Genomic DNA, 121,224 nt, shown 5'->3' with positions numbered 1-121,224 from the left:
TAAAACACATGTAAACTGTTCATTGAATGTCCATGAGATATACTTAGTGTTATGGGGATTAGGCGAAGAACATTTATTACTAACGTTGGTAGTATACCAAACACAATACCGGTGGCATAATGATAGGATAGTTAAAAAGTGGAGAGTCCAAAACAAAACACCCCTAACCCGGACGATATTCTAAGCATGAACTAAGCAACTAAGCCTTAACACTACGCTCCTGCGAGTATCCTTGTTAGATTGTGTATGAAAAGAGTTTATCCAATGGCAGATGTAACGAAAACGCTCATCCTCTTATCAAAGAAAAGCCAAACACCAGTTACATCAGCAAAACTCGTACAAAACTATCAAATGCTAGTTCTGTCACCCTTTCTTCTGTATGCACCAGACTTCAATGCAAAATGCGACTCTTACCCTGTAAACATATCTCTAATTGAACGTGTTCTTCTTGTACCCTTTAAACAAACATCTATCGTTGTCTAGTGCTATCACATCTATACACGTTTACGCCATTACTCTACGGCTGCTGTCTAGTTATCCTCCTTCTATACAACCCCAACACGTCTCTACATTCCCATGGGGAAGAACTACATCACAACTGTCACTCTTCGACTACTACGCTGTGCTGTAGCGCAGTCTTTAAGTCTATCGTTGTTGTTTCCTGTGTCCTTTTCCATCTTTCGGCTTTCACGCACGTTACGCACTAACTATCCCCCGCAACCCTTTGCGCGAGAATAACTCATTGTGAAAACTATCAAAACATCGAGGACCATTACTGTGAAACAATTTCGTACTGTAGAAACAAAAACATTACAAAAAAATAATACCAAAAACCAAACTCTTTATGACTTTACTTCATTGTGATTCACGTTGTAAGGTACACATTAGGGAAACCCAAACAAACAGAACATAAAACAATGGTCAGAAGAGAAGAAAAAAAGAATGTTACAGTAAGTAACGTCGTTACGTAACGTTTAGCAGTAGAATTTTAATGAAAACCCCTTATCTGGCTGGGATTTGTACGCGTACTACTACAGATCGCAGTCGAATTCGGGTTCGACTTTGGTCTACTACACTGTACGACACCATTTTTCATGGCACACTTTTATGTAAAACAGCTACTCAAACTACCCAGCACTATTCACCAATATCAGGTTGGTGGATCGTTACGGAATGATGGAATCCAAAATCAAGAAGTAAATAAACAAAACAAACCAGATAGTATTTTAACGATCGATTGTCCGAAGTGGCTTATTTACGGGGGTAATTGAGTTTTGAGAAAAAGTATGCTAAGGTAGCCAAGCTTTTGTTGCTGTCAGAAGGTTAGTATCTCTACCATACTGTGTACTAATTATTATTTATTATTATTATTTTGTATTAGAACAGCTAGCAAAGTGAAGATTATTGTTGCTTTTTGATAAATTTTAATAACACCAAATCAATGACGTTTAAAGTGAAGAATTATTGTAGAGTACTGTTTTAAGCCAAATGCTGTGTTATTTAACTAAAAAAAGCTATTTAACTAAATTTATGTTTCAACTTTCGCTTTCGAAAACTCGCCTGAATTGCCGAATAAATATAATGCAGAGAAAGAAGTCAACTATGTAACTTTGAAGTATAAAGGATTTTGTATCAGGATTCGACATACGCGTAAATTTGAGTTACGCGGATCTTTCCCGGATTATAGCGGTCCGCTATAATAGCGTATCTCGGAGATTGCCTTTTCCTGACATCTTATTCCCCGATTATAAACGCCTACATTTATGCTATTTTCATTAAATAATATGTAGTCATGTGAACTACTCTTCAATTATTTCAAAAGTCAATTACAACTCACATACTTCAATGCCTCTACTATCTACTAAACTTTCGTATCTTCTACACCTCTGCACACTTTAAATAGAGATAAAATGGTATTTTTTGCATACATTCCGGCGCTTTTCTATATTAATTAAATTCGTCAGTTTACAATCAACAGTTTAAGGCACTACTTTACTGTTTCTAGTGTGTTATCGTGTTACCGTATAATTAAACCTGTTTACATAAATATAAACCATCTCATGCACCAAAAAATTTATTTTTACGTCCATTCCGTTTAAAGCGCCTCGGGAAAACTCACATACAACAGCAACGACCAACAACGTAAAGTGGTCACATTCTTTTAATGTTCCGCGTGATAAAGTTTTTTTGCAGTCGACCACAAAAGTGTCACGTCTGCGGAACGTGTCCATTTTACGAACCCCAGAACATAATCGACACTTTCGAACTTTCGAGACAGAAAAGCTCCAAGTTCGAGATGGCCCTCACGTAAATTGTTGCGAGCTAATGTTTTGCTAGTGGAAGAGCATGTTTTTTTTTGCTCTATTTTTGATACTCTTTTATTTTGTGTCATACATATATAAGTGAGCTCGTGTATGTTTTATAAAACCAATACAATGGCCTTCTATGAAACTAATGAACGAGTCAGGCCAGTAGGGAATGAGAGAGTCCCAACAACGGGAACACCTAATATGATAGGGAAGGATTAATTACACCCATCCGTCCAAAAATATTCATCGATCGCCATTAGACCGTCGCCCCTGGTTTGTATTGACAAGATAAAACGGAATGGAATGGTTGAGCTTACTACCATCAGTGTCTCTTCCTGTCTTCATTCGTGATCCATGGTTCATCCCCTAATGGAAACAATCGGGGTCGGCAATAAAAGAAGCTCCATATCTAGATCTGGTACGGGGGGATTTGCGCTTTACCAGCCTTTATTCCCCCATCCGATCGAAGGAGGATTCGTTCGTTCCTAATTAATTTCTAATAATCCCCACATGGTGCCGTATCATCATATAAAAAAGGGGGCTAAAATCCCATTTTGGACAAATTGTGTCGGTGTGCAGATGATATATCAACCCTAATTTAGTGATCAGATCGTGATCCTTACCACTATTCCATGCTGATATGATCTATATCGACGTTATGGCGTTGGAAGTCGGATGGAGAACATACAAAATCAGTACAGCCGAGACCGGCCATAACATAACAAGCTTCTTTCCGCACTTGTGGAGAAAATAATCCCAACTTTACCTTCCTACCGTGAATTGGATCGAATTTCTTTTGTGGAAAATTTAGTTGCTAACACTTGTTCTCTTCACCGCGGTAGTAATAATGGTGAATAAAGCTGGGAAAGCCCACAGTACGACGGAGGCGAGCTTTAATCAAAAGTTATTTGCCGTTCTAAACGTTCCCGGCCTGCAGTATGTGTTTGATCATCGGAAACACCCACTTGAAAGGTAACCGGTAGTGGATTGGAACCACCATTTTAACTACCCTCAGCACGGACTTTTCCTTCCTAAGCCCGTGCCGTCGGTTGACGTATGAAAAGGATTACGGGTCTGGGGAATACTTTTTATATTTTGCTCTTTCCTGTTTGCATCCCATGTTTCTTATCCCCATTATGTCAGGATGTTTTGGGTGCTCGTTATCCTGGCGGCGATTCGGGGCGTGCTGTTTCTGGGCCAATATCAGTACGCCCGCTACGGTGCCAACCCGACCGCCATTCAGATGGACAAAAACTACCGCGACTGGATCGGCATTATGCCGGGCTTAACGTTCTGTTTTCACGACCGGATCGACTGGAAACGGGCACAGGAGTATCTGGAGCGGTAAGTATAATAATTAAGATTACCACCCTGGGCGAAGGTGACCGCGAGTGCAAAGGGTATGGTGATGTGCAGCCGTACTGTGCACCACGGTGCTCCGCAGTAAAGATATTTTTAGATGACTTTTTTCTCATTTTGCTTGCCGAGCAAATTATGAACTCCTCCACGCCCACCATTTTTTTATCTTTTATGCTACTTTAGCAGCTTTTCCTATGTTTCTTGTTAGAGTGATGGGATGAACAAATTTTACACGCAACATTTACCGCTTTACAAAATGTGCAATTACAGCATACTTAGGGCAGAGTGTTGCCGTCGTGATGTATAAAAAACAACAACAGCGAAGAATCAACATGAACGATTCTGCCCATTTCGCTCACTGAACTGATGAGAAATTGTTTTCCAAAGTATGTCCATAACCGTTTTTCAGTCAAAGCATTTTGTTTGTTATTTGCAGACAGTAAAGTGATCAGATTGCATCCAAATATTGACACAGCTTTTGTGAAATTCATTGGTACGATCTTTATAACAATATTAAAACGCGATCAAGTTCTTCCAAATGCATTCTAGAAGTGCATTTTAATCATCCACTTATGTAAAACCCTCTAGTGACTGTATTAAAGTTAGTAAACAGCCTGATCTATTTGCAACTGAAGCTGCTTAAAGAATACGTAATTAAATGTTCCCATCTCAGTAGACACAATCTGTCGTCATGAGGATGCGCTTTCAATGTGTGCGCCTGGCTGTATGCAATCTAGTGCACAAATGCTGCTTTTGGTTCGTTATTTTTTATGTTTCGCTACAAACGCTGCAATAGTTTTGCATTTGTTGTATTTTGTATGTACTGTACATGTTCTAACTAATTTCACTATCCGTATGTGGTATTAATTATTTGTGACCTAATTTCATGTAATTCTAAAAAGACCAACAGATGTTTAATTAAACAATAAAGCTAGAAACGGATTGTAACGTAATCAACAACCCGAATCAAATTAAACCACATCACTAGGGGAATAATCATAAATCATCCCATTATAAAGCAAGCAATACCTTCGTCCCAGTAATGCTCCATCTTCCACAATCCCACGTATTTGGCATTCGATGCCCACGTCCCTGGTGGGTTGTTGTTGCAATTTTGCTTCAGAATGAACAAAAAAAAACGAACCATTCTGGAACGATGCCAAATTTCAGCCGCAAACTCCATTAACAATGCTGCTCAACATCAAACGCAGACGGTTTTCCTCTTTGGCGTGTCTAATTATGACTTGCCACCGGTACCATCACCGGGACGATTTTGGTATGGGTTGGCCGGGTAAAAAGAGGGCGAAGTGGATAAGGACTCCTTCACCAGCAGAAGGTTCGCTCCATCCTCTAAAACAGCTTCCATTTTAGCATTCGTCTTACCGCGCAGGAAACCACACGGGAGGGTTTAAACTCGAATGAGACCGCCGGGACCCGCTACCTTGCCGAGTTCGTCCAAACGCTTGTCGGTGCAACTGCCACCGACTTGGGCAATCTGTCGCGCTTTCTCAACGACAGCCGGCTGGCCATCGACGTTAATGTGCTGGAGCTAATCAGTACGGTAGGGTGGAAAACTTCGCACAAACCGCGTAAGAACACTTCCTCACCATCAAATCACTGCTTCTCCGCCGTTTGGCAACAGGTACACCCGAACCATGATATAACCATCAACAGCTTCCAGCCCGCTCACGGAACATTGCTGCAGGTGCACCAAATTGTCACTGAGCGGGGTATCTGCTACGCGTTAAATGCACCGCTCGCCTTTTTGCTGCACGTCAACGGGACGGGGTAAGCAAAGACAGCTTAGAATTAGAAGCGGAGCTGCTTAATAATTTAATAACCTTCTCATAAAGACTGTCGCTATCTTGGGTTGATGTGCTCACCGATTCCTTTTCTTTTTTGGGTGCTTACCAACCCGTTGTGACGTGTTGAATGTACCATTTCAATTATGTTGTGAGAGCTGTCTCGAAGGCTCATCATCATGCCTGTAATGACTTAATTAAAACACTGTTGAGATAGGAGTGAGTAAATTTAAGGAAAAGGTTTATGGTAGAAGATGTTGTCATCTTGAGCGACATCAAATAAAGTATACCTTTTACAGTCTGTTAATCATTTAATGCAAAGCCTTCAGGTTTAGTTTTTATTTCAGGTTGACAGTGACTTATTCAAATGTATCATTTCTAATTTAAACCATCTTAATTATTTACTAATGTTACCATCTCAAAAATTAAGACAGTCCAAAATGTACTAAATGCATTGTTTGCGCCTAAATTTATGCACCTCGAGAATAGTACTTATTTGTAGTAGCTAAGGATTTATGGCATGTAAAAGCTATAAAATGTGGCAATATTGGAGCGCAATCCAGACCTAGTTAATCCGAAGCAGACAACTTCAAGTCAGTCACATCTTCCCTTTATGTAGATTAAAAACCTTTCTTCAACAAGTTTGACGTTTTCCGTGTAGTGTCCAGAGTAAAGTTCCTGCACACATTCACGTCATGAGCTTTATGGTGGAAATTTTTCCCAGCTTCCAACATGCTAGCGTTACTTTGTGCTCTAATAACACTCTGCTTTGCGTTGGTGCTCGTAAATGTGTTGATATGAATGGGTTTGAATGAAGTGAAGCTGGACGGGGTACTTCCATTGTCCATGGAAACCAGTCTACTAGGATGATGAACAAGGTCTGTTCCATCCCTTCGTTGCTTTCAACGTAATCTACGCGCTCCGGTGTAATAGGATATATTTTACATGTTGTCTCTTCCTGACCTAAGGCCACGGGCTTCCCGGAAGGATGTTCCCGGGTGGATTCCCATATCGTGCGAATTTAGCAAACATCACTGCTACATGAAGCTGGACATGTATCGGTCAACGGTATCGGTGAGTTATCCGGCACCCGGACTTTCGTCGCGTTATCCGGATCGATGCTACATTGTTTATCACGTCCACTACAGTACGCCATACACTCACCGTACGAGGTGGCTACCAGCGATCAGCTGTTCACCCACGTGGAGGAGACGGATGAGCAGGTTGCCGTGTACAGTGTGCTTGAGACGGTGTAAGTAACGGGAGCCGTACTGCTCAACGCTAGCAGCAACCGTCGCCAACCCACATAACTTATCGTCTAATCAGATTTAAAACCCATCTCTTTTGTTTGAAGTGCCAACGAGCGTCTCAAGGATCTGACGGTGCGACAGCGTAATTGTTTCTTTTACGATGAAGTCTACGAACAGCTGCCGGTAGGTTGCGTCGTGTCTGCCCGGGGCCAGTACGATGCGGGCCAATTCATACTTGCTGGTTGAATTGTTTCAGCTTTACAGCCGCAACCTGTGCATCATGAGCTGCCGGGCGAAGCGTGCACTGGCAGCATGTCGGTGCCGGCCGCACTTTTATCCGTTCGCCGGTCAGTAGTATGCGCGCTTGTGGGAAGTTTTTAATCAAAGCACATTTTACTTGCGTGCCGTTTGCAGAGGGACCAACGTGCAACGTACAGGGATTGCATTGCCTGCAGCAGCATCCGGATTGGTACAGCGATGTGAACTGCAAATGTTTAAAATCCTGCACCGACGTCGGCTATTACCTAGCTTCACTTAGCAAAACGCAATGGTAGGTGTTCCGACCAGTTTTCGAGGTCAGCATTATAACTGCAGTACATCGGACGTACAACCGCTTCTCCCTCTCTTAACAGGACGGCTGAAGGAGGCATACCGTTCACGCACAAAGCGTCCTTACGGTGGGAAATTCTGCAACCCAAGACGAGACTCCGGAGAGTACTTATTTTCAGCTACGAAGATTTGCTCGGTAAACATTACGCTGCCAGATAGCAGAAAGAGAAACCCTATTACCGAAATGTGTATGATTTACGAGCCGCACTAATGGCGAATGTATTACGTTTTCGCTTCTCTTTCAGTATCGTTCGGTGGAGCCGTTGCATTGTTTTTGGGAAAGAATGGATATTACATCTCGAAAATTGTGGAATTTTTAGTAATTCATTTCAGTGGTTGGGTTCGACGCAAATGTTGCATGCGTAACGCGTCAACGAAAAAGCATGCAAAGCCTCAGCTAGTTTTGTCCAAGTAGGAAATTTTGATTAGAGTAACAACAATTATTAACTAAAACAGTCGAACGATTGTTATCTATTGACATTTACGCCATATCTGGCAAATACATTTTTAACTCACACAGTTTATTGCTATGAAACTTAATAACATTACTTATGAAACAATTCATGTACAATATAAGAATTACTGTTACTTGAAATAACGAACACGCCATCGAAATGAAAATTGAAGTGGCTCATAAATGATAACATTTTTACTTAACGGAAAATTATCTGTGGTAATTTTGATTTTAAATTTGACATTTCCCACAGTCCATTCACCAGGGAAATGCATCAATTCTATTCACTGTCAAATTACGGTTCAAATGATTTTTTATAAGGATTCCTTTTTTTGTAGAGTATAAAAACTTTTTGTTTTGCTAAATAACTCATGTGCTTTGTGTACGAAAACTGTGCAATAAAAACAACAATTGCATCTCATAACGCTGTCAATTTCGGATGTCCCGAAGGCTACACACCGTGCGCAATCCGATGTAAACAAACCTGTAAACATACCGCAGTTAAATAACACCATCCTGCATCATTTTTCTTACCATGAACCGTGGTAAAAAAGTATCCTTTTTTCTCACGGAAACCGGTCGTCAGGTCGTATTTTACGGCGCAACAACGGTTGCAATAGGACTGTTCGCTGGTCACTACTTTCCACACTCGATATGCATTTCTTACTACAAGGAGTTCGTGCAAGCGTACAGGTAAGTATCCGGTACCGGCGTTATTTTACGTGCTCTATTTCACCAGCGGTAGTGTTTTTCTTTCCCTCAGAAATGGTGAAGAACGTAAGCTTTCCGAAAAGCTGGAACAGCGCTACAAGCGTGCATTAAATCTGCTAGATTTGACCGAGTTTGAGAAGAAGTTTGCCAACCCGTTCGTCGTGTACGGATTCGATGTGTTCAATGCGGGATCGTTCAAAACACGGTTCGGAGCGTACGTTGGCATACCTACCAACTTCGAGTACGATAGTGCGGCGGAAATCGATCGTACCGACATTAAAATACGGAATCAACCGATCGACTGGAACACGGAACCGGGCAAACTGCTCGAGGATGCGCTAGTGCTGAGTGAGGACGAGCAGGTGTTTGGAATGGCGCGCGAACTGCTGACGATGAAAACGCACAAAACGCTCATTCAATCCATTATACCAACTGTTTCGTGGATGTTTACGTACAGCTTAGCATCACAGTTAAATGAGCGGTGTAACTTTTACGCCCGACCCCGCTCGCTGCGGCTCATGCTGTACGCGATCTGCGGTCTGTTCGGATTTGGCATTTATTCGTTCTCGACCGACATGACCGAAATTTACTACGAAACTAATGTCGATAAGCAAATGGCCACGCTCGGGCCAGATGTGGTTGATGCTGGAGCAAGGTTTTACGATAAAGTGCTTAAGAAAAACGTAGCCATTCGTAAGCTGACCGGTGAGGATTACTACACGGCAAAGGGTAACGTGAACTACCTGATCCGACAGAAGGCTGCTCCGTTGACGTTGCGGAAAGAATTTTTCCAAACGGGTTACAAGGATTACACGGTGGGCACGGAGGAAACGAGTTAGAGCGGGACACAGCACACCAAACACTGTAATTTAGCACGAAATAAACGAAGTAGTACAGCTGTATGAAACCTGTTGTAGAAAGAAGAGAAACCAAACAGTTTGCAAACAACGAACTGCCTCCCTATCCTTATCTTACCTACATCAGGTACGTATGTGTGATTACTCGTTGAAAAAGCATCTAAAACAAAACAAAAGCTGTGTTCTATTCGTTGTAAAAGAGACGGTATGCAAACATGCTGTCCTCAACGTTCACCCACTTGTGTGTGCAATGAAGAGTTACTCTTGAGGGAGAAATAAGTACAAAACAGCACTAGTATCTTTAAGTCTTACGTCACTATTAACTCATCGTTTGCACGATAAAAGTCCCCGGTGTAATAAGAGAATTTGATGAAATCTTGCTGAGAAAGCTATTTAATAATAGGGAAATCAAATTAATTACGCATGTATGTGTCTACAATGTAAGTTTAACGGTTGTTCATTTTCAACACATTATTATTAATGTTATTGAGCATTTTTTTCCTTTATTGTTAAACATTATGATTTTATCTAGAACGGAAAGTGCCGTTGAAATTATTTGTTTCTGTTTGAACATGATTTAAATTTAAATTGGGATAAGAATACAGCTATACACTCAACATCTATTTAAAATTGCTAGCTATCCAGCTTCACTGATCATTGTATAAAATTCATCTTAGAAGACATAACCTTTTACAGCATAAGCAATCCATTTCCGTGATCGAAATGACTAATCCACATTCGCTAAACACGTGTAGAACATTTGCATAAACTGTTGCTGTGCTTAAAATGACTGTACCACCGAACCACTTGTATGCAGAGAGCATCCAAACCGGTCTGTTCCGCAACCACCCGCAACCAGTCCGGGAATCCGCCCAAACGGCACGTGGAACCAGCACACCAGCAGGGCACAGTTTTGAATGAATGCAATCCGACAGCCACGTGGTCCGACCGTACCGCAACAACAATCGCCCATGGAATGTCTCGCGGATACGCTGCGTCACGTCACCTTGTCTTACACGGCCGGGCGTTCAGGCATCGAAGAAGCGGAAGAAAAGGAAGGAAAAATCCCCCACCCGGTTGATGATGGCCGGTAAATTCCCGCACCCTATGCATGTAGAACCCGGACAGGTCCGACCAACAACACAAATAACCAGACGCATTATCTTGCAACGGCTCTCGCACGCTGTGTCGCGCTCTCTTTCCCCGGCCGTGCGCTGGGGACTCGACCCACGATCGCGCTTATTGGTCCGCAGTTTAGAATGAGCCACCGTGTGGAGCGGATCGTTAAATAGGCGGGTTCCGACGATAGGATACGGCGAAAAACAAAAGGTCCACATTCCACCCAAGTGCATCTCGGCCCAGCAGGCACGAGCTCGAAAAATATCTACCGTTTTGGTGTATTTAACCGAAAAGGAAATTCAGTGCACGGCAAAGGTCAACCAGTGAGTATCGGTGTTGTCGCGACGGTTAATACGGGCGGTATTGTGAAATGTGGACACCTTCACGCCCTCGTGCGCGTACGGTGACCCGGGAAGTAACACGTGTCGAGTGTGATACGTTCTCCAAAAGCAGAACCACGCCATACCATCGGTTGACTGAATCTTCCAAAGCTCCGGTGGTATATTGCGCTTGAGCGCGGGACAGTAAGACTAGGTGCGCGGTGCGCTATTAAACTGCTGCATCCAGAGCAACCAAAAGCACCGGAAAAATGGAAAGTTGTTTGAAAACAATTGACCGGCCCAGGCGTTGCACAACTGGCGCGAGGTGGAAAGGAGTAAACGAGACGCTTTTTATATGATCACTCCCTCTCTGCCGTTATGCCTCAATTTGCCGCCTGCTGCCATTGGCACTCAGATCTGAGGCGTGATACTAATTGTCCATACCCCCGTGCGCTTCATCATTGATGAGCTAAACGGCTTCACGCTATCTGATCATGTGCATCGATCACCAGCCCTCCGAGAACTTGCCGCGAGCTCAGCGCGACAGCGACATCAAACGTAACAATGCCTGGAATCTGCCCACGCCCACGCCACCGTCCCGGTGAGCAACAGCTATCTGTGTGTTTGTTTTAAGATCACCTTCATATCTGGATGCTGGTGGGTCTGTGCGGAGGAAGCATTAGACGACGGCCCTACACATCCGAGAAGCTTGGTAGGGACGGTTGAGCAATCGGGTCGCAAATCAGAATAAATAATTAGTCACGACTAGTTTTCCCCACTCGGGATCAATAGGACACTGTTGGACCGGTCGGGTACGCGAATTCCGGATTCCAAACCCGTGCCCGTTTGTAGGTTTCCGCATCTCATCGAACTGCAGCGCAAACTGCAGTTCGCGATTTTATTGGAATGCACTGAGTCACCGCAAATGTGTTGTGAATTAAACCATTTTCGGGTTACAAACCACCTGATCTACTCGATGCGGAAGGGAATGATCGGTGCTTTATGGCCGGTGCGTTATCGTCCCGTACGGTACGGAACACAATGACACGCACGGCGGTTAATTAGTGTCATTAAAAAGGCGACAAGGCGCAGATAAGGGCAGATTGTCGATGTAGATGATCGATCGAATTCATCACACCAATCAAACCCGTCGTTTGGAGCTGGGGAGCTTTTTGCTTTCGAACAAGCGTTAAGCTACAGTTGTACTTTTTTGTGTCCGTCTTATCGACCAAGACGCGGCGTGTCATAAAGCATTCGTCCGTATCTGGAGTTCCGCCCGAGATGGACGAGACGTCCGTCGACAGATGTAATCGGTGATGAAAGTGTGCTACTAATGTACACCTTCGCCAGCGCATTAACCTGGTGTGATATGTTCCTTGCTGTCCGTGACCGTGGGTCGCTTCGCTTGGAAGGCATTGGGCCGTTTGCAGACGCGAAAAAGCGCAAACGACCTTTTTTTTTATTGTTAAGATGCGCAATTTTAAAGATGCGTCATTGTTGGTTTGGCAGAACATTTGCGTTTCGTTCTGGGCAGGAATTTCACAACCTTGACTTGAGGTGCTACATTTCGGCGTGGGTTTGGGATGTCTTCAAACAACGCCCCTTCTGAAGCCTCAATAATTCCATCAACGTTGTATCATAATGGTTGAAAGAATTATGCTGGGAGGAAGACACGCACAAAGCTGACCAAACAAATACAAGCTTCTTGAGGGGGATTTTTGGGTAAAAAAAAACCCACCCCATCCCTTTCATACCCCATCAAGCGTGTTTCACCTACAACGGCTTGGATCACCGCACAAGTCAATCTTAAAAAAAAAAACGGCTTAGCTTTCGTTCATTTTAACATGCACGTAACAGACGCTCGGCGTGATTCGATCTGTAACAACAGTGGATGATCATTAACGGAGGGCTCCCCAGCATCAACCAAGCAAAAAAAAAACCCCAATGAATAAAAGGAAAATGTAAGAACAGGAAAAACCAACCCCCGAACTTCGTGCCCCGTTTGCTAGCACTACAGTTAAACACCCCTTCGGGTGGAACACACAATAATAAAAAAAAAAAGAAGAACCACAACAAAACATGGATGGGAGAACTTGATGAGACCACTTTTACCCTCAATCGACCCTCAAGAGATCATTAGATGATCGGAGTTGGGCTAGTGGAATTTCGGACATTTGGAACTCCTCATGCGTGTGTGCGGTGGCCCACGAATGTTGCCCGTGCGGAAGAGGGGGGTACATTTGGGTACTCCTCCAAAAGCGGGTGGAAGATTTCATGCTCTGGTGCACAGGCGATTTAAAACCAGTTTCGGAAAGAGGCACATGCTCACATTTGAAACAGCAGCACAGAATTGATGGATGGAGTTCTTGGACGTACGGGTGAAGAATTAATAAAGAAAATCACTCTCCGATTGCGAACGGCTGCTGGCTTGTAACGAGATATTTCAACGTTCCTTCAAACTTCAAGGACAAGTTCACTCTAAAGGGGTAGACGAGTGCAAAAGTGCACGGAGTCGGTGCGCCCATGTGCCCAGTGCCGTGCCGATTGGATGGTTATCTATCCCGGTGTCCCGTAGACGCACGGTTTCCGTTTATCTAAATAGGGCCCACTAAAGGGCAATATACCTCGGACATTCTTTCGTGCCCCGCCGGAGACCGTGAGCCGGGCAGACCTAATTCTGCATCGCAACGAGTAGGATATAGTGACCAACCTTGATCCCAATACGGTCTAGAGCGGGGCGGGCGGGCTTAACACGCTCGTTGCTGTGTTATTAGGCACCGTGACAACGTATCGCTGGGAACGTTTATAATAATCAAGCTACCCTTGCCGATTTTATTTCAGTAACCGCGCAACCATCAACATGAAGATGCAGCTGAAGTCCGTGTGGGGCTTCGTGCGCCGCAACCTGCTGACCACACTGACGATCCTCGGTGTGGTCGTCGGCATTGCGCTCGGGTTGGGCTTGCGGGCGGTACCGGATGAAGGTGATACCTGGTCGCAGCGTGACGTCGCCTACATCAACTACGTCGGCGATCTATTCCTGCGGACACTGAAAGCCCTCATCCTGCCGCTGATCGTATCGTCACTGATTGCGGCCGTCGGTTCGCTCGATCTTTCCCTCTCGAAGAAGATCGGTGGCCGGGCGGTACTGTACTATCTCGCGACAACGGTACTCGCCGTCATACTCGGCATTGTGCTCGTGGTCACGATAAAGCCCGGATCGGATCGTGAAGGTGATGAGGTGGAGTCGGACGACGTTCAGTCGCGCAATGTCACCACCGTCGATACGCTGCTCGATCTAGTGCGCAACATGTTCCCGCCAAATCTGGTGCAGGCCTGTACGCAGCAGTACCAGACCGTGCTGAAACCACCGGCCGCCAATCCGGACGAAAGCGACATCTACCGGTGGACGATCACCGGTGCGTACGCGGACGGTATGAACATTCTCGGGCTGGTCGTGGCGTCGATCGTGTTCGGTGTGGCGCTCGGTGCAACCAAGCGCGAGAATGCATTGGTGCTGCAGTTTTTCCAACAGCTGTCCCACATCGTCATGAAGGTCACCGGCTGGGTGATTTGGTACGCTTGAAACATCAACCGAACTTCAGCAACAACAACAAAAAAAAGATCTCCGTCGGGTTAATTGTGCTTCTTCTCTTTGCTTCACTCGTTTCCCCACAGGCTGTCACCGGTTGGTGTGACTTTTTTGATTGCCTCGAAAATATTGGAAATCGAAGACCTTGGCGATATGTTCGGTAAGCTGGGATTGTACTTTGCGGTCGTTGCTGGTGGCATCTTGTTCCACGGGTTCGTCGTGCTGTCGCTGCTCTTCTTTCTGTTCACCCGCCAAAATCCGTTCCGGTTTATCGCCAACATGGGACAAGCGCTTGCCACCGCGTTCGGCACATCGTCCAGCTCGGCCTCGCTGCCCGTTACCATGCAGTGTTTGGAGGAGAAGAACCACATTGATCCGCGCGTATCGCGGTTTGTGCTACCGATCGGTGCTACGATCAACATGGACGGTACGGCACTGTACGAAGCCGTCGCTGCCATCTTCATCGCTCAGCTGCGTGGTAAGCATTCGAAGGATCCTGCACACATTGGGACATGATGGGACTGATGGTTTTCAATTCGCAGGATTATCGCTCTCGTTTGGCAATGTTCTGGCGATCAGCATAACGGCAACGGCTGCCAGTATCGGCGCTGCTGGAATTCCTCAGGCGGGACTTGTAACGCTCGTCATGGTGCTGGACACGGTGGGCCTACCGGCCGAGGACGTATCTCTCATCATTGCCGTCGATTGGCTACTGTAAGTGGTGGTGGCGAAGCGTATCTTGCATGTACAACACCTAACCTTAAAATTCCTTACATCCCAGCGATCGGTTCCGGACACTGGTGAACGTGCTCGGCGACAGCTTCGGTGCAGCGATCGTGTACCATTACAGCAAGGCAGAGCTGGACAGCACGAAAACCGTGGAAGGAGGGCTGACCGCCCCGACGCAAATCCCCCAGGAAACGGACCCCGAGCTGGTGTTTCACACCGACACGATGCTAGCGAACGGTGACGACCGCACCTTCGATAAGAACAGTCGATTGTAGGGAAACCGGCGAAGAAGCTTCCTCGTCGCGAACGGGGGATTTTTCTCTCCTTGTTTCTTGTAGCAAAAAACAACAACAAAACCACGGTGCTATTTTGCTGTTATATTTACCCTGCTGCTTTATGAGGCATTTGTGTTGTCGGATGTACCTGCGATGTTCAATCATTTGCCGATTATATAGTGGTGGGATGAGGGCGACAGTTGCGGAAATTGAACACCGCTGCCCGTCACTTATCTGATCGTATCCGCATGCGAATTTATTACCCGTTTGACCGAGGTGACACGCTTGTTTGTTTTGTTTTTAAAACTCAATTTTTATACAAACTGCTCCTAGCTGATAAGATAGACGAATTAAGGCAATTAGAAACGTTTATCGTTTACACCCAGTTGCTAGATCGATATCGTTACCGTACGCGTGTTTAGAAGTGGAAACGAAGCAACCACTGTTGTAGAAGCATTTTTTTTTATCCACCTTTTTTTCTTCTTTTTCGGTTAGAAAAGAAGCAAATTTCTATTAGTGGTAATTAAACGTGCAGGGATTAGGGTCTGGGCCACAACCATACCACACGGATTGGCGATAAGATAGATAACGCGCGCGGTAGAGCAGGATGTTATCTAGCCCCGCTTATCGTTGTGGTCTGCCGTTAAGTGCTGGCATCCATAAAACAATAAGATAAATACACTTACATTATAAGTGAGTATCCACTTTCTTTTCCCCCGACCGGGCACAACAGATGACAGCGGAATATGCAATAAGGGGTTCCACTTTAAATTTTTAACGCATTAATGAATGCTGGCGATTGTAAAATTGTGCGCATGCCGTCACAAATTATAATGTTTCATTGGGAGAAATAGCTTTCCACAGCGTGCAAGCACGCAACACTGGAGCTGATGAAAAACGTATGAGATGGAGTGATGGTGGAAACATCGCTATCGCTAGGCGGGATGTGTACCATTGCCACAACCATTCGCAGCACCAGCTGACTGTCCTTGAGTAACGGCCGATTCGAACTGTATCAGTATTACGAGATACGTGGTAAGGGCGCCAACCATCTGTAAAGAAAGAGCATGCATGGGTATTCTATTTCAACCGTTTGTCTTATTACGATCAAATTGTGAGAACAGGGGTAACACAACTTCATTGAGAAGATCTATTTTAAATTAATTTCTATCTAAATTTTAAATGCTTTAGTACGGAACGATATTAAGAATTCATCCCCTGTTGGTCGATTTACACCTGTGCCTCACACCTCACTTACCGTGCTAATGAGCGTCATTTCCAGATTGATAACGCCGCATGCCGTAAGCGGGCCCTGTACGTGAAGCAGCTGGCTGGAAAATTTCGTCAACTGCACCGAATCCAAAAGCGTCCAAACGTTAAAAATAGCCAAACCTCAGCTTCTGCGCAAAACAAAAAAAACAACTCACCGCATTATTCAACGCACTGTCCCTGACGGTCGGATCGAAGCGATACAGCATCGGGCCGGTGCGGTCCCGTTCGCGCTGCACCAGATGGCACGGGTACAGGATCATCAGTATCTTGGCCGCGTGCAGCACGATCCACAGCACGGTGTACACCAGCAGGTACGTGTCGGAGATGGTCCAGGTCTGGGCCGTCGATATTAGGTAGATGCCGAAAAACTGTAAGCTGAGCACGACGAACGAGGCGGTCGCGGTGGACACGATCAGCACACCGAAGCAACCGTTCATCTGCTCGGTCAGCTTGCTCAGCTGCAGATGGGTCCGGCGCAGGCTGTCGATCAGTTGGGCGTAGTTGTAAAGCGCACCGGACGGCAGGACGATCTCGCTGACAAGCTGCCGAGCGTACCGTTTATCCTCGGCCTGCAAATGGCGCGTGTACGATTTCAGCAACCGGTTCATGTTGTGGTAGAAGAAAAACACAGCGTACAGCACGTACGCGTACTGGAACAAGCCGAGCACGTTGATGATGTTCGACAGCGTGTAGATCGCGGAACTGCGCACAAAGCTCCAGAATATCTGTTCGTTGTACAGGAAGTCCACCATCAGTACGGCGGCGAAGAAAAGGATCACGCACGACAGCAACCGGTTGAAGATCGTTTCGATGCGCTGGCAGTCGACCGTACCACCGCACAGCGACAAATCGATCGCGACCGCAAGCAGCTGCTGCGAGAAGTGATCGTACGAGCGGCGCTGACAGTGGCAACCGATCAGGATCAGCATCACCACACCATTCTCCATGATGTACTCGCTGATGTAGAGGACGCGCGTCATGAACGGCATGTGAAAGCTGTCGAATTCGATGTGCTGCAGAACAGCGGCCACCATTACCATCGCTATTAGGAAGACCGAGTACAGCCCGTTTGATGCCCGGACCAACCACAACGTCCAGCCATTCAGCGGTTTGCCGCTGGTCTCGAACAGCGTTAACTCCCAGGGCGCAGTGCCGAAGATTTTGCAAACCCTTAGCAGCTTGCGCGTGGACTGGTGGAATTCCGTCCGAAATAGTTGCTTGTTGGACAGTAGCTCAAGCACCATGCTGACCGCCGGGTAAACGCTTCTTCCTGCAGCAGGCGCATCGATGCAACTGGTCGCACCTCCGAAATCCGTTTCCGATGCCCCATTTCCCATATGCATCGCGTGACCACAGCAGTGTGAAGCATCACGGTTTTAATCATGTAATTTCTGAGTGGTTTTAACTGAAGCTTGCTAACATAATGCCCGCCCGGCAATGTCCTATGGGTGCAATAAATGCGATATAATGGAGGTACAGAGCTGATGACAATCAGTGGCACTATTTGCATGCCAGTGTGGGGCGGCCACCATACAACCGCAAACGGTGCACACTTCCTTACTTCGAGCCACCGGTAAACGTTGAGTCAAACTGGATCAAAATCACCAAATAGGTGGTCAGCGCGGCAACGATCTGTGGAGGAAAGGGAAAACATTGATTTTACACTTGGTTAGTAGTTCTCGCATCAAGAAATTCCACACATACCTTGCTAATGAGTGTTAAGTCGAGCGGTATCACTCCGCACGCCTTATAGGGCCCCGTACCGTGCAACAGCTGCCCAGCGAACTTCGCCAACTGCAATGAAGTAGGTGGAAGATGGGTGTTTGTTAAAGATCTACGCACAGTAAGTAACCTTCCAAATTCTTACTGCATCGTTAGCGGAGTCGTGCGTATCGTAGTGAATGGTGAACTGGTACAGTACCGCTCCGGTGCGGTCCCGCTCGAGTCTTCCACGGTGTACAGGGTAAAGGATGAGCAGGACTTTTGCGGCGTGTAAACCAATCCACATCAAGGTGTTTGCTAGCTGAAAGCAATCGCTGGAACTCCAGGTCCGCTTCCTCGTTCTGCCAGTAACCTTGTACAGGTTGAACAGCTGAAGATTGAGCACCACGAACGAAAACAGCAGCGTACAGACAAGAAGGATTCCATAGCTATCATTTAGCTGTACGGTCAGATTGCTAAGCCTTAGATGTGCCTTTCTCAGTGTTTCCAAGAAAGTTGTACAATTCAACACTTTCTTACTACTGCAACGATCGCGATAGCTCATCAATACCTTGTTAATTGAGCGAAAATAGTAACCAGCAAGCAGTTGCATCGCGACGTACTGATGCAGGGCAAACATGTGGATCGTGTTAGGAAGGGTATAGACCAAGGTGCGGCAAATGAATGTACATGCTGTTGTGTCAATGTTAAACAGAAAGTCTAAAAACACCAAGCAGCCAAAGTACAGCAAGCTGCTAAACATCAGCTTGTTGATGATGGATTCCACCAGCCGAAAGTCGATCGATGTCTCACAAATGTACAAACTGTTACCGATGGCAAGTAGCTCCCTAGCGAAGGTACTGTACAATGTCCGCAGAAACAGACATCCGGCCATTATCAGTAGTACGACAATGTTAGCGATTACATTCTCCGTCAGGTACAATGTTCGGATAGCAAAAAAATCGGAGGACTCCATTTCGGAACGATGAATCAGCGTGGCTGTACATACGGAAACAATAATCACTAGGGAATACACTACATTCGTGGCGCGAATTAGCTTTCGCCACCGACATAATGCGGGTGCTGGTACGGGTTCGAACGGTTGAAGGTCCCACGGAACTGCTGCAAACAGTTGTCCCGCTGCCAGCAATTTGCTGAGCGTTCGTGTGAGATTACGCTCCAGGAACGGTTGATTGTCCGACGGGTCGACCATGCCGTAGAACCGGACTTGTTCGGGCCCCCCGGATAACTGAGGCAGACGGTACAGTGTAGAATATTACCGCGAATCTCATTGCGTGATTAACCCCGATTTTCATTCATTCACTATTGATGAAGATAATGGTTAGTCATATTTCATGCTCTAAAACAGGAGACTCCATACTGTTCCAGCAACAAGTTACATAGTTGGAATTCGTTGCTACCATTTCTTTGCTATGTGATAACTTCGGCTAGGTGACCTCCTTCATGAACCTTCCACACATTTCAAGATTTTGGTCGCAACCATTTCTAAAAATCAAATACCGTCAACAACCGTGCTCATCACAGTGACGTTGCCACTGAACCGAATAGGAGTACTAGAACCATCTAGAACTAGAAACAGAACGAAATACCTGCTTGCCGGTGGTTCAGCCCGCGATAGGACCCAATTGGGAGGCAGCGCATTAGTTGATGGCGACACAACCTAGAGGGAGTAGAGGAGTTCTACTATCTTGGGATGGGAAGCAGTAGCCAGGGACCAAATATCCTGGAGAATAATTGTTGACCAGGCCATGTAACTACATTGTGAGCAGGTCAACGCAAGAGAGGTACTAAACTCTTCCGGTGCCATTGTGATAACGTGACCGGCCAAATTTCCTTTTGCAGGTCTTTCTGTAGAACACTAATAAGGTGATCTCGAAAGAGTCTACATTTCAGTGGTAATATGAATAGCCATTCTTTCCTGAACGATCACCTCCATGACTATGAGGGTCCACCTCAAACCATCCTTTAGATTGAGTTAGTCGAGTTATCAGATGATATTTAAATTAAATTATATTAAACTAACTTAAGAGACTTATCTACTACCGTACTTTAAGTCAACGTAGCGCGAATATAGAGCAGAAAATATGAATATTCGGTATAGTCTCAACAGCGATCACAAATTATGAATAGAGCATAGTGAACAGACAAGTCCCGTCGAGATTAGAACCATTGCCGGACGCGTTAGTGAATCGTGCATTACCGACTCTGCTTACCGAATACTTCAACGTAGTCGTATGTCTAGTAGAAAAATATAAAATATTGATCAACTTGGTTGGACACGGTCTGGTTCCGGCTACAATTAGCATATCGCATTTCCTCTCCCAGATTGTTAACGGAACGTGAATCGTATCATATTTGCATGAGCAATTATCATCGCTTTACGACGAATTCTTATGGTCAAGTTCAAATATTCTTGTTTCCATGTCCTTATCGGTCGGTTCCAGCAGCAGCATCACGACCAAAGAAAAAAAAACGCTCTATAAATTTTTATTTATAACTATTTCACGTTAGTACGCAACCTGCACAGTACGATCGAAAGCCATCAACAAAAGCAATGCAAAAGTGCACTTGCTCTATCCAAGCTCCATTCATCTTATTGGCATTTGATTGAGTTTCTTTAAGATGAAGCACAAAAAACCACACCATCAAAACGAATACGTATTTACCACTGCGTAGCTTCGTGAGCGATGCCACAAACGGGCGGGCGAATATGTGTGTACGGCGATCTGTGAGAGATGTGATATTATTATTTCATCCCCCTGATCCAACGTTGACGCACGATGTTTTATCAGCCTTTACATTAGCATATCTACTTTGCATTTGTACCGAAAACAGCTGCGTCTTAGGCCGTACAGGAAAACGAGAGGCACTAGTCAAGTAGTGAAGAATGGAATGCTCGTACCAAAATGTACGTAAACGTTAGTGAGGTGTTTTTTTTTATAACGAAACTTAACACCTTCAAATACCGAACTGTTGAGCATAAGACGATCTTGTGTTTTTGTGGTGTCCGAAACGATACTCTACACATTGGATTGAGTGGTAGTTTTGTTGGATAAATAAAACTATTATGATATCCTCTAGCTTCCAAAGATCTTACGATCTCGCCATGCGATCGTTAAGTAATGGATTAACGGTTAGCCAAGAACAACAACGATTAACAGTCAACCGACGGATGTAATGTGATTTTACGATTCTAAACCCCTTCACTCGATCGGTTCGGTATCCATCTGCTACTTTCTCATCGCACACAAAAGTTTCCCATCCGTGTGTGGTGCAGCAATATACTTTATTTTACTTAGTTTTGTTGCATTTTTGTTTCTTTTCCTCCGTTCTGATCTGCTGCATACGGCTCAAGTAACTTGCAAAATTCGTAAACGCTACTGCTCAAACGCTATATTTTTTTTGTCAGTCAAAACTAAACACGTGTTTCACGCAAACCAAAACGCGGTACAAACATTCTGGCGTTCCCACCCTCCCATACCATCCTCACACTTCCTCTCCCTCCCTTCGTGTATCTGGCTTCTTTCGCCTTCCCAATCCGTGAATGATTTAACAATAATGCTTTTTTAAAGCTCAATTCCACTAAAAAACGAAAAGAAATACAGCGTGCGCGTGCACGCAAGAACTAATATAGCTTTCTTCATACCGGTGAGGGGTGTATGCAAGGTGTTTCGGTCGCTTTTTGTTTGATTCTTATGATGCGAAACAGATAGCAATAGGCGGGTGTCCACGCCACATCACTACTGCAGTGTTTAAAGTCTTTCTATTTGGGCTTGTTGTTCTATATTCGGACTGTTATTCTTCTATCGGTACTAACTAACCAAACCTGCTGTTGATTATTCTGCTACCACTTTTCCACATCCGCCTGCTACTCCTCCTTACCTTACTCTTTCTACTCGTACTTCCGCCAGTATGTTCAATATTTGACCATGTGATAAACAAAACGATTAACAAATGAAAGACATTCAACCTTTACAAAGGTACACGCTCAGACGCACACACACACACAGTATTATCATTCGGTGACCTTAGTAAGGTATTCGGTTCTCGTGTTTTATGATGTGTTTAACTTCGTTGCCTCTACATTCACCTGCCCTTTACCCGGACGGTGATCTGACTTTCGTGCATGACTTTCCCTATTGACCCTTATTGCTGAAGGCGGGAGTCGCGATATTGTTGTGTTTTCTTTTGCTTTCTTCCAACGGTATTTCGTTTCGTTTTTATAGGTTTATTAACGATTCGGGAAAGGATAACGTATCCAGTCGAACGATCCCCGCTAAAAGCTGATCACTGCCGATCTCCTTTATAGGCGAGGTTCGTAAAGGCGTCCCTTGGGGATAGGGGGCGTACAAAATTAAGCCGCCTTCATTTTCGTTTAGTATTTTGCAACTCTCTTTCTCTCTGTGTCTCGACTATTCTTCTTTCTTTTGCACTGTGTGTCTCTCACTCGCAATCCCGTGTTGATGCTAAAACTAATGCTTCTGTTGCTGCTGCTGCTGCTGCTACTACTACTATCTGCTACTATTTACGTCTACTAGTACTAGTGGTCGTTTTGTTTTACCCATTCCCTTCTTACCACCCTCGCCAGTGGAAGTCTAAAAGCTGAATCCCTTAACGTAATTTAATTTTTCTTCTCATTTAGCCTAACCAGTGGAGCGCCGTAACTACCACCGGCACGTTGATTTCAAACTTTAAGTTTAACAACACTTTCCCTACCTCTTCTAGTTGGGCGAAATCTACGTGTTTTTTTTTTTTATTTGGGCATAGAAACAACAGTAGGGAAAGAACGAGGGGGTATTTTTAGGCGGGGTGGGTGACAGGAAGGAAGTGGTACAGTGCGGAAAAACGTGCCGCAAGCCGCGTTAATTGGAGACAAGATCGCCGGCCCATCATTTGATCGAAATCTGTGCATAGCCAACGAGTGATTTCTCGTCCAGCTGCTCGCCCGGCGCACAACCGGACCTGAGCTGAAAGGTGACCGTCTTCAGCGCACCCCGGTTATCGATCAGCTTCTGCAAATTCGCCGACATGATCGCCACATCCAGCTCGTCGAGTAGTCCAGCACCGACCAATTCGGCCGCAATGTCCTCGGCCGAGTCCTTGCCGACGACGAACTCGAACTGGATGTCGTTCAGCTCGCGGTTTGCGTTACGCATCCGCAGAACCAGATTCACCGGTACCATCGTGTCGGAACCGATCGACATGGCGCCAAGGGCGGCGGATGCTTCGATCGTTTTCGGATCGGTAGACTGCGTCGAGCCGGTCACCGTGACGCCCGACCGTTCGGACGTGTCCTCCGTTTCGGAGGATGAAGAATCCATCCGCTCCAGCCGGTTCATCGGCCGTTCTTCCGTTTCCGAATCGTCCGATTCGTTCTTGGCGTTGTCTTCCTCCTCCGACGACCATACCCACTCCCCGGTCATCGAGCGATGCAACCGGCCGGATGCGCCGGCCTGCCTTTTAGCCGCCTTATGTACACGCGTCTCCATCGATGGACCGGTCGCCAGCAGTGTCTGCGTCAGGTACTTTCGATCTTTCGCCTTCTTGAAGAACGGATGCTTCAACAGCTCGCTGGCGGTGGGCCGCTTCGACGGTTCCTTCTGCAGGCATTCGCCAATCAGCTTGCGGAACGTCTTGCCGTACGCTTTGTACTGATCCTTCTCGTCCGCCCCGGTATCGATCGTCGGTGGATCGTTCTGTAACGTCAGCATTAACACCTTCATCGGCGGGTACTTATGATACGGTGCCGTCCCGGTTGCCATCTCGATAGCGGTAATGCCGAACGACCAGATGTCCGCCTTGAAATCGTACCCGTGGTCCTGCTCCATTACCTCCGGTGCCATCCAGCACGGTGTACCGACGAACGTGTGGCGTACCTTTTGCCGCGAAAGATCGCCACCGGTCGCGAGCCACGCGCTCACACCGAAATCGGCAATCTGTACCGTACCGTCGTCACCGAGCAGTATATTGCCCGCCTTAATGTCCCGATGTATTTGGCCATTGCTGTGGAAATATTCCAGCCCCTTCAGCACCTCCTTCAGGACGGTCGCGATCGTCGACTCGTCGAACACGCCGTGCCGGCAGTTAACCGTCCGCATCCGGTGCTTGATGATGTCGAGCAGGCTGCCGCCCTCGAGCAGCCGCAGGATCAACCACAGCTCCTCCTTCACCACGAAGCTCGTGTGATACGTGACGACGTTCTCGTGATTGCAGCTGCTCATCGCCTGTATCTCCTTCAGCAGCTCGTCCATCGACGTGTTCCACTTCTCCAGGTTGATGCGCTTGATGGCGCACTTTTCCTTGCGCGGCAGGCAGTAGGCATTGTGTACGACAGCCGTCGCACCGACACCGATCACGTCGTTCAGCTCGTAATCATCACGACTGTTCGGCCACGGCGTGACGGGTTGTGGTGGCGGTGCCAGGTTTGCCGAGGATGCGGACGTCGACGGACTCGCGGCGGTTGCCACGGACGTGACCGCGGCTGCCATCGCACCGAGCGCACTGCTGCTGCCACCTGTTCCGCCTCCCACACCACCCCCCGTACCGGTCGTGGTCGTCGCCATCTAATGCAGCCGGAGGAGGGAAAGCACACGAACAGATGCAACGAAGATATTAATGTGAAATGTCACCGAACGGAACGTTCTCGGTGCGACAGGCACCTTTTGGAGACGGTGAACCCGATACGGTGGAGGACGATGACGGCCGACGGAAGGATGGATGAGTGGTGCAGCACACTCACTCACTCACCGTGACAGAAAAATGCAATGCTTGCCTGATGGGTGTCTGCTATTGCGGCTGGTACGGGGCGCAAACACAACACACACACACAAGCGAGATTTATTTAGATATAACGGGCCCTTCGTTTCTTCCGCGCGGGCGCCAACGTCTGGCTGCCGTCTGGCGCTTTTATGACTTTTATGCTGACCACACGGCCAAATATCACACAGGCGTGCGTGCGTGTTGGTGATGTTGGGTTTTTTTTCTTTTTTGGATGGTGTTTGCGGCTGCTGCCACCGGAACGGCCAAATACCGTCACTGTGTTACGTGTGATGTGTAAATTTTCCAGCCAAATGCCGCAGACTTCCACTACGATGCGCGCGCGCTCGTTCCGTTTCTCTGTGTTTGTGTGGCCGTGTATGTGTGCTTTGAATGTTGTGAACGCACAAGGTAACAACTGAACGGCCTTCTCACTGCATTCGGTGCCCCTACTTTTCTCTAGCTCTAGGTGGCCTGGGCTACTGCGTACGACACGGTTGCGATATGATAAGAAACGTAGCAACGAATTTCTCGCGATACGGTCCCCGTATCTGCAGCCACCTTCGCACCGAACGGAACACACACACGTAAACACGGCCGAACGACCGACTTGCAATCAGCACGAAATCAGCCTTGATGAGTCATGATATTTTTCGGCGACTCCTCCACACCCAGCTTGCTTCTTTCAACCTTTCAACTCCTGCTTTTCCCACCGCTTTACCGTACGTTTTTCGACGCGAACCGTTTTCACTCCGACCTTTTCTATTGACACTGCAGTGCACCGAACCGAAGGGAACGGTTCAACGTCAACAGAACCACACACAAATGCACACAGCCAGACCCACGCACACACGGTCAGTGCTGAGAGCGAGTCAGCAGTTCGGAGTGATTCGAAAGCTGACCACAAACGGCAAACGATACGCGAAACAAAACGACCGACACAATGTATCGCGAACAGATTGCACGGATACTGCTGGAAGAGTACGGTTTCGGGGAAACCCGCGGTCCCGGTACGTGGTTCTGCTGTCGATGCTTTTGAAGTGTGCTGTGGCGTAGTGGTGGGCACGCTCGTTCCGTACCGGAACCGTTTGTACCCATCTGACTAGAACGTTAGTAATCCGCTCCGAGCGGAGATTCAAAACAATCCAGCAGACATACAGCATTGATTTGATTCGTCAAACACTATTCATGTGAAGCGTGAACAAGATAAAAGTTGTTATTTTGATTTCGGATTTTTTCTTGAGGTTTTGCTAAATTTAATTATGGTCTAAGAAATAATGATGTACGCCATTGAAAAACCATTTATCATTATCTTTGCGTTAAATCGATTGTTATCATTGTGTATCATTTCATCAGTTTCTCGAATTTTTGAGCGTTTTTCAATAATCTAAAATTTATCTTAGCAAATTTAATACTTTTACAAATGTAAATGTAAAATCCAACTGATCTTTTGCTGCAACCCAAAAACGAATCGAATCCGGCGAACAAATGCGTTGGGTTTATAGGACCCCCTTCTGTAGTTCAATTACTCGAAACAGCTGATCAGCTTTGGAGGTGATATTCAGTCTTCTTGCTAGTCCACAAAACTACTTTGTGAATGATCTGTTCTCATAATTTGTGGTAAATGCTGTGTTAAATGGTTTAAAAGCTGCATATGAAAGGTTTCAACTAATTTACGTAATTGTCTTGTTGCGAAATGCAACAGAGTGCTCTATTGAAAGCCCTAAACTCGATATAATAACCGTGTTGACTTGGATGAAGTTTGATATCGCAGGTGTTTTGTTTTGTGTTGTGATCTGCGTACAATTCATCGCATCAACCCCGAAGGAGCCGCAAAAAGGTAATCTTGTGCATTATTTGAATTCGTCGTGCTATTTCTAGTGGTATGCCTTCAGGTTCGTAAAGAAATTTTCAATTAACACTTCCGCAAGTACGGTTAACGTGCATGGCTACTCTACCAAACTCAAGCCAGTGAAAGAATCGTGACGAATCGAACCATTTTGGAGTCCGCCAAAGGTGTGAGTTGTTTCAATGTTCGACTTTTTTGCGCTCTAGCCCCATCATACCAACCATGTCCTCATATAGCGAGAACATGTTATCTTGTTTATCGTGTTTTTCGAACTCGGGTGTAACCGGATTGCCGATAGATCACAGGACGAAAGGTGTCAAAGAGGTGACCTCGAAATACTCCATATAATGTGAAGTATGGCCGGTAGAAAAGAAATAATAAACATTATAACTACGTAACAAACTTCTCTTTAAATTCTTCTGACAATTAACAAACATTCTGTTATTTTATTATAGGATCTCGAGACTCTGTCGCCTAATTTTCGATTTTACGGAGAAGCTGAATGGAAATTCGTTTCTAATCCGCGCTTGAAATGAGCAGTCAAAACGGCGGTATGGCTGTCAATCAGTTTTGCAATGGTGGCATGGCACGTCCACAGGAGATAGAACTTACGGCACGCTTTTCGAAACAAATGGCCCAACTTTGCATGTCACCAGACTACTCCGATGTGACCTTCATCGTGGAGAATCAACGTATTCCAGCGCACCGCGTCATACTGGCCGCCAGAAGCGAGTACTTTCGTGCGCTACTATACGGTGGAATGCAGGAAACCAAACAGGACGAAATCACCCTTCACATACCGCTGATGGCGTTCAAGTCATTGCTAAAGTACATCTACTCCGGCAGCATGTCGCTGGTGCATATGAAGGAGGAGCATCTTCTGGACACACTCGGGCTTGCCAATCAGTACGGATTTGCCGATCTAGAAATGGCCATATCAGACTACTTGCGTCAAGTGCTTTCACTCAGCAATGTGTGCGCTGTTTTAGACGCGGCTCGGTTGTTTGCACTAGACGGTTTGACCACCGTGTGCCATTCGTTTATGGATCGGAATGCGTCGGACATTTTGCAGCACGAATCATTCAGCAATCTGTCGCTAGATTCGCTCAGTAGCCTACTGCTGCGAGATTCATTTTTTGCACGCGAAGTGGAAATATTCCAGGCCGTGCACGACTGGTGCCGATGCAACGCGGACAGCGGACAACATGTTGACACTATTGTAGGAAAGGTACGTTTCGCGCTGATGTCGTTGGATGAACTTTTGACTGTTGTACGCCCGTCCGGTATTCTCGACCCGGAACGTCTGTTGGATGCAATAGCGGAGAAAATTTCCTCCAAGCAACTTCCCTACCGTGGCGCACTATGTAAGTTATTGGCGAAGATCCTACGTTCCTTGCTTAGGGTGAAATTCTCTCTACAAATGTGCTTATCTTATGTATTCAACAGGGCCGGAAGAAAACGTTGCCACGCCAAAGTTTAATTCGCGAACGATTCATGGTGAGATACGGTCCGCACTGCTGGACGGTGACACGGTGTCGTACGACATGGAGAAAGGGTACACGCGACACTCGATCGGTGAAACGGGCGATGGCAATGGGATCATTGTCGAGCTCGGCAAGCTGTTCATCATCAACCACATCAAGGTGTTGCTTTGGGATCGAGACACTCGCTCGTACAGTTACTACATCGAGGTGTCGGTGAACCAGCGAAGCTGGGAGCGGATCGTGGACCACACAAAGTACCCCTGTCGTTCCTGGCAATATCTATATTTTCCCGCCCAGGCCGTCCGGTATATTCGACTTGTCGGCACCCACAACACAATGAATAACGTTTTCCACGTTGTTGCGCTGGAGGCTATGTTCACCGAAACGACAACACCGTTAGTGGACGGCATTCTTCAGCCGACGCATAATGTAGCCACGGTTGAACGGAGTGCCACCGTGGTGGAAGGTGTCAGCCGGACGCGTAACGTTCTACTGAACGGCGAGGTGAAGAACTACGATTGGGACTCGGGTTACACTTGCCACCAGATTGGCGAGGGGGTGATACTGATACAGCTTGGTCAGCCCTACTGGATCGATTCGATGCGGTTGCTGCTGTGGGATTGCGACAATCGTTCGTACAGCTTCTACATCGAGGTGTCTGTCGACATGAAGGACTGGGAGGTGGTGGTGGACAAACAGACGGACCATCTGAAATCCTGGCAACATTTTACCTTTCTGCCGAAGGTGGTCGTTTATATACGTATCGTTGGTACGCACAACACAGCGAACGAAATGTTTCACTGCGTGCACTTCGAGTGTCCGTCGCAGGATCCCGATTTTTTAAAATCTGAACGAAATTTTTCCGCACCAATCATTGAGGAGATATCGTCGACAGGAGCGAGTGAGTCAAACGCTCGTGAAAGCATAACGGATTGAAGCAAAGAGTTTCGCATGACACACCTGAACTGGGCTATTTTGTACTTCGCTGTCTCAGTCGCTAGCAGGTTGGAATTTCTTCCACAAAAACAAGGGAAATCAATAATCGCAACAAACAAACCTCCGTACTGATGATGCTTACTAGCTGCTAAATTGTAAGAGAAACGGGAACGTTAATGCAGTATATTAATCTGTGTAAATCTGTGATCCATCCTGATGTCTAATACTCCATCGTGGGTCGTGTTATTTTGCTATGACCTTGTGTATTAAAAATTTTACCGAATAGAGACTAAAATTGAATTAGAACCTTGTGTTAGGCTATTGATTTTCTAGCGGCCATTCTACCAAACCCGGATCCGACGTTTAGTCATCGGTTTAAAGTGCTGCACCACAAACAAAAGGTTTTATCTTATCAGGGAATTCCATCCCCATAGGCAATCATTTGTGTGCTAGTTGTCGTACATGAGCGTAGTACCACTTTAAAATGAAACTTCTCGGGGTGTTGATCGTTGTTTGTGGTGCATTTGCCGTAAGTTTTGCCGTCATACCGACGAAGGCCAGATGTAAATCTGTGTGAATGATATATTTTAACTGTTACTTTCGTTAATCCGTGCACGAAATAGTTTTCGCTGGGTAGTTACGTTGAATGTGACCTTGACCTGGAGGATGCGGCAATTATCAGCCAGCTGCCAGACCAGTGCCAGCACGTAGATGACGCCACCAAAGCGTTAATGCTCGAGGAAGCGGCAAGCTTCAAGCTGTTCCATCAGAAGCTGTTAAACTACGAAGCATCCCAAGTTCCCAGCACCGACGAAGGGATCCACATGGATATGGACTTTCGCAATGAACTGTACGCAGCCGGCGAGCTGCACACGTGCTTAAGTGTGAACGGCACAGTTCATCTATACCTGCGGTGCCTGATAGATAAGCGCAGCAAAATGTTGGATCTAATCGAACAAGCCACCTAACTGTCCTTAAGTAATTGTTCACCGCCGCATTGTATTCGCATTGTACAGACTGTCAATCGCCGTAACCGCTCCTTTATATTTATTCAGGTTGGCCTCATCGAACTGTATCAGAATGATCATGAAGGACATCAGTGCGACAAAAATCTGCAAAAATAATGTATTATTGGTATGTCGCTTAAAAAGTGCACAGTATTTAGATAAGCTGTTGATTACTGAAGAGAGTGATGATAACTCCAGCCTGAACACCCCACAAGCCGTTGGTACGCTCTTCTTCCGGTCCAGTGTTAGCAGCTCAAGCCGAGCCATCTGATATGAAGTGAGGGGAAAGTTCAATAAAGATAATGTCAATGCATTTTTGCAACATTTACATTTTAGCCATACCTGAACCTCAGACAGCTCAGCATCGTTTTGATTGGAAAGTTCGAACAATATCATACCGAAGTGTGTTTGCTGGCAATAAAACAAATGTACCATTCAGTACCATCACTAAGCATTTCCCTCATCGCAACGTACCTCTCGCTTGATAATTTCGTTCGGATAAAGTACCATCAGCAGCATGCATATTTGCATCACAATCCAAAACATATTGTAAGCCATATAGATTGGTTTCCATTCGCCCACATGCAAGTGCTGGTAGATCTCGAGCACTTGCAAGCTCGTTACATTAATGCCGGCAAACACGTTTGTTACAATTGTAACTTCGAATGATCGCGTGATAAGTTCAACGCACCTATCAAGGTGCAGATACAGGTGCTTAGCTTCTTCCAGATTTAGCGACGAGCACTTTCCCGCTTTGAGCTGCTGGTTAATTTTTTGCTGCATCATATAAATCAGAACAGTGCCGAGGTAATACTGTGCTAGTGCGATGCTAGCCAGGATATTGGGCAGCAGGTAAGCACCCAACGAGAACAGGGTGGCGAGAATGCTGCCGAAATGTAAATAATCGAAACACAAAACCACACTGTATATTGATATTAACGCCGTACAGAGCCATAGCAATTTTCGGCGAGCGTACGCCAATATTGCAACCCATTCGGCGCACGGTAACGCAGAAGCAACGATGAACATTGTCTCGAAATACTGCTTATAGCGTTGCGTTTCACTGTATCCTCTGCTCATGGTATGGATGGTTATGAAAAGGCACAGAACGGCTTCGTTCACGTATAAAACGGCGGTAAAGAATGGCATTGGCAATTCGAAAAACTTGACAATCGTTTGATACCCACACATCGTTATCCAAACTAGGATGCCGGCAGTCACCAGGAACCGTGCTTGCTTGAAGTACGTAACCGACGATCGCTCCTGTTCGAAGCTGCATGGTGCAACAAACAGCAGTTGGGCGCATCGTAGGTGTATCTTAAATGATTGATACAGCTGCAACTGCACGCAACGCTTCACGTTACCGAAGTCGGTGCTCATAGCGAATCGAGCCACAGAACCTTTATGTGCTTATTACATTCTTACATTCACAGTTCATGCCCAACGCACAAACAATTGGCGTGGCGTTTGCTCATAATTTATTACACGATAATGCATGCAACACTTCATACTTCTTCAGATAACTGTGGTTAAATATATTGGGCGTGTGTGTAATTATTGCTCGGGCATGTTACCTTGATTGCTTGGTTGTCACGCATGCTTTCAAAGTGAACAGCAATGTTTGAACTCTTATTGCGATGATTGTTTTTATTATTCATTTTAGAAAAGGAAGTAAATGTATATAACCGAGTTTAGATGTTTTTATGCATGCATTGCATAGGAAAACATTTTTAAAACAAATAATTTAAACTGAATATAATCACTATAAGTTTTGCTCTGACTCTAACGGTAATTTCAAATGCTATCTTATGCGGCATTGAGACGAGGAACTTAAGCTGCCGTTAACGACTGTAAGTTTTTTGTTGCGCGTCATATATCGCTAGGGACGTGTAATCGCAAAACATTTTTCAGGACATCTCGAAAAAGGAAGTAAAAATTTCTTGCAAACAAAAAGAGCTTGCTTTTCTTCATCATATTTCTTCAATCATCAGAAACAAGTGTTGAACTAGTAAAAGAAAGTAGCTAAATAGTAGAAGACCTTTACCAGCTGGCAGTGAGGATTTACCAGTAATTTACTAAATCGATAAGAACCATGTATGATTGTCTTGGATCATCATGGAATAGGAGTAGAGAATTGAAGAATTTTGAATAATTGCTGCTAAATATGATTTTTAGTAGCTTTTATTACTGATTTATGATCAGCGCTGAACAGCGCTATTACCGATGCAAACAAAACTGGGCTATTGGGTTTTAAGTGCACTATATCCACCAGACAATTAATCGCTAGCGAACATTGCTATCGCTTACGTCTGGAATTATGTGACGTTAATCGAACAAATGGCGAACGCTTTTGTTCGCATATGGTTCCGTGACAGATTTTAGCAAGCGAAAGCGAATGTGTCCAGTCTCACTGATTAGTTTGAAGTGCATTTCTAATCTTGCCCCAAGGATGACACGATCGTTCAGATTAGATATATTGAAGGTTTCTTTTGTTTTTTCAACAGTGACCATAAACTTGATCCAATCCAAGACACTTCTGGCGGTATCTGTCTATACTGCACATTTCCTGTATTTTTCTCTCACGATAATCCAATGTCTAGCATAACCTAGTAAAACTACTCCAGAACGATAGAGACGTGGCTGGAATATAAAAGCACATGGTACCGACGAAGTACCAAACAGAACTCATAGTTCGATCTGAAAGACAGAAGTTATCCTCCAATTATTCTCGTCTCTTCTGAATACCTTCGACTAGCACCATGCTGCAAAAGGCTGTTGTTGTTGTGTCCATTTTCCTGGTGGTTGGCGCGGCTAAGGTACCGCGATTAGTACTGGACGATACGTACGATAGCCGTGTAGTCGGTGGAGAGGCAGCGAAAAATGGATCCGCACCGTATCAGGTGTCACTGCAGGTGTCTGGCTGGGGTCACAACTGTGGTGGATCACTACTGAACGATCGATGGGTTCTAACGGCTGCTCATTGTCTGGTCGGGTATGTGTTACCAATGTGCTAAGTGTGTTGAGAATCACGGTATATAATAGAATAGTCCACTAATAAGTTATTAAATTTGTGTAGGAATGATCCTAGCGAGCTGCAAGTGCTTGTCGGTACGAACAGTCTGAAGGAGGGCGGCCAGCTACTGAAGGTTGACAAGCTGCTGTACCACAGTCGCTACAATCGTCCTCAGTTCCACAACGACGTTGGGCTGGTACGTCTCGAGAAGCCGGTGAAGTTTTCGGATGTTGTGAAGAGCGTCGAATACTCGGAAAAGGCCGTTCCTGCCAATGCAACGGTACGATTGACTGGCTGGGGTCGCACCAGCACCAACGGACCAGTACCGACACTTTTGCAGAGCCTGAATGTCGTCACACTGTCGAACGAAGATTGCAAGCCAAAAATGCCTACTCCCTCAAGTGTTGATGTTGGACATCTTTGCACCTTGACCAAAACTGGTGAAGGAGCATGCAATGTAGGTGTACAATCGGTGCAGCTTTCGTGGATAGATTATTAATACAATTTATTACAGGGTGACTCCGGCGGCCCACTGGTGTACGAGGGAAAGCTGGTGGGAGTGGTGAACTTCGGTGTTCCCTGTGGACGCGGATTTCCGGACGGGTTCGCGCGGGTTTCGTACTACCATGAATGGGTGCGGACAACTATGGCCAATAACTCGTAAACTGGAACTACCGATATCTTGAAACCAGTACATTATGATGAATAAACATATTGCAGAATGAATTGAAACTTCATATTTGTTATACTGATTAATTCCTTATATTTCCTCGACGTTCGATTAAATGACTTCACTTTCGGTTGCGTTAGTGGTATGTTAATGTGGGTCTCACAGTTTTAACAATAATTTTTTCTCCAAGTACAACTAACTGAAGAATAATTAGAATTCGATTTGATAAATTTAATGACACCAATATATAAATGTTATTTGCTGCTGGATTGCTTAGAGTGGTTAAATGGACGTTTACGAGAAATAAAAAAAAATTATTATTAGAAGAACTATTGTCGATTACTGTAACTCTTATATTTCTTCACGACTTCCTGATTTGTGAACGAGACATTATTCTGCGATGGCATAAAAGTGACGAAGGCATGTGCACCAAGTTAAACGTTCAAGTTGTATGCTTGTTTTACTTACGAAATCACTTTCAGTGAAGGAATAGGCAAGAAATTTAAAATTATTGGAAAATTTTTTGAACAAATGACAGCAAATGACTACAAGTTTACGATAATTTTAATATTGCTTAATTAACTTGACTCGAGATTAAAAAATGGAACTACAAATACCCAGAATAGCTACCTCAACATACCTTAGCGTGTTCTATTACTGCTCCTTCGCGTTTGGTTATGTCTTACGATCGTTATGAAGTCAACAAATCGTCAACAAAACAAAATTAAATCAGCACTAATCAAATTTCCTAGCTGAAAAGAACACATTCGCAAAGATGCAAAGAACAAATATTCAAAGATCATCAATAAAAGAATGCGTTGTACGTTTTATTTAACCCCAGCTCCGATCGTTCCTGTACGATTAGCAATGTACTATGGCGCTCAAAAATGTTGTGGAAAATCCTGCATCTATTACCTGATCCACTAACTTGAAGCTGAGAAAATAAAAGCTTTGTGAAAATGTGAGTGGTCCTCAAACTTTAAGAATATTGTGCTGGAATTAAATCACATAACGACACTTGAACAGGCTTCCGTCAACATGTGATGGTTTCGCCTCATTACTTCACTAGCACCCTACATTGAAGTGCCCTTGATTGCGGACGTATTCCCCAACCGTCATTATCGCATACATGATGGGATCGTTTTATGTTGAACTGAAATATTTGCAGTAAAATGCTTTGTTCGCTACAGCTTTCCTTATCCAGAAGCGGCTCAGACTGAAACGGCTTAAGTACGACAGGGTGCCAGGGCTTGTCAGAAAAGCCGGAATAAATCTTTCAGACGACTGACTTCAAGTGCCCTGAAGGGACAGTGTACCTAACCTAGTCAGATGCATGAGGTGATCGTTGTGATTAAGTATAGTAATGCGTTGTTTTGTTATTTCAACAACTCTTCATACGCTGGACTCTTTTAACACATTACTAACGGTATCTTCAGGGATAGAACTATCCCTGTAGCTTCCATTCCGTATAATCTAATCGTCAGCATATCCTAATGAAACTACTCGACACTGATAGTGACTATTACTTGGTATATAAGCGCATCTTATTGCTGACTGCGTAGCAAACAGAACTTGTGGTTCCATCCGCAGGGACAACAGTAATTCATCTTGCTTCTGATTACCCTCAATAAGCATCATGCTGCAAAAGGCTGTTGTTGTTGTGTCCATTTTCCTGGTGGTTGGCGCGGCTACGGTACCGCGATTAGTACTGGACGATACGTACGTCAACCGAGTGGTCGGTGGAGAAGAAGCGAAGAATGGATCCGCACCGTATCAGGTGTCGCTGCAGGTGTCCGGCTGGGGTCACAGTTGCGGTGGATCACTACTGAACGATCGATGGGTTCTAACGGCTGCTCATTGTCTGGTCGGGTATGTATTTTAAATGTGCTACAAACATCGAGTGTCTACAAAACAGGTACACTAATGAGACATGTGTGCAGGAAGGAACCAGACAACCTGGTGGTGCTTGTCGGTACGAACAGTCTGAAGGAGGGCGGCGAGCTGTTGAAGGTAGATAAGCTGCTCTACCACAGTCGTTACAATTTCCCGCGGTTCGCCAACGACGTTGGGCTGGTACGTCTCGAGAAGCCGGTAAAGTTTTCTGATGTCGTGAAGAGCGTCGAATACTCGGAAAAGGCTGTTCCCGCCAATGTTACGGTGCGATTGACTGGCTGGGGTCGTACTAGTACCACCGGACCAGTACCTACACTTTTGCAAAGCCTGAATCTTGTCACGCTATCGAATGAGGACTGTAAAGTGAAGGGAGGCGATCCAGGTTATGCCGATGTTGGCCACCTTTGCACCTTGACTAAGGCAGGAGAAGGAGCATGTAATGTATGTGAACGATCGGTGCGTTTGTATCGTAGAAATATTAAAATATTACACTTGCTCTTTACAGGGTGACTCCGGTGGTCCACTGGTGTACGAGGGAAAGCTGGTGGGAGTTGTAAACTTCGGTGTTCCATGTGGACAAGGATATCCCGACGGGTTCGCGCGGGTATCGTACTACCATGAATGGGTTCGCACAACTATGGCCAATAATTCATAATTTGTATTGTTTTCATCCACTCCAGAGAAATATTTGAGCAATATTACATAAAATAATACAATCAGTAATCCTTCTCAGTTCTTGTTCATGTTTTATTTTTTGGCTATTTGAATTCTTTATTTCCTAAACTGCTATACTTTATTACTGACTGATTTACTACTAACTGATTATACTTTATTCGGATAATTCTACTCAAAATGTTGTTTTTGATTCTTCAGAAAGTTATTATTTTACCTACGTATAGATTCACCTTTAGGTGGAATTCAAGGTGGAATTCAAGATTGGATTAGACAAGTCCGCATTTCTAGGAATAAGCTAGATAAATGCTATTAGATAGATTAGAATACTGATGGCCGTTGGATGGAAGAATGCAAAGGGCATCCCTTATAGGGGATCTTTTTATAGCAACAATGCCGATAAGGTTCGTAAAACCTTCAACAACCAGAATTTCCAAAGCATAACTTAACATGGACTAACAACGACCAAGTAAACACACTGTGTCTATGCGTTACGATAAAAAATAGAGCTCGTATCAGAATATCCTTTTCTTATCGAGTCCATTTTATCGATCATCACAAATCACAGGGCCTGTTGCTTCAGTCGCGTCTTACAATCCGTGCAGCGAAGTCGTTAACATAATGTCCGAATTAGTGAGTTTTCGTGCTTGTGACCAAACGGGCTCAAAAATGGATGATCCTACTGGTGACGATGGAGATGATAATGATTTCAGCAGTATAGTGGACTCTGAACATGGTGATAATACTTTCCCGTTGGCGAGAACGAATGCTGGCTATACCAGCTTAATGGTCTACCAAGAGAGTGTAATTTGCATTTGTCTAGTGTTTTTTTTTTCGTGACGTATAATGAAGTCTTATCAACCTTATCCATGTTTAGAAACAATATCCTGCACCGGAGATACATGCTCCAGAAAAAATACAAATGCAAAGGCAAGATAGTGGTAAGCATCGTAATCATGCTGAAGAATTAAGTTGGGCGAGTATTGTAACTCGATTTACATTCGATGCATTTTTAGAAATGGCAGACCAAAAAGATCCATCCAACAAACAGGTAAAGACCTAGAAATGTCGATTACGAGAGAAAATTATGTCGAGAAATGTGTTATGGCAATAAACTGCTTCACTGTGCTTTTAGCTAAATGCCGAGCTGAGCAGTTTTGTGCAGAAAAAGTCATTTGCCCAGAACATGATGGACATTGCGCTGCTCTCGGCGAACACCAACCAGCTACGTTACGTGATAGATTTGGGAGAAAAACATCCGTACTATATGACCAGCTTGCTGCTTATTATAGTGAGTTTGGTGATGCAGATCGTCGTTGGACTGTCCATGCTATATGTGAACAGGTTTGTTTGCAATGGGCTTTTGGATCGAATCAGCTCTAAAGGCGTTTGTATGTTTCTTTGTACGATGTACCAGGTACAACATGAAGAATAAGACGGAAATGAAAGCGGCCTCACACATGAACAACCTTTCAGTGGCGGGTGTGTTCTTGGTAACGCTGGTCAACGTGTTTATTTCCACATTTAATGGAGCAGGAGTTGGACCATTGTCAGATGCTGTCACTGTGACAAATAATGTAACTAATTCAACGACAGAACAGGTTATTCCATGAAAATTAAGATAGTTATAGAACACGTTAAGAAACCGATATTCTTTTGGTTAAAGTACGCAGCTGTACCGGTACAGGAGAAGGGTTACATTAAACACGTCAAATATTAAGTATGTAACATTTCTGGCGTAGTAATGGAACAGATTTTATACTGTTTTAATAAAGCTAAACCTTTAACATGCTAAACTAACCATTTAAATAATGTTTCGAATTGAATCGTTCAAAGACATGACATATGTTTTAATCAAAAACTCAAATGTTTGTTTAACTATAAACGGTCACACGGGAGTTTAACTTAGATCATCAGATGGATTTGGGTGATTGTAGAAAGGAATGGAACCTGATATGTAGCGATAAGAATCTGTCTCCAAATGGGTAACCTCTTTCGCTATCGGTGAATTCGTTGCATAAAGATAAGCGTCAACGAACGAAACGGGCAGGCACGTTTGTAATTTTGAAACGCGACCGGTCGGTGAGATTACGCAAAGTTGCAAATTATCTCTGGTTCGATCCATCGCTAGACACAAATCCAAAGCAACGCAACAAGCATTGTGTACGATAATAAGTTTAAATAACATTACATATCTATCGTTAAACGTTGTGTCAACGTCTTCAACGTCTTGCAATTCCTAATTAAAAACAAGTTTAGCTGACGTAAGGAGATTCCCTGTGGAGAAAATGTACGGACAGTTGTTGAATATTATGTTTTTATTAGTTTTGTGTCCACTACTTAATGGGTAAAATTTTTCAGATAAGGTTCTTTGTGTGGTGCTACTTAAGCCACAAATATCTGCTCTATTGCTTTATGTTTTACTGGGTTGAGTGTGCTTGTAAATTAATCCATCCCAATGGTTAAACCAAATGATCTCCTACCAAGCACACATAATTCACATCCACTTGGATTGGTTATCAAAAGAGGTGTAAGGATTGAAGCTATTGTCATCACCTGAAAAAATTGTAATGATGTTCTCTTGGCGTGTACTTTCGTAGTACTTATTTTGAAGGAGCGTCAAAACTACTTGAGAAAGATAGAGAATGTTTTTCTATATAAAGGTAGATTTTCTTGCCTGTGAACTCTCAAACAGAAATCGTAGTTTGACAGATTAGGGACGTAGTTGCCCATCCCTTCCGCGATTAACATGAACTTCATGCTGCAAAAGGCTGTTGTTGTTGTGTCCATTTTCCTGGTGGTTGGCGCGGCTAAGGTACCGCGATTAGTACTGGACGATACGTACGATAGCCGTGTAGTCGGTGGCGAGGCAGCGAAGAATGGATCCGCACCGTATCAGGTGTCACTGCAGGTGTTTGACTCGGGTCACAACTGTGGTGGATCGCTACTGAACGATCGATGGGTTCTAACGGCTGCTCATTGTCTGGTCGGGTAAGTGTATATATTTTACAAATCGTCATAGTCTTTAATGATCTCCATGAAAATATGCATTTGAATGGTGTAGCTACGATCCGACCAACCTGAAAGTTCTTGCCGGTACGAACAGTCTAATGGAAGGAGGTGTAATGCTTATGGCAGACAAGTTTTTTCTTCACAATTATGCTAGTCCAGAGTTCATCAATGATATAGCGCTGATACGCTTGGAACAGCCGGTACAGTTTACGGAGCTTATACAAAGCATTGAATACTCGGAAAAGGTAGTTCCCGCCAACGTTTCGGTGCGATTGACCGGCTGGGGTCGCACTGGTGTGAATGGACCAGTACCGACATTGCTGCAAAGTCTCAATGTAATCACGCTGTCGAACGAGGACTGCAAGGCGAAGAGTCTTTATCCAGAGCACGTCGATGTTGGACACCTGTGCACCTTGACTAAAGCTGGCGAAGGAGCGTGTAATGTAAGTCGGTCGCTGTGCCTAGCTTTGCACGGTTTTAATGTTTTTCACTTATTCCTCCACAGGGAGATTCCGGCGGCCCACTGGTGTACGAGGGAATGCTGGTGGGAGTTGTAAACTTTGGCGTTCCTTGTGGATTCGGATATCCGGACGGGTTCGCACGGGTGTCATACTATCACAACTGGGTTCGCACAACTATGGCTAACAATTCTTAAACGGCCTGTTGTTGGATAGTTTTTTGAAAATATAATTCGAAATATATAGAATTTGTTTCATTTACTGTACAAAATAGCACATGTTTTCGAACTATAACGTATCGTTTCGTAAGTTATACTGCCTTTTTCTTCAGGGATGGTGTTTAAATTTAAATTCATGGATCGTGTTTAAATTCACCAAATATGTGTTGCGCATTGCATACTTATTGGCGCTTTTCTTTACACACCACATTATTATCTGATTTCCACATCGGTGTTGTAGATGGTGCAGTAAAATTTAAACATGACCATAAATACCTGCAGGCAAAGTTTTACAAATTTCTATTTTAAATTTAAGATATGGCAATAGTTGAATATTTGAAACAACATTTGAAAAAAAAAACAAGAATATCAAATTTCACGAAACGAAGCGTTTGGAATATTTTAACAGAAAATCCGAGAACTTGAAAACGAACTCATGACCCAAATTAGGTAAAGAACATAGTAGATGCGGCCTATCTACAGGGGATTATTAGATCATTTGCATTGGAACCTATTTTTAACCGGGACAAATGGACCAAAGTTGTCCATAGATAAGAGCTATCAACACAATAACGTATTCATGGAATAGATTATCGTATTTAATCATCAATAAAGATAGAAGCAAATCAAGGAAGATATGAGTGGGTTCAGAGGTGTCGGCTTAAGCGTTCGATGTACACGTCATAGTCGTGGAATCGAGGCTACCGTGGACCGACGCCATCGATAAGCTTAGTATTCCGATTTGTATTGATTCCGTTCCTGTTGCTTGTTACGCTTAGTAAGGAGAGGACAGATAACAAAACAAAATAATCTTTTTCGCTCTACCGTGGTTAATCTACGATGGATGCAACTGCTATCGATTACGTTACTTATCGCATCGTACATAAACTGAAACATATCGCATACTTATAATGTGTAAGGTGTAGTTTGTGGTTCAGTACCGTTTAAAGGTGTCTTGGGTGGCGGTGAGAAGCACGCGAAAAGAAGCACGTACTGTGAAGATGTCCGAGCTTATAGGTCTGCAATCAAGTGTCCCACAGGATAAGCGAAGACCTCATATCGGGTTTTTGTACAATAGGGAGGATGACGATTTCCAAAGTGTAGGAGAGTCAATAGGACATTCCAATCAGTATCCTTCAACTAAAAGTGGAACGGGGTTTACCAGTGTACTATTTCATGATGAAAATGTAATGTCCTGATTTATTTGAGGATGAGTTCAATTGTGTGCTGATAGCGGTGATTCTTCTTCCAGCAACCGTACCATGGTTCAACACACAGGGCACATGAATTGCAAAGACAAAACAGCTGTAAGTATTTATATTGGAGTTTTGATTTGATTTGCAAGGAGAATAACCTCATTGGTTTGTTTTCCTATACAATGTAGCATTCAGTCACGCTATGGATCCAACCAACAAACAAGTAAGAATTTTATGCGCAGACATGTGATGGGATATTATCTGTAACAGTGCTGATTTTTTCTTTCACTTAGCTGAATGCCGAGCTGAGCAGTTTTGTGCAGAAAAAATCATTTGCCCAGAACATGATGGACATTGCGCTGCTCTCGGCGAACACCAACCAGCTACGTTACGTGATAGATTTGGGAGAAAAACATCCGTACTATATGACCAGCTTGCTGCTCATATGCGTAAGCCTTGTGATGCAGATCGTCGTTGGATTGTCCATGGTGTATTTAAACAGGTCAGGTAAAACATCCGTACTATATGATCAGCTTGCTGCTCATATGCGTAAGCCTTGTGATGCAGATCGTCGTTGGATTGTCCATGGTGTATTTAAACAGGTCAGATCAGAGGGTTTTTTTTTAAATGAAATTAGTGTTGAATCAAGTTAAATCCGGTTCGTTCTACGATGTACCAGGTACAACATGAAGGATAAGAAGGAAATGAAAGCGGCCTCACACATGAACAACCTTTCAGTGGCGGGTGTGTTCTTGGTAACGCTGGTCAACGTGTTTATTTCCACGTTCAATGGGGCTGGTGTGGAGGTAGTACCATCGGGAATTGACACGGTAATAAATACTGACAACCTGGCACAGAGTATTCCAACACTGGCAGCAAATGCTACATAAAAAAAAAAAACATTAACTAAAGCCAGGATGATACACATTTCCCGGACATATACATTTTCATTTGCGTGCGGGTTACTCCACTGGTCCAAAGTCCTCATCTGGCAAGGAGCTTGATTGTATGCTAAGTAGTCAAAAAGGAAACGTTTTCGCATTGTTCCAAAAGTATGTGGTTGCTATGCAACTCTTCGGAAGTCATTACCATGCAAGTTAGCATTAATCTTAGTAATCTTCATACTGTCACATTCCTTCCTCTAAAGTTAAACCTAATAGAGGAATAAAACATTGCATACCTTTCGATCCAAAATTATAAGTGTTTTGTTTTGTTACAGCAGTTATTATTATTGAAAAGATGAAAAACAAAAGAAACATTAACTGTTCTTGTGCAGCCGAACGCTGTCCGCATCTGCAGTACCTTAGGACGCTGCTCGAAAACAGCCACAAGGAACAGATCCCGTACGCCAGCCGACAGACTTCAACATCCGAAAATGTAAGCGTCTGGCGGCAGTGGAAACCGTTCGTAATGCGCACGATCAAGCTGTCCGGATGTGTGCTCGAGACGGTGATGCTGCTATGGGTGGCCATCACGCGCTTTTGCCTTCAGATGTGGCTTCAGCTGCTAGATGCAAATCGGTAAGTTAGGTCCACCAATACACCAAACCCTTCCTGTCTGTCTTAATCATAGTTCCTTGAAACAGTTCCGCTGTGGTGTTGTTCCTGTTCTTCACCGTTTCGCTGATCTGTTCGATACTGGGTGGCGTGCACAGCGCAGTGTCAAGGTAAGGCACAAGGAACGCACAAACGCCAGCCGGGGATGGTTCCAGCGTTGGCGTCGCACCGTGAGCAAGAACGTGCCGAAATTACGACCGACCGATGACCCTCGTCCGGGTGAAGATAGCTTAACCGGTGCGGAAGTGAAGGTTTCGCCGCTGAAGAATACGTCGTTTGGATTTAAATGGCCTGGTTGAAGCCACTTAATTGGTGCACGGTGCCGTATGCGGATGGTTTACAATGGGATGGGATGGAACAATGTGCGTGATCAACTACCGATGTTTCTCATTTCCATCGTGTGACGCTCGACGGCAGGCTGTCACAAGTAACTCCGCGGATTGACTCATCGGAATGTATAGTGCACCGTTCATCTGCTGTGCTCAATTTTCCACCCGGACGGTACGAATCTCGTGGTGCTAATATTGCCATGAAAAATCGTTGACTTATGCTGTTCGTTCAATTAAATAGTAATCAATTGGAAAAAAAGTCCTGATAAATAAACCGACGACGTGTTGAAATTGAAATAAAAAACAAAAACTTATTTCGTCCCAACATCAAACAGTGGCGTCAGGGACGTGATAATTAATATTTTCCGGCCCACGTCATGTCCACCGCGGGGTGGTCGGTAATAAGCGGAACCCTAATTTCAAGTCACCGGGTGTTCTTGACTAGAATCTTCCGGACAGCGGTGTTAACCATGTTTCGCTTCAAGGTTTCAGTTTTGCCTTTCTCTGTTGGGAAGGGAATCTTTGTGAAGGTTTGTGCTCTCATGAAGCGCAACAACTTACATAACCATTGTTATCACACTCGGTAGTAAATGCCTTATCAAATTACGATAAACTGTCGCGATCGATGCTTGATGTTGAAAAACTACACAACAATCATTTAATTATCTTTCGCCGAATCTCGCGGAAACAGAATTAGCTGATAGGCATGATTATTTGTTGATATGAATTTCAATAATAATCCAATGTGTTTCTTATCAGCGTAAGCCGAGCGAGTTTTTCCGGAGAGTTTAACCAAAGTTCAAACGGGCTGAAAAAGCGATTATGTGTCGGGTTTACCTGATAGCGGTTATCTAATGCAACTAGATGTATGTTTGGAGAATTCGAGTTAATGTTCACGGGGTAGTAAAGGTTAATTTTTGATGCTATTGAAATGGCAACAGAAACAATTTTTATGTGCATTGTGGAGTGAATAAATAAAAACGAAACTCGAAATCTTAAAGATTTCTAAACCTTAGAGAAACCTTTCTCAATGAATGAAATAATTTTAGAAATAAATTTATAATAACTAGCACTGTAAATTATATCCGATAGTGATACTGTCGTCGAATGATAGCATAGCATTCTTTTTAAAGTGATTGAATTTAGATTCAGAGCAAAAATCTAACGATTACCATATATTTTTTCAATGTATTTTTGGATCACTTATTCGCCATAGACTAAATAAAAATGGAGTTACACATAGGAAACCATTACTAGGTGGATTTAACAACCTACATTCCGGCCTCCAACTACGTCAGCGACTTTATCGGATATAATTTTTAGCTGCACTTATCGCAACATTGTACCAGATGTGTCTGGTGCAATATAATAAGTAGACTTATCTTTGCTAAAGCCTCCCTTGAATCGAACGGCTAGATTGCATTAAAAGGCTTTAATGTTCAGTTCCGAACGGTTTGATTCGGTTGGTCGGGGAGCGATGAGTGAAGCGTACAGAGTGGAAAGATGGTAAGCTACAGATTAGAAATTTTCTCACCGTACCTAGACCTGGGCTTGATGATTCGCGTTAAATTGCAACCACTGGGGTAGATAGAATGATTTCTTGGCTTAAAATTATTATCTTTTTTTTTTTTCTACAATCGTGTTATTATTAGTCCCCTCTGGCAAACTAGTGGCGCCTCGTCAGAGTCAAAGCACCCGAAGAACTAAAGCAACCCGTTGGGTAAAGGTTCTAGCGTCGAACGTTCGGACCGCGCTATGGTTGACCATCGGTGGATCATGCCTATCATCGTCCGCAAGTCGAGAAGTGCCTGAGAATGACCTCGAACTGACGTCCACGGTGGACGGACGGCTAGTGTTGCTTTACCCAATCCGCCACCATTCTCCGATCTGCGAACACATCTTAAAATCATCTCGGCCGCTAATTGATTCATCAACGAGCTGATAAACTTCGAGTGTTTGCAGCAAAGCAAGCAAACAATTTCTTCACGCAGGCCACCACAGGGAGGAAAGATTTATTTGAAAGGTTGCGCCATCGTTCGCGTGGGGTCAGTCAGAGCAGTCCGTGCGAGCGCATATTCGGTGATGGATGTGATATCGATTTGTCAACGTACGGTCGAAAGCGGTCACCGGCAGTAGCGACAGCCGTAGGTCACACCTTCACGCCAGGCGGCTAGGTCGGTCGGTGCGCACTTTTCAGTGTCAGCCCATCAGTTCGGCACACGGCTGGCCACCCAGCGCGAGAAGTAGACGGCATCGAACGAAACGAAAACAACGAGAGGGTGTTTTGTAATGTGCGGTGCGCGATGGTTGGAAAATTTATACACTGCTACATATGGAAGGAAAAACGGTGATGCCATGGGGTCGGAAGGATGCATTTGAGTCGCTCCCACCCGTACCATACCTGTGCTGCCCGCGAAGGGATGCAATCGTGAGAAGATCGACCCGATCGTCAGGAAGCAAAACCGCGGTGGGAGAAAATTGCGCAAAAAAGGATGCAGAGCGAAAGGAACGAAAAGGGGTTAGCGCGCTGTGTGGAAAGGATACTGATTTGGGGGGAGGTGAAATGATTGATAAGCATGGAAAAAAAAGTGATTGTGACGATGGCAATGAAGTTTTCTGTTCCCTTGTGCTACTCCTTGGGTGTCTGTATCGCCCGCCCACTCGCCAATGTGAGCGTGGAAATGTAGATCAACTCTGTACGTTTTTGTCTATCCTTTTATTCGGCACCGTGTGCCACGCTGATGACACCCTGCCCGGGGGCTAGTTAGCTATTATCATAAATTATAATGCAGTTTCATCAGAAGAAAATGCTGTTAGCTAATCGTGTCCACAGCATTTGTTGCACCTTTGTCACATGTGAAGGAACTTTGCGTTAAGAAGCGGTGCGTGTGTCTTAATACTGGGCGTGTGATGGGCGTTTCGCATTGACTAATGTTGGAAAACTCCACACATTGTGGAATGTAGTTTGCTCATACGTTACTTTACCAGATTGGTCGAAATTCTTGGAAAGGAATTCTCTTGAGGTCCTTGGACGCTTATTAGCTTCTAGATGTTGTTATTTAAACTTAAAGCAGGGTACTAAAGTCATATTCAGGTTAGAATCGTTCCACAACTTGAGATATGTTGGGAAAATTATGGATACGTAGCAGTATTATTTGGGATTTTAATGGGATAAATGACAGATGTATTGATGTATTACAATTTTAACATGCTGACTCAGTTCAAATATACCTAAAATATTTGTTTATGACCGACTGTTTTTTTATCAGTATGCATTACATACAATTCACATTGGTTGTGAGACACTTCTTTCGCCGAATCGCAGATGTGGTCGATTGTATAAAATTCTGAAGCATTTAAGCAGCAAATTATTGTAAAATGTTTAATGAGGAATGCCTCGCAATCTTTACGATCAATTTGTTTGCCCAACACACGTTTTAATTTGTTCATCAGTATTTAACGCTTGTTGTTACATTCCCAAACATAAGCATTCCTGGCGCTACAATGCCCCTGTGCTTCAGGGCCCCACAGTCCCATTCATCGTTCCATCCAAGCGTCATTTCCGCCCTTCATTTTCCAATGGTAACAAAAAAAAAACAAACGCACTACGAATGAATCCCACCAACGGCAACCGATTAGCACTCGCGTGCTGCGGCCGCCCACCCTCATCATCTACGCCCGGTGAGGTTTTCTTGGCACGAAGCCACCGCCTAGCGTACCAGTTGTATGCCGGCGATGGGCGAGTGAGGATCGTGCTTAAAATTTTCCCGCAAACATAGCAAACCCAGTCCCAGTCCCAGCGGCATTCCGTACGAAACCGCACACAGGCACTAGCCAAAGAACGAATAACTTGTGCGCTAGCAGCGACGACGAACCTTGGAGTGGGTCGTGGCCTGTGCAGTTTGGTGGAAATTTCGCAGCCATTGCTAGCCCAGTTTCGGACGGTACATGTACAGTGGATCCAGCAAGGTGTTGTGCAACAGTGTAGCTGACCAGCGAAACGCGAATCCATCGTCTCCGTCGATTGGTGGGTGTGCAGTGAAATAAAACGTGAACGGGTGTGAATAAATTACGTCCAGCTGGGAGTCCATCTGGTGTGTCGTGCACGGTCCGGCATCATTCGGTGTACCGCTATGGTGAAGGACGTCAATGGAAAGTGAAAACAAGATTCCTTACGAACGGTAGCGTGCAGTGCATTGGTTTGGCGATTGATTTATTGATACGAAATTGGCGGAAAAACCAATGCAAACGCATAATAGAACTAGCGATAGTGTGTAGTATCGTATTACAGCAAACTGATCCCAGCTCATTGTCAAGTCCGAATTTGTGTGCGAGTGTTGTTAAAAATTGTGAATAATAAAAAAAAATTCCAATCGTGACAAAAAATTCTTGCCGAAAAGCTTCACCACTCCGAGTGCTAGCGATCGTTTAGTAAAACAAAGAACAGCAGTGAGTCTTGGCTGTGGCGGGAAAAACACACACACACACACACGCCTTTTCACGCACGTGACAAAACGGTGAAAAATGTTCTAGCGGTGAGGTGGTAAAGCAATCAGGCAATCAGAACCCGGGCCCAGAATTTTCGTCACGCTTTCGGGGCGCAACTACCGTATTCTTTATTCTAAACCGAGGCAAAGATTTACGCCCCGCGGGCTCGTGTGCGGCCGGTTCGGCGAGGCGGCGATGCCGTTGCTGATGAGCGTTTCCCACCCGACGACAGCCCGACGGTTGCTGATGACGATTTAAAAGACAATCATTTCCATCCCGGCTCAACCGCGAAGACACACCCCTGCCCGGGAGGCAATTTGTAGAACGGTTTTGGCGTGCCTTAGTTGATGCGAGAACCTTGCGGGAAAGTGGTTTTTCGGTTGCGCGAGTGTAGTGCAGCAGTGGCGGGGCAGCAAATATTGCAGCTTTGAATTTACGAATTGACGGTGCGCAACGGTTCGGAAAAATCGAAGTAACAAAATGGCTCAATCCAGCAGGTAAGCATCAATCGGGGCGGGTCAGTTAACGCTCTGCTAATGAGTGTCCTATAATGCCTTTCTTTAGTGGATTGACATATTTGACATTTTGCAATGGTGTTTGAGCAGTAAATCACGTTCAAGCGAGTTTGAACTGGAGCTTGGATTGATTTAAAAATTGCTTTTTGATTGCAATTGTTGTCGATCGCTGAACTTTGAGAATATTTTTTGTAATAGATTTTTGCAATGTTTGTCACAATATTACATGAAACAAAAAAGCTGCACTGTTGCCCGAAAGGAAATCCTTTTCTCTTCCAGCCAAGAAACGCACCAGAACATAACGTCGCGAATACAGTTTTAATTGCCCGTTGGCATAAACAGAGACGTAATAGCACCTGTTGTCGTCGCCACCGTTCTAGGGTGGATCATTACCCATCCGATGTCTCGCATTTGGTACGCGTTAGAACCCAAACATTCGAATTATGCTAACCGTACTTTACCGTCGAGCTGTAACGTGCGCCATAATCCATCAGAACAGCTGTTTGGTGGGGTTTTTTTTGGAGGTAACAGGCAGAGGAGTCATGATAATCCCGGTTAACCATCCCGGTAGTTGGTTTGATTTTCGTTAGTACCAATTAATTGGGAAAGTACCTGCGGTCGATCGAGTGTTGTGGAGGGGCAGAACGAATCTCCTGCTCCCGTTGCCCGGTGGGTGAACGTGCGAGATTTTTTTTTTCGTCTCTCAATCACTCAAGAATTTAAGCTAGAACGAAGATCGCTAGCCTAAGGTTATGGTGTGCGTATGTGCCTCCGTTGTGCTCCGCAAAATTGAAACGAAAAATTGATGAGTTATAAAATTACAAGCAATCCAGATACCGCTACACTTTAAACCATTTAGAACAATAATCTTGTCCAGATTTTGAAGCAAGTACATGTTAAATTCGAGGTATGAAAAATCGTTTCCAGTGGAGAGTAACTATACTTCACGCATTTTTACGATAAATTTCCCACTTGATTTGCAACGTTTTGATATATTATAACAGAATTGTAACAGAACATAACATATTACAAATTCGAATTAAAGTACAGAATTTCTAATTTGCTTTATTATTCTCATAAGAACGGCAAGAACTTCATAGAATTTGGAGTTGGTAAAAAAGATGTATTCCAATTGCGATAAAATAATTTTGAATAACATATTACAATTAAACATATTTACAGTAACATGTTGTTGATTCGATGCCAAAAAACAAACAAGACTGATTGAAATTTCCGTCGCTGGCCGTTGGCCTTAAAGGTTCTTTTTAACCGCCATCCCACCAAGTCCCTTCCCTTTCCGCCGGCTTCCAATCCGACCCAATCTTCCTCACATTTAACGCCAAACAGATGGTGGTGCCTGCCCACTCCTCCCTTAACAACAGAAAAGAATGCGCCAGCGCAGTCACCAATCGAAACCGCAGAGCGGTTGCAACGGAAATGAATTGAAACAGGCGGTAATTGAAAAACCAGCAACATAAAGAACTTCTGCGCTTCTGCCGCCAACGGGAAGCAGCTTTTGATGTTGTTGGTGTTTTTTTTTTTTTTTTATGTGCGAAAGTTGCTGCTAGCTATTTGCTCGATTAAGACACTGGATGCGAGCGGGAATTAGATTAAGCCGCTTCAAAGTACCGAGGATGACTAATAAGCTTAATAAGGGTCGTACTGGGAGGTCCTCGAACAGCGTGCGGATGCAGTGAATGGGTGTAGAAGAAACAATCCTTCCGACACTTCCGACCAAAACGATGCCACATACCATCGCATTCATGGTGTAATTCTGGCTGAAGGCAATTAAGAACCAGAGCGATTACCAACAGACTGTAGGGCTGGGCATTGGTAGGAATAGGTTTTTCCTTTACATTGTAATATTTTAAATTGTTATGTAATTTTACTAAATTCTCCATCATTTTTTTCATTTCGGAACTGCTTCAAACAAGAATGGAACCGCGCATATCCGGCTTCTCATGCTAGTGTTGAATATTTATCCGATGTACGTAGGATCGCGAGCCACACCAGCGAGATGGATATCTTTTTCGTGCGAAAAATTATCTCACGACCGCGTTTAACTCGCGGATCGGGTTGCTACGCCCGCTTCACCTATCAATCAACACCTTTAGCGAGCTAAATTGTAAAAAAAAACATTTGGAACGATTTTGCATCAAGCAAGGCGTTTGCCTTAGTCAAAATCACCTGCCTAGGGGCGTGTTTTTTTTTCCTCCTCTGTGCGATACGGATATGTTTGCTGATAACGAAAGAGAGTGACCTAAATGCCGTTGCAGCTGCGAACCTATGTTTGCATTTTTTTCGATGGCTTTGCACAATCGCGAAGCGAGAAAGATGTAACATCTAGCCCTGTTTTTTTTTTGTTTTTCTATATCTCTCCCACACCACCGAGCTACGAGGTTGGACATTCTTTGCGCTAGCTAGATTTAGATAAAAGCTTTAAAAGAACGGGAGATGCGATACGCTGTTGGTAACAGGCAATGCAACTAGAAAACCTCCGTTTACGGCGCCATGTTCTTGGAAGTGGTGCGGCATGCCGGAACTGTTCGTGTCGTAATTTGTTCTGTTTTACGATTACGGATGCGGTGGTGTAACGAAACGGTATGTCGTCGCCGTGTCGCTGCCGACACTTCCGAACACCACCCATACCGGCCGTACGTGAATTATGGCTTTTGTTGCGCGTATCGGCGTACCCCAGCGCCGGCGGAAGCAGGTCAAACCGCCTAACCGCGCCCGATTGGAAAATTGTCATGAAAAGTGGATAATCAAGGCGGGTGCAAACGTGCGGGCACTCGCACCGGCAACCATCAATTTGCGGCAAATCGTGGATGGGTAGCAGGGGCTTTTTCTTCCAACGGGTGGCACAACGGTTATGGCCCTGTTTGCAGCTTAATGGCCGTGTCGGGGCTGTTGTGCCGTGCATCTATCGGTTTTGGGACGTGCCGTGCCAAAGTTCTATGATTGATAGCACATTTCGTGGTAGTCGATCGAATTCGGTGAGACCAGAACGATCGAACTTGCTATAAAAAAAACATGCCCCACCTTCACAGTGCTTTCTACGGGAGGCGGCTGTGGATCGTCGGGATATCAATCAACTGCAGCATCCGTGTTTTCTCCCTTTTCTCAATGAATAATTACCCTTCCTGTGCCATATCGCATTGCTCCAATTGCTGACGGGTGGCAGATTGCGAGCAACGTGCGGACAAACCAGCATCACTGCCAGCGGTGGTTGCTCGCAGGGAAGCAAGAAGGAGTCGGAGATCCGGGAGATCATAAAAATCTTGGATAATATCCGCCCAATAAACCCGAGCCACATAATCCATCCGACGGTTTGGGGGCTGTTGGGTCATAGTGGCACGAGCAAACGGTTCAGATTGTGCATGCCAACGGAGAGCTCAATGGATTAATGCAATTCTGCCGTACCAAACGGCGCGGGTAGGATCGACGAATCTGGCGCAGTAGCAGGAAGGGTTGACCGATGCGCTCGGTTTCCCTGATCTTGTTCACACAAACCCGTGCGTATGGCTTATCGCGGTATGATCGAAGCAGTAAGCTTACTGTCGTAAAAACGAAAACACAAGCTCCCTCCTGCAGTGGCAGACCGGGCCTTTCTTCTACCGGAGATCATCTGCGGCCGGTCGGATCAATGGTGGAATGAATGGCAAAACACACACATCAGCAGCAGCAGGAAAAAGCGAGCTCGGCGCGATCTAATATGCCAAATATTTCTCATTGTTTCAGGTTACATCATCTCGGCTGGGGTGCTTTCATCATTGTGGCGGCACAGGTGAGTTATTAGTTCATGTCGAACCGGCTTCGACCGGACCAAGGAATGGGTGGTTTGCTACTAGCCGCGAGATACTTTAGCCCATCCACCAGCGCATCCAGCCGTAGCGATCGTGTGTATGTCTTTATGCGCGATCGTTGGTAGGATGCATCAGTGAGAAAGAAACCCCAAATACGACGCTTGGGAGTCTCTTCTTAATCCCATGCTTAGCCTACATGTATTTTTGGTGGGTGGTGTAATTATTTTAAATTCTTTGTATAAAAGTTGAAAGTTGTGTTGTTTTGTTGATGCTTTGAGGAAGAAACTATGTTACTAGTACTGATAATAGATTTACTAAAGATTTGATCTAGTAGCTACAGTTTAAATTTTGGGCAAACATTAACCCTTTCGGAAAGTGTCTTTAACTCAGTTCCTCAGTTTATTTAATTGCTAGTGACCTTGAGACCTGATGTCACCCATTCGACATCGTAAGCAACAAATCGTTTTTTTTTTTAATTGAAGTTCCTCTGTGAGAATAGCAATCGAAAGGGTATTCCCAAACGATATTCTCAGTTTTTCTTCAGTTTAATGAATGTTTAATATCTCTATTCTCGTCTATTTGGCGTTGAACTCGGTGGTACAGGACTAACTCCCCTGCATGATCGGTTAAATAAAGACCAAGATCTCTTGAAGTTGTAGTTAAGCTACGAGCTCTCTATGATACAGAGGTTATACATCGAACAGTGTATAGCAGTAAAAAGAGTTTATATGATTAGTTAAACAATACCCAGATTCAGTATGATTAAATACAAAAAATACGCACAAACCCGGTCTATTCACCCAAAGTCGAATTGATATTAGTATTCTGAATAAGTAAGCCGGAAGTTGTAAATGCACCATGAATTACAGGAAGTTACAGGACTCGGTGCTGTTCTAATTGTCTTTGAAATAAGAAATAGTTTAGATAAATTATTTTTCATCCAAATACCTCATTCTAGACTCTCTGCATACTGCAGCTAGCGCATGGCGTCACCGGCATCACGACCATCTCTCCGGTTAGCTTTCAACCCAACAACAGTACAAACCCAGCCAGCACCCATGGTTCGCCCTCGACGGCACCCACTGGCTCGCTGACCACAGGAACAAACCACGCCCGGGACCCATCCACCCTGCATCCCTCCTCCACCGCTGCACCGAAAGTGCAACGTAAACGGGGCAGCATTACGGGCGGCAAGGTAAGTAGACGGTGCACAATACCGTCTCCGCGGCCGATCCAGATGACTAAAGGCGACAAATTTGGTTTCCGTTTCGGTTGCGCTTTTGCAGAAGAATGTCGTCGTGCAGCAGCCGACACCGCTGGACAACGTGAACAACAATTCGCGCGAGGCACTCTCCCACGAGGGCAGCGAACCGGTAAGTCCACAATCGGGGCTTGGTACAGCTGGCAACCGGTACTTTCGTGCCCAGTCATACTACTGCCAACCATCCGGCATCGTGGCAGGTGGCATAATCTGTGTCACTGCGTCACGGCCAAGGTGCCAGCTGGTGGCGATTATCGGATTAAACCACGGCGTCACCACGAATTGGTGCACCGTGGAGTTGATTGCTAACTGCGCATCCTTTTATTCAACGATGACTTGTACCATTACTTTCTGGGCCAAACGTGATAGAGGGTGGAAGGGGAATGCGAGAGAGCGGACAGGGGAGGGTTAAACTGCATGTAACGTATAACGGCTCAGGGAGGGTCCGAAAGCGAGAGTATCTAATTGATACACTTCCCCGACCGGGTCATTCCCGTCCATTAATCAGGGCAGATCGTCGACAACCCACCGACAAAAAAAACCGCCCCTCAGTCTCAGGACGATGAATGGTGAGCTAACTGCCGATGGGTCGCTGAGATCGCTTACATAACTCTCGCGCCGTAGACATCGTGCAGCAATGCAATAAAAGTGTGCTGAGTGCATAAGACGTATACCAAAAAAAGGCACCAAAACAAAACAAAAAACAAAAAATCCCGCCCACCCACACACCCTCCCCTTCCCAGCACTACACTATCGGCGCATAAGTTAGTTCCGGTCGGGTGGTTTAGTGTGTTTTACTAAACGCAGACGCGCGTCTTCGTGTGCTGCGTGTTGCTGTGCTGCGTCGCAAAACACGGCCAGAATGGCTTTGGAAGAGAGCTTTTCTTGTTTGGCGGGACGAGCACCAGTTGGGGCTTGGGGCTTTTTTTATGTTCTGTTTTGTGTAAAAAGCACAAAGTGTTTGTTTTTTGCCTTTTGTTTCGGCCTGTGCCTCAAAATGGTCATTGGACATCGAAAACCATGCCCTGAAGTGTTGAACCATTTGATGTTGCTTCATGTTGTGTATTTCTTTTATTACTTTTAGCTGCACTCCCACGGGTGAATTATAAAGTCTTGAGTTTTGGAGCAAATTTTGCTGGACATTTGTTTATCAATTCAAGAGTGACTTTTTCTCACTGACAAAGGGCTACATTACGACCAGCTGGTTTTTCCTCATCGACAGGACTTTCATGCGATTTATAAACTGCAGACTTGAACTGGATCTTCTAAAAAGGAAATTAACTAACATATGCTAACGTAGGGCACTTGCTTTCAAGGCTTTGATTTACAAACTAAAATCTCGTCGTATTCGCACGTCATGGTCGATCTGACTTCTTTTATGTCTTCTCATGTCTTAAGTAAGGGGTGCAAGGGTGCCAAGTCTTGCGCTGGCCACTATATCAGAGAACACCGGGATCGTAGACATAAACACAAAGTGCACGTAAAGTAGATTCCAAAGGTGAAGATCGAAGACAAAGTGATCTCTCCGTTCCCCAGAAGGTTGAAGCATATGTCCAAACAGTGAAAAATTACCTTAACTATATAGATCTTGTTTTGTGAATCTTGTTTGCCATGGCTAATCACATAGCCCAGAAGTAGCGCGGAAATCTAGCGGGAGTTAACCTCGCGATTTAAATCGTGAGTTAAAGGTCGCCGTAAATAGTTGAATCACTAGTAAACTCCCATAAGAGTTAATTCAAGATTTGAATCCTGAATTGAAGGTCTACTAGAAGAATTAAATCCTAATTATTTTGAAAGATTTAAATTCTTTGGGAATGAGCTAATTCACTCCCTAGAAAGATTTAAATCATTCTTTCATTCTGAATCATTGTGCATATAATTGGTTCGGACCAGTTGGCGTATGGTCGTTTAATAGGGCTCGGCAGCATTTTTACTGAATGCCTATGTAAACATAAGTGTAAAGAGTACTGTACTGCGTTAAATTATTTTTTTACCCCGCCTTATGCATGTGCAACCGAAAGCATGGCAAAAATTGGACATCGTTTCTTATCAAAACGAATACAATCAATCATGTATCTTCTTTCTTTTCTTTATCGGTGCAAAAACCTCAAAAGATCTAGACCTGCCATTTCTGGCTTTCAGTGACTTTATTTACCCGTAGCTGGATAGTCAAGTCCTACTTACGGGAGATTGGTCCGGATGGGATTTTAGTCCGGTCCGTTCGTGTGAAGAGCGACACCGCTACCATCATGCCACCGAGCCGTCCCAATAATTTATTAATAGCTGATATTTATTTCGATACGAAATCAATGTTCTTATTGGACCATTTTAGAACCGAAAATACTCCTGACAACATCTTGATCATCTTTATCAAAAGATAATGGTTTTTCTATGTTTCTAGCTTCATTACTACCATTTATGGATCCAGATTACTGGTGCATTGCCAGATACTCATCGGTAGCGCTTACATTGTACGATTCTGATAGATTCCGTTGAGTTGTACCGTGTGGTTGTGTCGAAAGCACTAACGGGAACCATGCAACGGTAACCTCCGCATGGCGTCATTCTATATTGGCACCCTTTAGCGAACAATCTTTGTCGCAGCAAGACGTGACACACAAATGCATCGTCAGTGTCGAACGAACGTAAGACTCAGGGTGTAGGAGTAAGCTTCAAACAATCACTCCCGAGAGTGTTCTGAGTTCTGTGTCACATAACAGGACAGATGGGATTATGCGTTAGTGAATAATTTTGCATGCAAATTTTGAGGAAGTAGGGGCGGTTAAATTTGTGTTGCCGGTACCAGCTACCAGAACTGTTTAAATAAAAGATTGCAATAAATCTTTCCGAAGAACGACGCCTCAAGGTGGTGATTACATGGTCAGCGTGGACTAATGAGCACCAAAATGCCTGACGGCGGAAACCATCCACATTTCCGTGCCGGAAGCTTAGCGTTCTCAGGTGTGCTGCGAATACGCGTCCACTGGCTGGGTTCAAACGCAGAAAGAAGCGAAACAGAACGATGTAAGAACATTTCCCACATTCCGCTCTGCCACGCGTACAATCGCCATGATCCACGATCAGGCCGGATCCATCGAGAAATCGGAGGTGTTAAACCGAGGTCCGGTGTGATCTTCAACGACGTGCCCAATACAAAATCAACGCCCTCGCAGCCACAGGCCGCGCGCCCCTGTTTGATGGGCGCCCCATCGAGAATGAAGCGTTTGCCACTGCCCGTGCGGTGAACTATTGGCGAAAACAAACAAAAGACCGCACCGGGCCGTGGCTGCATTCCAACCCACCCACCGTCTTAATTAACCAGATCCCCACCGGCGGTTGTCGTGAACGCGTGCTCAAGATGCCGGTGACCTCGTACCGCTCGCACCCGAAATGAAGGTTTCGGTGCTATTCTGATTGGAAAGATAAATTTGTGGCCAAGAAAATTGGCCAACGGCAGGCTGCGGGTGTGCCGAGAGCGCGCGTGTGGCGCAAATGAAAAACTTCAGCGAAAAAAGGCGTGCGTGGTTACGCGCTGGGGTTTATTTTACTTTCGGTTTCGAAGTTCCTCATGCGTGTAGGCTTCACGTGTGTGTGTGTGTGTGGCCTCTTTCGATCACATATGTGTGTCTGGGTGTGTGAATTTTCCGTTTTTTTGTGAGTGTTAAGTCTGCGTATGGGTATGACACAAGATTTGCGAATTTCAGCGACAACTGTCTGCAATGTCCACGCCAAGATTCATCCGGTGTGGATGAAGCGAGCAAAAGACAATTTCGCACTCGAAAAATCGATTCCATCCGTTTTGCTTCCCCCTTAGCACCCCAACACTCCGCACCGTTCCCTGTCCAAGCTGGCCTCCTTGTCGGAAAAGTGCCATCAATTTCACGCCCTACCGAGCGAACCATTGCGCACCGTCTAGGTTCCTCCGCTCAAGGTCCGGTACCATTTTAAAATGCACCCAGTGCTCGGTTGGTTGAGTGGATTGGAAAACTGTTCCACACCCGAACCTGACGCAACTTCCGTTCCCCGAGCAAGGAGCTTTCAACGGGAGGTGTGTGGTTTGCTTTGCTATTTCCGAAACGGTACGCCCGGGGTTCGGTTCGACCCCGCCAAATGGCGTGTCCGTGGGCACCGAAAGTTAGTCACGGATGCACATCAAACAGTAAAGCCCACGCCGCGCAATTAATTGAACGTTGGTTAGTACGGCAATCCGGGCGGGAAGGTTACCGGTTGATAGTGATCTCGATTGGCCACGCGACTTGTCGTTTAGCTAATGACAGGTGATGGCACACATGTTGATGCGTCGTGAAGAAGAAGCGTTGCCTTTATTTTTCTACCTTTGCCCGTCTGTCCGCCTTGCAGGTCGTCTACGTTTCGGATACGTCCGGTTACATTCCGCTAACCGCGCTGCAGTCGTCCCATCCCCGGTTACCACCGCCACCGGTGTATGGTGCGGACATCGATGCAGCCTGGCGTCCGGATCCGTGGGATCGGGACTACAACCGGCGCTATCGTTTCAATAATACCCGTGTCCAGCGTGAGTATCGATTGGTGACAGCTAAAGCGAGGGTTCATAGTATTGGATGAATTTTATTTTAATGTTTTCCAACCGTTTGCTACTGAAGATATCGAAGCTGAATGTCAGGACGATTACATGAAAATACGTATCGGATTCAACGGATCGTTCAACGGGCTTCTCTACTCCTCTGGTAAGTGGTGTAAATGCAGATATAGAGGTTCATAGTTGGTCATTAATTATTCAATCACCATGTCACGAGTGATTAATTTCATTATGAAACTGCTGTTACTATATTGAAATGACTTAAACATGGAATTAGCATGGATTTGTTTGTGTAGTCAGGTGAAACTTTTTAATTATTCTTTTCATTAAGATACTATAAATGCATCCGCTCAGGATTTAGAATTCCTTTTAAAGAAAACTGTCGTGGGTCAAATGAATCGCTTAGCCATGAAGTAGCCACTTCAACAGGCAACTGTCTGCACTCTTATGCTTGAAAGCTCAGTAAACCTCAGAATTTTAAGATGTTTCTATTCTAGCTGTTCTAGATGTCTAGATTAGCCTTTAAGATTTGGCTATTTACCTTCAGACAGTGCAGCACCTAATGTTTAAGATAGCGTGATTTAAGTGATGTTGTTTGCAATACATTAAACATCGTCTATGTCTTGTGAGTTACACAGTAATCGTCACTTTTCGCGCAGGTTACGCATATGATCCAGACTGCATGTACATCAACGGTTCCGGTCGCGATTACTACGAGTTCTTCATCCAGCTGAACCGTTGCGGAACGCTGGGAAAGAATGCAATCGGTGAGGATAGTCGCAAGAACCCAACGGTACGTGTAAAACCCACATCTCACACCCCATATCTCACCTGTGCTACCTCACTAACCACACATTCCTGTTCGACGTTTACCGTGCCGAATCTGTGCAGAAAAATTTCATGTGGAACACGGTGACGGTGCAGTACAACCCGCTGATCGAGGAAGAGTTCGACGAGCACTTTAAGGTGACTTGCGAATATGGATACGATTTCTGGAAAACGGTGACATTTCCCTTTCTCGACGTCGAGTAAGTCTCGCTGTTCGGAGTTTGCTGCCGTGCGGTGCACTGTTTTAACCACCATTTACACTTCGTTCTTCGCAGAGTCGCAACGGGAAACCCGGTAGTGTTCACGCTCAGTCCGCCGGAGTGCTACATGGAGATCCGGAACGGTTACGGAACGAATGGGGCACGGGTAACGGGTCCGGTACGTGTCGGCGATCCGCTTACGCTCATCATTTACATGCGCAGCAAGTACGACGGGTTCGACATCGTGGTGAACGACTGTTTCGCCCATAACGGGGCCAACAAAAGGATTCAGCTGATCGACGAGTACGGGTAGGTGACGGCAAATAATCGCAACGGATACTAGCTGACAGCTGCCTTATGCTTGACCAACTCCATCTTTTATCTCGTGCGTCTTGCCAGGTGTCCGGTTGACGATAAGCTGATTTCGCGATTCCGTGGCAGCTGGTCCGATACGGGCGTGTTCGAAACGCAGGTGTACGCCTACATGAAAACGTTCCGCTTCACGGGATCACCCGCACTGTACATCGAGTGTGATGTTCGCATGTGTCACGGACGATGTCCGGTAGGTCGCAACGCACCCTGACGGTCGACTGGTTTGTCAATCCCGACGGTTTATTAACCTGAATGTTTTAACTTCCTCCACCAGAGCCAACCTTGCCACTGGAGAAATCTGAAAGGCGTCACGAAACGTGAGGCCGTTCAACCGCCGGTCAACACGACACTCTCGGACAACATTAGCCTCTTCCAAGCGCTCCGGGTGCTTCAGGAGGAAGATGAAGAGGCACGCGCGAAAAAGGAATCGATCACCTCTGCTAGTACGTATCTGGTCGCATTGCAGCATACTGATATGGGCTGATTAACGCAAGAAACTATTTCCGTTTCGCACACATTTCTACCCACCAGAGCCCCAGGACATGTCGGAAACGTGTATGAAGACTTCCGTCCTGTCCGCGCTGCTCGCCACGTGCTGTGTGCTGCTGTGTGTGCTCGGTGGTTCGCTGCTAGCGGCGTGCGCCAAGCTACGATATCGCAAGAAAGATGCTGCCTTCTTCGACAACTACGTAGGCCATAAGGCACAGCTGGATTGAGCGGCCACCAGACACTGGGGCAGCTTTGGCTCTAGAGCGTAGCGTAAGTGATCAATCGTTCAAACACATCGCATAATCGTAGCAATTAGTCGTAATCAGTTGATAAGGACAGCTGTGCCGTTAAGGGCTATACTTCAGTAAGGTTCATAGTCTGATATAAGCACGTAGCGGACGAAGCAACCCTTACGGGGGGTTTGATTCGTACTCGTAATACTCCCCATAAACGTATTAACTCACATCGTCTTTGTATGCCGCCCCGAGGATCATCCCCGATAATGGTCAATCCCTCCCTCATTGGATCATATTTCATCGAGTGTAAATAAGCATTACAGATCCCCATCGTGGTTCCATTTCATCGCTAATCTCCCTTATCAACCGTGTCTCTATCGTACGGGCCCCTTTCCCAACAGCTAATAGTCGTACAATCGTTTTGATTAAAACTCATGTAAGACATCGCTGATTTTAGCTGATAAGCCGCTACTGAACTGCTGAATTTATCGTGTTTATGCGAATAATGGTATTTGTAAATAAATAAAAACAACAATTAAGCACAATGCATTCGTGAAGGACCCGAGTTCGATTCAGTAAATGAATGAAATAACGTCCGATTGGGGATCGCGGGAAATCGTTGCTTTCTTCACCGGAACACACGGTTTGGGCATTTTCCTACCAGCACTGCGTTCCCTTGCGAGTACATTGCGGCGCGAAAAGTAACCCACCGGATACTGCGTTACGCCATCGTACCGTGACACGTACGGTTGCACCAGTACCTTCCGATTGGAGGCGGTTCGCTTCCGTTTGCTCCCCGACTGGTACAGGGTAAATGGTTTTATCGTGAAGTAGTAAAACAGTTCGACAATGCTGAGCACCGACCCGCCCATACACAGTCCAAAAATGCCTCCGAACGTTGCCACCAGAGAGTCCCACGTCATGTACGCATCGCGCTTGTACTTAACGCAGTAAATATCCTTGAAGTGTACGTTGAGCGTAGCGTACATTGACACGTTTCGTCCTCCGCTGCAAAGGAAGACCACATTAGACCAAAGTGCCAAGCTGTGTAGTCTAGCCGATGACTTTACTTACAAGTTTGCCGAGTTGAAACTTTTCGACTTTCGCTCGCTCACGATCGTCTGCACGTTATAGTTCTGTGACGAAGAGAGGGAGGTTCATTAGTACATTGGGGTACTTGGCTATTGGTCTGTTTGTGTCACATTTTACCAACACAGAGCAAGGTGGTTTACAGTCACAATCCATTCCAAATTCTACATCCCGTAATTCCGGGTCCGAGCTGTCCTCGGTGCGCAAGCTGTAAAAGTATCCTAGTGGATGGAAATACATTCTCGTCGTCATTGTTCGTTTTTGTTTTGAATTTGAGCACTTCCACTTACTTCTGAAATAATGCAAACATGCGACATTCTTCAGGGAACACATCTCCATACCCTTCCCTTCTGCAATGTCTGTAATTAAAAGATGTAATGAAAGGTTCCAACAAAGTCTTGGGTGAAATGTTATCCACCAAACCTACTTAAATCCGCGTAGTAAAACGGAACGCAGTTGCACAGCTTCAGTATCGTACGGAGGCGACACTTGGCCATGCAAACGTTGAGATTGAAGACATCCCTCGGTTGTGAGTCACTCTCCTCCGGCAGGAAACAGTTGCGCATACTTTCCGGCACCTGGCTCATCGTGCTGCTGCTCTCGATCGGCAGGGGTATGACGGACATGATCACATCCCACCCAGGTTGTGCCACATGCTCCAGGTCCGCATCCGACGGGAAATCGTTCGAGTCGTGAATGTACACCTCAGCCCCGTAGTACGACTTGGTCGGTGCCATGTACGTGTCCGGTTGGACATCGATCAGGATGGACAACCCTACGTTGCGGCCTGCGCCCGACAATCGTTTAGAACGGTAAGGAGTTCCCAGGGTGCTACGGTTCCGCTGCACAATGAGCGGTTGCATCGTGATGTCTACGTTGTACGAACAGCAGAAACCGTTGTCCATCCGTGTACGGCTGATAACCTTCGTACAGTCTACCTCCGAACCGAGCCAGTAGCAAACCTTGATCAGCTCCTCGCAGGGTTGGTTTAGCTCGAGCAGCAATGTGTCGGGATTCCAGCCCATGCGTCCGAGGAACATTTCTAGCTCGATGTAGCTGGTGTCAACTGCTTCAAAGTTGACCAGACTTGCCTGGGCCACTAGTAAACCGGTCGCGTTTCGTTCACTCATTCCGTACTCCTGTACGCTGTAACGAAATAAGGTGTCTCGTCAATGCGAAGACTAAAGCTTCCAAAGTCCCGAGAGGTAACGAACACCTTACAGACGATCGATAATTGGTTTTGCCTTCCGGAGGTCTATCTTGTTGATATTGCACACAGTGACCGCGGGGAACGGTATGTTCCAGATCGGATACGTCATCGTTTCGATCGTTGTGATCGTCGGCGTGGTGCGAAAACGCATCCAAGCAATCATGCCCATCACCATCGTAAAGCCGATGCAAACCATGCAAGCTAGCAGCCAAACCATTCGCAGCATTGCACCATTGCGTGACGAATCGGTTCGGCCACCACCGTACACGTATCTCAAACCATGCAGGCTGGTATTTTCACAAAAGTGCTGCACGACAGAACGAACCGTTCCACACGCGGTCCTGTACACTTGTTTGAAGTTCATGTTCTCCGCCACAATCGTTTGGCCTCACGGCAATCGGAATGTTTAACCGGTGCGTCTGGTTCGGGCTACATCATCCAGCAAACCATATTTATAGGATGTATTTCATCCAGAATTCGTAAGCGCCAACGTTGTTTGTTTGATGAGCACTGCATTAGTAATGCAATTTAGTGCCATTAGTGATGACGTGCCGATGTAATGTGCATTTCCGGATCCTGCCAATTCCATCGCAGTGCATGTTGGGCTGGTGTAATAAATGATGAAGAACGAAAACATCCCCCGGAATGGGACGGTATACCGTCGTGTTCCAGTTACCGAACTCACATTCGTTCTGCTCTTGAACTACAGCTGACATCAGAAAGGATAGTATAATAACCTAATAAGGCTCTATCCAAACGTGGTTAGGGATGTATCGTGATGGAAATGAAAAAATGCTATAATTTAATTAGTCCTTCTGCCGGCTATTGGTATACAAAAAGCTTGACTGAAAGCCTTTCACCAGTTACAGCTCGTTTGACATCTGAACAACGCGCTACGGCTAAGTAGCAGCACAATGAAGGTGAATATTTTATCAACAAACTCTCGGGTATATAAAAGCATGAGCTCGTGCAGCGGTAGAGTCTCCTTCGTGTTAATAGCCCGGAAATGGTTCATTCTTTATCCGTTCTTGCTGCTCTGAGGCAAGCGTCACTGACGGTTGTGGAGACGTTTTGGATATTTTGTGAGAATTCGTCCCTGCATGGACTTCGCTATATTGGGCCCAACAAGGCGATACGGGGCAACATCCTGTTGCGGTTCGTCTGGAGTGTGATCGCAATGGTGAGTTTGGGGTTTACGCTTCTCCTTGCCAACTCTGCCTGGGATCAGTTCCGGAGCAATCCAACGCTGACCACCATCGAGACGACCTCCTATCCGGTGTCGCTGATTGCATTCCCATCGGTGACGCTGTGCAATATAAATAAGATACATTCGTCTAAAGCGGTGGAGCTTGGTAAACAGCTGTAAGTAGCCCCGATCGTTGCTCGGCGGTGATCACTATGTCTACATTAGTTCTGTTGTTTCTGCTCAGAATGGAGTTGGGAATACCTTTAAATGATACGACGGATGTGCTTTACTCGTTACCCCGATTGAACGACTATCGCCCTATAGATCAGCGTATAATTGCTATAGAACAGCTGCTAGCGTCGAAAGGATATGATACGGAACGTTTATCGTTTGAAGTTGCTCCACCATGCGAAACGATGATGATTCATTGCTTCTGGTTGATGAAACCCGTACAGTGTAGAACCTTGTTTCGGCGTACGAAAATATTTGCCGGCTACTGTTGCTCCTTCAATGCGGATCGATTTTTGGAGCCCAACTTTACGCGATCGCAAGATGCTTTACCGCAGGACAGCATACATGTCACCGGGATTGGGAAGGGTGAAGGACTGTCGGTACTGATGGACATTGGCGAGAGTTACTACATGGCTTCGAATCGGTTTTCGTACGGCATAGAGGTATACGTCCATCGGTCGTTCGATTTTCCCGACTATTCGGACTACACCACCGTCGTACAGCGAGGCACCGAGACGGACGTGTCCATCTTGCCCACGATGGTAACGGCGAGTCCTGCGTTGCGCAACATCCCGCTCGAAATGCGGGGCTGTGCGTTCGCCGATGAGGGCAACATTACGACAAGCGTCCCGTACACGTACAGCAATTGTATGAACGAGTGTGAGATGCGTTACATTGCCACTGCGTGTCGATGCATTCCGCTGTTTAGACAAACGGTTGAGCTGCAAGCAATGCTGCAGGTTCCCATTTGCGGATTTCGGGAACTCGCGTGTTTGTTGGATTTGAAAGGTTTGTTTAGAATTGTGTTAAGTTCGTCGGAATAAATCTTTCGATTGCTATTTATTTACAGAACGCGTCAGCTTTACATCAGCGCAGGTGGGCAACATGGCGGGTAGTGAATCCAAACGTTCCAACATTAAATGTCACTGCTATCCCAGTTGCACTTTGGAGGTAAGTTGACCGGGTGTATTGTAATGCGCACGTAGGTCTTCCTTTCCCATCTTACACTTTCAGAAAAATGAAGTTCACACCATAACGAATACCATCTCCAAGCCCCAAAACGATTACTATACGTAAGTATTAGGAGGGTAAGGACAGTTTCCTGGAGAGACTTAGACTTTTAATTAAATTCTTCGTTTTTTCTCAGTCCAGAATTCAACTTCTCCGCGTACGGTGTGCTGCACGTGCATTTTCGTTCGACCAACTGTCTCAAGTATAGGCGCGAACCGTTCGTCACCTGGCAAACGTTGGTCGCCACCTTTGGTGGAATTCTTGGACTCTGTTTTGGAGGTTCGATACTTAGCTTGATCGAGGCTGTGTTTCTGTTCGGCGTCATTCCTTTTACAGTGTTTAAAGCGATGAAGAATAAGAGCAAGGCTCATCCTTCACCTACGGTTAATGCAATTTCTTATGTGAACTACCCGCGGCATCAGCCGTTAGGATACTTTAGACGCAAGGAAGTTATGGCGCGAGCCATCAACAATGCTGGCGCAATGTGGGGAACGGGGAAAAGCATGCCCTCGGATAACCGACGCTGGAAGCAACACTACATCGATGAACTCAGAATAATACCGTAAGACAGAGTAATATGTCAGAACGGGTATCTTACTGAGGGGGGGGGGGGGGGGGGGGGGGGGGTCATACTGCCGAAAGTATTTCACAACTTACGCTAAAAATTGAAAGTACCAACAATACCAAGTTAACCAGGAATACAAACCCATCGAATCCATTAGAGCAGCGTTGATGTTACCTGAAAAGAAAAATAAAAAAATATTTTAAATTGTTAAATTGCACCTACATATACTATTTGTTTTTTCGCTATTAGCCTTGCAGTATATCCATATTTCATATTGTAAATAAAAGAACAAATGAAACTGTGTTATAAAACGCCTGAAAGTATGCAATTTGTCGTACAAACTTGCATGCTTATTTTTCGCTCATTTCGCTTTCATTCCCCCCAGCATCGTCGCACACGCACTGTTGGACTGTCGTTTGCAACAATTCCGTCAAAATATCTCCCCAAATAGAATGACAACTTCCCAATGACAGACGCCAGGTGGAACTGTCAATAAATAACTTTACCGTCAATACACCTAGCTCATAACTTTAATTGTACATCCATTTTTTTATCAGCTGTGATTGTTGTGGAGTCCAACTTCCATCCACGCGGTAGTGGCAAAACTTTCCGCAATTTTCCGGCAGTGGAAACGCCGTCGGGTTGTGGTGCGTCTCTAGTTTGTTCGTTGTGTTTAGTGTGTACTTCCCCCCAGTGTGCCGTGCGCGTGTGATGTGAAAATTAGGCTTGCCCCTAGAAAGTCACCCAGGTAGGGCCCGTGTGCTGTTGTGAACGCATCGACAATGTGTGCGACCTATTAAATGTTCGTCCGACTGTAAGCCAAAATTGTTGCCCGTACAGCTGCAAAAAAGCTGCTACCGATGTTCATCGAAGTGCAGCACAGTGCAAACACTAGCGTAAGTGTGGTGTCGTGCGGTAAAACATCTCGGGAAAATCATCCTAACATACGCACACACACAAACACACGCACACACAGGCAGGCGCGCGCGTCCCGTCGGATTTGTGCAAAATTTTGTAGCATCGCAACCGGAAAACAGCAACCACTGGAATGTGGCAAGTGTGACGATCGCATTACACATCTTGCCCCGCATCAGAACGCCTTGCTTCTTTCGAAAAAAAAGGAGGCGTTCGCAGGGTAAAAGCTAACCACACTTCTTTCCCACACTGTTTGTTACAAAGCGGAGGATTCCACGGCTGTTCCACGCATGTGCTTCCTGCGGCGAAATTGACGAGCAGTGGTTTATGATGCCGCTGCTGCCGCATAACACATATTGCAGGGCGGAAAGTACTGGCCTGGAAAGTTTTTCACACAACAAGCGAATGGGGCGCGCATAAAGGGGGGAAAGCATCCGGCAAACTAGACGCGCTTCGGTCGTCAATGGCGCGCTTCTTCTACCGATCGCCGAAAATGGAGTCTAACAAGAAAGCGTTGAACCTTTTTGCGATGGCAACCAAAGCCCCCGGCGGAGATACGGGTTGAATGGGCGGAAAGGATTTCATTTTGGATGCGATCCTGCTTCGAAGCTGGCTGGAAAATGGCGCGTTGCAGATGCCGACGAAAAAAAGTTGTGTGTTCTCGAGAAAAACCATACTAACAGAAATATATTGCCCAATCGATGGTAGAGTGCTGTGAGGAAAGCAAAAGTATAAAACTGCCATATCATTGCCGTTCGCCGTGCCGTTTAATTTTTCTCAATTTCTCGATCAATCTCGATCATATCCGAGGTGATTGATCGCGATAGCAAAAAATGGCGAAATGTGTTATCGGTTTACAAATGGCTGGATGCTAATCGTAGCTGTGAAATTTAACACACCAAACAGAGGGAAAAGGAATGAAAAAAAAACGCATCCTCTGCGCCATACGCGTACGTTTTCGCGATCGTTCGTACAAATGCAACCGACTTTCTAACCTGCTGTGAAAGTTCTACTAGTAATGTTTTCGGATTCGGTTAGCGTTTTGTTATCGGTGACGTATTTCACGCGCCACCGGGCCAACGCGCCAGCCCGTGTTGACGTGAAAGGAAAATTTTCACAATCGTACGACCCGCACGTTGAAGGGCACTAGAAAACGATGTGCTTGTGGGGTGGCCACTGTCCGAGGTGTGCGGGAGAGGGGAACCAGGGAGGGAAACAGTTTGTTGCGACCTTTTAGCCATCAATCGCATCATGGCATCAATGTTACACACATTCAGGGATGTAGCAAATAACAACGGACTAATCGCGTGCATCTTTGACGTGCCAGCGCACCGAAGAAGGGTTTGTCTGCCGTTGAATAGCAGCTTCTGCTTCGCGAGCGCAAATGAGATGCTGTGAGTACCGCCTTGGCTAAGAAGAAGACCAACACGCTACAAACAACGGGAGCGATAAGAAAAGATCCCGAGTTGCGATAAGAAAATATGCGCTTAGGTGTGCAGAAAAGCGCGCCAACGGAAAAGCAGAACCCTGCTACTACTGCTTGCCGCGGACCACCCCGGTAAAGGGATGGGAATGGGTCGTTTTTTTTTGTTGTTGTTGTTTTCGCTTCCTTTTACACCTTTTATTTCTTTTCAAACGTGAACGATCGAGCACACCGCCCCAAAGCAGCACAGGTGGAACACCGGGGAAGATGTTGATGCCTCCTACTTGACCGTCAAATACGGTGTCGCCCCGTGCGCATGGTAGCGTCAAAGGTTGATCGTGCAGTTTTTAGACGACGCATCCCAGGGGTTGAAAACCCCCCTTGAGCGAGAAAGAGAATGTGAGATAAACAGGCCAGAAGAGTGCAATGATTTGCAACCCTCTGTTCGCGCCGAAAAGGATCGCCTTTGTTTCACAAAACCACCAACGATGGCGTTTTGAAGATGTGTCCTCTTGACGCTTGTCGGTCGGCACCCATGGCACCGGTTATGAAACAAACTGTATGCGTGTGTGTCTGAACCGAGGAGCTCGTGTTGTGTGTGCGCCGCGTTAGTTTTGCTTCTCTGTATGACGCGTACGGTTTCGGTCGCTGGCTGTATGTGACCCGGTTTATGTCTAATTTCGGAATTTTACGCAAAACAACGCACCCTTTACAAAACAACACCATATTGTGTGTGATATGGAGAGTGGCTATGTTTTTTTGGAGCGGATTTTCCTCGGAGCTTCTTCGGGTACAGCAGCAGAAGCGATTTGCGCGTTACTACGGATCGTCGAACGAAATATCCGAATAGGTGTCTTGTGACCGTTGGATTTGATAAACAATACTAATGTTGGGTGTCTTTTTCTCTGTTCTTCCAGAAACCAAATGCTTCTAGTACACTTTTGTTAAGTAAGGACGTAACTGTCTCCCGGGGACAGTCGAAGAGGAAGAACACGATCTCATCAAAGTTTTCTCAAGAAACACGTTGACACGCTTTTACGAGAAACGGAATACAGATAACGCGCCGGAAGGATTAACCCTTGGAAAACTCGATCGATCAGTTCCCGTGGCATCAGCATTGCAAATATGAAATATCCCGGCGGCAACCCATCCACAATGTTTTGCGAACAGGTTGGCACTGTGACGTCGCTCTTCGAGCAGTGGAATGATTGCGAACGGACAGTCGTGCTGTACGCGCTGCTGAAGCGCGTCCCATTCGCCAATCTAAAGTTTCTGCAGGTTTCGATCGATTATAATCTCGCGCAAAACTACAGCACCCAGGCTAAGCTGCAGCAGCTGGAAACGAAGGCCAACAGCACGATCCTGCTGGGTATGCTGGTGCAGCGTTACTATCAGCTAAGCGGCCACAGCAGTGCCGCAGCCTCGCTGCTAATCGGTGGCGCTCAGTTGAACAACAACAATAACAGCAACAGTGTGAACAATAATCTCAAAACAAACACCGAAACGGGCACGCCGTATGAGCTGCTGAAGAAATCGTCCAGCCCGGCTGGGGATGGTAGCGTACCAGTTGTCTTAAAAGAATCTCCCGTCATTAGCGCTACTACCAATTCTTCCACGACAGCGACGATACCACCGTCGGCACACAACCCACACGCGCCGAAGGGCGGTGGTGGCCATGAGCAGCAGCTTCAGCGTGAACCGGAAACGAAGGAAGATATTTTAAAAGATATCCTCATGTACCTGCCACTGCTGGCCCCGGGAAACGATGAAGCCAAAAGTCTGTACATGTCGCTAATACCGGCAGCGGTAGATGATGCATGCCGGCAGCTCGTACCGACCGAAATTGTGCAGCAGACGCTGTCCTATCTACTTATACATCCCGCTATCACGAACGACGATCGACGGTGAGTGATTTGTTGTTAGTTAAATAGTATAATTAGAAGCAAATTAAATATTGATTATCTCTGCTTTCCTTGTAATTGTAGCGTTCTTAGCCACTGGTTGCGATATCTGGAAGATTACATTTCAACGTCGTACCTTCCGCCCGCTAGCACGGCATCCGTCGTGAAGGGCCGCAACTTTTTTAACCTACAACAAGTCGCTGGAGTAACCAACGGTACAAGCAGCAGTAGCAGCATTAACAGCAACGGTACAGCAGCAGTGCCCTGTACCACCAACCCACATGTACAGTATCTATCAACATCGACAAACTCTTCCAACGGAGGAGGATTGGGTTCAAACTCATGGACAAACGGAGCTTCAGCTCCGGGCTCGCAGATCGTACCAGGTGCCGGTGCGGTTCAGCTTCCTTCAGCAGTGCACCACCTTCACCAGCAGCACCAGACGTCTGCGTCCGTGCTGTCGAAATCGCAACAAAGCCTAAATCATACGACAACGACCGGCACCGTGTCCGGCGGCAACAGCAATAATAGCAATAGTCATATCAACAATAGTAGTAGCTCTAGCACGAGCTCATCATCCAGCTCAACCACCAGTTCCAGTTCCTGTCTGGATAGTGCCGCGTCGCAGCTGTTGAAAACGGCGGCCTCTCCCAGATTACCAGCGCAGCAGCAGGCAGCCGATTGGGTACCCGAGCACGTAGAAGAGGGCAAATCGGTGAACGAGTTTAGCAAGACGATTGGACAGAGCTTGCTTGCATCTAGTCAATCAATGATGTGCAGCACCACTGGCAGCAATGCTACTGGGAGTTCCCTAGTGTCGAGCAACGGTGGTGGTGGAGCTGGCATTAGCGTGACACTACCACTACACAGTCAGCAGCAGCAACAACAACGGCCTACGGCGACGGGTAGTGGACCCACAGCCGAAAGTGCAACCTGCGATACGCACCACGATCTCATGGCAGCCACGGAATCGCTACTGTACGATTCCACCGACGAGGATCACATTTCGTTCAGCAAAAATGGGACCGAGATATTCGATTACGATTGTGATTTCGATAACGAGGACGAGTTTAACTATATAACGCGCAGTGCGGCTGCTATCCGGGCAGCGGAAGCTGCCGCCCCGAATGTCGTGTCGCTCATTGCGTCCACTCCGGCTGGTTCCGGAGTCGGACCGGGAACGGCGGGACCAACGCATACGACCGGTAAAAAGTTAGTCTCGTTCAATAGTAACGTAAACGATTTCTTGCGCGTGCCACTGCTCACTAACTTCGGCCAGCATAGTCTTCTGACGTCGGCTGGCGCTAGCGTCGGTGGTGCACTGCTGGACCTAGATCTGGACAGCACGCTGATGAAAACGCGACGTTCCAACAGTCTCACCACCCCTTCCACCCTGTCTGCGCTCGGCGTTGGTGAGCTGAATGCGCAGCAGAAGCAAAACAACGAATGTCTGTCGGCGGAGAACCTTTCCAATCTGCAACTGTTGCAGAACAAACCGCGCAGCTTCTCGCTGACGATGGAGAGCCCACGGTCGTCGCTAGCATCGAGCGGTTCCGATACGCAGCTGGACGACTACAAGCAGGGCAGTGGTTTGATGAAGCTGTACGGTGGACAGCCAAACATCGGTATGTCCAGCATAGCGCACTGGCTGAAGAGTTTGCGGCTGCACAAGTATGTGTGGTTGTTCTCGAATCTAACGTACGACAAAATGCTCGGCATTACGGAAGAGTACCTGCAGAATCTGGGTGTGACGAAGGGTGCCAGGCACAAGCTGGCCATCTGCATACAAAAGCTAAGGGAACGTTACGGTACGCTGTTGCAGCTAGAGAAGGATCTGATAGCGGGCCAAAAGGCACAACTTGGCATTGTGCTGGAGGAATTAACCAACATCGTGCTAACGCCGATGAAACCGATCGGTATGGATCAAACGGAGGATATTGCTGGACAGTTTGTAAAAGTTTTGGATCTAGGTAGGGATGGCTTTGAAAGAAGGGGATTGTTTGATATAGAACTAAGTTTAACAATCTGTGTTTTCTCCTCTTTTCATCCATCCAGTTGGTTCCATCATAGTAATGCGACCGGTCTGTAACCAGCAGGACGAAGAGTACCTGAACATTTTCCTGTGGATTGTCGAGCGCGCCCTGCACAACGACGCCTTTATTGCACACTCTGCCCAATTGAAGGATCAAAAGTACAAAGTGTCAAAGATAAAGATGCAAATTGCGCCAAAGAGTGGACACTTCACGAAGAGTGTGAACGTTGCTGGACCTGGTATGAACAAGCCAAGGTAAAAAAATAAAAACTGGGAGATGCTACAACAGAGTTGGTTAGAGGGGAGAGATCTGTATATAACTGAACTTATGCTATTAGCCGCCAGATGGCGCGGACACATAATAATCGAATCGACATAAAGCTGAATGTCGACTAGGATTAAAAAAAATTGTGTGTCAACATGATGTTCTTGGTCAGGTTCAGAGTACGATGAAGTGTTTCAGTACTGAATGCGTATCTACTTTCTTTTTCAGATGGTCTGCAAACAACAAACATAAACCAGTGAATGTCAACGAATCGCAAGCGAAAACACATCGCAAAAGTTCAGTCCCGTACTTTGTACCACCGAGTCATGCCGGTGCGGGTCAGCAAGCATCCGTGTGTTCGTCGCAACAAACTCACTCCCATCTACAGGGTGCATCGTCGCAGGTCATGGCGGCTCATCAGTATTTCCACCACGCTAGCGCCGGCAGCAATGCCACCGGCAGCACGGCCAACTATAACAAAAGCTCCTCCTATCCTAGTTTCGCTTCTACTCTGCACAATGGTAGCGGCGGGGCAGGTAATGGTGGTGGTGTCATGAAACCGATAATTACCAACAACCCGTCCATCCAACAAACCAACCATCACCAGCCACCGCTTCCCCATAAGCAAACCACACAGGCTCCCTCGCTGCAACCGCCAGCGATGCAGCATCCAAACTTTATGTTTCATCGCCATTCGTTGAGCAACATTACGCATCACCATCACAATACCAACCCGTTGGTACCTCCACCGGCCATATTCCTGAACAATCTGTGCTCCGTGTCGGGTGAAAATCGATCCACCGTTGGGAAGATTGTGGATAAAGGAAACGTTGCTATGAAACAGCTTTCCGGTGGGGGTTTAATGTCTGGTGGAGAACAACCGCTGCTGACTAAGGATAGTGGCCAGTGCGATAACAGTAACAGTCAGAATAACCACAACAGTAGCATCGTTGATATCAACTCGCGACTCGAATTTCTTTGTCGGCAGATGACGGAGCAGGCGATAAATTAATAAGGTAACGAGTGAGTCGCATGGAATCGATGGTGGGGAAGCTGATGGGTGATATGAGTAGGGGTAGAGCTGAGGTAAGGGTTTTTAGCATGTAGCTGTAGCAGTTAGCACCGAAACAAACAAACAAATCGAACGACACGCTAGAGAAGCATCGAAAACAGAAGGGGAAGTTCGGACCAGTTGGGAATGTTTTGCCTGCTGTGGGGCGATAGATGTGTTTATGTTTAAATGTGTGTCGTACCTCCTTCTTCAAGAAGGAAACGTGTACAGTTGTGTTTTCACGTGTAGCTGTTTAAACCATGTCGTACATACGTAATGACTAAAGGACAAGAAAAATACGTAGCGCAAGTTTTCGCTAAAACAACAATGTTAGCTCTTACCATGTATGCATATATATATATTAACAAACACACAAACAACAAACACAGTGAGACAGATTGTGACACACTGCTACAATAGTGCAGGTCTTATTAAGTTTTGTTTGAATGGATTGTACACCGCTTACAAGAAAAAAAAGAATAATGTTAGGTTACAACTAGTTGTCGCGTAGGTAAAACCAGTTTTGATGTTGAACGTTTTTGTGTTAAGCTTTTGTGTTAGCACAACCGGGCACCTCTTTATCTTGACGATACACACGAGAAACGGCTACCAGAATATTAGAGTGAATGTAAGAATATTTTAAGACGTTTACATTAGAACACACGCGCACCCTGCCTTTCCTGGGTAAGGGCGATTCGGCAAACCTACCGACAAGTCACGCGGGTATTCTGCAAAAAGTATTTATCTTGTTACGTTTTATTTGTATCGTACCATTTATTTTGTTTATTTTTAAGCGTACCATCTAACGACCGTGTATAGTTGTTTATTTGTGACAATGTAATACGATGTAATACATGCAAAAAACGAAGGGAAAACGCTCCCTGTTTTATCCTAAACATGCAAGAAATGCTGAACATGCAAGAAATGCGCCAAGTGCGCGAAGAAGAACAAAGGACACCTTTCACGAGAACGATGTGCATTGGGGTGGGGAGAGATGCGTGTAAATTGTAAGCATAATGTGATCAAGTGTTTATTTACCATGGTGTGTTTACTAGTTTTGTTTGTTACAATTGCATCAGCAGGGGAGAACGGAAGGTTCGCTACTTAGTACATGCATTTTAGATGTAGAACCGAAGGATATCAGATGCACGATATCTTAGTGTTAAAGCAAGGCAAATTACATATGCTGACGATCGTTCATACTGAATAAGCGAAGGCTCGACAAACTACTAGCTAAGCATGGATTAGGAATTCAATGTGAACGCTTTGTCCATCGTGTCTTTTGGAGAGTAAAGAGCCTACATTTTCCTCTTTGCTTAGTAGTGACGGTAAGCGATCGTATATCGTTTGCGGAAAATAGTCATATGTTTTGATTTTGAAACTAAATTTCTCTCTTTCTAAAATGGTAAGCTGTAGATCCAACGTTGTTTACGATACAAATGAGTACAATTTTTACACAAATTGAGCATAGCTTGACTCGTATGAACGGGTATTACAATTGTTCCTCTTCGGTGTGAGTAGTTATTCAATTGATCATACGATTACATCCAAGATGGTTTCTAGGCTCGGTTTAGTTACTAATTATTTCTTCAAGACAAAACACTGCTTTATAAGTAGCGAGCAAAGCTATATTGTTTTCACATTCTTCTTTTATGTATTCTTCTTCTTTCAATAACCTCAAGAAGGTTAGGTCTGCCAGTTCTGGGTTTCTTTGACTTCATTCAGCCATGCTGCGCAGTCAAATCAAATCATCAAATGTTGGACCGGTCTGGGCCACTCGAATGTTTTCACATTAACACATGAATTTGTCATTCAATGTTTTCGGAACAAAAGGTACGAGATGTGACCAAGCACTTCGAATAATTACAACAAAAACTGTGCTAGGTTTCCATAAACAACATGCAATTGTTGCCAAATACGAAAGCACAGATGGGGAACTTGGCACTTGTCCCGCTGTCTGCAAACAAGCCATATTAAAGGTGTAATGATAAATTACGTATGATTTGCCTGGTCGGATTCGATGTAAACTTCACTTTCGTGTGTCATTACTTTATCGCCGTTGCGTGTATTTGTAGAATGATGTAGAAAGGATGGTAAAAATGATTTCATATATTCAATATAATAAGATACATTCTTCAAAATTAGATGAAAGAAGAAAAGCTTGAAAATGTTGATGATCAGCAAACGAATTCTTGGTGTTTCATCGATCTTTTGTTTATGCAAGGCACCTTTGTCCTTAGTGAAATACACAGCAGAGAATGTAGTGTCAAATGTTGCCAAACGGTTTGCGAACGTGACATAATTTCCCCGCCAATGTGCAGTTCTCTTGTAGAGTTGCTTCACCGGGAGGAAACGCGACTAGCGTAGCGAATCAATGGCAAAGGTTTCCATTGTCAAGGAATGAGTTATAGAGCAAAAAGTAGCGGAAAATGGTTGTGATGTGTATCGGCAGCGAGTGATCATGTGCAGACCGCTCATTAAAAAGGAAAGCTAGTAAGGGAAGTTTAAATTGGTAATGCAGTCGCGAAGCGAACACCCCTTAAGATATGTTAAACCCTTCCCTAGTGCTACTGTTTGTACTAATTCACTTCTCTAGAATTCTCTAGAAAACTAAACAAACATTCACACGCACAGTAAATACACAAACACACACTCATATATATATACACACACTTTGTTTTGCAACTGTAATGTGTAGCATATTAAACCGTTTTACCAATTGTACCATGACACACAATCTAGCTGTTTTGGGTGTGGTTTAATACAACTATATAAATTGTATCCCGATAAATCGGAACGCAGAAATGGATGATAAGAACCAGCTCAAACGGGACGTGGGGAAAAAAACATTTAAAAACAACAGTTCAATTGTAGATCAATTAAACAGGAAGGTTATGTCGTGCTGTCAAGTATGATCGTTGTGTAAATCGAAGAAGATAATTTGTGTACCAAAAACCGTTGAATCGTCCTGTCGATCGTTTATGTTTCTGTTGTACTGGTCACAAATAAAAAAAAAACTTCTATCTTTGTCTTCTCCCACTATTACACGTCTAGATTTAGTGCGAAATGAACGGAAACGGAAAAGAGAAACGATCTCGCGCTACAGCCGAGAAAGAATTAACAGTGATTTTACGTATAAAAGGTATGCGAAAAGTTCTATGTTTTGTTGAGGTACCCAAAAACAAAGTTCCATGATATGTTACTAGCAAAGCAAACCGGGCTCAGTTAGAGGAGTTTGTAGGGAATCGCGTTACTAAAAACGAACAATTAGTTTGGCTGTTTTCCCCAGCATTTTGTAGTACGGTTTTTTGGTATCAATGGTATCAATGGCCTTTCCGACAAAAGAAATACTTAAACGCAATGCTAAAATCGTTACACGGTGCGTAACGTTCACCCCCCTATAACCCCGTGGGGAACAGGGGCCGAGGACTAGGTAGAGTTAAGGAAGCTTACTTATATAGAACTCCCTCAACCCGCACGCACGGAGACTAAATGGGAACGAACAAAACGAAACGAAGAAGGTTTGGGAACATTTGAGTGCATTCTGAGCCGGTTTGTGCAAACATTGCACCAAGGATTCGTAACAGGAAACAAAAAGAAGAAGAAAACACACACACACACAAACGAAAAGAAAGCGAGAAACGAGGGTATAAAACGATCCGATTTTATGTAGTGAAGTTTTTAAAACCCATTAATGAACGAAAATACATGAAACAAGTATTTGAGAATATTTATTTTTCCAGCTGAAAGCAAAATGCATTCTGTGTGCGTGCAAGGTGTTGATTGATCGAATCGGTGACCGTGTCCGAAATGAGCGTCATTCTGATTGTTGAACTTTGTTGGTAAACATGGCTATGGAACACCACGCAGCGGTAAGAATTCCCTGGGAAGGACGAAAGTCAAAGTACCAGCCTGCGGAGCAGAGCACCAATTGAAAGAGACAATCTCGAGATAGTAGAGGAGTACTGCTACTATTGGTACGATCTTAACTTCGGACAACAACTGAAGCAACGAAAACCGGACGCACAATTGCTATGGGAAATCGTGTCTACTATTTGTTCCCTGAACTCCCACGATCCAGAGGACTCCTCCACTACATACCGTACTCTGGTACGTCAGATAGTCGTCTATTGATATCCACTTTAGAGGGTACAGGTGGACGTCGACGCTCTCGCCATGTTTGAGTGGTGTGTACTAGGAACTATCTTGGGCAGGTCGTGCGAAGAAGCAGAGTGAACACCGCGCTTTGGCGGAGCAGACATCTTGACGGATGCCAAGGCACGTGCCGTGGGGATGTCTAACTTTTGACCTATCAAGAAGACGCTCGCCAACAACCCGTTCGGTACGAGGTGTAAAGGTGCACTGTGAGCTCGTTGGCTGGAACAAGTGGAGCCTGTAGATTGGATGCATCCGGGGGTGCAGGAGAGCAACCAGGAATGGAGTTTCCTGGAAACGAATTAATGACCCGTCTATGTCAGCAGGACGTGCTCAACTGTAAGCGAGCCTGGAAGAAGTAATGTAAACATTCATCTGTGAGTATGAGATTATTCGAAGTACTTTGTAATGCCTTACACCTGAGATGGAACCATATTGATAAGATCGTTTTGAAGAAACTCCTTGTTCAAAGAATGTTGTCGCCTTACCCAGTACAATAGACAAACACAATTGCTGTATTTGTTTGAAGAATTCCTAGCCGGTTCCCGAACCGTGCGGCAAACAATGTCGTCTGCTATTGGTCACACTTCACCGAAAAAATATTATTTCCTCACTTTTATTGATCTCTCTCAACGGACAGATATGGCACACGAAAAGGAAATGGACACGGTCCTTCCTGTGCTGCCTGCTTTGAGCCGGTCAAGCCGACATACAATCGCTTGTCCATAATCGCTTTATGATCGTTTCCTGTTCGGTTCGGTACGGTTTCGGTGTCCTTTCCATTACGTGGTCAATTCGCACCGGTAGTGAAAAAAAAGGAGAAAAAAGGACATGCAAGAAGGTTTCGAAATCGAATACACGACAGTTCGGTCCGGGAAAAAAGGACACTGTTCAGATTACTCTTACAATTCCGGCATCCGTCCACGCAGCATTCTTCTATAGAACCTCCATGAAGCGTGGCCATGGGTGAGATTGTGTGAAAGTGTGTTGCCGACCCGTGGCTTATCCTGTTCATTAATTATGGTTTCCGGGTTTCCGGGTTAGTGTCTACACTTCGCCGGGATCCGAAACGAACAATGTATGCAAAGGACCTGCAAGGACTCTTCATCGTTGAGGTGCATTGAATGGTTTGGTGATTGTATTTATTTATCTTCTCACCACTCGTGCTCGAGACGGTGGAAAGATGCTAATCCTTGATAATGAAATTGAAGGACTCTCTTTGCCCTCGTAGGCAGGAACACACAAACGACGTGCTTTCCTTGTTAAGCCGGATCTGAGAGCTCGGGAGAGGAAGAAACAACCGTTGACTTCGAGCGATCCTCGTGCTCGTGTGGTGGTTTAAGTAGTGTTGGTTTAAGATGTTTCGAATGGCTATCGCTCGATTGTGCTGTTGTAAGTTGAGGTTTGTTTTTGTCTTAAACCTACCACATTTGAAGAAAACTGTAATGGTGGTCGCTCAATAGCAAAGCAATCAATAGCACTTTACAAATAGATCTTATGTATCCCAGCGATGTGTCTTACCTTCATTGTACACGTGTGGTTAAGCCTAATTGTTTGTGCGATGCTTGCGACTACTCGCGTCTCATTAACATCCGGGGTAAGCTGCTTGATTGAAGTTCGGTTAAGTTGCTGAAAATGTACTCATGCTTAAACAATGATGGTGTAAGTTCTCGGTTCAGTCAGTGTCTTTTATATTCATATATTTAGTGATATTTTATTGGCTCTTTAAAACTAACGACACTAAAAAGCTTTAAACTAATGAGTTTAATCGGACAGGCAGTCCCCGAGATACGCTATTATAGTGGTCCGCTGTAACCCGGGAAAAATCCGTGTATCTCGAATTTCCGCGTAAATCGAATCCAGGAGTAAAATCGTTTATAGTTCAAAGTTATACAGTTGATTTTATTCTCTTCACTTAATTTATTCAGTAAATCAGGCGAATTTTTGAAAGAATACAAAATAAAATAAATTATAAACAAATGTTTTTTTCGACCACTTTTTCACCTTTTTGCTTATAGTTTAGGCTATAAACTAATTCAACTGTCAAGTTTCCAAAAACCGCGTATCTCCGAATTCGCGTATAAGAGGAACCGGTCTCAGGATCTCGGGGACTGCCTGTATTTAATAACTTTTTTTGTGTGTCATGCCATATGGCCGGGTCATTTGAAACATGTTTGATAATAAATAAATGTATTATAAGTTAAGAATATTTGAAAGAATTTTTATTAAATAAATGAAAATTAAAAAAAATAAGACATAGCTTCAATAACAATTTAGACAAATTGGCAAATCATTCTAAAACACTGAGTTCGACAAGATGGAACGAATATAAAACGAAGGATAAGGTAGAATCAGTTACATGATTGGGAAAATATTCATGTTTAATATAATTTTGAAGGGCGGCTCGCTCCAACATCCCATTCGGACCAATCACCCCGTAAGCAGGACAGACTATCCCGCTACGGGTAAATAAAGTCACAGAAAGCCAAAAATGGCAGGCCGAAACCTACTGAGGTTGTTGTCGCGACAAGGGAGAAGAAGTTTATATTTTTTAACTTTCTATTATTAAAATAATTGTACTATTCTGCACGTACACCAAAATACAATACAAATCAGTGATGTTTGGATAATGCTCTAATAAGTGGTGTTAAACTTAGCTTTTGGCCGTTTTTCATCATTTAGCCACATTTCCGTAACGAACACGATCGCGCTCTAATTGATACCTTTACGCCAAAGTTCATTGTAACTTTATAACACGTTTGTTGTGCCTCGCTCTGTACAGTGAGGCAGGTCGGCGCAGGCACATCGTGCACTTCGGTGAGCAAATGTCGATTTGTTGCGTATTTAATATCATATCCCGGTGTCCTCCCATCCATCCATTCAGGGCCGCGTGTTTCTTCACCGCAATCGTCAACGGGCCAATTTGTCGTGTGCATTAATGTGTACGAAACGGGCAGCATCAGCACTTTCGACGAGGCGTCCCAACATTGCCCGAATGCCCTTTCGCTCGGCAAGCGTTCCGTTGTTGTTCGCTGACGAAGTACGTCGTAAAAATTATACGCCATTCCGTGCACAAAATATACAAATCACGTTAACACCTCGAGCGTTCACTTGCTTCGCATCGCATGGCCGGGCGCACCCGCCGGCCGGAAGATGCACCGTGCTGCGTAAGATTGCATGGGCGCAACATAATGATGTGTGAATTGCGTTTGTGTTTTGCGATCCCGTGCGATCGGTACGCTGTTCGGGTCGGGAAACAATCGTTAAGGGCCAGCCGGTCTGCCATCCGGCCGTGTGTGCCCAGACGCGACAAATAAATATTTGAACAGGCTTGTTAGAAAGTTGTTCGATGAAACTGATGCTGCAGCAGAACCGGAGTCAGGTAACGCCCCGGAGCACCAACCTGTCGTGTTTGGGGTTGTTAAATTTAGGATGGTGATATAAAGAAGCGCCAACGAGCGCCTTAGAAGTGAATCGTTCTCCATCACTTGACCGTGCCGAGTGCTCTACATTTGACGTATAAAGGGAGAAATAATTACCAAGCTCGTGTTCGGCAAACGATTACAAACGAGCTTCGGTGTTGAAGCGCTCGAAACGCTTAATGTAAGATACGCGTGTTTTTGGGGGAAGTACGTGCCCGGACACGCAACGGTGATAACCAAATTTAAGCATGATTGACGCATGGACAAATATTTGCAATACGAAACCCCTGGCCAAACCACGTTTGTGGCACCGTTGACGAAGCACAATCGTGAATAATTTAACGGCGTGCCAGTTAGCTCGTTAGAAGAACACTTCGCTGCTTGATCCGCACAATCTGATCACATGCTCACGATGATGAATGATCGTACTTTCGAAAAATTACCTTTAACGCGAACAGTTCTCGTTAGAATATTAAATGCCATGTATGGTATAACGCAAAACGCTCTTTGCAAAGCGCACCATGTGGACGACACGCCGATCTTACGCCACCCTGTGCGGAGTGATGTCTTGTTTGCACGTGTGCACTTATTGTTTATTATAATGCACCGACGACTCGACGTTGTTTTCGCTTACCGAATGGTCGTTAGTGTACCCGTTGGTACGTTGGATGGTTTTAATTTAAGTGATGATCCAAATAAACATATCGTGCCATGCATGATCGTATGATGGGGGGTTTGTTTTAAAAACATCAATTTTTGGGATGCGGATACAGTGGCATTATCGCATTCTTGATGAACCGCCTTAAGCAAACAAACTTAATCGAGATCGTTAATATTAGTTTTGATGTTGAAAAAAAAACTTCTGAAGGAATTCGGAAGGATTCTGAGTGAGACAAAATGAGCAGGAAGAAATGAAGTATACAGCTTAATTCGATTGATGTTATATTATTTTAAAGAACTTAAGCTATCAGTCTTCTACTTTTTTTCTTCTTATTCTTCTTCTTATAACACGCTCGAGCACCTTCGTCTGAAAATTCATTCTCCCGGCATTTCTGGCGGACGCATCAACGCCATCACTCCATCTCAATTTGGGCCTACCACGCCTCCTCTGTCCATGTGGACGATCTAAAAAGACTTTACGGGCTGGGTAGTCCGGTGTCATTCTCATGACGTGATCAGCCCACCGGAGCCTGGCGAGTCTATTCCCCTGTACGACAGTAAGTTCGCCGTACAGCTCTTAGAGCTCGTCATTGTGGCGGCTCCTCCGTTGTTCTTCCACGCACGGCTAACAGGGTTTCGTCACTTTTGGACGAGGTCCGTGTCTCAGAGGCATATGTGAGTACTGGAACTATATGAGCTCTTTAAAGAACCAGCCTCATTCGTCGCGACAGATGTTTTTAGTGGAAAAGTTTTCTCAGACGATGGAACGACCGGTTGGCAGTCAGCACCGTAGCGTGTATTTCAACATCAATGTTATTGTCGGTGTTGAATTTTCACCCTAGATAAGTGCAATTTTGGACGGCTTCGAAGCAGCGCTCAATTGAGCAATTGACAAACTTAATCGAGATCGTTAGTATTAGTTTTGATGTTGAAAAAAAAAAAAATTGAGCAATTGACCAAAATGAGCCCCTGGGAAGGTGCTTTTTTAAGGATAGGCTCATCCTACGAACACCTTTGTGCCCTACAGACGTTCTGCATGGCCCGTTGGCAGAGTATGTGGGGCACGGATGAGCTCGGGAGGTTTTTGTATTCTATCACTCCTTGTGTTTCCTTAAAGCCTTGGCATCTCTCTCATCTCTCTCAGCATCTCAGGCATCTCTGGTGATCGAGCGTTCATTCGAATGATGTCTAGACATAGGCCTAATCATTTCGCATTGGGCGCACATCTACAGTGTATAGGACAGGTCGACACCAAGGTATGTGGCTGCGGCGTCGGATTCCACGATGTGGATCATGTTTTATGGTCTTGCATGGAATATGAGGGGTGAGTGCAAGACCCTACTTGTTGGACGCAGTTCGTAGCATAGGAAGATCCCCTGACACCCCAATTTTGGATTTACTGGAGGGGCACGGATGTAGCCTACCTTAGGGTGATTTTTGAATTTTCCCAAACCAATGGGTTGTCTGTGTGACCTCGGCCAGAGCGACTTTCAAAATCTGGCTGAAGCAGTAAACATGGCAGAAGAATGGTGACAACCCAAATGAAGGAACCCAAATTCCCAAAAAAAAAAGACAAAAAACCCAAATGAAGAAATTGGAAGCTCGAATCATTGATGAAGAACCAGCTACTTAGGGCCTTCCCGTGAAGTATAAAAAAAAGTTCTTAAAAATACGGATTACATAATTTTTGAAGCATTAGAAGTTTAGCTTTAGAAGTTTAAATAATCATTTCCAGATATATGAAATCAATTCTACATCGGCACCTAAAACACGCGTTCCTAACTAAAACCATCAAACATCGACGTTTGTTTATCCCGGTCATCCCTTATGCTTATACTCCGCACGCATAAACAGCTCCCCGAACCTGCTCGTTAAATGCGGCTTCATTTTTCCCGTGAATCGATTCATCCGACAGAAAAGCAAACGGAAAATGGTCAAAATTCAAATCATGTTTAATGAGCTTTCCCGACGTGCACGCAGGCAGCTCCCCGGTGCCGGTGCGTGCGAGAGGTTTTGTTGAGTCTACCGATTAGCACTTCACGCCAAAGGGTTGCGCGTCAAGTGCTACGGCGATCTTCGGGAGCGCGCGCGCTCACACACATGCTGCTCACAGCAGAAGAAATCCTTACAGCAACACCCCGTCATTACCAATGGCTGTTTTGTGAAAAGATCGTACACTTTTCTCACCGCTTCGGCGTGAGGGATAGGATCGTCCCGCGCTGTAGAACGTATCGAGCTGTCGAGCGCCATTTATTGAAGGTAGGGAATGGTAGAGCAAACAACAAAGCGCTAGCCCTATCCCGGGCATCGTCGTGTATATGATTGTTTATTCAAATCATTATCAAAATTATTGGGTATAGGATGCGTGTGTGTGTGTATGGGGGGGTTATGCGCAAGGTGCGACTAGGGATTGATGAGGTGTTTGCTTTCGCACGCCACATCCTTTCGGGAAGATAACAGCGGTGGTAATTTTGTGCCAGGTCCGAATTCTGCGGCATACCTTTTGATTGAGGGTAAACCGAAAAGGTTCTAGTGAAGATCCTAACAATAGGCATTTTCTGCTTCGTAGAAGAGATAGAATAATCTTAGAGTAACGATCATCATTTAAGTATTTAATCAATTTTCCTTTTTATAATTTATTTTTTTATTTTAAGGCTATTGGAAGTTTGTGTCTGTTTTATTAAACAACTGAATAACAATTTTCCTCTGATCTCTCTTCAGATGTCTAATTCTTCTTAATTTCCTTTTCCGTTTAATCCCTGTTTCCTCTACTTTTATGTTTATCCGTTACTTTTCGACTATCCTCTGCCACCTTTGCCAAGTAAGATTTCAAAATTAGAATCCACACTCAAACCATCATCTTAAGCCGCTTCTCGCCGTCCGCCACCATGCTGCACCGACTGCTGAAGTGTAAAAATTGTTGCTTATTACGTGTTTATTTGAAACCATCCGAAATCCACGCCGGCATCCGTCATATCCTGGCGGTGATCGTACGCCACATGGAAGGCGACCGTGCAGAGCCCGCCGGCGATAGCCCATTCGTTAACGATATGACGCTTATGCATAGCCAAAAGACTCATGTGCCTCTTTTTTGCGGTGAGTAGAAGCTGCGCAGCCAACCACAACATTAACTATGCAGTAATTTGATTAAAAAGCAAAAGTGAGAATCTTCGCACGTCTTCGGGTTTTGCTTTCTTTGGAGCGTTTTTTTTCTTGGATGCCTCTGTCTGTCCACCATGATTACATAGAATCGATTTGATCTGACACCGTGCTACAACATAATTCCTCTCGGAATTTCGGTTTCGTGAAGAGTCCTCGCCGTAGGCTTGTCATTTTGCTAATCATAAAGTATCTGGTGGCAAAAGTCTCATTACGAATGCCCCGGGACGACACACGGACAGATCCCAAGCTGCTCCACACATAGCTCGATCGATCGGCAGAAATAAATTGGCAATATCTGTTAGACGATACGAGCGTATCATTTAAGATTGAAACGGTCGTAAGCGCGTGCAAGCCATCCGAATCGGCCGGACCACTGCAAGGAATTCTGGCTATGTGCTCTTCTGCGTGTGGATATTATTGGTGCCGGTGACTGATAAATTTAAATGCAATTCCAAACGTGCCATTTTGTCTTCGCCAAACACTATCCGCAGGTTTTTTGGCGTTTGTGAAAACCATTCACAGGCAGGTGCAAGCATTTTAAGCGCTTCCCAAACAAATCCTAGTATATCAGCCCTTCTTTCCAACCCGCAAGAACTGCCGATACCGGTGGTGGTGGCGGTGTCAGAATGCGGACTCACATAAAAAAGAGCGTTTGGCGGGCAATAAAATCTTACGACCGGGTGTAAATCACTGCCGAGGTTTGGCGGAATCGTTCCACGACCATCTGCATTCCACACCAATTTGATGTAATTGTTATCGATTTTTCTCACTCGGACTTGGGATGCTTGTCGTGCATCCCGCATCCCATGGTGGATAATTTGTTAGATTATGTGTTTGTGATGCGTTTCGGCCCGGCGTTCGGGACCCGGTTGGATCGATCGATGCATTTTAATTAGACCTCTCCAATGGCCACACTGCACTTGCGGTGGTTCGGTGTGTGCAAAAGTTTGGGCAGCAATAAAAATCAATATCTGTTCTGCACCATCAAACACCTTCCCTAAGTGGGACTTTTAACCTTTAACAAACATGCACGCGGCCGGTGGAGATCTCTTTTAAATAATCGATGTGGCTGTTCGGGTGATTCGCCTTTCCGTGCGCACCATACAGGGTGCATGAGCAGAATTGTATTCAGACACATTAAAGGTTCGCAATGGAATGATGCAAAATAACAAAATAAAAGCGTATGTGTGTGTGTGTGTGTGCTAAAACAGCAACTGCGCTGACATGCATCGTCAGCATTAGAAACAACATCATCGTAATCGTTTCGCCCCGTAAGGTGATTGGGGTGGAAGCGAAACATTCCGGTCCTGGTTGGTACGTTCTGACACCGTTCGTGTTGAGGTGTCGGGAAAGATGAATGAATGTTGGCAGGTTTGTTTTTACAAGCTGTCTGCTGATGATCTGTTTGTTTCCGACGGCTGGCAAATAGCAGGATGCGGAGAATGGAGAGTGAGCAGATTTTTCGAATGATTGCATGATCGGGTTCGTTTGGGTGGATTTTTTTCGGGGGATGTTTTCCGAAGCTTTTCGTTAATGTACAAACACAAACTAATAAGTACAGGGTTAGGATACGTTTTGCATCTTCCAGCTTATAAATGTATGTTATCAGGAGGGGATTTGGCGTTGATCACACACTAGAGCTTCAGACAAGATATTCATCAAAGCACTAGAGCCTGAAGTTTGTTTGATTTGTGTGATCGGTTATGACTTCTCTTGTTTTTTATGGTGGAAAACATGGTGTAACATCAGATAAGAATCTTATTTAACTACTAGACATTTTTTAAGAGTGAAGACACTGAAGTGTCTAGTGTCTTGTGGCAAGTAACTCGAGAACAAATATCTATACTGTGTCCCTAAATGACAGCCTCGCTTAAATTAGCCTTAGTCAGCTAGCTAAAAGTACATGATTCAATGAACCCAGGACGATTTAGTAATCAGCAGGTTTTCTTTTATTATTTATTGTTACGAAAATTGGTTTAGAGACACTTTCTGTTATCATTCTCATATTGTGAACTGTTTGGATCGACATATCTCCCGTTCGATGGCAACTTCCAGCTTCTGTATGGCAACTTTTCTTCTTCTTCTTTATCGGCAACAACAACCTCAAGAGGTGTAGGTCAGCCATTTTTGGCATTCTGTGACTTTATTTACTCGCAGTTGGATGGTCAAAAGTCCTGCGTACGCGGGTTTAGCGCGGATGGGATTTTGGACCGGTGCTGTCGTGTGAAGATCGGTGCCGCTACAATCATGCCACCGGGCCACACCGTATCGTCGACATAATATGCCGAAATTGAACGTCGCTGGACATTTCCTTCCAGTTTTCTCCCAGTTTCACCGTACTTCGCTCTCATATGTAGAATTGAGATTGACTGATTAACTTAAGTCACAAATAACCGTCCTTTAATCATTGTAGGTAAATACCGATCAAGGGTTTTTTGTTGTTGGTTTGTCTGCTGTTTGTAGAATGAAAACAGAGGATAATTAAATAAATTATTTTAACAGAACAATTAATGATGTTATTCATGTTTCTGCAGCTACAGCTCTAAGGGTAACACGTTTTAAAGGTGTTTTTTTGTTTTAAACTTTGATGCTTTTAAATGGCTGAAGTTTGAAAAAATATCCAATAATTTTTATTTTTCAAGAGCAAAAAACTTGGCTTATTTACGATGTAGTTACTACTCTGGCTGTATCATTATAGTTTAACTGCACTGAATCTTTCAAACCCATTAAACACTCCACGGCAGGTGCAGTATGATGCGTGAGTATGTATTTGTATTGCGTACCATCCCTCCCAACGCCATCATTGATCAGCTGAACGAGCCATAATGCAATTGAGCCAGAATGCATGCGCATTTCCTGAAAGAGGAAACAAAAAAATCCGATCTCATGCCATTGCTCGTCATCGGTCTGCCGAATGGCGGAATCTTTTGGTTTGTGTGCACTACAAAACCTACAAAGTCATTAATCAATAGCTGAGAAAATAAACAAAACTTTCGTACCTCCTAAATCACAGGGCTGTGGCGTCCGAACCTCTTGCGCCGGTGCGCGCCAGACTTCCTTTCGTGGGCTGTCCACACCGACAGGAAGCGGGAGGTACGATTAGCTGCCAAATGGACCATTCGACGCTATCGGATCGGAAGAAAAATTAGGAAGTGTGGCAGGAAGCGAGGCGCTGGCGTCGCCAGCCGTTTGCAGGATGCAGCTTTAACAGCATTTTATTTGCCGACCTTATTTATGATCCTGGCACTTTCTTGTGCAAACACGCGCAGGAGGACGTAAGATGGATAGGGGAAAAAACAACAACGCCCAAACGTACCTCAAAGCAAACAGCTCCAGGCAAGGCGCCCGGTTGTTTGGTTTAGAAATAGCAACGAAACCGCGATCTTCTAAACAGGTATACAGTTTGCTCAGAGCTGGGTTTTTGGTGTGTTTTATTTTTCTGTTTAATGCTTCATCAAGAGCTGGATTTTAAATTAAAAAAGGCAATTTGAAATAGATGATAAATTAGCACGCGAGCCCGAAAATGAATTGGTTTCTGTAGAGCTGCATTCCTGAGCAGCATCTGCAAGATCGATCCAAACAAGGGAACCTTCGATCATGAAAGTAAGGAATTTGCAAATCCTTGTGTTAAGATGTGATTTTAATTGAAAAGAAACACAGTTAAACATACAGTCTTTCATTTTATGTTTTTTTGATTTCGGACATTTACATAGATTTTATCCAATCAGGTTTGGTGTCTTAAAAAAAATATAAGAATTTTGGTACTATTGCATATTTAATATAGTTTAAATATAGTTTTTAAAGAGACTAGTTTTGAAGGATTGTAAAATGCTGAACCTAACCAATGTTGTTGTTGTTGTAATATAGCACTGGAATTGTTGTGCAGTAGAACACTGGAATGCGAATTTGTAGTTTCCACATTGAAAACCTGATGACACGAGTTGTTAAGGCCCAAAAATATGAATTTTTAATTAGGTAATTTGCAAAAGTAAAGTACTAAGTCGCCAAATTCTATTTAATCTACTGTATTTTGCCTTTTTGTTGGTGTTTGGTTGTTTATTATGACAGCTTTTTCCATAATGGATTCTAATAGTGTATAAAATATTATACCTTTATATTTCTAGGGTATCTGCTTTCTCGCACGTATCGTAGCACACATCAAAAGCCTCCAATTTGTCAGTATTGTCCTTTATTCTTGCTCAAACTGGGAATGCAAATTAGCAGGTCAAGATTATGTGAAAACTGCCCGATCGATGGGAAGGAAACATAAAGCAAAAATCACAACCACTCGTTTATGCAAGATAGGACAAGGATATTTCGTGCCTCGAAAGTAACCATCATAAAGCTACAAAATTACTACCTTTAGTACGGCAGACCGAAATTCACACCTAATTCATTTACGAACGCAACTTTACACACTTCCACACGATCACTGTGCCCGCGATAACGATAATCGATCGGTTCGGAAAATTGAATAAAAAATGAAATGAAAAGTGGTAATCCACGATCACGCATGGAACGTTCGTTTTCTCTCGCTCCCTTCAATCGTGATCGGGCGCTTTCACTGCCCTACAATTCGTGTACCGATCGGGAATGTTTCACAAGTCGCTTATCCCCCAACCGACCACTGTCAACGGGATGCGTGCCCAAAGGCAAAGGATAAGAGTATGCGGCAGAACGGTATGCGGCTTGTAATACAAGCTTCCTAATTGCTGGTCACGAGTCAAGTGCAGAATTTCGTAATCCACCACGCCACCACATGTTGCGCGAAGTTTTGTTTTCATTTGGGGGGGGGGGGGGATGTTTCGCGTTCTTTTTTTTTACGTGAAGACGTATTATTACTGAGAGCGTCAGCGAAAGGGTAAGCTAATTTCGTGCTTCGTTTCTTAACAGCGGCAATAACAACTGGTGTTTCTTTTCCTTTCAGTTGAGTTTAGTTTAGTTTTTTTTGGGTGGGGTCCGATCGGTTGTTTGGCTTTCAAATAAAGCAGACAACAAATGCATTTGAGGCTCTGCTCTTGTACGGATAAGCGGTGAATCCTTCCTGCTTTGGCATTGACGGTTGATGAGAAAATTGCGCACTATGCGTTGGCACAGATGTGGCCAACAGGGTCTGCTCACGTCTTTTTTTTTTTTTGGGGGGGAGCCGAAGTTTCGCGCATAATTAGCAATCAGGTCGGTGGATGGATTCGCGCACCAATTTGCAGTCGGTAGTCCAATTTCGTGGGAAATGCGTGAGTGACGCTTGAAAGGATCATCCCCGTGGTTTCGCGGATACACACGATCGTGCACTTTCGCGACTACCAACTCGTTTTTGGTACAAATGGGCCGGTGCTTCCGCGTTACTCCAGACGCACAGAAGGGAAGAACAATTGTCTGCACGTTGCTGCTTCCTTTTCCTTTTAGCCCCAACTCGAATGTAACGCGCGTTACGCTGCTTTTGTTACTGTCGATCCCTGGTTGATCACTGGTTGGGTCGCTTGTCGTGTTGTAATAATTGCGGTAGCAGGCGAACATTCATTTTTCTCCGTCGCTTCCTGCCCTTGATGTGGCTGAGAACAGGTACAGGTTTGTGTTATTTATTTTCCTGCATCAATTTAAATTACCCCTGAATTGAAATTCCTTAAATTAGGTGAGCGCATACGTTAGATGTGACAGCAAACATGGAGGCAGATATAGCGAGCGACCAAAAAAAACATCAAACGCAAATTAACACGAATATGAGTATCAATTTGCGATGCATCAGAGATGCGCTCTCGATGCTGCTGTTGCTAACAACAACAAAAAAAAACCAATAAACGGCAGCAAATTTCCACAATTACCAGCAGCGCCACAGACGGCGTTCGGTACCGCTCTAGCGGCACGGGAAAGTTTGCACCGAAACCATTTAAGCGATGTTTATAAATTCAAATATTAAAATTATACGCCTCCGGCTGCAAACGCGCCCAAGTGAACTGTGCTCGAACACACTCGCCCAACACGGCCCTTCGGTGGCAAATAAATTCCTACCACGGGGCCTAATGCCTACACCGAAACGTCTGGACGCGTTCGGTGACTTTGTTTGTTTTTGCCGATGCAATTTTACATCGAAATTACAGACCCGTCGTCGGGATGACACGAACGCCATCGAGCGAGAGCAGTGCCGTTTCCGGACACACGAAACCTGACAAAATTCGCGCTTGGTGAAGTGATTTAATGTGTTTCAATGTTGGCACGCCGATTTTTTGTTGTTGTTGTTTAGCCCTCGGTCGATGATCGTCGCCGGTTTCTGTGGCCAGTCGCCCTCTGCCAATGGCACTGCCAATGGACAAAAGTTTGATGTTGTAAGGCCGTCTGTTGGGTTTTTTTTTATTTGGTGATTTAATTTTTCTGCACACAAACACCGGAGCAAGCAGGAGTGTCGCCGTGGTTCGATGGGTTCTGATAAGTGGGTCGAAAAATTACAGCTCGCGGTCCAGTTTTAAGTGGCAGCAGGTTGCAAGGATGCGCAAAATGTTCGCATGGTTAGCTGGAACCGACCGGATCGGTTAATGGTTATTTATTTTTGTGCAATAATTACATTCCCGCGGCCAAGCGAGAGCGTATAATTATCGTCTGCATACGGGAGCAAGTTGCAGCAAGCCGTTTGAAGGTTTGCGTCGTTAGAAACAAGGCATGTTTACTTATTGTCTTATTGCTGTCCTAATCAGTTGCTCTCGCAATTGTTAAGCACTCGTTATAATTAACTGTTGATAACTAGATACATTTAAATTCAGCGTAAATTAAGGCATTTTATTTACGTTAATTGAAGAACTTCAAAGTAAAGATATCTTTTCTATCTTATTTTAATAGTCAAGATCATGATGATGATCACATCTCCATCCCCTACAATGGTTAAAGATGCTAAGATTAAAACATCTTTAAAACAATTGTATGGAATTGGTAGAAGATCGGACATTACATTTGAATTATTTAGTTAATAATAGCAAAGTAGTTTAAATAATTTGGTACGGTAAGCACTTCTCGTTCATTTTCTAGAAGTCTTTGGAATTCGAAGAAAGCACAAAATCTCATTGGTGCTCATATTATATATTGAAGAGAAATACATAAGAATTACTTTTGAAATTAGAATGAATAAAATTCAAAGATTTTACACAACCACCATTCCTTAAACGTTGCTATGTGGCACGACTAGCACTGGTGAACCACCGCTAATCTTCATCAGGTGCTGGCACGCTTAATTTTTCATAAAATAAATGTTTTGTTTGTAGAAATTATTTTCACCCCGAAACCATCATTAAAGGCGGTGTTAGAACGATGATTAATGTGCAGTACAGATGGGCCGCAAATGACCCTACGGATGGGCCCATGTGGGTGTACGCCTACCGACACCGTACGAGCACAGCAGCCGGACCAGCAGCAACATCATCGCCCAAGGAATATATCTTTTGCGTGAGCGATCGAAACCTTTCGATAAGGATGCCGATGTTTAAGTAACTAATTAGCACCATCGCTGCACACCGGTACGGTTTGCCAGAATGTTAAAGATGGCGTTCCGTTTGACCTCTGCGTGCTGGGCGGCACATGGACGTGAACCTTCCCGGAGAACCTGACCATTCGCCGACCGTTGCCAAACATGTCGAACCAGGCAAATGATCAAACACGGCAATGTGTTAAATTACAGGTTAGAGACAGAGCGAACGTCCAAACCCGGCCCGGGGGTCAAACTTCGTATCTGCCCCGGACCTTGGGTCTCGAACGCTTTGCTACGGATTCTAACGCTGGTTAAAATTTTGACACCTGCTTACGGCTAATGATACGGATATGCGGGCTCATCATGGGCTAAGTCTGATCTTCACCCGATGATTCGATGATCTTTTCACGCGGCCTACTGCACAAATTTGTTGCTCGCAAAATGAAGGCAAAATGAGATTCCAACAAAAGCCTGTTTGGTCCGCCTGACCGCCGAGAGCTATTTGCGAATGGGCGCGTACCGCGTTTGATGCTGACCGGTCGGGGCGTTATATGGCACTTTTTCCATCGACCCGCCATCCATAAATCGTCCACGCAGTGAGTTCATTTCGTTTGCCAGTGCTTACAATGTTGCAGAATGGGCCGGCTCGAATGGGCACAGTCAGTGGTCGGTGATGGAAAAAAGGGAGGGAGGCTTTAGTGTTTTAACTCCCGATGGGATGTGGTTGATGCGTATCGAGTGTGCCTCTGTCGTTGCACTTTGCGAAAGCCGGTTTGGACCGAACACTGATAGCTTCCTCCTGATAGCATCAATGCTTAGCGGCTTGATGAAGAACTTAACGCCTCTGGTTTGAGTGGAAGCTTGGCTGACATTAATGGGGAGGTTGTCGTTTTTTAAAAACTCAACCATTTAGTTTTGCATTTTGATGGGGGACTTTAAGAATTTTATCTGCTTATTTGTATAACTATAATCTTCGACCGAGTGCACCCGGGATAAGGTGCAATTTTCACTGTTTGGAGTAGGAAATGTCTCCAAACTAATGTAGCTTACGTTAAGATTCCAATGGGTTTTCTATATACTGTCTGGCCATTCTATATTAAATACAAAAAGTTTAATCTTGTCCACCACTCAAGCCTCCACAGCAGCATAAATATAGTGAGAATATATAAAAATAATAACGAGCTGTACGGCAACCTTATTGCTGTACAACAGATTAGACTCACCAGGCTTCGAATGACTGATCACGTCATGAGAATGACTCCGAACTACCCGGCCCGTAAAGTCCTTTTAGATCGTCCACGTGGACAGTGGACGCGAAGTAGGCTCAAATTGAGATGGAGTGATGACGTTGATGTGTCCACCAGAAAGGGCAGGATCATGAATTGACAGACGAAGGCGCTCGACCGTGAGCGGTTTAGAGGATTCTTTCATTAGGCCACCATCACGAACCGGTTTTGGCGCCTGATAAGTAAGTAAGTACGTTGAACAAAATATAGAAGATTATTTATTATCTCCACAAAGTATTTATGACTTCAACGTTGTAGATAACATCCGATTATTCGGGAGCAAGTGCTGAGTTGTGGATATCATTGAAGATCTTAATAACAATATTTAGAATAGGGTAACAATAATATATATATGTACTTACGTAGGGTAACAATAATTGCAGAAATTGCCCAGTTGAGTGAGAGAAAGATCGTTTATTCGATTATTCTGGGATATTGCAACCTCTCCAGTTAATATGTTTCTCCCAATAAGTGTCGATTATTCAACAACTTTAATAAATACACAGTATTTATAAAATAAATAATAATTGACCAACAAACTTATACAATTAGCGCACATTTAGATTGCATCGAAAACCGATCCAAGTGCACCTGCTGCAATTATTATTAGATTCCTATTGCTGTTGAACTTTTGCCACTACGCCCGAGCGGCGCAGTGTTGTGTTTTATATGGTCATTCCAAATGATGGTGCTTTCCCCAAAACTTAAACAAACACTGCCCCCTGAAGCTGTTTCGCGATTCCTTGTGCTCGCTCGCTCGTCATAAATCCATCAGCTTCAACGCTCGTACAGCTAGCGCGATGCGAACCAACAAAAACAGGAACTATCAACTAACCATTAGCAATGCTCGTGTACGAAAACGATCGTTTCTGAAAGGTAAACAAAAATCCACGCACGAAGAATGCAGAAAAACCCCGATGCACCATTCAACCGGGAATGTGCAATGCAAATTTTCTAACACCCAGCCCGGATACGATCCTCGCCGGGGTCCGTGCTGTCCGTGCGCCATGCCAAACGTCAATTTGCTCCGGTTCGGTGTTTCGTGCTTGGTAGAAGATGCAAACCGCCGGCCGGAGGACATAAATAGGAAAGAAGAGAATAAAAAAAAAACAAGTACTAAACATCCATCCCATAATATACGGGTTGCGGTGGTGTGCGGCGGCTAGGGGTGGACGACAACAAAAAATTATAACTCAAACACATATGATAAAAACAAACAAACATCGCTACATGCGGCTCCCTTGGCGGTTGCCCTTGGTCGGCAGACAAATCATCCATGCCGGCGATGCAAAACGTCCTGGCATGGCAAGCACTTTGGCTGCGATTTTGCATCCTAACGCCGCGGGTGCACGGGTACACCATCGTTTCCACATGCGCACCACGCCAGTTCTCGGAAGGTAGCCGCGGGAGTCATCTGCGAGCTGCGGTCGCATCAGGCATGAAATATCGCGCCATCCGTCGACAATGATCGCCGCGTGATGACAAAATCTGTTGTGCAAACAAAACGGGGGCCGGGGACGGGGTGACCTCGGGAACGGGGTAAAATAAATAATCTAAAGCATACAAACACGGGAGGCAACATAAAATTGGCAACATAAACCAAAAAAAAAGAAGGCCTTCCGAGGGGGGGGGACCAAAATTAAGGACCCCCAAAACCTTGGGCCGGTGATCGTCGACGATCAAACATTTGTCGCCCAAAAACGGTGCGTTGCTTTTCAAACACCCCTGTGTTTGCCTCGGGGGTTTTTGTCCCTTTCGACCCCGTACAAAAAAAAAAAGACCCCGACACAATCTACAATCAGATCGAACCAGCCCGGGCAAGTGATACAAAACGTGTCGCTTTTGCTGCCCCGCCGATGTCGCAGCCACTCGGACACTCCATTTGGTGTGGCGCGTTCGCACTCGTACGACTCGCGCCTCCGATGCGCCGCCCGATGCGCGTGAATGCTAATGGCGTTTGGTTCGTCGCATTTTTTCGCCTTCGTGGGGCACATGTGTGTGCGGGTTTGGTGTGTGCAGTTTTTTTCCCTCCCCATGTCTTACATCGCTTGGCTGGTGGCGTTCTTTTTAAATTTGATTTCAAGCGAATTCCGTGCACCCAACTGGGCGTTCTCGTGCTGGCGATATCGACAACAGCGGCAGCAGCACCAACAAAAAAAAGTCACCCGATTGCCACATCATCATGCTTTTGGGGTGGAATTTGGGTTTGGAAGACAGGAACGAGCGAAGCACGAAGGCGCACGGGGATCCCGCTATTCAAAAAGGCGTTCAAATAAACGCGAGGTAAGATGCAACGAATAATGAAAAGTTATGTAGATGCATAATTGGGCGTTCGTCTTCTGGCGTGTGAGACACCTGAGGAACGCCTGACACCGTAGAGGGAAAAATAAGAAAGGATTTGATTCTTCAGTTTGGGAGTGTTTTTTTGTTGTTGTTGTTGTTGGTGGTTTGATGATTGCTTCCTTTTGCTCGCTTGCGTAGAAGCTTCCTGTGTCCCTCGGTTAATTTTTATGTGCGCTGGTGTCGCGCTACACAGTCTCACGGTCTCAAGCTTTTTTATGCCATTGTTGGTCAACGTTCGGGGCTGGGGTTTTTTTTTTTGGCTGGTTTGCACCTTCCTGTCACTCCCTTAGTTGTTTGTTTCTAAATGTGGAGGTTTTTTTTTTCCTTTGGCCATGCACGATCATCGAATCTCATCGCAGCTTTGAAGGGTCCAAATATTTGATTAATATCAAATCTTCTTCATTTTCTGCTTTGCTGTTACTGTTGCATTCAGAACACTGGACAGTGGTACTGGCCAGCATGATAAGTTTTTCATTTAATTTTTTTTTGTTGATATCAGAACCACGGGTGCAATTTGCTGCTAAATCAAGACGATCGCGTCTAGCGTTTGATGCGGTGCGATTAGATTCCCATTATTATTTGGTGGAGAATATTTAAATTGCACGGCACTTCGCGAACGGGGCGATGTGCGGTTTCGCGTGCAGCGAAAATCTTTTCCTTCGTGTAGATGATTGATTGGAACAGTGGTGCAGCTGTTCGAATGCGATCATTTGGAGCGTGTTGGTTGAAGGTGCTTAGATTGCGCTACTGAATAGGTCTTCTTCCACGTACTCTTGATTGCTTAGTTTTTGTACGATGAAAAATTGTACGTCGATAAATAATTAGTTTTTGTTTTGTTTGAACTCTTTCAATATTCGGATATATTAAGCTCCATTATAGCGTTTTGTCTGATGAATCTATTTGGAATATTGATTCGTATGAACCTTCATTAAAGATTCACTTATGTCAGTCACGTAAATCCTCATAGAATAATAGATTCTATCCTCGCTAAAAAATCATAATTTTAAACATGGTTTCTGATGTTTTTAGTTGTTTAAACAAAAATTTCTGTACTTAAATAATCAAATCATGGATATGTCTTACTAGCAAATAAACTATTTAAATGACTATCTTGGATAGCGTAGATTTCCGGAAGACAGGAATGATATCAAACCAGGCCGCCCCAACGATTTATGAGCGGTTCTACGTTATCTACGAATAATAAACTAGAAAAGTTGCTAGAAAAGTTAGCACACCTGGTCTACGCATTCGAATACTATTGTTTCTGAAGGTAAAAAAAATACGTAAAACCATGCTTCTTTAGCGATTCTTTGGGGAATATTGAATCATGGAGATTCAAGAATTATGGAGGAATCTATAAAGTAGAGTAAGAGTCATACATTTAGTTCAAAAATTTATTGGGATTTCTGAATCTGATCAAATCAAATCTGATCTGGTTTTGTTAAGCTTAATTTTGTATGTTTATCAATGCAGTTTTAATTTAACCAATAAAATAATTTCAAAAGATTGCGCGCAATTGGGACGGCCCGGTGGTGTATTTGGTAGTGGTCATGGTCTTCACACTTCAGGACCGGGACAAAACCCCATCCGGACCAATCGCCCGTACGCAGGATTGATTATCTAGTTACGGGTAAATTAAGCCAAAGAAAGCCAGAAGTGGTAGGCCTAGACCTCTTGAGGTTGTTGTGCTGGTAAAGAGGAGGAGGAGGAGCTCATACACTTAACACTTATACAGCCAGTTATCTCTAATTCTTGATAATTGATAACGATTTACTAGTATTCAGCAGGCAACATTCTTTGCATATAGCCTATTTTCTTTGACTATGAATGCTTCAGATCATGGAGGAAAACCAACCAATGTACATCATATTTTAGTATTTCTGAATAAGACTATTTATTTAACAATGTTTTAAAAAAGGAATTAATATTTCTGTATGATTTTTATCCAAGTCAATATCGCTCGACTTAATTACAGGCCCATATAGAATCATTTAGGTAAGATATAGATTTATCATACATTTTTTTTAAGTATAGCCATGATCAGATCAGCCATTTTGTTTATTTCTCCAATTTTTATTTTGAACTCTATAGTTTACTATTGTATTGTATCAAACTATGTTCTATATTAATTTCAAAAATTAAATTATTAATAATAAAAAAATTATTATATGTCCCTAAAGTTAAGCCGAATGGGATTATTTGGAGAGTATTCTTTAAAGTGTAGCCAGCCATGAATAGGGCTTGTTGAAATTGTTCTTCCATAAGTGTGGAGTCTTGTATTTAGTGACTCTTTTAAATTTGGCATTATTCTACGTATTTGACTCGGAAATAAAATAAAAAATACGTTATTTTCCTTACTTTAGGTGGATTGAAATTCGTCCCAATCTTTGTTATATTCTTCTGATCATTGTGTTCCGCGGTAAGAATAACGTTCAAGTAAATTTTTCAAAGGAGCAACAAAAAACCGCTGCCCGCTTTACTGCAAGCGCCCCAAAAGACTAAGAAATTAAAATTATTTACTCAACTAACTCAATCCCGAGTCGAGCCATCCGCCGGATGGTCGGTGAACTGATCGCGATACATGTTGAATGGCCCCGCCGGTCATTCTGGCAAACGGACGGTGGATGCACTTGCAGTAGCAACGCTACTCCGCCCGCGGTTCAGCCACTTGATAGACGGGTGCAACCATTTGCATAATAATACGATGGCATCAACGCTTCTACCGTGCCCTTTTTCGGTAACGCTTTAATCGTTGGCATGGTTGCACCTAACGGATGGGCTTCCGTTTGAAGCAGCACCGTCTGTTGTGCATTTCCCTGGGGGTTTCTGCGCGGCGTGTAACGTTACAAAGCCATGAGAATGGCAAGAAAGACCGCCACCAAATGGCAAACGCCGGGTCATCCCCTTCTGTTGGGTGAAATAATTTTTATTACATTCCAAATGCACATTTTGCGCAGCGTTTTAACTGGGATTAATTGGGTATTTGCCAGAATGGTTACGATGTTTATTACAGTGTACCGAAATTCGCGTGAAACTGCCACCAACCGGCGCGTTGTCACGTTTTGTCCCGTGCGCAAACAGAAGCAGTGGCCAAATATCCTGCGGTTCCATTTGCCCACGGGCGAAATTCGCTTGCCATGGTCGATTCTGGCACGCTACGGACGGTATGTTATTATGTAAACGGACACAATGTCACCTTGGTTGTTCGGGTTGTGTCATGGTGTTGATATCGTTTTCGACTTTGGTGCCGAAAAGCGATGGACAATCATCGAGGAAACGGGCGTAAGGAAGGAACGCGCGTTGAGAATAGGTGTTGGAAATGATCGACACCGTAACAGCCACGGTAGGTGCGATTGATCGCAGCCACGTTCTGCCCGAAATGAACAAAACAAAAACACCCAACCAAAAGGACAAAATATCCTGCCAGGCATCGTTCGTGGCAACCTGCCATTTACGGTGTGATTCGTTAGCGGATGGGAGTAAAAAAAAAAGATTTATAATCAATCGAATGAGTGTTCAGTTTTGGAAAGGTTTCCGCTGCGTTTGGTTGGCACTGCATACTGTCGATGTTTGAGGTCCGAGTCTTCGATTGTGCGCACCTAGCGGTAGACCCGATTGTCTTTAGCGTGATCATAATTCATCAACTTGTTACACCGACAGGCAGCACCTGATGCGGGGTGTGATGTTGCTGATGCCTTGCCCATTTAACGAGAACTGCCATTGTATTCCGAGCACCAGCTGTCCTGCCCGCCGGCCGAGGTTTGGTGAGCTTTGCTTTTATGCTGTTTCATTGATCGTCCTGCAAGCGATAGTGTGGATAGTTCGTAAGAACCCTATCTGCCTTTGAACATCTTTTCGGGGCGAATAGAGAATCAATAAATCTGATATTGGGCAGCTTCTTAACTTGCTGGTGTGTTATGGGTTGTGGACGTGTCATGTTTTATATTTGTTTTTAAATAATACATAAATTTAAATAAACAAAAGTATGTTGTTAAGAGTTTAGTAATTCTCTCAAATACAACTTGGCGACTTGGCAAAAGGAATCTTTTGAACACCAACGCATGGTCGCCCAGAGTTTAGTTGTGACAAAACATATGTAAGAGTGGAATAAAATTACCAGTTTTGCTGATTATATATAAATTCAGTATTCCAAGCAAGATACTCTTAAGATATTAGGATACTACAGTCACTACACTTAAAAAGGACCTTTATTGTCCAAGTCTCGCTGCTTTAAATCGTTCTGTTTGTACAGTTAGTAGCTATTTTAGCTTCAAATAGCCGTGTTTCGTATAGTTTTTTGAGATTGTAGCAAATAATTTCAGAAACATTTAAGATACTTTGTTCAAGGACCGTAAGGACTAAGGACCTCATTGAATATAGACCTCATATAATTATATTTGTTATAAGAAGATTAAAAAAAAGATACAATACAAAATTTGTAGTAATTTTTCTTTCGTCATTGGAAGAAATCTCGTTGGAGTAGTTACTCTAGAGAGTTTTGAGAATTTAAAAATTGTTTTTATAAATTAATTGCCAATAGAACTAAGATGAAGCAAGTTGAAATAATTTATTTAATTTAATTATCGTTGAAAAAAATTGCAGTATTTCAACGGATTCCTTTCAAATTTAAAGTCAACTTACACCTGACCATGGAATTGGAATACCGCACATAGTGCACGCAGAAAGAACACGTGCTACTCTTTTTTCCACCGATCACAATGCACCAATCCATTACTTAGCTCCATTGTTTTCAGTTCATAAAAAGTCGATTATTTCACAAATTGTCAAATAATTACATCTGATAAGAGGTAAGCTCGTGCCGGGAGGAACGCGAAACAAACACACACACAAGGTCGTCGGATCGGATCTAGTGCCGAACCGTGCACCGTGCGGCATGCGTTCAACCTTTTACCCTGACAGCACCGGAGGCTAACTGTAAAAAGTGAATAACCTTTCGATTTTTATACGTCATCCCCTCGCATACGTACGTGATTGCACTCGATTAAGGGAAAAATTGCCCTTTTTTGGGGGGAACGAAAGAAACAGAGAGAGAGAGCGAGAGAGAGTGAGAAAAGGCGAATGTTCTTCACGAGCATCCACGAAAGATTGCATCTGGAGTGTGCATCCTCCCATTCCGGAGTGAAACGGGGCCCCGTTTTTGGCGATGGTTTTTCGGGCGATTAAACAATTACTCTGTCGAACCTGTGGTACTTGTCGGTGTGAGTGTGTGTGGGGACGACCGACGCAAAATAACATAAACCGCGGCCGGGAGCGGTTGCGAATCATAATTACATAAGTTGCTTTGTACGGCAACCATCCTGCTGCCGTTTTGGGGTGTTCGCTCCGTGTGCAGGAGGAGTCGCACAATCGAGCATCAATCTGAGTATGAGCTGGGTGAAAGTGCCTAAAGTATTGTTCTTCCTGCCCGTTGATCGGGTCTGGGACGCCAAGCATCAAAGGCACCAGTTCATCTTACCCCAGGCCAAGCTGCGGTGGACAACGAACCCGACTGTAAGGGTGCAGTGCGCCCGGAGTGCGCATGCTGTCGTGATACACCCATTCTCTTCTCGCACTCTCGGGCCCGTTTCTTTCTTGCGGTGAATTGCAAAAGCTTTTCAATTTCACTGCCAAATTCGTAGACTCGGGCGAATTCCTCCGTTTTGCAGGTGTGCGCCTGGTTTCGCCTGGCGTGGTTGATCGAGAACGAAGATTGCGCGGAGGTTAAGCGGGTAGCGGGAAATATATTTTTTCGACCGGGGAATAAAAACCAACTTGCACTTTAGCTCCGAGGGCAATTGGAAGTGATCAGGGTAGTCGTTTGCTCTTGTTTCTTGCCCTTTTTATTGTATGCATTTCATCGTTAAACTGACTTTCATTGAGTTTGAAATCACGATATGATCTCTCGGCAGCATTCTTGTCACGGTGGCGCGTTGAGGCAGCGCAAGGTTTCAAACACCCGAAGAACCTTTCCCACGGATTTGATGAACTCTGCTGGCGGCTTCTTATGGCATCCAATTTCAAATGGGTAGCTTCATCGGCATCCTTTACCACATACACAGATGATCATCGGCTGAGCGGCGAACTGACAAATTCTAACCGTGGGCAAACGTACAGGAAACAGGTGAATTTCAAATTTGGCACAACCCCGAAGCTCCCCGGGGACGAGACCATGCAAAAAGGGTTGGCAAAATCATAACCTACCCGGGCTAGAAATTACACGCGTAATGACCGATCATTAAGTCACCGGACGGGTCGCAGTGTCGAAACGCAGGTTGTCCCTCGCAGTTTGTTGATCTTGATCATCCGGGCGAAGGGCAAACATCTACAAGATCATTTGAGATTGGCCGGATATCGTAAGGAATCGTGTGGTCGCGTAGAAAGGAACGGGAGATTCGGCCGGCGTGCGGGACTTTTGAAAAATGAAAGTTACATTTGAGCGGGACTGGAGGTTGTGTTCACAAATAAAGGGACATGCAGGCGAGTTGTTTTGTTTTGCGATAAGTTCTGGTTGGTGAAACATGTCAATTGCATTGCTTACGAGGCGTGACCTTAATGCGCTGTTGTGCCGTTTCTCCGGTTTCATTAACATTTGCTACACAAAGTGTATAATTTTCACCATAATACCCTATGTTTTTGGGCTAATTATGTGTTCATAATACAACGATTTGTGAACAGTGCTGTAAGAGTCTCCTGTTTTTTTGTTTGTTTTAATAGTTGATGCATATTTCTTGATTAGATTTGCATATTGTATATTTGCTTTATTTCATGATTGGATGTACTCTTTAGCTGTAGATAAAGTATTTGAATTAATATTTGTTAAGTTTGAGTACTTTTGGTTTGATGGAACATGTTAAAAGAACGAAGTTGAATTATTAGTAATAGTTTTATCGATCCAACTTCATAACATATCTGTTACTGTTGCAATAAATAATAATAATATGTCATGGTACTTTTTATTACAATTTTCTGTCTTATTTGTCTTCTTTGGTACCTTTTTGTACAAATATTATTATGCACGAACGATGTAAATTTTGAAAATAGTTTAAATTACAATTTAAATACCAATTTTGTTGGCATGTAACGAGCTATTTGACCAAGTAGTAATGCATAATTTGAGTAGCCCACTGTGCGGCTCTAGTACTTTTCTTACATGAAACGAAATGATGGCAATATTCCCACTTTTGCTTAGTTCAAAGAACTTAACTTTGTTTTTAACATTCCGTTCATCATGTCCTGAAGTGATTCTGCATAAAAGTCGGGCTAAATTGTGCTCGTTTTTAATATTTTCACCTCCTCAGAAATGGCTTACCATCGCTCTAGTACTGCACCCGGCTGAAAAGGGAAGCGAACTCACGCACACAACCATACGCCCAGCTGTCAAATCGTGGTAGCTATTACGAACGCTGGCGTAGCTATTCCGTTCGTGTATCACGAACGTTTTCAATTTTTTATGTATGGAGTTACACGCTCACTCGACAAACGAAACGATCGTTTCGTGCGCGATGATAGCAATCCGTAATAGGACCCAGAGTTGATGTAAAAAAGTTGGATCGGAAAAACGGGGTCGGAGTGTGTTGTTTTTTCGCGTGTTCCGGGCTCGTGGACGGTTTCTGTTTGGCCGGAAGTGGACAACGGTGCTGTAAACATACGCAACATGGGCAGTGAAGAAGATGTGCTAAAATAAATGTACTGCAGCAAATAGTTTGTGGCGAAGAAACTGGTGCAAAACTATGCAATGTGGTTTGGTGGATGTTGTTGACTCGTTTCAGCCGTGTGCATTTGAGGGGGTTTTCTGGTGTAAATCCGATGTGCAACTTTAATGGGATACCGACGAGCACATCACCAAGACTGTTCTGCAACCAGACGTACTAGGTAGTATGATTAGTTTCGATTCGCAAAGGTTCGAAAAGAGCTACAAGAAAGCACATGCTCTGGGTGTATTCTGAAGGGGATGTTTTGGGGTGGCAGGGTCTGGATAGGGTAGGGTTTGTTTTCGAAACCAACACTCGTGCAATCCGTAGCTCGGAGGAGGGTGTGTGCTCTGTCGAATGGCAACCGAATGGTCGTCGTGTTTATGTTTCGCATAGAAATTTATGAAACTGCACATAATTTTATCACGTTTTTATGTATTTTTTCCCTTTCATAACCAGCATGACGACATTAAACTGATAGTCCCGCAACAAATCCCCATGGCTGTGATAGTACATTAAACGCACTTTCGAAACAAACAAAAGAAAACCGAACCACACAACCGTCAGGACCACTTTCTTTCGGTGGAGTTGAATTGTTCCCGCGTACGATCGGCAGCGCCACTTGTCCGGCGTCTAGCAGGCTGGACCATATTTATCCAACGTCTTCGTCGCAGCTGCTCAACCGACAGGTCGTCCCGATGTCACAGCAGGCGCTGGAAAGTACGGGTGTGAAAATTTCCAACTGCTCGAAACCGTTCGCCTGTACCGAATGCAACAAATTGTTTCGACAACTGAGCACGCTGACCAACCACATGAAAATACACACCGGCGAAAAACCGTACAAGTGCTCGATCTGTGAGAAGGAGTTTCGCCAAACGACTACACTATCGAATCACATGAAAATTCATACAGGTATTACTCCTCATTTGTTTTTCTTTTTGGGTGGGCTGGATTGGAAACCCTCCCTTGTTTTACCATTTACTAATAAGCATGATTTGTTGGTTCTAATTGTTTCTTTGTAGGTGAAAAACCCTTTAGCTGTAACTTTTGTGACAAACAGTTCCGCCAGCTAAGTACCCTGTCAAACCACAAGAAAATACACACCGGTGAAAAACCGTTCGAATGTTCGGTTTGCGGCAAACAGTTCCGACAGTCCAGCACGCTCAACAGTCACATCCGGATTCATTCGGATGATAAATTTTGTAAGTAGCTGTGGACGTCCTTTGAGGGTGAGGGTTGTAAAGCAGAGGAATAGACTTATGATCTTGTGCTTAATTGCTCCGATTTACAGCGTAAAGATCTTTTCCTAATTATGAAACAAATCTATACCCATTTTGCAAAAGTCATATCGTTTAACTATTAATCGTTTTTAATAATATTTGTAAAAAAAACAGTAAACTTATTCACAAAAAGTATAAATGATCATTGCTGATAAAAAGATATCGCAGACATGTGGCTGCGAATGAAATGTTTGTTTGAATGAATGATCAATAACATTCCGTGTCTTGTGTCACAGCTTCTCTCTCTACCCTCCTTCCCATCTAGACAATATTGACCTGATATTAGGTTCCTAACCTCTGTCTTTAAGGCATAAAACCCTTCAAATGCAGCATCTGTCCGAAGGAGTTCCGCCAGACGACGACCCTAGCGAATCATATAAAAATTCACACTGGTAAGCGGGTCGGGTCGGCCCGGTTCTAATCTCCCGGCCCTACAATTTTATAATCTTCGGTTCGCAGGTGAAAAGCCGTACGCATGCACATACTGCAGCAAAACGTTTCGCCAGACGGGAACACTTTCGAACCATCTGAAGATACACACCGGCGAAAAGCCGTTCGAGTGTTCGGTTTGCGGTAAACAATTCCGGCAGTCGAGTACGTTGAACAGCCACATTCGTATCCACGCGGACGATAAGTATTGTAAGTACAGGTTGTATACTATTTATCGATTACATAAGATTAACCTTATGAAAATGATGACAATTTGTGTGTTTGTTTGTTTTAAATTAAAAGAATCGCCGTTAAATGTGTATTGGGTTTTCCAAATTTCATTTATTTCATTCCGCCCCAAACTAAATGCGCTTTCCCCAACAGGCAAACCTTCACAAACGGAACAGCGGTCCATTGTGACGATAAACGGCGGGCTTAATTTAAAAGAGGAGGACGTCAAACCGTTCTTTGCCATGATGTAACATAATAGCGAGGATAACTTGTTTCTTGTTCCAACTGACGCTACCGCAAGCCAAGAGAGTACTGTGCGAGATAGCAAACGAATGAAATAGCGAGAGGGATAGAGAAAGCAAGAGAGCACATTCAAATGTTGCATTGTGCAGATAACCCGCACCCGGATTGCACGCTGATTGCTTTAAATTATTTTGCAACATGCACCCATTGTCGCCGGATGATAGACGACGACACCGGTGTAGCAGCAGGAGCACAGGAGCACAGGAGCTTACCGTTAATAAATTGTTGCAATTTAAGTTATAATAACTTTATCGGTTCGTACCCGAATAGCAGAACCGTGGTAAAACGGTGCGAACCGTTCCGGTTCCGTGCCGTTTCGATTCGTGTTAGTGGCTGCCGTTCCAATTTCTGGGGCGTACATTTTGTTCGTTTCGTTTATTTGTTTTAATGGTAGAAGAAAAGCAATTTCATAATTTATTACCGTTAATAGCCGCATCGATAGTAATCTTCGTCGGTATCATCCTGTCGTTTCGTTTTTGGTTTTTATTAATGTTATTTATTTCTGTTCGTCCTATTCGGCAGCATCTTGCTGCAGCAAAAAAAAAGAACAAGGGTTGCATTGTAGAAGCCAGCGAAACCGAGGCTTAGCATACAAAGAGGGAGTGCGCGTCGATCCGTGGCACTATAAATAAGTATAAAAGCAAAAACACAGCGACAGCAGTGTTGATCATGTATCAAAAACAGGGTGGTTGATACATAAGCGAAAAAAAAAATCACGTTCACTTAACCAGGAATGTAACGTAGGTGAAGGAGCGGGTGGAGGAAGTGGATGCTTCTGGTTGATGGCATAAAAATTGCAATTATTGTATGTTTAAGCCGCCAACAAGCTGGGCGCGCATCCTTTCACCTGTATCCTTCGTTGGGTGTGTTCGAACGACTGTTAGATCGTAAAAGTAATCGTTACTCTGTAAGAGAGAGGGAGAGAAAGAGAGAGAGAAAGAGAGAGAGAGAGAGAGAGAGAGAGAGAGAGAGAGTGAGAGCACAGATTGGTGCATCACTCGCTCGGAAAAATTTCAACAATTGGTAGGCAATACTGAAGTAGTATTGAATGTAATATAACTAGTGCTAGAATTTCTTGATTGGGCAAACCGTTCAGTAACCGCAAACTGGCAGAATTTACTAAATGTATCCCCTTTTCTTTGAATGTCATATTTTTACTAAGATGTACAGACTTTCCGCACAATCGATCGAGCGGTGTGAATAAAGTGGGGAAGGAAAAAGGAAGAAAGGGTAATGCAAATATCATTACTGCGATGGTAAAATATCATTACAGGGCCATAGTGAACATAGAATCAGACAAAATGCAGGATCGAAAGCAGCAACCCTTTGGATGGTAGGTTCCGGGCGAGACGATGGTGGTAGCAAATAATGTGATGGAACGAATCATTGTGTAATAAAACCGTAACAGAAGACCTACATCTGTTGTGAACAGACCGTAATCAGATAAAGCTGCTTGTGCTAGTAACGCTTTGTTTCATTAAAATGTTATAGAAAATGAGAAAATTTGCCCAATTGTTGGAGAAACATGGCATTCTTGGGTCCTTCCATATGTGTCTTCAAGTGGAAAGTGACCTTATTAGACAATAATCCAATCGTTCTGTTCAACAAGTAAAGGGATTCATTATGCAGATGTTAATCGAGAAGTGTATGTGCGGTAAACTCACCCATCTTGTGTGCGACTTTTCACCGTAAGCGTGTATGTGAGATCACGATAGCCTTTTGCAAGGATATGTGGTCTTCTCAAGTTGGGCTATGATCTGCAAGCAGTGATAGCTACACATGTGAAAAGCTCCTAATGTGGAGACAATTCTTATCGAAAGGTCATCATCTCATGATCAAGATGCACCATAAGGAGGTAGAAAAAAAAGTGGTTAATTTTGTGGATCTTTTGTGTCTTAAATAGAGCTACTTGATCGCGAAAAGTCGCACCACGACCAGAATGTGCATCTCTTAAGGATCGGCACAAATAGATATGTTCCGTAGTAACTCCACGCAAAGAATTATAGGCGAAGTAGAACAAAACCAATCCACATTAGCGTCCCAATGTCTATTGTTCTTTTGCTGAGCTCCGAGAACTGTACTAATCGCCCACCGGCAAGGATTTTTGCCAGAAGACCCGGCAGCTGCTATCGGAATGCGCATGCACTAGCCGCACTGTCGTCCAGGTCGTGCGGGCACAACAATGGTGCAAAGAGTGCGTCCTCGTATGCATTGGCACCGCATGACACTGATCATAAAACAAAGGCACAAACATCCTTTGCGCTGTCCGCAGCGTGATCCGTTGTGGACAAAAGTAAACATTAGATGAAACAAAACACCTGAACCGGAGGCGAACCCGCTGCCATACAATGCAACACTGTTCGTCGCTTATCTTAATCCTTCATCAAACGCTGCCAGGACACGCAAGCACATCATGTTGGATGTTGAGATGCATTTTTTGTATGCTTCTGCAAAAGATTTGGGTGAGGAACAAAACACCAGAACATACTGCCCAGCAGCGTGCGATCTGATGACTCTGATAAGAGTGCATTTCGTTGAAACTGGTGCAATGAGAGGATTTTAGATGGATGTTTCTTGTTATGGATCTTCCAACTTGATGGTTCGATACGAGCGTAGGCTTCTGAATGCTGTTGGAATGTTGCCTTGGGTTTTGGGATGTTGTTTGCGTTTTTACCTCTACTGGGTCCGGAGGAAAGTGGAAAACATATCCAAATATTTAATAAATATCTTCATTACAATAGCACTTCCAGCCGAGCGGGACACCAGGTGACAGACGGATCCTTTCCTTCTGACTCCCGATCCTTTCCGTCGGACTCGTGCACACCCACACCCATCTTCGATCTCCGTTCTTTACATCCGCCTGCCATTGTCCTCCAGGAGACATCGTTGCTGTTTGAGTCCTGGTGTTGAACAATCACAATTTCTTGGGAATTGTCTCGTTCTCGAACGCGTTACTTGAATCACCCGAGGACAAGGCACGTTTGATGACTTCCTTTACACCTTGTTTGCGTTGGTAATGGATTGCGGAGTGTTGCGAACTGGACTGGCGTGCGTGCACAAGGATGTGCCCTGTGCGTTCGATTGATTGTTCACACGACTCGGACGTAACTCGGGCAAACATGCAGGGGGTAAGCATGCGAACATATGTAATTGTATTGATTAGATTTGTCCCTTTCCGAATCGCCTAGGTGCAACGAAGCTAAAGGACACACCTTTTCTGCTTTTTGGGGATTATCCGTCCTTCGACAGACCTCCGGACGTGTGAGAACACAAGGGCCTCCCGGCGTGCGACGTGGTTCGCTGTGGGCGCTGGTTTGTGGTACGACACAAATCGACCAGACAAAGGGACGAATCCTGCCAGGCTGGTGGGCGACTTCCCTTGTCATGCAAGATTCTCCGAACGTCTGGCCGGGAAGTCATGCGAGAAATAGCAAAATTGGCTTGCTTGTGTTCCAAACACCAGAAATCTCCCGGTGGGTTGGTGATCAAATCGAAGAATAGCACCGTGCACATTATGCGCATGGGAGTGTACCATCGCTATGGTTAACCGAGTGTTTCAGCGCATTGTTATGCACACGGTGATGCGTTTTGTTTGGGTTTTCTTTAGTCCAGTGTCTTAAGATTGCACCCGTCCAACACCCGTGGACGATTGTCTGATTTTGTTCGTGCGTACTACTATTGCCACCGGGAAAGCGCCTTCAAAGGATGGTGTGGAGAAGCATTGGGTGAAGAATATAATTGAATTCATACTGGACATCCAGCTAAGGTGTATTGCATATGGGTGTCTTGTAAGTTGACGATAATGCCCTTTTTCTGCTGAAGTCCAGCTAATTCATCCATTTTTGCTGAGCATATTGTTACAACACGAAGAATACACGTAGAAAAGAAGAATTAGCTTTATTATCATCATCTCCCTCTATTTATTAAGAAACTTGCTCATTAGGACAATAATGATGTTGGAAGTTTGATATGTTAGTGGTTATTTTTTTACACTATCTTTAAAACTGCCCGAGATGGGCTTAACTGATCCAGGGTGCTTTTGCATAAAAGGACAAAGACGATATCGAAGATGCTGAATTTTGTCCACAATATACTGTGTAGAACTGTAATATCTCTGTAAATATTGATCCAAGAGCTATCAGTTCGCTTCCCAAATCTTGGTCTTGGTACATTACTCACATAACGGACAATTAATTTTTTATGCTATTCTGAGAATTACTGTTCAAGTATGCTCTAAATAAGGGCGGAACTAATGGATATCCACTCCTGATTCAGGATGTCAAGCACAGATAAATATTATGAGAATTAGCGAATATCTAGAATAATATACCGTACATTGATTCGGCCGGCTGTCTTCTATGGTCATGAGTCTTGGACCATGCTCACAGAGGATGCCAATGCACTCGGTGTTTTCGAACGCCGTGTGCTAAGGACGATCTTTGGCGGTATCTTGGAGCACGACGGGTGGAGGAGGAGAATGAACCACGAGCTTGCTGAGCTGTTTGGGGGACCTGACATCCTGACGGTGGCGAAGGCCGGAAGGATACGCTGGTTGGGGCACGTCATGAGGATGCCGGACTCGTGCCCAACCAGAAAGGTCATCGTCGGCGACCCGTTCGGCACGAGACGCAGAGGAGCGCAGCGAGCCCGTTGGCTGGATCAGGTGGAGCAGAACATGTGGGAGATCGGGTGCAGCAGAGGATGGAGAGCGGCAGCCCTGGATCGAGTCTCCTGGAAACGTATTGGTGACCAGGCCATGTCAGCACGACGTGCTCAACATTAAGGGCGGGCCAAAAAAAGAAGAAAAGAAGACTCATGGATTTTGTCCAAAACTGACGAAACCCTCTTAGCCGCCTTGGAGATGAAGGTGCTCAGAAGGATTTTTGGCCCCGTATGTGTGGAAGGGCAATGGAGGTGCCGCTACAATGACGAGCTCTATGAGCTGTACGGCGAACTTACTGTCGTACAGCGGATTAGACTCGCCAAGCCCCGGTGGGCTGGTCGGTGTCATGAGAATCACACCGAACAACCTAGCCCATAGAGTCCTTTTAGATCGTCCACATGGGCAGAGGAGGCGTAGTAGATCCAAATTGACATGGAGTGATGGCGTTGATGCATCCGCCCAGAAAGGCCGGGATAATGGATTGGCAGACGAAGGCATTCGTGCGGTTTAGAGGACTCCTTCAGCAGGCCAAGACCGCGAAACAATTGTAGCACCGAATAAGTAAATAACTAGCCTACAACCATGAATAAATAATAAGTTTTTTCCAAAATCGTGGAAAATTAAAAATAAGTTGCTTCTGAGCAAATAAGCAGTATTTAAGCTATAGATAACGTCGATTATATTTCATTATGTTGCCAGAAAGATTTAATTAATGATTCATAATGAGATGTAGCCCATGGAACACCTGCTTCAAAATAGTCAATTTAGTAAAACTTTCCTTTGGTTAATGAAGCGTAGCTGCAATGATTGAAACTGCATGCTCCCGTTAAGCACCCGGGTCAACTTGATCATCGTACGACTAAAAGGATTAACCCGGGAACCAGGCACGAATGTACACAACGTGCATCATGATTTCATTTAATTTCTTTTCCTTTTGTTGCTAAAATTACCAATTGTGGTAGCAAATCGTACCTATTGGTTGCATGCCCGGAGATGCGTTCGGTGTAACGTAATAATAAGCGCATCGCTTGCTACTTTCACCATGAAACGGGATATTTTGTAAACAACTCCGCACAATGGTCCGCTGCAGGTAGAACAGGCGGTGCTCGGCCTGTTGGGCATTTAAATTAGGTCAAATTTGTGCACCATCAGCCCATATCGTTTACGTTAAATGCAGCCGAGCTCGGCACCGCAAGCACCTCCGAGTGTTTGGCAGTCTTGAATTACGCACCGGTAGAACTAATGGAGAAAGCAAACCGTTCGGCTGCCGGCTTCCCAGGCGCAGGGTGCCCGTTCTGTACGTTATCCGTTCCGTTGGCTTATGACTTCGGGCTTGATGGATTTGTTTCACGCCAGGTTCTGCGTGGCACAATGGACCATTTGCAAGGGTTGCAATACGTTGCAAATGGGGTACCGCAAAAAGGAAGACTTTTAAAAATTGCCCAATCATGCCAAAACTTCAACTTAACCCGTTTGCCAGGAGCACGAAATCAAGGATCAACGGATTGAACGATGAAATCGCCCGAATTCGGCTCCGTTCGATTTTAATGAGCGGTCGTGCGGTGACGGCGCAGATGGGCGAAATTCGTGCTGACGAACCGAAATTGGCCTCTCATGATCCAGAGCCTTGGGAATGGGGGACCGCGTGTGTGCGTGCCCGCCTACGGATTAAGTGTGCATCCCGGAAGAACAGCGGATCTCGACATAGGTGCGATCACCCTGCTTGACCCCGTGACGGTGAAGTTTGGGGCTTTTGAACGGTTAATGGGCAGGTTGCGTAATACGGACACGGGGGTTTTCGGTCCCGTTAGCTTGGATGCGCTCATCCTAAATTGCCATGTAGTGCGCGTGATTTGCGAATTTGGCAGCAAAACATAATGCACTCGAGATCGTTGCTTCTGCCGTGATCGAAGGCTACCCATGAGCGTTCCAGTCCCTCCGGTCGGTGCGATCAATTTCGAACGGGGAGTACAATCGATTGGTCGTGACGATCACAGTGACGGACATTATTACGCTTAATCATAAACGCAAACACCGGTACGGCATCATCCGCATCATCCTAGGAAGCGAGGCCCGTCTTCAGAAGTCCTTTCGAGGGAGTCCTGTCTGTTTCGTTTCTGGGCGTTGTGCGGGATCATTAAATCGGGCGTCACAATGGGCGCTGCAGGTCCTCTTGGCTCTTGCCGCTACCTTCACATCCTCCCTTACATCATATCGACATCGTTTGCTCTCGCGTACCATCTGGCTCGTGGTGGTCTGCCGGTGTAATCGCGTGTACATCGTGGAACACGATAATTGGCTTAACAGACGTAACAGGCTTACAGTGATGCGATGATACAGGATGCAATTGTATTAAGAATATATTGCATTGATATTTTGTTCATTTTTTGAGATCTGATAGGTATAGAGAATTATATTGAATAATTTGAAATGTGTGATTGGCTATAAAAGTTAATTTAACATGATACGTTTAACACGTGAAATGCATTCCAGCCTAATATTTTGGTAGAACACATGACGATTGTTTAAGGTAAAAGGGTTTGAAAATCCGTTTTAGGTCTGGTTTGTTAAACATATTTTTGAACTTAAATTTTATTTTAAGAATAACTATATATTTAGTTTTAACACAAGCTAATTATCTATAAAAATAATGTAATTGTGTCCTTTGAATGACATTTTGCAAAAAAAATCCACATGCTCTTTCTACGGATTCGTTCGTATTGTTGGCAAAATTCGCATAAACAGTGATTTATGTCCAGCAAAGAAAGTCATCCAAGCCCTTCGAATCCCTCACCATGAAGAATGCGCCTATTGTGTGCTTCCCTGTGAATCGGTTGACAAGGGAAGCTGAAATCGTTTTTGTCATCGAATGAAAAGAAAACTTCCTTCCTCCCGCAATCGCACCCACACCCGAGGGAAGGTTTGGAATTGTTATGTTTCAATTTAAAAGCGAAAATAAACATAGCCAAAACCTTCTTCTCGGGATTCGTTACCTCCCGAATACGTGACTTGTCAACGGATCGGTGCTGGCTCACCATCAATACGTTTCCGGTGTTTCCGGGAGGGAAGAGGTTGTCGTGAAGATCGTGAACTGATCATTTTGACAAGGATTGACCAATTTCGTCCAATTTCCTGTTTTTATACGTTTCCATCTTAACCTATTAGGGGCTAATGTTGGTAAGACAGGATGTTTCGTACAAAGATTGGTGCAAGATGTGGCTTGATGCACGAATCGCTGCAAGAGGCGAATGTTTGTTTAGTGTGCGGATCATGCCTCCGGGGAGGTCTTCAATTTCCGGTTGTGCGGAATCAGGATTAGAGGAATTGAATTTGTAAACAATCCGTCGAGCAATTTTGAAGAGCTGTGTTACCACTAAGCGTTTGGTTCTTTACGAAATGGAATTCGGATATTAGGGTTGGGGTCATACGTACGGTCAAGATGTACAAAATCAATAATTCTGTGTAATGTGATGTAATTGTGATTATTGTATGTTGTTCTTTTATTTAATATCAGTCGTGAATAAGAGTTCTGTAGACGTTTAAAATGAAGCAGCAACATTAAAAAACTTTAAGTAAAAAATATATTCAAAAAAAATTACTTGATACATTTCGAAATAATCACATGCAAAGACAGAACACACTTCAGTGCGGTACTTCTCTTCGGGAGTTTTGAAATCTGCATTTTATTACAAAATGGCGGACTTTAAAATTGAAATTGCGATTTTCGTTCCAAAATATTCCTTTATTTTGCCCATTCTCTAAAGGGCTGTAAGTTTAAAACTGAAATCCTACAGTACGTACTATAAATTTGTGTTAAGAATGTCTGTTGATAGAAGGCATTTACAGTCGACAGGTTCACAGGGTTCATACAAAGTTGGGATGCCAATTTACAAAACAATTTTAATAATTTTTGAAAAATTACACATTAACATTGTGCATTGGACTTGCATGCATGGCGATGCAATTACTCATTTGACCGTAACTTCCTTGTTTGGTAAATATTTCCTTTTCATAAACATGTTCCAATTAATGATTATTTAAAGAATGTAATGTTGTTTTTCTTGTTGTGAAGAGAAACTTTGAAGAATAGAGAGAACATAGAGAGAACATAGAGAGTTTGAGAAACATAGAGACTTTGAATCATGAGAGAGTTTCTTTCATATGTGAAATAATGTAATAATATAATATGTTTTAAATGCAATGTTGTTGGCCTAAATTTTTTTACATAACTAATATATACCAGGATAATACGGCAAAGAGGTATAAAACTTTATACCTGTTTTTGTAGCTATTATTATTTGCGTTAGAATGACCAATTCAATTTGTATAAAGAAATTGATGAATTGTTGTTACAAAAAAATTAAAATAAAAAAAATGGAGAATTACATTTGGAAAATATTATGCTAACCTAAATTTTACCACAAACTCACTTATGTTCCTCATTCTATATCCCACAATCATAAATGATTGGAGTCGGATCCGTTCTCATGAAACCCGATACAATCCTTTCGCCATCCAGACCGTTGACTGTTTATGGCATTTAGCAAAGCATTTTGTTCTTTTCATTGCTACATATGCCACTGTAGTTTCAGCCACCGGGGTTCTTCGGTTGTTTTGTTTTTTTGGCAAACCAATGAGGATCTTTTCCAATCACTTTCCCCACCGAACAGCCCAAACCGATTAGCCGACCAGTTGCCTACTGAAGTAGCTACCTAACCCACCACCCGGTTGGCCACTTACAAATTGATGAGCCTGAAAAACACTTGTTAAGCTTTCGCAGCCGTTTTGTTTTACGAGCAAGCTGCATACCACTCGCGGAGCACCTTCAGCTGCTGCGTGTGCTGGGATTTTTGTAAAACTTTAGGCTGGACTAATGCAAAGAAAATACACATGCCCCGAGCGTTCGGAAGTTTCGCTTTGATATCTTAGCCGGCTGGGAAAAAAGGGTTCCAGCGTAAATAGTGGCAAGGACGCGAGTACCGTTCCGGTTGAAAATCCTTTTAGAGCCTCTTCAGAAGCATCCCGCAGCAGCTCAACACCGATTTCGGCTAGTGTGTTTTGTCGGACGGCAGAAAAAAGTTACCGTGGTATTCCGGGGACTAAAATCAACAACATGCAACAACAAACGGCGCGGTAGTTGTCTAGAAGGAATCCTTTGCTGACGGTCAGAAAGTAAACATATTTTCGGTGTTGTTAAAAGGGAGAAGGGTGTCTAACTTTTTTAGCCGCCTTTTTCGTGCTTTTGCCGCCACTGTCATAGCAAATATTTATTTATTCTATTCAAGAAACGTTAGCTGTTGACTTTTTGTTAATTTTAAATTCACTATGTTGGTTTTTCCTTTTCTAACTTAGTCTCGATTTAGATGGGGTTAAGAATCATTCAAGTCCGTTTTGGTTTGAATGCAGTTCGAAAAAGCAAATTTATGAACCATAAAACTAAATGTGGTTTCAATTGATACAGTTAGGGGATTTTTTGTTCTTGCCATCAAATTTGGCAAATGTGACAAAAATATGAAAGCCACAAAAAGTCCGTAAACGAAATTTATTTTAATCAGGTGCAGCTTTTTTTGTTGTCACCAACAGCTTAAATGCTGAACTTTTATGGAGCTTTCATAAATTTCCGATTTCGTTATTTATGTTTAGTTTCTTTTGAAGAAAGAATGTATATGTTTTTTTTTGCCGTTCATGTTATGGAATCAATAATTCAATAACTATTTATTTTATTTGTTATTGGGGTAAAAGATTCCGCATCGATTTTCACCTGCTCGCATCCCAGCGTCAGCTTCATAATTCATAATCCGCATAATTCATAATGCGGCAAGGAAGCTCAACAAAGGCATTTGGGGGTATTTTTTCGTCTTCTCATTTTTGTTTTTGTGTAGAAGAACTGCAGAGAAGTCATTTTTATTTATTCATTCCCACTCGATCACTTCTCGAGTTTTGTATTCGGTTCGCTTTGGTCGTGCAACCCCTTCGCTGTGCGCACAGTGCAGTGCATAAATCGTGAAGAAGCGGTTCTCGGGGAGTGACACTCGCGACCATGTTGGATATTTCATTTGTCGGTCTCGAATATTTGCTTCGGCCATTCGTGTCGAGTAGAAACATAACCATAACCGTTCTTTATTTTTTTTCAGCAGCTGACTGTTTTAGCTTTCGAAGGAAAGTGTAAAAGAAAGAAACAGCTATCATGGTCGCGTTTGGGACAAAATCGAAGAAAGGATAACATAAATATGTTACTCCATCCCGTCCACGGGGTGCGTTCTTCGTACCGCGTAGCGGATCATAAATGAGATCGACACAATCATATTTACGACCGCTTAAGGTTCGATTTACCTCTATAAATTTCCAATTATGTCGGTTGATTTACAAGATGAGATATCCTTCCCCAGGGCGCAGGGATTCATTGCTGACGCAGTCTCTGATACGCTTTTGCCGGCGGCTCAGACACCATCCTTTCGGCGGTAAAACTAGAACACTTGGAGGGTGCCTAGGTAAGTGCCGAAAACAACAGTTTACCTGTAACCCATTACCGAACCAAAAAAAAATCAATCGACCAAGCGTGCTAGTTTTGATCGTGAAATGGAGATATCCTTGCCGCAGCAGTGCATTAAGATTGCTGCAACGATGCATCGCACTTTCCACCCTGGCACCGGCCAGAAAGGGTTTCAATTTCACGCTGTAATCGATCCCATTCCAATCGGTTGGTGAAATGAGACCCGTAATCGGGCGGAAGGCTCTGATGATTGTGTCTCAGCTCGAACTCTCGATCGTTACTGCTTGAGTGATATGCTTTTAAATAGCGTGAAGTTGTGGGAATGCTCAGGAGATTGTGAGTTTTAGTATCAAACAAGAAGGGGGGTTTTCGTTTATGAGGCAAGCATGTTTATAAAATATTGTGAGCATCATAAGCAGGTGTGTTCCGAGCTAGAAAGTTACAATGGAAATCGATCCCAGCAGATGTAATTATTAGACGAGGGATGGTTATTGGTAATATCCTAATGTTTTAATTATCTTTGATGTCAGATCAAACGTTACTCGTGAGAAATGTAAATTGAGTTTCATTTGACGTGTGTGAAACGTCTTAATTTTAAACATTCTTATCGTGAGCTACAACTCACCGATGTTAGTCTGCTGGAGGAGTCCTTTAATACCACTTATGGTCCGTATTCCGTGGCTGGTCAGTTTTAACTTGAATTTCTTAGAAGTATCAAATTTCATATATTTTAAATATATATTTTTTAAATAATTTAAGTTTCTTTTCATTAAATGCAAGTGCACTCAATTACTACTCAGCTTGATTGTAAGGCAAAATATGTCTGCACAAAACTGATCTATTTCTATGAGATTTGTTCACTGCTTTAAATCATGACATAAATAGCACCGTTATTCAGCGGAAAGAATCCGATCATTCGTAGTTTCGGAAAGTATCGTCGTTTCGTTTGCTATCCTATAAACAAAACAAAAAAAAATACCGCTTAGGTTTGCCCTTGATATCGTGATAACGATCGGAAAGATTGTTAGCAGCATCATGCCAAACAAACAACGAAAAAACCACTAACAAAAAACCCGCACTCAGAGAGCACCGCAAAGGACGAAGATTCTGCGTGTGCGCTTTCGCCAGTGGTGTTGCTCCTTGTCTTCCTAGGTCTTCCACGGCTCCGAATTCCGGTCGCTCTAAAGCCAACCGCCAACCGCCATTGGCATTGCGGCGGGTGCGCTAGCGGTTTAGCATTGTTCCTACGAGGAAAGGTTTTCTCTTTTAGGCAGGGCATTGACAGGGCATGCTTTGGGATGAGATGAAAAGTTCGGTAAAAAAAAAATCTATCAGTCATTGGACCGCTGGATAAAGGATCGGTGGTTGAGTTTTTTTCTTGTAGGTGTATTCTTTCCTTACTCTTCCAGCGAACAATGGTCCGGTGCGGAGTTAGGCCAATCGTTTTTTTTTCTTCACTTTGATATTTTTTCTTCTCTCTGTTCTACTGTTTCCCAAAGAAAGCTTCACTTAAGGTTTTTTTGTTGTTGGTCCGGTGATGTTCTTCTCTTTCCATCACCTTCGTTGAAGGTTTCTGATCGACAGAAACCTCTGCAAGGATGATGGTTCGCCTACAGCCTCCGGTCTCCTTATCCAACTGAATCTTGATCCAAGAACCCGTGCGGATGCGTTTGGCTCTATTGCCACGCTGTGGCAGTTGCACTGGCTTTTGTTTTCCTTTCACAGGATTCCCCCGGCAGCTTCTTGGTGTGCTTCTACTACTGTTGTTCCAGTAGGCCAACGGCGTTGCTCCGAGGGGCTTTGTGGGATTCCATTCGCAAAGAAAAGGACCACAAGGTGCAAAACGTACCGAAAACCGGGGAATAGGGTTCCTTAAAGGGAAACCCATTTCTACCCAACCTTCTTCGCTTTGTACTGTGTACACTGGCTATTCAACCCGATACGGTTATTGTGTAAATATTTCGATGTTGTTTTCGATCTGCTTTAATTGAGAGATGAAATTGTTAATAAAACCAGATAAAAGTAAGGCGAAACGGTTACTAGGTACTGCGGTGCTAGAGCGAGAGGGCAACGGACAATGGTGTACTTTTTGCAGGTAGGAGAGATTAAACGTCCGTGAGCCACGGACGTGAAGGCAGGACTTAAAGCCTAATTGTGTAAGGAGTAAGATGCGACACAAAAAAAAAATAACCAAACTGCGCCAGTGCAAGATGCGCAATGCGAAAGGAAGGAGGAGCTGCTTGAAATATGAAACGATTCTTATTTGAAAGACGTAGGGCAACATTGAAACAATCTGTCCTAAAATCCAAACCGAAAGGAACCGGAGCGTGTGGCCAGTTGGTGCCGCCGGACAGGTATTCAATTCGTGGCATAAAAAAAAACACGAGAGACGGATGCGTTCGGTGCGATTCAGTTACAGTTTTGCCTTCTTTCGTCCTGTCTGCCACTAAAGTCCCCAGTACGGTCACCGTTATGGTTTTGATTGAAGTAAGAAATAATTTATCTTCACCACCCCTGCTACCGATCCGCCGGTTCACTATGAGCCCGGGGTGAACGATTCGGCATCGGCAAAAAAGCTTGTGTAGTGAAAAAAAACATACACAAATAAAACAAAACAAAACTCCCGATGGCATACTGCTCAGCTATGTTCAGGATGTCCCAAGAAGGAATTGGGCTTACGCCAACGAAGCGCACTGTTGACGACTTAAAAGGCGTACCGAAGGTGCATTGTACACAAACCTGGGGCTAGTGTTTGGTGAATTGTTTTCCGATTGTGGAGGCATCTGCTGGTTAGACCGTACGGAAGACTTTGATTCAATGCTGCCGTCAGAAATGTAATATTGGCGGATTGCTCTGCCGATTGGTTTATTTTCGGTTGCTTTGTGTGATGTGCGAAAACCGAAAACTTGAAACGTATCGACCGATTGCCGGTTGAAGGTGGCCTGTATTCTCCGTATCAGAGCGGTGCAGTTCAAACTTACTTATTTTCTGGACCCTATTTGTTAATTTAATAAAAGAAAAGGTCACATCTTAAAGCAGAATAATTCGCCATTGGTGTTTGCACGCGCACTCGTCACACCCCGATACCGTCAGCTCTTGTTGATTGGTAGATAAACAACAACATACGATGCGGTTGAAATCGTCACGGCATATTGGCTATGGATATTACTTACGTGCGGTTGGACTATCGATGTAATGGGCTTTGGCATCCATCGGTGTTACCTTTATCGCTTTGGCGAGGGAACAAGTTAATCAACAAGGGCTGATTAATCTTAGATTTCAGCTTTAGTTTTCCCTGTGGATCGTTGATAAATGTTTAAATCCACCATCATGTTATAGTGGTTCTACATACCGGATAATCCTGCTATCAGACATAGGAGATCTTAATCTTCCTTTACGGTAGCTTTTCTTTGCACCGTGTGTATGTTTTTGTCCACATGTCGACCAATGTTTCGTGAGATTCGTTGATTTTCTTCCTCACATGTATCATGCGTGAAGATGTTATCATTAAAGGATGATTTCTTTAGAGAATTCTTTGGTACACTCGTACAAAGTTGTTGTGGTTTGGGATCTAAGCCGAGAGCTTAAAATTTCACTGTTTTTGTTAAAAGTATTTTCTGTTTTCAAGACTCAACTGGTGGTATTTTGGGTTCGTCGCCTATTATGCGTACTGCGTGCGTTGAAGTCTTTTGTTTCGAGTTGGTTCGTTTCTTTCAGAATCGCTTGGGAAATAGTTTCATGCCTGTTAAAAATATGTTTTGTTTCAATTTGCCATATAAAAACTTTTTTTTGTTACATAATTTATTGAGCTAAAGCAGTTCTTAATTATTATTAAGCTAAGATGGATTGAATTTAAACTTTTTATTATATTTTATTGTAATTTCTTTCGCATGTAGAATTTACATTGAGCATTATTAAAATTTAACATGAAAAGACATTTTTGCAATCTTCCTTGAAGATAAAAAGCATGCCCCTTGGGATGGTATATCACCATATTGTAATGAATGAAACAATGCGGCTGCCTACCATCCGACATGGTTCGTGGCGGTAACGGAGCGGCGTCATGGCAGTCGATTACACCCAAGCGATAACAGGGACGCGATCGTGTCCTCCATTTTCACACCCATAAAAATGCATCAGGCGACGTCGAATTGAACAACTTCATTCGAAGCCAATCTTGATCCGGCGAGGACACACCGTAGGCAATGGAACGGGTTTTATGGGCCGGATCGGTGTCTAGGCTTTATCCGCGTTCCTTTTACGGCACGCTAACCGTCCCTTCGATACGATTCTTTGCGAAGTGGCGTTTTGGTCTAAGGTCTGTGGTACGTTTTTTTACGAGCAAGCCGGGAGGGCGCGTCAGTTTCGTTTTGGGGAGTGGTTAATGCACCCTCGAATGCGACCTCCGGCCCGATGTCCATCACTGTCACCGTCCGTCATGTTTCGCTTTAATATGTAAATTTTTAATTACTACCCCCCATAAATTTATGCCGGGGCTAACTGACGATCCGTTAGCCCGTGGTAAGTTCGTGCGCTGTGTTTCAAGTAATCAGGGCTGCTGGTCGCTGCGAGAACACTAAGAACACCACGAT

At 44.4% G+C, this 121,224-nt stretch overlaps 19 protein-coding genes and 1 pseudogene across 19 annotated transcripts; 15 read left to right on the top strand and 5 right to left on the bottom strand.

The window, feature by feature from the left end:
* The first annotated feature begins 3,453 nt into the window (after positions 1-3,453).
* LOC128712889 (uncharacterized) lies at positions 3,454-7,744 on the top strand. Its single transcript, XM_053807755.1, has 11 exons — positions 3,454-3,653; positions 5,040-5,229; positions 5,311-5,456; positions 5,901-5,903; positions 6,439-6,544; positions 6,619-6,722; positions 6,825-6,903; positions 6,977-7,067; positions 7,135-7,270; positions 7,353-7,465; positions 7,575-7,744. The coding sequence occupies exons 1-11, from the start codon at positions 3,454-3,456 to the stop codon at positions 7,742-7,744; spliced, it is 1,338 nt and encodes a 445-aa protein (XP_053663730.1).
* Positions 7,745-8,318: 574 nt separating this feature from the next.
* LOC128714604 (transmembrane protein 177) lies at positions 8,319-9,333 on the top strand. The gene is made up of 2 exons (XM_053809477.1): positions 8,319-8,476; positions 8,547-9,333. Exons 1-2 carry the CDS (start codon positions 8,319-8,321, stop codon positions 9,331-9,333), a joined length of 945 nt encoding a protein of 314 aa, XP_053665452.1.
* Positions 9,334-13,650: 4,317 nt separating this feature from the next.
* LOC128711444 (excitatory amino acid transporter 3-like) lies at positions 13,651-15,386 on the top strand. Its single transcript, XM_053806321.1, has 4 exons — positions 13,651-14,366; positions 14,469-14,860; positions 14,925-15,096; positions 15,164-15,386. The coding sequence occupies exons 1-4, from the start codon at positions 13,651-13,653 to the stop codon at positions 15,384-15,386; spliced, it is 1,503 nt and encodes a 500-aa protein (XP_053662296.1).
* Positions 15,387-16,321: 935 nt separating this feature from the next.
* LOC128712888 (putative gustatory receptor 28b) lies at positions 16,322-17,988 on the bottom strand (annotated as a pseudogene).
* A 329-nt stretch (positions 17,989-18,317) lies between these two features.
* Positions 18,318-19,572, bottom strand: LOC128712887 (uncharacterized). The gene is given in 2 exon segments (XM_053807753.1): positions 18,318-18,477; positions 18,479-19,572. Coding segments are annotated over 2 exon segments (1,254 nt in total).
* A 3,697-nt stretch (positions 19,573-23,269) lies between these two features.
* Positions 23,270-24,943, bottom strand: LOC128715802 (serine/threonine-protein kinase OSR1). Its single transcript, XM_053810719.1, has one exon. The coding sequence runs from the start codon at positions 24,941-24,943 to the stop codon at positions 23,270-23,272; it is 1,674 nt and encodes a 557-aa protein (XP_053666694.1).
* Positions 24,944-27,517: 2,574 nt separating this feature from the next.
* On the top strand, positions 27,518-29,405 carry LOC128712886 (BTB/POZ domain-containing protein 9). Its single transcript, XM_053807752.1, has 2 exons — positions 27,518-28,349; positions 28,432-29,405. The coding sequence occupies exons 1-2, from the start codon at positions 27,518-27,520 to the stop codon at positions 29,403-29,405; spliced, it is 1,806 nt and encodes a 601-aa protein (XP_053663727.1).
* A 484-nt stretch (positions 29,406-29,889) lies between these two features.
* LOC128715804 (uncharacterized) lies at positions 29,890-30,373 on the top strand. The gene is made up of 2 exons (XM_053810720.1): positions 29,890-29,934; positions 30,029-30,373. The coding sequence occupies exons 1-2, from the start codon at positions 29,890-29,892 to the stop codon at positions 30,371-30,373; spliced, it is 390 nt and encodes a 129-aa protein (XP_053666695.1).
* An 18-nt stretch (positions 30,374-30,391) lies between these two features.
* Positions 30,392-31,792, bottom strand: LOC128712884 (putative gustatory receptor 59f). The gene is made up of 3 exons (XM_053807751.1): positions 30,887-31,792; positions 30,638-30,823; positions 30,392-30,517 (listed from the first exon to the last, which is right to left on the bottom strand). Exons 1-3 carry the CDS (start codon positions 31,790-31,792, stop codon positions 30,392-30,394), a joined length of 1,218 nt encoding a protein of 405 aa, XP_053663726.1.
* Positions 31,793-33,171: 1,379 nt separating this feature from the next.
* Positions 33,172-34,089, top strand: LOC128710994 (chymotrypsin-2). The gene is made up of 3 exons (XM_053805860.1): positions 33,172-33,404; positions 33,489-33,882; positions 33,940-34,089. The coding sequence occupies exons 1-3, from the start codon at positions 33,172-33,174 to the stop codon at positions 34,087-34,089; spliced, it is 777 nt and encodes a 258-aa protein (XP_053661835.1).
* A 1,642-nt stretch (positions 34,090-35,731) lies between these two features.
* LOC128710993 (chymotrypsin-1) lies at positions 35,732-36,643 on the top strand. Its single transcript, XM_053805859.1, has 3 exons — positions 35,732-35,964; positions 36,036-36,429; positions 36,494-36,643. Exons 1-3 carry the CDS (start codon positions 35,732-35,734, stop codon positions 36,641-36,643), a joined length of 777 nt encoding a protein of 258 aa, XP_053661834.1.
* Positions 36,644-37,281: 638 nt separating this feature from the next.
* Positions 37,282-38,273, top strand: LOC128712883 (ninjurin-B-like). Its single transcript, XM_053807750.1, has 5 exons — positions 37,282-37,464; positions 37,538-37,601; positions 37,677-37,711; positions 37,796-38,004; positions 38,078-38,273. Exons 1-5 carry the CDS (start codon positions 37,282-37,284, stop codon positions 38,271-38,273), a joined length of 687 nt encoding a protein of 228 aa, XP_053663725.1.
* A 1,145-nt stretch (positions 38,274-39,418) lies between these two features.
* LOC128710995 (chymotrypsin-2-like) lies at positions 39,419-40,327 on the top strand. Its single transcript, XM_053805862.1, has 3 exons — positions 39,419-39,651; positions 39,725-40,115; positions 40,178-40,327. The coding sequence occupies exons 1-3, from the start codon at positions 39,419-39,421 to the stop codon at positions 40,325-40,327; spliced, it is 774 nt and encodes a 257-aa protein (XP_053661837.1).
* A 1,419-nt stretch (positions 40,328-41,746) lies between these two features.
* On the top strand, positions 41,747-42,434 carry LOC128712882 (ninjurin-A-like). The gene is made up of 3 exons (XM_053807749.1): positions 41,747-41,767; positions 41,838-42,046; positions 42,224-42,434. Exons 1-3 carry the CDS (start codon positions 41,747-41,749, stop codon positions 42,432-42,434), a joined length of 441 nt encoding a protein of 146 aa, XP_053663724.1.
* Positions 42,435-42,783: 349 nt separating this feature from the next.
* On the top strand, positions 42,784-43,214 carry LOC128712881 (uncharacterized). The gene is made up of 2 exons (XM_053807748.1): positions 42,784-43,064; positions 43,130-43,214. The coding sequence occupies exons 1-2, from the start codon at positions 42,784-42,786 to the stop codon at positions 43,212-43,214; spliced, it is 366 nt and encodes a 121-aa protein (XP_053663723.1).
* Positions 43,215-52,090: 8,876 nt separating this feature from the next.
* Positions 52,091-60,173, top strand: LOC128712880 (uncharacterized). The gene is made up of 11 exons (XM_053807747.1): positions 52,091-52,219; positions 53,197-53,433; positions 53,525-53,611; positions 57,859-58,033; positions 58,122-58,205; positions 58,717-58,850; positions 58,949-59,085; positions 59,161-59,394; positions 59,485-59,647; positions 59,732-59,900; positions 59,989-60,173. The coding sequence occupies exons 1-11, from the start codon at positions 52,091-52,093 to the stop codon at positions 60,171-60,173; spliced, it is 1,734 nt and encodes a 577-aa protein (XP_053663722.1).
* Positions 60,174-60,754: 581 nt separating this feature from the next.
* LOC128712879 (pickpocket protein 11-like) lies at positions 60,755-62,656 on the bottom strand. The gene is made up of 6 exons (XM_053807746.1): positions 62,493-62,656; positions 61,699-62,417; positions 61,562-61,630; positions 61,392-61,492; positions 61,257-61,318; positions 60,755-61,190 (listed from the first exon to the last, which is right to left on the bottom strand). Exons 1-6 carry the CDS (start codon positions 62,654-62,656, stop codon positions 60,755-60,757), a joined length of 1,551 nt encoding a protein of 516 aa, XP_053663721.1.
* An 831-nt stretch (positions 62,657-63,487) lies between these two features.
* Positions 63,488-65,475, top strand: LOC128712878 (sodium channel protein Nach-like). The gene is made up of 5 exons (XM_053807745.1): positions 63,488-63,843; positions 63,912-64,687; positions 64,749-64,849; positions 64,913-64,971; positions 65,046-65,475. The coding sequence occupies exons 1-5, from the start codon at positions 63,488-63,490 to the stop codon at positions 65,473-65,475; spliced, it is 1,722 nt and encodes a 573-aa protein (XP_053663720.1).
* A 3,462-nt stretch (positions 65,476-68,937) lies between these two features.
* LOC128713536 (protein Smaug) lies at positions 68,938-73,022 on the top strand. The gene is made up of 4 exons (XM_053808397.1): positions 68,938-69,716; positions 69,798-71,683; positions 71,769-72,000; positions 72,239-73,022. Exons 1-4 carry the CDS (start codon positions 68,938-68,940, stop codon positions 73,020-73,022), a joined length of 3,681 nt encoding a protein of 1,226 aa, XP_053664372.1.
* Positions 73,023-103,931: 30,909 nt separating this feature from the next.
* LOC128712877 (gastrula zinc finger protein XlCGF49.1-like) lies at positions 103,932-105,424 on the top strand. The gene is made up of 5 exons (XM_053807743.1): positions 103,932-104,145; positions 104,256-104,435; positions 104,822-104,905; positions 104,973-105,152; positions 105,327-105,424. The coding sequence occupies exons 1-5, from the start codon at positions 103,932-103,934 to the stop codon at positions 105,422-105,424; spliced, it is 756 nt and encodes a 251-aa protein (XP_053663718.1).
* The last annotated feature ends 15,800 nt before the right edge of the window (positions 105,425-121,224 follow it).

The sequence above is a fragment of the Anopheles marshallii genome, chromosome 3, assembly GCF_943734725.1.
Source record: "Anopheles marshallii chromosome 3, idAnoMarsDA_429_01, whole genome shotgun sequence".
NCBI classification, from domain to species: Eukaryota; Metazoa; Arthropoda; class Insecta; order Diptera; family Culicidae; genus Anopheles; species Anopheles marshallii.
The sequence above is the reverse complement of the archived record's forward strand: the minus strand, read 5'-3'. Positions and strand labels throughout refer to the sequence as shown.

Coding starts and splice junctions, on each gene's coding strand:
- LOC128713536 (XM_053808397.1), top strand. CDS start 68,938: ATGAAATATCCCGGCGGCAACCCATCCACAATGTTTTGCGAACAGGTT. Junction 69,717..69,797: donor ATCACGAACGACGATCGACG/GTGAGTGATTTG, acceptor TTGTAATTGTAG/CGTTCTTAGCCACTGGTTGC. Junction 72,001..72,238: donor CCTGGTATGAACAAGCCAAG/GTAAAAAAATAA, acceptor TTTCTTTTTCAG/ATGGTCTGCAAACAACAAAC.
- LOC128714604 (XM_053809477.1), top strand. CDS start 8,319: ATGAACCGTGGTAAAAAAGTATCCTTTTTTCTCACGGAAACCGGTCGT. Junction 8,477..8,546: donor GAGTTCGTGCAAGCGTACAG/GTAAGTATCCGG, acceptor TCTTTCCCTCAG/AAATGGTGAAGAACGTAAGC.
- LOC128711444 (XM_053806321.1), top strand. CDS start 13,651: ATGAAGATGCAGCTGAAGTCCGTGTGGGGCTTCGTGCGCCGCAACCTG. Junction 14,861..14,924: donor CTTCATCGCTCAGCTGCGTG/GTAAGCATTCGA, acceptor TTCAATTCGCAG/GATTATCGCTCTCGTTTGGC. Junction 15,097..15,163: donor ATTGCCGTCGATTGGCTACT/GTAAGTGGTGGT, acceptor CTTACATCCCAG/CGATCGGTTCCGGACACTGG.
- LOC128715804 (XM_053810720.1), top strand. CDS start 29,890: ATGAAACTTCTCGGGGTGTTGATCGTTGTTTGTGGTGCATTTGCC. Junction 29,935..30,028: donor TTGTTTGTGGTGCATTTGCC/GTAAGTTTTGCC, acceptor TGCACGAAATAG/TTTTCGCTGGGTAGTTACGT.
- LOC128710995 (XM_053805862.1), top strand. CDS start 39,419: ATGCTGCAAAAGGCTGTTGTTGTTGTGTCCATTTTCCTGGTGGTTGGC. Junction 39,652..39,724: donor GCTGCTCATTGTCTGGTCGG/GTAAGTGTATAT, acceptor TGAATGGTGTAG/CTACGATCCGACCAACCTGA. Junction 40,116..40,177: donor CTGGCGAAGGAGCGTGTAAT/GTAAGTCGGTCG, acceptor ATTCCTCCACAG/GGAGATTCCGGCGGCCCACT.
- LOC128712877 (XM_053807743.1), top strand. CDS start 103,932: ATGTCACAGCAGGCGCTGGAAAGTACGGGTGTGAAAATTTCCAACTGC. Junction 104,146..104,255: donor TCACATGAAAATTCATACAG/GTATTACTCCTC, acceptor GTTTCTTTGTAG/GTGAAAAACCCTTTAGCTGT. Junction 104,436..104,821: donor TCATTCGGATGATAAATTTT/GTAAGTAGCTGT, acceptor TCTGTCTTTAAG/GCATAAAACCCTTCAAATGC.
- LOC128712878 (XM_053807745.1), top strand. CDS start 63,488: ATGGTTCATTCTTTATCCGTTCTTGCTGCTCTGAGGCAAGCGTCACTG. Junction 63,844..63,911: donor GTGGAGCTTGGTAAACAGCT/GTAAGTAGCCCC, acceptor GTTTCTGCTCAG/AATGGAGTTGGGAATACCTT. Junction 64,972..65,045: donor CCCCAAAACGATTACTATAC/GTAAGTATTAGG, acceptor GTTTTTTCTCAG/TCCAGAATTCAACTTCTCCG.
- LOC128712879 (XM_053807746.1), bottom strand. CDS start 62,656: ATGGTGATGGGCATGATTGCTTGGATGCGTTTTCGCACCACGCCGACG. Junction 61,493..61,561: donor ATGTTTGCATTATTTCAGAA/GTAAGTGGAAGT, acceptor TCCATCCACTAG/GATACTTTTACAGCTTGCGC. Junction 61,319..61,391: donor AACCACCTTGCTCTGTGTTG/GTAAAATGTGAC, acceptor TCTTCGTCACAG/AACTATAACGTGCAGACGAT.
- LOC128712883 (XM_053807750.1), top strand. CDS start 37,282: ATGTCCGAATTAGTGAGTTTTCGTGCTTGTGACCAAACGGGCTCAAAA. Junction 37,712..37,795: donor AAGATCCATCCAACAAACAG/GTAAAGACCTAG, acceptor CTGTGCTTTTAG/CTAAATGCCGAGCTGAGCAG. Junction 38,005..38,077: donor TCCATGCTATATGTGAACAG/GTTTGTTTGCAA, acceptor ACGATGTACCAG/GTACAACATGAAGAATAAGA.
- LOC128712882 (XM_053807749.1), top strand. CDS start 41,747: ATGGATCCAACCAACAAACAA. Junction 41,768..41,837: donor TGGATCCAACCAACAAACAA/GTAAGAATTTTA, acceptor TCTTTCACTTAG/CTGAATGCCGAGCTGAGCAG. Junction 42,047..42,223: donor TCCATGGTGTATTTAAACAG/GTCAGGTAAAAC, acceptor ACGATGTACCAG/GTACAACATGAAGGATAAGA.
- LOC128712886 (XM_053807752.1), top strand. CDS start 27,518: ATGAGCAGTCAAAACGGCGGTATGGCTGTCAATCAGTTTTGCAATGGT. Junction 28,350..28,431: donor TCCCTACCGTGGCGCACTAT/GTAAGTTATTGG, acceptor TGTATTCAACAG/GGCCGGAAGAAAACGTTGCC.
- LOC128712881 (XM_053807748.1), top strand. CDS start 42,784: ATGAAAAACAAAAGAAACATTAACTGTTCTTGTGCAGCCGAACGCTGT. Junction 43,065..43,129: donor CAGCTGCTAGATGCAAATCG/GTAAGTTAGGTC, acceptor TCCTTGAAACAG/TTCCGCTGTGGTGTTGTTCC.
- LOC128712889 (XM_053807755.1), top strand. CDS start 3,454: ATGTTTTGGGTGCTCGTTATCCTGGCGGCGATTCGGGGCGTGCTGTTT. Junction 6,904..6,976: donor AAGTCTACGAACAGCTGCCG/GTAGGTTGCGTC, acceptor GAATTGTTTCAG/CTTTACAGCCGCAACCTGTG. Junction 7,466..7,574: donor CAGCTACGAAGATTTGCTCG/GTAAACATTACG, acceptor CTTCTCTTTCAG/TATCGTTCGGTGGAGCCGTT.
- LOC128710993 (XM_053805859.1), top strand. CDS start 35,732: ATGCTGCAAAAGGCTGTTGTTGTTGTGTCCATTTTCCTGGTGGTTGGC. Junction 35,965..36,035: donor GCTGCTCATTGTCTGGTCGG/GTATGTATTTTA, acceptor ACATGTGTGCAG/GAAGGAACCAGACAACCTGG. Junction 36,430..36,493: donor CAGGAGAAGGAGCATGTAAT/GTATGTGAACGA, acceptor TGCTCTTTACAG/GGTGACTCCGGTGGTCCACT.
- LOC128712880 (XM_053807747.1), top strand. CDS start 52,091: ATGGCAAAACACACACATCAGCAGCAGCAGGAAAAAGCGAGCTCGGCG. Junction 53,434..53,524: donor GCAGCATTACGGGCGGCAAG/GTAAGTAGACGG, acceptor GCGCTTTTGCAG/AAGAATGTCGTCGTGCAGCA. Junction 59,648..59,731: donor TGTGTCACGGACGATGTCCG/GTAGGTCGCAAC, acceptor TTCCTCCACCAG/AGCCAACCTTGCCACTGGAG.
- LOC128715802 (XM_053810719.1), bottom strand. CDS start 24,943: ATGGCGACGACCACGACCGGTACGGGGGGTGGTGTGGGAGGCGGAACA.
- LOC128710994 (XM_053805860.1), top strand. CDS start 33,172: ATGCTGCAAAAGGCTGTTGTTGTTGTGTCCATTTTCCTGGTGGTTGGC. Junction 33,405..33,488: donor GCTGCTCATTGTCTGGTCGG/GTATGTGTTACC, acceptor AAATTTGTGTAG/GAATGATCCTAGCGAGCTGC. Junction 33,883..33,939: donor CTGGTGAAGGAGCATGCAAT/GTAGGTGTACAA, acceptor AATTTATTACAG/GGTGACTCCGGCGGCCCACT.
- LOC128712884 (XM_053807751.1), bottom strand. CDS start 31,792: ATGAGCACCGACTTCGGTAACGTGAAGCGTTGCGTGCAGTTGCAGCTG. Junction 30,824..30,886: donor ACGAAATTATCAAGCGAGAG/GTACGTTGCGAT, acceptor TTTTATTGCCAG/CAAACACACTTCGGTATGAT. Junction 30,518..30,637: donor CACTGGACCGGAAGAAGAGC/GTACCAACGGCT, acceptor TTATTTTTGCAG/ATTTTTGTCGCACTGATGTC.